The 144,179-nt window shown below is 49.0% G+C and overlaps 1 protein-coding gene and 2 pseudogenes across 16 annotated transcripts; 1 reads left to right on the forward strand and 2 right to left on the reverse strand.

Annotated features, from left to right (window-relative positions):
* Window positions 1-24,255: 24,255 nt before the first annotated feature.
* On the reverse strand, window positions 24,256-75,456 carry LOC114675870 (SH3 domain and tetratricopeptide repeat-containing protein 1-like). 15 transcript variants are annotated; one of them, XM_077942936.1, is made up of 9 exons: window positions 75,234-75,456; window positions 64,172-64,299; window positions 47,676-47,771; window positions 47,044-47,232; window positions 33,969-34,148; window positions 32,642-32,792; window positions 29,390-29,512; window positions 27,361-27,557; window positions 24,256-24,641 (listed from the first exon to the last, which is right to left on the reverse strand). In XM_077942936.1, exons 5-8 carry the CDS (start codon window positions 34,099-34,101, stop codon window positions 27,383-27,385), a joined length of 582 nt encoding a protein of 193 aa, XP_077799062.1. In that variant the 5' UTR covers window positions 34,102-34,148; window positions 47,044-47,232; window positions 47,676-47,771; window positions 64,172-64,299; window positions 75,234-75,456; the 3' UTR covers window positions 24,256-24,641; window positions 27,361-27,382. The 15 variants fall into 15 exon arrangements, with proteins under 15 accessions (XP_077799062.1, XP_077799058.1, XP_077799068.1 ...); XM_077942932.1 differs by lacking the exons at window positions 47,044-47,232; window positions 47,676-47,771 and adding exons at window positions 58,098-58,262; window positions 70,670-70,784; XM_077942942.1 differs by lacking the exons at window positions 47,044-47,232; window positions 47,676-47,771; window positions 64,172-64,299 and adding exons at window positions 28,521-28,683; window positions 70,670-70,784.
* LOC106992383 (uncharacterized) lies at window positions 74,380-76,239 on the forward strand (annotated as a pseudogene). Its single transcript, XR_013397035.1, has 2 exons — window positions 74,380-75,458; window positions 75,508-76,239. The product of XR_013397035.1 is annotated as an uncharacterized LOC106992383 (transcript).
* Window positions 76,240-113,354: 37,115 nt separating this feature from the next.
* On the reverse strand, window positions 113,355-114,373 carry LOC114680168 (uncharacterized; annotated as a pseudogene).
* Window positions 114,374-144,179: the final 29,806 nt, after the last annotated feature.

A 144,179-nucleotide genomic window follows, 5' to 3' on the forward strand; every position in this document is an offset into this window, starting at 1 on the left:
ATATTGGGAGCAATATCATACTCTCCCCTCAGAATTATAGGGAAAATATCGAAGGGGTTTTACAACTCGAGCAGTATGGGCAGTAATATCATCCTCTCCCCATCCAGATGTTAGGAACTATATCACAAGTGGCTGTATACTTCTTACGATATTGGGAGTCATATCATCCTCTCCCATCATGGATATTAAGAGCAATATTACAAAGTAGGTGTACACCACCTACGATATTGAGAGAAATATTATGCTGCACCCTTCGGGACATTAGGAACAATATCGCAGGAGGTGTGTACAACCCCTGCGATATTGGGAGTCATATCATCCTCTCCCCCTGAATATAAGAAACAATATCACAGGAGGATGTACACCCCCTGTGATATTGGGAGCCATATCATTTTCTCTCCCTCTGGATATTCAGAACAGTATCGCAGGGGGTGTGTGTACAATTATCACAAGGGGGTGTACACCCCCCGCAATATTTGGAGTAATGTCTTCCTCTCCCTCGCTGGCTATGAGGAACAATGTCACAGAAGGGGTGTACACCCCCTGCTCTATTGGGGGTGATATCCTCTCCATCCCTGGATATTAGGAACAATATCACTAGGCAGTGTACATCTCCTGCAATATTGAGACTAATCCTCTCGCCCCCTGGATATTAGGAATCATATCACAGGGTGGTGTACACCCACTTCGAAATCGGAAGAAATATCATCCTCTCCACCTTTGGATGTTAGGGACAATATCATGGGGGAGGTCTACACTCCCTGCGATATTGAGAGTCATATCATCCTCTCCCACCCAGGATATAAGAAACAAGACAAACACGGGGATATACACCCACTGTGATAGTTTCAATGATGTTATCCTCTACCCCCTGGCTATTAGGAATAACATCATAGAGGGGTGTACACTTTCTTCAATGTTGGAAGTAATATCATCCTCTCCCCACCGGATATCAGGAACAAGTCTATTAATTATTAATATTAATAAATATAATAACAATTAATAATAATCATAGATATTAATAATCATAATAAAGATAGTAAAAATTAATACTGGTTAAAAATGTTAATGATTAGTATTAATAATTAATAGTAATATCACTATTAATAATAAAATAATGATATCAGTAATTAACGTTGCTTAAGTCAATACTGAGATGTTAGTAATAAAATAATGATTAATATTAAGAACTAATAATATTGTTAAATGACATTAATATTAATAATTAATTTTAAGCATGCATAATCTTATGTGTAAAATAATTATCCATAATTAATAATGGTATCTTATTAATTAATAATGTCATTGATAATTATTAAAATCGATCATTGATGTTTAATAATTAATCATATTATTACTCCTAATACCGCAAGGGGTGTACACCTAGCTGTGATGTCATTCCTAATATCCAGGGACAGAGAGCATGATATTAGTTTTAATATCGTAGTAGGTGTACACTCACACTGTGACACTGATCCTAGTATCTAGGGGGATAGAGTATGACATGACTCCCAACATAGCAACGAATGGACAGCCACCTGGTAATATTGCTCCTAATAGTCACGGAAGAATCGTATGATATCACTCCCAATATCGCAGGGAGTGTACAGCTCTTCTGTGATATTGTTCCTAGTACCCAGAGGGGGCGAGGATGATAATATTTCCAGTATCACAGGCTGTGCTCACCCGCCCTGTGATATTGTTATTAATATCCTGGAAGGAAGAGGATGATATGACTCTCCATAGAGCAGGAGGCAAACACCCAGCCTGGGATACTGTTCCTAATATCCATGGAGGGAAGAGGCTGATATTACTCCCAATACGGCAGGGGGTGAATATCCACCCTGTGATATTCTTCTTAATATCTCAAGGCCGAGAGGTTCATATTACTCCCAGTGTCACAGACACTGTACAACCCCGTGTGATACTCTTCCTTATATCCGGAACGGGAGAAGATGGTATCAATACCCATACCGCAGGAGGTGAACACCCACTCTGTGATATCTTTCCTAATTTGCAGGGGGAGAGAGGATAATTTCATTCCCAATATTGCAAAAGATGTACACGCTTACCTCGTGATCTTGTCCTTAATATTCCAAGGCACAAAAGATGATGTTACTCTCAATATCTCAGAAAGTGTACACCGCCCAGTGACGTTGTTCCCATGACCCAGGAGGGAAGAGGATGACACCACTTTCAATATCGCCGGGGGTGTACATACCACCGGTGATGCTGTTCCTAATTTCCACCTGGGAGAGGATGATATTACTCAGAATATCGCAGGGGTTATAAACACTCCTTTGATATTGATCCTAATATCCAGGAGGGGAGAGGATGATATTTCTCCGTATACTGGAGAGGGTGTACAACTGTCTTTGATTGTGTTCGTAATGTCTAGAAGGTGAGATGATATTACTCACAAAATCGTAAACAAGCTGTGTGTCCATCGTGGATCCTATATCCAGGCAGAGATATTAAACTTCAAGTTGCGGGGAGTGTCTACTCCGGCTGGCATATTGTTTCCTATACCCAGGGAAGAGAGGATGATTTCGCGACTAATATCGAGGAAGTCAACAGGCTCCGAGTGAAATGGTTCCTAATATCCACTTTGGGAGAGGATGACACTACTTTCAATACGAAAGGGGTTGTCCAACTCGATTGAGATATTTTTCCAACAATCCAGAAGAAGAGAGAATGATAATACTCCCAATAGTACTGGGTGTGTCCTGCGCCAGTTGATATTGATCTCAAAAGCTAAAGGGAGAGAAGATAATAACATTCATGGTACTCCAGAGGATATAGAAAAAACAGTGATATTGTCAGGGGGATGAGCCCCCCCCGCGAGGTGGGGACCAATAGCCACCCCCTCTCCCCCCTTGGCTATTGGGAGCCACCTCGCAGGGGGGTGAGCCACCCCCCGCGAGGTGGGGACCAGTAGCCACCCCCTCTCCCCCCCTTGGCTATTGGGAGCCACCTCGCAGGGGGGTGAGCCACCCCCCGCGAGGTGGGGACCAGTAGCCACCCCCTCTCCCCCCCTTGGCTATTGGGAGCCACCTCGCAGGGGGGTGAGCCACCCCCCGCGAGGTGGGGACCAGTAGCCACCCCCTCTCCCCCCCTTGGCTATTGGGAGCCACCTCGCAGGGGGGTGAGCCACCCCCCGCGAGGTGGGGACCAGTAGCCACCCCCTCTCCCCCCCTTGGCTATTGGGAGCCACCTCGCAGGGGGGTGAGCCACCCCCCGCGAGGTGGGGACCAGTAGCCACCCCCTCTCCCCCCCTTGGCTATTGGGAGCCACCTCGCAGGGGGGTGAGCCACCCCCCGCGAGGTGGGGACCAGTAGCCACCCCCTCTCCCCCCCTTGGCTATTGGGAGCCACCTCGCAGGGGGGTGAGCCACCCCCCGCGAGGTGGGGACCAGTAGCCACCCCCTCTCCCCCCCTTGGCTATTGGGAGCCACCTCGCAGGGGGGTGAGCCACCCCCCGCGAGGTGGGGACCAGTAGCCACCCCCTCTCCCCCCCTTGGCTATTGGGAGCCACCTCGCAGGGGGGTGAGCCACCCCCCGCGAGGTGGGGACCAGTAGCCACCCCCTCTCCCCCCCTTGGCTATTGGGAGCCACCTCGCAGGGGGGTGAGCCACCCCCCGCGAGGTGGGGACCAGTAGCCACCCCCTCTCCCCCCCTTGGCTATTGGGAGCCACCTCGCAGGGGGGTGAGCCACCCCCCGCGAGGTGGGGACCAGTAGCCACCCCCTCTCCCCCCCTTGGCTATTGGGAGCCACCTCGCAGGGGGGTGAGCCACCCCCCGCGAGGTGGGGACCAGTAGCCACCCCCTCTCCCCCCCTTGGCTATTGGGAGCCACCTCGCAGGGGGGTGAGCCACCCCCCGCGAGGTGGGGACCAGTAGCCACCCCCTCTCCCCCCCTTGGCTATTGGGAGCCACCTCGCAGGGGGGTGAGCCACCCCCCGCGAGGTGGGGACCAGTAGCCACCCCCTCTCCCCCCCTTGGCTATTGGGAGCCACCTCGCAGGGGGGTGAGCCACCCCCCGCGAGGTGGGGACCAGTAGCCACCCCCTCTCCCCCCCTTGGCTATTGGGAGCCACCTCGCAGGGGGGTGAGCCACCCCCCGCGAGGTGGGGACCAGTAGCCACCCCCTCTCCCCCCCTTGGCTATTGGGAGCCACCTCGCAGGGGGGTGAGCCACCCCCCGCGAGGTGGGGACCAGTAGCCACCCCCTCTCCCCCCCTTGGCTATTGGGAGCCACCTCGCAGGGGGGTGAGCCACCCCCCGCGAGGTGGGGACCAGTAGCCACCCCCTCTCCCCCCCTTGGCTATTGGGAGCCACCTCGCAGGGGGGTGAGCCACCCCCCGCGAGGTGGGGACCAGTAGCCACCCCCTCTCCCCCCCTTGGCTATTGGGAGCCACCTCGCAGGGGGGTGAGCCACCCCCCGCGAGGTGGGGACCAGTAGCCACCCCCTCTCCCCCCCTTGGCTATTGGGAGCCACCTCGCAGGGGGGTGAGCCACCCCCCGCGAGGTGGGGACCAGTAGCCACCCCCTCTCCCCCCCTTGGCTATTGGGAGCCACCTCGCAGGGGGGTGAGCCACCCCCCGCGAGGTGGGGACCAGTAGCCACCCCCTCTCCCCCCCTTGGCTATTGGGAGCCACCTCGCAGGGGGGTGAGCCACCCCCCGCGAGGTGGGGACCAGTAGCCACCCCCTCTCCCCCCCTTGGCTATTGGGAGCCACCTCGCAGGGGGGTGAGCCACCCCCCGCGAGGTGGGGACCAGTAGCCACCCCCTCTCCCCCCCTTGGCTATTGGGAGCCACCTCGCAGGGGGGTGAGCCACCCCCCGCGAGGTGGGGACCAGTAGCCACCCCCTCTCCCCCCCTTGGCTATTGGGAGCCACCTCGCAGGGGGGTGAGCCACCCCCCGCGAGGTGGGGACCAGTAGCCACCCCCTCTCCCCCCCTTGGCTATTGGGAGCCACCTCGCAGGGGGGTGAGCCACCCCCCGCGAGGTGGGGACCAGTAGCCACCCCCTCTCCCCCCCTTGGCTATTGGGAGCCACCTCGCAGGGGGGTGAGCCACCCCCCGCGAGGTGGGGACCAGTAGCCACCCCCTCTCCCCCCCTTGGCTATTGGGAGCCACCTCGCAGGGGGGTGAGCCACCCCCCGCGAGGTGGGGACCAGTAGCCACCCCCTCTCCCCCCCTTGGCTATTGGGAGCCACCTCGCAGGGGGGTGAGCCACCCCCCGCGAGGTGGGGACCAGTAGCCACCCCCTCTCCCCCCCTTGGCTATTGGGAGCCACCTCGCAGGGGGGTGAGCCACCCCCCGCGAGGTGGGGACCAGTAGCCACCCCCTCTCCCCCCCTTGGCTATTGGGAGCCACCTCGCAGGGGGGTGAGCCACCCCCCGCGAGGTGGGGACCAGTAGCCACCCCCTCTCCCCCCCTTGGCTATTGGGAGCCACCTCGCAGGGGGGTGAGCCACCCCCCGCGAGGTGGGGACCAGTAGCCACCCCCTCTCCCCCCCTTGGCTATTGGGAGCCACCTCGCAGGGGGGTGAGCCACCCCCCGCGAGGTGGGGACCAGTAGCCACCCCCTCTCCCCCCCTTGGCTATTGGGAGCCACCTCGCAGGGGGGTGAGCCACCCCCCGCGAGGTGGGGACCAGTAGCCACCCCCTCTCCCCCCCTTGGCTATTGGGAGCCACCTCGCAGGGGGGTGAGCCACCCCCCGCGAGGTGGGGACCAGTAGCCACCCCCTCTCCCCCCCTTGGCTATTGGGAGCCACCTCGCAGGGGGGTGAGCCACCCCCCGCGAGGTGGGGACCAGTAGCCACCCCCTCTCCCCCCCTTGGCTATTGGGAGCCACCTCGCAGGGGGGTGAGCCACCCCCCGCGAGGTGGGGACCAGTAGCCACCCCCTCTCCCCCCCTTGGCTATTGGGAGCCACCTCGCAGGGGGGTGAGCCACCCCCCGCGAGGTGGGGACCAGTAGCCACCCCCTCTCCCCCCCTTGGCTATTGGGAGCCACCTCGCAGGGGGGTGAGCCACCCCCCGCGAGGTGGGGACCAGTAGCCACCCCCTCTCCCCCCCTTGGCTATTGGGAGCCACCTCGCAGGGGGGTGAGCCACCCCCCGCGAGGTGGGGACCAGTAGCCACCCCCTCTCCCCCCCTTGGCTATTGGGAGCCACCTCGCAGGGGGGTGAGCCACCCCCCGCGAGGTGGGGACCAGTAGCCACCCCCTCTCCCCCCCTTGGCTATTGGGAGCCACCTCGCAGGGGGGTGAGCCACCCCCCGCGAGGTGGGGACCAGTAGCCACCCCCTCTCCCCCCCTTGGCTATTGGGAGCCACCTCGCAGGGGGGTGAGCCACCCCCCGCGAGGTGGGGACCAGTAGCCACCCCCTCTCCCCCCCTTGGCTATTGGGAGCCACCTCGCAGGGGGGTGAGCCACCCCCCGCGAGGTGGGGACCAATAGCCACCCCCTCTCCCCCCCTTGGCTATTGGGAGCCACCTCGCAGGGGGGTGAGCCACCCCCCGCGAGGTGGGGACCAATAGCCACCCCCTCTCCCCCCCTTGGCTATTGGGAGCCACCTCGCAGGGGGGTGAGCCACCCCCCGCGAGGTGGGGACCAATAGCCACCCCCTCTCCCCCCTTGGCTATTGGGAGCCACCTCGCAGGGGGGTGAGCCACCCCCCGCGAGGTGGGGACCAATAGCCACCCCCTCTCCCCCCCTTGGCTATTGGGAGCCACCTCGCAGGGGGGTGAGCCACCCCCCGCGAGGTGGGGACCAATAGCCACCCCCTCTCCCCCCCTTGGCTATTGGGAGCCACCTCGCAGGGGGGTGAGCCACCCCCCGCGAGGTGGGGACCAATAGCCACCCCCTCTCCCCCCCTTGGCTATTGGGAGCCACCTCGCAGGGGGGTGAGCCACCCCCCGCGAGGTGGGGACCAATAGCCACCCCCTCTCCCCCCCTTGGCTATTGGGAGCCACCTCGCAGGGGGGTGAGCCACCCCCCGCGAGGTGGGGACCAATAGCCACCCCCTCTCCCCCCCTTGGCTATTGGGAGCCACCTCGCAGGGGGGTGAGCCACCCCCCGCGAGGTGGGGACCAATAGCCACCCCCTCTCCCCCCCTTGGCTATTGGGAGCCACCTCGCAGGGGGGTGAGCCACCCCCCGCGAGGTGGGGACCAATAGCCACCCCCTCTCCCCCCCTTGGCTATTGGGAGCCACCTCGCAGGGGGGTGAGCCACCCCCCGCGAGGTGGGGACCAATAGCCACCCCCTCTCCCCCCCTTGGCTATTGGGAGCCACCTCGCAGGGGGGTGAGCCACCCCCCGCGAGGTGGGGACCAATAGCCACCCCCTCTCCCCCCCTTGGCTATTGGGAGCCACCTCGCAGGGGGGTGAGCCACCCCCCGCGAGGTGGGGACCAATAGCCACCCCCTCTCCCCCCCTTGGCTATTGGGAGCCACCTCGCAGGGGGGTGAGCCACCCCCCGCGAGGTGGGGACCAATAGCCACCCCCTCTCCCCCCCTTGGCTATTGGGAGCCACCTCGCAGGGGGGTGAGCCACCCCCCGCGAGGTGGGGACCAATAGCCACCCCCTCTCCCCCCCTTGGCTATTGGGAGCCACCTCGCAGGGGGGTGAGCCACCCCCCGCGAGGTGGGGACCAATAGCCACCCCCTCTCCCCCCCTTGGCTATTGGGAGCCACCTCGCAGGGGGGTGAGCCACCCCCCGCGAGGTGGGGACCAATAGCCACCCCCTCTCCCCCCCTTGGCTATTGGGAGCCACCTCGCAGGGGGGTGAGCCACCCCCCGCGAGGTGGGGACCAATAGCCACCCCCTCTCCCCCCCTTGGCTATTGGGAGCCACCTCGCAGGGGGGTGAGCCACCCCCCGCGAGGTGGGGACCAATAGCCACCCCCTCTCCCCCCCTTGGCTATTGGGAGCCACCTCGCAGGGGGGTGAGCCACCCCCCGCGAGGTGGGGACCAATAGCCACCCCCTCTCCCCCCCTTGGCTATTGGGAGCCACCTCGCAGGGGGGTGAGCCACCCCCCGCGAGGTGGGGACCAATAGCCACCCCCTCTCCCCCCCTTGGCTATTGGGAGCCACCTCGCAGGGGGGTGAGCCACCCCCCGCGAGGTGGGGACCAATAGCCACCCCCTCTCCCCCCCTTGGCTATTGGGAGCCACCTCGCAGGGGGGTGAGCCACCCCCCGCGAGGTGGGGACCAATAGCCACCCCCTCTCCCCCCTTGGCTATTGGGAGCCACCTCGCAGGGGGGTGAGCCACCCCCCGCGAGGTGGGGACCAATAGCCACCCCCTCTCCCCCCCTTGGCTATTGGGAGCCACCTCGCAGGGGGGTGAGCCACCCCCCGCGAGGTGGGGACCAATAGCCACCCCCTCTCCCCCCCTTGGCTATTGGGAGCCACCTCGCAGGGGGGTGAGCCACCCCCCGCGAGGTGGGGACCAATAGCCACCCCCTCTCCCCCCCTTGGCTATTGGGAGCCACCTCGCAGGGGGGTGAGCCACCCCCCGCGAGGTGGGGACCAATAGCCACCCCCTCTCCCCCCCTTGGCTATTGGGAGCCACCTCGCAGGGGGGTGAGCCACCCCCCGCGAGGTGGGGACCAATAGCCACCCCCTCTCCCCCCCTTGGCTATTGGGAGCCACCTCGCAGGGGGGTGAGCCACCCCCCGCGAGGTGGGGACCAATAGCCACCCCCTCTCCCCCCCTTGGCTATTGGGAGCCACCTCGCAGGGGGGTGAGCCACCCCCCGCGAGGTGGGGACCAATAGCCACCCCCTCTCCCCCCCTTGGCTATTGGGAGCCACCTCGCAGGGGGGTGAGCCACCCCCCGCGAGGTGGGGACCAATAGCCACCCCCTCTCCCCCCCTTGGCTATTGGGAGCCACCTCGCAGGGGGGTGAGCCACCCCCCGCGAGGTGGGGACCAATAGCCACCCCCTCTCCCCCCCTTGGCTATTGGGAGCCACCTCGCAGGGGGGTGAGCCACCCCCCGCGAGGTGGGGACCAATAGCCACCCCCTCTCCCCCCCTTGGCTATTGGGAGCCACCTCGCAGGGGGGTGAGCCACCCCCCGCGAGGTGGGGACCAATAGCCACCCCCTCTCCCCCCCTTGGCTATTGGGAGCCACCTCGCAGGGGGGTGAGCCACCCCCCGCGAGGTGGGGACCAATAGCCACCCCCTCTCCCCCCCTTGGCTATTGGGAGCCACCTCGCAGGGGGGTGAGCCACCCCCCGCGAGGTGGGGACCAATAGCCACCCCCTCTCCCCCCCTTGGCTATTGGGAGCCACCTCGCAGGGGGGTGAGCCACCCCCCGCGAGGTGGGGACCAATAGCCACCCCCTCTCCCCCCCTTGGCTATTGGGAGCCACCTCGCAGGGGGGTGAGCCACCCCCCGCGAGGTGGGGACCAATAGCCACCCCCTCTCCCCCCCTTGGCTATTGGGAGCCACCTCGCAGGGGGGTGAGCCACCCCCCGCGAGGTGGGGACCAATAGCCACCCCCTCTCCCCCCTTGGCTATTGGGAGCCACCTCGCAGGGGGGTGAGCCACCCCCCGCGAGGTGGGGACCAATAGCCACCCCCTCTCCCCCCCTTGGCTATTGGGAGCCACCTCGCAGGGGGGTGAGCCACCCCCCGCGAGGTGGGGACCAATAGCCACCCCCTCTCCCCCCCTTGGCTATTGGGAGCCACCTCGCAGGGGGGTGAGCCACCCCCCGCGAGGTGGGGACCAATAGCCACCCCCTCTCCCCCCCTTGGCTATTGGGAGCCACCTCGCAGGGGGGTGAGCCACCCCCGGCGAGGTGGGGACCAATAGCCACCCCCTCTCCCCCCCTTGGCTATTGGGAGCCACCTCGCAGGGGGGTGAGCCACCCCCGGCGAGGTGGGGACCAATAGCCACCCCCTCTCCCCCCCTTGGCTATTGGGAGCCACCTCGCAGGGGGGTGAGCCACCCCCGGCGAGGTGGGGACCAATAGCCACCCCCTCTCCCCCCCTTGGCTATTGGGAGCCACCTCGCAGGGGGGTGAGCCACCCCCGGCGAGGTGGGGACCAATAGCCACCCCCTCTCCCCCCTTGGCTATTGGGAGCCACCTCGCAGGGGGGTGAGCCACCCCCGGCGAGGTGGGGACCAATAGCCACCCCCTCTCCCCCCCTTGGCTATTGGGAGCCACCTCGCAGGGGGGTGAGCCACCCCCGGCGAGGTGGGGACCAATAGCCACCCCCTCTCCCCCCTTGGCTATTGGGAGCCACCTCGCAGGGGGGTGAGCCACCCCCGGCGAGGTGGGGACCAATAGCCACCCCCTCTCCCCCCCTTGGCTATTGGGAGCCACCTCGCAGGGGGGTGAGCCACCCCCGGCGAGGTGGGGACCAATAGCCACCCCCTCTCCCCCCCTTGGCTATTGGGAGCCACCTCGCAGGGGGGTGAGCCACCCCCGGCGAGGTGGGGACCAATAGCCACCCCCTCTCCCCCCCTTGGCTATTGGGAGCCACCTCGCAGGGGGGTGAGCCACCCCCGGCGAGGTGGGGACCAATAGCCACCCCCTCTCCCCCCCTTGGCTATTGGGAGCCACCTCGCAGGGGGGTGAGCCACCCCCGGCGAGGTGGGGACCAATAGCCACCCCCTCTCCCCCCCTTGGCTATTGGGAGCCACCTCGCAGGGGGGTGAGCCACCCCCGGCGAGGTGGGGACCAATAGCCACCCCCTCTCCCCCCCTTGGCTATTGGGAGCCACCTCGCAGGGGGGTGAGCCACCCCCGGCGAGGTGGGGACCAATAGCCACCCCCTCTCCCCCCCTTGGCTATTGGGAGCCACCTCGCAGGGGGGTGAGCCACCCCCGGCGAGGTGGGGACCAATAGCCACCCCCTCTCCCCCCCTTGGCTATTGGGAGCCACCTCGCAGGGGGGTGAGCCACCCCCGGCGAGGTGGGGACCAATAGCCACCCCCTCTCCCCCCCTTGGCTATTGGGAGCCACCTCGCAGGGGGGTGAGCCACCCCCGGCGAGGTGGGGACCAATAGCCACCCCCTCTCCCCCCCTTGGCTATTGGGAGCCACCTCGCAGGGGGGTGAGCCACCCCCGGCGAGGTGGGGACCAATAGCCACCCCCTCTCCCCCCCTTGGCTATTGGGAGCCACCTCGCAGGGGGGTGAGCCACCCCCGGCGAGGTGGGGACCAATAGCCACCCCCTCTCCCCCCTTGGCTATTGGGAGCCACCTCGCAGGGGGGTGAGCCACCCCCGGCGAGGTGGGGACCAATAGCCACCCCCTCTCCCCCCTTGGCTATTGGGAGCCACCTCGCAGGGGGGTGAGCCACCCCCGGCGAGGTGGGGACCAATAGCCACCCCCTCTCCCCCCCTTGGCTATTGGGAGCCACCTCGCAGGGGGGTGAGCCACCCCCGGCGAGGTGGGGACCAATAGCCACCCCCTCTCCCCCCCTTGGCTATTGGGAGCCACCTCGCAGGGGGGTGAGCCACCCCCGGCGAGGTGGGGACCAATAGCCACCCCCTCTCCCCCCTTGGCTATTGGGAGCCACCTCGCAGGGGGGTGAGCCACCCCCGGCGAGGTGGGGACCAATAGCCACCCCCTCTCCCCCCCTTGGCTATTGGGAGCCACCTCGCAGGGGGGTGAGCCACCCCCGGCGAGGTGGGGACCAATAGCCACCCCCTCTCCCCCCCTTGGCTATTGGGAGCCACCTCGCAGGGGGGTGAGCCACCCCCGGCGAGGTGGGGACCAATAGCCACCCCCTCTCCCCCCTTGGCTATTGGGAGCCACCTCGCAGGGGGGTGAGCCACCCCCGGCGAGGTGGGGACCAATAGCCACCCCCTCTCCCCCCCTTGGCTATTGGGAGCCACCTCGCAGGGGGGTGAGCCACCCCCGGCGAGGTGGGGACCAATAGCCACCCCCTCTCCCCCCTTGGCTATTGGGAGCCACCTCGCAGGGGGGTGAGCCACCCCCGGCGAGGTGGGGACCAATAGCCACCCCCTCTCCCCCCCTTGGCTATTGGGAGCCACCTCGCAGGGGGGTGAGCCACCCCCGGCGAGGTGGGGACCAATAGCCACCCCCTCTCCCCCCCTTGGCTATTGGGAGCCACCTCGCAGGGGGGTGAGCCACCCCCGGCGAGGTGGGGACCAATAGCCACCCCCTCTCCCCCCTTGGCTATTGGGAGCCACCTCGCAGGGGGGTGAGCCACCCCCGGCGAGGTGGGGACCAATAGCCACCCCCTCTCCCCCCCTTGGCTATTGGGAGCCACCTCGCAGGGGGGTGAGCCACCCCCGGCGAGGTGGGGACCAATAGCCACCCCCTCTCCCCCCTTGGCTATTGGGAGCCACCTCGCAGGGGGGTGAGCCACCCCCGGCGAGGTGGGGACCAATAGCCACCCCCTCTCCCCCCTTGGCTATTGGGAGCCACCTCGCAGGGGGGTGAGCCACCCCCGGCGAGGTGGGGACCAATAGCCACCCCCTCTCCCCCCCTTGGCTATTGGGAGCCACCTCGCAGGGGGGTGAGCCACCCCCGGCGAGGTGGGGACCAATAGCCACCCCCTCTCCCCCCCTTGGCTATTGGGAGCCACCTCGCAGGGGGGTGAGCCACCCCCGGCGAGGTGGGGACCAATAGCCACCCCCTCTCCCCCCCTTGGCTATTGGGAGCCACCTCGCAGGGGGGTGAGCCACCCCCGGCGAGGTGGGGACCAATAGCCACCCCCTCTCCCCCCCTTGGCTATTGGGAGCCACCTCGCAGGGGGGTGAGCCACCCCCGGCGAGGTGGGGACCAATAGCCACCCCCTCTCCCCCCCTTGGCTATTGGGAGCCACCTCGCAGGGGGGTGAGCCACCCCCGGCGAGGTGGGGACCAATAGCCACCCCCTCTCCCCCCCTTGGCTATTGGGAGCCACCTCGCAGGGGGGTGAGCCACCCCCGGCGAGGTGGGGACCAATAGCCACCCCCTCTCCCCCCCTTGGCTATTGGGAGCCACCTCGCAGGGGGGTGAGCCACCCCCGGCGAGGTGGGGACCAATAGCCACCCCCTCTCCCCCCCTTGGCTATTGGGAGCCACCTCGCAGGGGGGTGAGCCACCCCCGGCGAGGTGGGGACCAATAGCCACCCCCTCTCCCCCCCTTGGCTATTGGGAGCCACCTCGCAGGGGGGTGAGCCACCCCCGGCGAGGTGGGGACCAATAGCCACCCCCTCTCCCCCCCTTGGCTATTGGGAGCCACCTCGCAGGGGGGTGAGCCACCCCCGGCGAGGTGGGGACCAATAGCCACCCCCTCTCCCCCCCTTGGCTATTGGGAGCCACCTCGCAGGGGGGTGAGCCACCCCCGGCGAGGTGGGGACCAATAGCCACCCCCTCTCCCCCCCTTGGCTATTGGGAGCCACCTCGCAGGGGGGTGAGCCACCCCCGGCGAGGTGGGGACCAATAGCCACCCCCTCTCCCCCCCTTGGCTATTGGGAGCCACCTCGCAGGGGGGTGAGCCACCCCCGGCGAGGTGGGGACCAATAGCCACCCCCTCTCCCCCCCTTGGCTATTGGGAGCCACCTCGCAGGGGGGTGAGCCACCCCCGGCGAGGTGGGGACCAATAGCCACCCCCTCTCCCCCCCTTGGCTATTGGGAGCCACCTCGCAGGGGGGTGAGCCACCCCCGGCGAGGTGGGGACCAATAGCCACCCCCTCTCCCCCCCTTGGCTATTGGGAGCCACCTCGCAGGGGGGTGAGCCACCCCCGGCGAGGTGGGGACCAATAGCCACCCCCTCTCCCCCCCTTGGCTATTGGGAGCCACCTCGCAGGGGGGTGAGCCACCCCCGGCGAGGTGGGGACCAATAGCCACCCCCTCTCCCCCCCTTGGCTATTGGGAGCCACCTCGCAGGGGGGTGAGCCACCCCCGGCGAGGTGGGGACCAATAGCCACCCCCTCTCCCCCCCTTGGCTATTGGGAGCCACCTCGCAGGGGGGTGAGCCACCCCCGGCGAGGTGGGGACCAATAGCCACCCCCTCTCCCCCCTTGGCTATTGGGAGCCACCTCGCAGGGGGGTGAGCCACCCCCGGCGAGGTGGGGACCAATAGCCACCCCCTCTCCCCCCTTGGCTATTGGGAGCCACCTCGCAGGGGGGTGAGCCACCCCCGGCGAGGTGGGGACCAATAGCCACCCCCTCTCCCCCCTTGGCTATTGGGAGCCACCTCGCAGGGGGGTGAGCCACCCCCGGCGAGGTGGGGACCAATAGCCACCCCCTCTCCCCCCTTGGCTATTGGGAGCCACCTCGCAGGGGGGTGAGCCACCCCCGGCGAGGTGGGGACCAATAGCCACCCCCTCTCCCCCCCTTGGCTATTGGGAGCCACCTCGCAGGGGGGTGAGCCACCCCCGGCGAGGTGGGGACCAATAGCCACCCCCTCTCCCCCCCTTGGCTATTGGGAGCCACCTCGCAGGGGGGTGAGCCACCCCCGGCGAGGTGGGGACCAATAGCCACCCCCTCTCCCCCCCTTGGCTATTGGGAGCCACCTCGCAGGGGGGTGAGCCACCCCCGGCGAGGTGGGGACCAATAGCCACCCCCTCTCCCCCCTTGGCTATTGGGAGCCACCTCGCAGGGGGGTGAGCCACCCCCGGCGAGGTGGGGACCAATAGCCACCCCCTCTCCCCCCCTTGGCTATTGGGAGCCACCTCGCAGGGGGGTGAGCCACCCCCGGCGAGGTGGGGACCAATAGCCACCCCCTCTCCCCCCCTTGGCTATTGGGAGCCACCTCGCAGGGGGGTGAGCCACCCCCGGCGAGGTGGGGACCAATAGCCACCCCCTCTCCCCCCCTTGGCTATTGGGAGCCACCTCGCAGGGGGGTGAGCCACCCCCGGCGAGGTGGGGACCAATAGCCACCCCCTCTCCCCCCCTTGGCTATTGGGAGCCACCTCGCAGGGGGGTGAGCCACCCCCGGCGAGGTGGGGACCAATAGCCACCCCCTCTCCCCCCCTTGGCTATTGGGAGCCACCTCGCAGGGGGGTGAGCCACCCCCGGCGAGGTGGGGACCAATAGCCACCCCCTCTCCCCCCCTTGGCTATTGGGAGCCACCTCGCAGGGGGGTGAGCCACCCCCGGCGAGGTGGGGACCAATAGCCACCCCCTCTCCCCCCTTGGCTATTGGGAGCCACCTCGCAGGGGGGTGAGCCACCCCCGGCGAGGTGGGGACCAATAGCCACCCCCTCTCCCCCCCTTGGCTATTGGGAGCCACCTCGCAGGGGGGTGAGCCACCCCCGGCGAGGTGGGGACCAATAGCCACCCCCTCTCCCCCCCTTGGCTATTGGGAGCCACCTCGCAGGGGGGTGAGCCACCCCCGGCGAGGTGGGGACCAATAGCCACCCCCTCTCCCCCCTTGGCTATTGGGAGCCACCTCGCAGGGGGGTGAGCCACCCCCGGCGAGGTGGGGACCAATAGCCACCCCCTCTCCCCCCCTTGGCTATTGGGAGCCACCTCGCAGGGGGGTGAGCCACCCCCGGCGAGGTGGGGACCAATAGCCACCCCCTCTCCCCCCTTGGCTATTGGGAGCCACCTCGCAGGGGGGTGAGCCACCCCCGGCGAGGTGGGGACCAATAGCCACCCCCTCTCCCCCCCTTGGCTATTGGGAGCCACCTCGCAGGGGGGTGAGCCACCCCCGGCGAGGTGGGGACCAATAGCCACCCCCTCTCCCCCCCTTGGCTATTGGGAGCCACCTCGCAGGGGGGTGAGCCACCCCCGGCGAGGTGGGGACCAATAGCCACCCCCTCTCCCCCCCTTGGCTATTGGGAGCCACCTCGCAGGGGGGTGAGCCACCCCCGGCGAGGTGGGGACCAATAGCCACCCCCTCTCCCCCCTTGGCTATTGGGAGCCACCTCGCAGGGGGGTGAGCCACCCCCGGCGAGGTGGGGACCAATAGCCACCCCCTCTCCCCCCTTGGCTATTGGGAGCCACCTCGCAGGGGGGTGAGCCACCCCCGGCGAGGTGGGGACCAATAGCCACCCCCTCTCCCCCCTTGGCTATTGGGAGCCACCTCGCAGGGGGGTGAGCCACCCCCCGCGAGGTGGGGACCAATAGCCACCCCCTCTCCCCCCCTTGGCTATTGGGAGCCACCTCGCAGGGGGGTGAGCCACCCCCCGCGAGGTGGGGACCAATAGCCACCCCCTCTCCCCCCCTTGGCTATTGGGAGCCACCTCGCAGGGGGGTGAGCCACCCCCCGCGAGGTGGGGACCAATAGCCACCCCCTCTCCCCCCCTTGGCTATTGGGAGCCACCTCGCAGGGGGGTGAGCCACCCCCCGCGAGGTGGGGACCAATAGCCACCCCCTCTCCCCCCCTTGGCTATTGGGAGCCACCTCGCAGGGGGGTGAGCCACCCCCCGCGAGGTGGGGACCAATAGCCACCCCCTCTCCCCCCCTTGGCTATTGGGAGCCACCTCGCAGGGGGGTGAGCCACCCCCCGCGAGGTGGGGACCAATAGCCACCCCCTCTCCCCCCCTTGGCTATTGGGAGCCACCTCGCAGGGGGGTGAGCCACCCCCCGCGAGGTGGGGACCAATAGCCACCCCCTCTCCCCCCCTTGGCTATTGGGAGCCACCTCGCAGGGGGGTGAGCCACCCCCCGCGAGGTGGGGACCAATAGCCACCCCCTCTCCCCCCCTTGGCTATTGGGAGCCACCTCGCAGGGGGGTGAGCCACCCCCCGCGAGGTGGGGACCAATAGCCACCCCCTCTCCCCCCCTTGGCTATTGGGAGCCACCTCGCAGGGGGGTGAGCCACCCCCCGCGAGGTGGGGACCAATAGCCACCCCCTCTCCCCCCCTTGGCTATTGGGAGCCACCTCGCAGGGGGGTGAGCCACCCCCCGCGAGGTGGGGACCAATAGCCACCCCCTCTCCCCCCCTTGGCTATTGGGAGCCACCTCGCAGGGGGGTGAGCCACCCCCCGCGAGGTGGGGACCAATAGCCACCCCCTCTCCCCCCCTTGGCTATTGGGAGCCACCTCGCAGGGGGGTGAGCCACCCCCCGCGAGGTGGGGACCAATAGCCACCCCCTCTCCCCCCCTTGGCTATTGGGAGCCACCTCGCAGGGGGGTGAGCCACCCCCCGCGAGGTGGGGACCAATAGCCACCCCCTCTCCCCCCCTTGGCTATTGGGAGCCACCTCGCAGGGGGGTGAGCCACCCCCCGCGAGGTGGGGACCAATAGCCACCCCCTCTCCCCCCCTTGGCTATTGGGAGCCACCTCGCAGGGGGGTGAGCCACCCCCCGCGAGGTGGGGACCAATAGCCACCCCCTCTCCCCCCCTTGGCTATTGGGAGCCACCTCGCAGGGGGGTGAGCCACCCCCCGCGAGGTGGGGACCAATAGCCACCCCCTCTCCCCCCCTTGGCTATTGGGAGCCACCTCGCAGGGGGGTGAGCCACCCCCCGCGAGGTGGGGACCAATAGCCACCCCCTCTCCCCCCCTTGGCTATTGGGAGCCACCTCGCAGGGGGGTGAGCCACCCCCCGCGAGGTGGGGACCAATAGCCACCCCCTCTCCCCCCCTTGGCTATTGGGAGCCACCTCGCAGGGGGGTGAGCCACCCCCCGCGAGGTGGGGACCAATAGCCACCCCCTCTCCCCCCCTTGGCTATTGGGAGCCACCTCGCAGGGGGGTGAGCCACCCCCCGCGAGGTGGGGACCAATAGCCACCCCCTCTCCCCCCTTGGCTATTGGGAGCCACCTCGCAGGGGGGTGAGCCACCCCCCGCGAGGTGGGGACCAATAGCCACCCCCTCTCCCCCCCTTGGCTATTGGGAGCCACCTCGCAGGGGGGTGAGCCACCCCCCGCGAGGTGGGGACCAATAGCCACCCCCTCTCCCCCCTTGGCTATTGGGAGCCACCTCGCAGGGGGGTGAGCCACCCCCCGCGAGGTGGGGACCAATAGCCACCCCCTCTCCCCCCCTTGGCTATTGGGAGCCACCTCGCAGGGGGGTGAGCCACCCCCCGCGAGGTGGGGACCAATAGCCACCCCCTCTCCCCCCTTGGCTATTGGGAGCCACCTCGCAGGGGGGTGAGCCACCCCCCGCGAGGTGGGGACCAATAGCCACCCCCTCTCCCCCCCTTGGCTATTGGGAGCCACCTCGCAGGGGGGTGAGCCACCCCCCGCGAGGTGGGGACCAATAGCCACCCCCTCTCCCCCCCTTGGCTATTGGGAGCCACCTCGCAGGGGGGTGAGCCACCCCCCGCGAGGTGGGGACCAATAGCCACCCCCTCTCCCCCCCTTGGCTATTGGGAGCCACCTCGCAGGGGGGTGAGCCACCCCCCGCGAGGTGGGGACCAATAGCCACCCCCTCTCCCCCCCTTGGCTATTGGGAGCCACCTCGCAGGGGGGTGAGCCACCCCCCGCGAGGTGGGGACCAATAGCCACCCCCTCTCCCCCCCTTGGCTATTGGGAGCCACCTCGCAGGGGGGTGAGCCACCCCCCGCGAGGTGGGGACCAATAGCCACCCCCTCTCCCCCCCTTGGCTATTGGGAGCCACCTCGCAGGGGGGTGAGCCACCCCCCGCGAGGTGGGGACCAATAGCCACCCCCTCTCCCCCCCTTGGCTATTGGGAGCCATGGTGGACTCACAGCCGGTTGACGCTATTATTAGTAGTATCGTCTCCCTCTCCGGAAATAATGAACTGTTTCACAGACGGGTGTACACTGTCAGTGTATTTCTCCGGGGACAATCATATAATTAATTATTATACATCAAGGATCCATTTTAATAATTATCAATAATACTATCAATTAATAGTTTACCATTAATTATTAATAATTTTTTGAATAGGTTATGATTTTCTCCAAGGATTAATTTTTAATATCAATGTCATTTATCAATATTAATATTTCTTAATAATCATTATTATTTTATAGCCTATATCACTTAGTATTGTTGTAAGTAACGTTAATTGTTGATATTATTTTATTATTAATTTTATTAATATTATTAATTATTAATTATTAATTCTCATCATTAACTTTTTAAACCAGTATTAATTTTAGTATCTTAATGGTGATTTTTAATATCTACAATTAATATTTATTATTTTTATTTATTAATATTAGTAATTAATAGACTTTTTCCTGATATCCGGCCAGGAGAGGATATTAGTCCCCGTGTCGCAGAAAGTGTACGCCGCTCTATGATGTTATTCCTAGTAGCCAGCGGTAGTGGATATTATTAAAACTACCGCAGTGTGGGTATATCCCGTCGGACATCTTGTTCCTTCTTTCCAAGGTGGGAGAGGATGATATGACTCCCAATATCACTGTGGGCGTGGACGTCCACCGTGATATTTTCCCTAACATCCAAAGGTAGAGAGGGTGATGTTTCTTCAGATTTCGCAGGGGCTGTACACCACCCCTGTTATATGTTTCCTAATATCCAGATGGCGAGAGGATGACATCAGTCTGAATATTGCAGGAGGTGTACACTCCCTGGTGATATTGTTCCTAATATCCAGGGATGGAGAGGATGATATTACTCCCAATAAAGCAGGGGGTGTACACCCCTTCTGTGACATTGTTCCTAATAGCCAGCCGGCTAGAGGAAGATATTACCGCCAATATCGCAGGGGTGTACACCCCCTTGGGATATTGATCCTTATATCCTGGGAGGGAGGCGATCTTACTAGTGGCAATATCGCAGGGGTTGTACACACCCACTGTGCTATTGTTCCGACTAACACGATATGACTCCCAATGTCACGGGGGGGTACATCCTCCTGTGATATTGTTTCTTATATTCAGGGGGAGAGGATGATATGACTCCCAATATCGCAGGGGTTGTACACACCTCCTGCGATATAGTTCCTAATATCCCGAAGGGGAGAGCATAATATTACTCTCAATATCTCAGGGGGTGTACACCTCCTTTGTAATATTTTTCTTAATATCCATGATAGGAGAGGATGATAAGACTCCCAATATGGCAAGAAGTGTACAGCCGGCTGTGATATAGTTCCTTACATCCAGGTAGGGAGAGGATGATGTTACTGCCCATATCGTACAAAGTGTAAAACCACTTCGATATTTTGCCTACAATCCTGAGGGGAGAGGATGATATTACTCCCAATATGGAAGAAGGCGTACACCCCCCTGGGACACTACGCCCAATATTCACGTTGGGAAATGATGACAATATGCCCAATATCGCAGGGGATGTACACCCACCCTAGCATATTGTTCCTTATATCGAGAGTGGGAAAAGAAGCTATTACTCCCAATAACGCAGGGGCTGTGGCTGTACACCCCTCCTGTGATGTTTTTCTTTATATCCTGGGGAAGAGAGGATGATATTACACCCAATACCGCAGGGGGTGGACACCCACTCAGTGATGTTGTTCTTAATGTACTCCACCTCCCACCACCAGGGATATCGTTCCTAATATCCAGGGGAAGAGAGGATAACATTATGCCCAATATTGCTGGGGAGTATACACACCCTCTGTGATGTTGTTCCTAGTATCCAAAGGTAGAGACGATGATATTACTGGCCATATCGCAGGGGGTGTACACCCTTCTGTGATATCGTTTTTGACGTTCAGTTGGGGGAGACAATAACATTAATCCCAATATCGAAGAAGGTGTACATACCCCTGTGATGTGGTTCCTAATGTACAGAGGAAAGAGAAGAATATTGCTCTCAATATCGCAGGGGATGTAACCACCCTTTCCCCCCTATATTCTCCCTAATATTCAGTGGGTTGGCGGCTGACAGTACTCCCAATATCCCAGAAGGTGCACACACACCTGTGATATAGTTCCTAATATCCAGCGGGAAAGAGGCTGAGTTTACTTTCGATATCACAGTGGGTGTACACCGCCCCCAACCCCGGGGTATTGTTCCTAATATCCAGGCGGGAGGAAGATGATATGGCTGACAATATCGAAGGCGTGGACACCTCTTCTGTGATATGGTTGCTGATATCCAGGGGGTGAGTGGATGATGTGTACACCCCACCTGTGATATGAATCATAAAACCTAGAAGAAGAGAGAATGATATTGCTTCCAAAAACACACGGGGTGTACACCCACCCTGTGATATTGTTCCTGTCATCTAAAGGAAGAGATGACGATACTACTCCCACTACCGGAGAAGGCACATACCCCCCTGTGATATTGTTCCTCATAACTTGTAGGGGAGAGCATGATATTACTTCCAATATGACAGTGGCTTGACACCCAGTCTGTGATATTGGTTCTGCACACCAACTCTGTGCCCCTCGTTTCCCATGTGTTCTCTCCTCACTGTTGGAACCTCGGGGGAGGCTTTGTCTTTGGTTACAGATGAAGACACGAGGGGTCTGAGAGGTTAAGCAAGTTTGTTACTGGAAAGGGGTCCCAATCCAGACCGCAAGAGAGGTTTCTTGGATCTCACGGAAGAAAGAATTCGGGGTGAGTCCATAAAGTGAAAGCACCTTTATTAGGAAAGAAAAGGAATAAAAGAATGGCTACTCTGGCCGGGCGCAGCTGCTCACTCCTGTAATCCTAGAACTTTGGCATGCCGAGGCAGGTGGATCACCTGAGGTGAGAAGTTCGAGACCAGCCTGGTCCAACATGGCAAAACCCTGTCTCCACTAAAATACAAAACATTAACGGTGTGGTGGCAGGTGCCTGTAATCCCAGCTACTAGGAAGGCTGAGGCAGAAGAATCGCTTGAACCCACGAGGTGCAGGTTGTAGTGAGCCAAGATCATGCCACTGCATTCTAGTTTGGCCAACAGAGCAAGACTCCATCTCAAAAAAAAAAAAAAAAAAAAAAAGGAAAAAAAAGAATGGCTGCTCCATAGGCAGAGTGGCCCCAAAGGCTGCTGGTTGCCCATTTTCATGGTTATTTCTTGATCATATGCTAAACAAGGGTTGGACTATTCATGAGTGTTCCAGGAAAGGGGTGGGCAATTCCCAGAACTGAGAGTTTCTGCCCTCCCTTCCGAGACCATGTAGGGTAACCTCCAGATGTTGCCATGGCATCTGTAAACTGTCGTGGCGCTGGTGGGAGTGCCTTGTAGCAGTTAACGCGTTATAATTAGCACATAATGAGCTGTGAGGGCAATCAGAGGTCACTCTCGTGGCCATCTTGGGTTTGCGGCTTTGGCCAACTTCTTTACTGCAACCTGCTTTATCAGCAAGGTCTTTATGACCTGTATCTTGTGGGGACCTCCTATCTCATCCTGTGACGAAGAATTCCTAGCCTCCTGGAAATGTGGCCCAGCAGGTCTCAGCCTCCGTTTACCCAGCCCCCATTCAAGATGGAGTCACTCTGGTTCACGTGCCTCTGACAAGTTGGCCTGGGTTGAGCGTTCCCTAGTGTGCGGTTGTTGGAGCTATTCCTAGGAGTAAGAGGGATTGTTAGTAGGAAACAGGCCTGTTAGCCCTGGGGCTGGCACTCTGCCCCAGTATGTCGGTCTCATTTTAGTGGTGACAAAACTGGGGCTCAGAGACATCAACTCCCTCATCTCGAACCCCCAGACTGTCAGTGGTGGGCTGGGGTTGGAATGTGGGGCTTGAAGACCCATCATCTCCTCTGGTCCCCCAGTCTCTGCTGCCCAAGAGGAACAGGATCCCAGGATCCAGGCCCCTCATGGCACCAGCCAGGGTGGGTGGAGATGGGAAGGCACAGTTCCAAAGCCCCCCGGACTCTGAGGCAGGTCGGGGGCCGAGAGCAAGCCGGACCTGCGGACCCCACCCCGAGAAGAATGGCTGCAGGCCCGGCCCAGCGGGCAGGAGGTCTGTGTCCTCAGTCAACGTGACGGCGCTTCCCACTCCTCCAGCCAGGCCGTGCTGTCTTCACGTTTCCAATCATGCGGCCTCCTCTCCAATTCCCAAGCCCAACCCACAGAGACAGCGATCTGGGGTCCACGTGAGGTTTGTCAGCAGCTCTGACCCACTGCTTCCCGCCAGTCTCGCGGCCGGTTCTGGAAAGCTCTCTGCTGCCCCCTGGTGGGGAGGCTCGGGGCAGGGCTCTGGCTGCAAGCATGGGGTCCGAGAACCTCCTGGCTCTGTCACCTCTGCTGGGTGGAAAACCAACCCAGGACTGAACCAGTGACACCTGTGGCGCTCCCAGAACCTCCTGGCTCTGTCACCTCTGCTGGGTGGAAAACCAACCCAGGACTGAAGCAGCAGATGGCTGCCTGATTCCTTATGATCAGAGCTCCGCCCACTGGCAAGTCTCTCTCCGGGCCTCAGTTTCCCCTTCCATTAAACGAGGGGCTTGGGGGATACCAAGGAGGGGTAACAGCTTAGTGAGGATGGCAGGTTTCTTCTGGGGAGATGAAAACATTTTGAAACTAGATGGCGTGAGTGGTTGCACAGGACTGTGAATCCACAAATGCCACCACATTATTCGCGTTGAAATAGTTCATTGCATGCGATGTGAATGTCACCTCATTTAAAGTGTTTAAAAGAGGGGGCTGGGAGAGTGCAGTGTATGTGAGAATCACGTGGGACACCCACAGTCTCTGAACCTCGGTTTCCTTGCTGTAAACTGGCAAAGAGACCGTGCGAGCTGTGTTCCCTAAGGCCAAGAGATTCCAACAAGGAAAACCTGGGATTCCAGGGACTGGGATGAGGGCCGGGGACCGGAAGGGGAGGGGTATGTGGGGATGGCTTGGGGGCAGCCCAGATAAGGCTTTCAATACTGGGTAGCAGCGTCTACACAGGCAGAGATCCCTGCATCTCACTTCCCGCAGGGCTGACCAGTGGCCAGAGGTGGGACTGGCCAGGCTCAGCCCAACCAAGTCTGGGAGCAGAGGACACTGAGTGAGGGATCCCCGGGGCCACCCTCACTGGCCTGTGGCTCTCCCGACACCACAAGAGAGGTCCAGGAGCTGACCTTGGGTCCTAATGGGGGACACCTTCCTGGCTGCAGGCTGGCAGGGTGGTGTGGTGGTCAGTGTACTGGGCTCTGCGTCTCTGCCCCTACCTGCTGTGTGACGGTGGGCCAGACACCTAACCTCTCTGTGCCTCTATTTCTTCAATGGCGAACAGGGACACTAGCAGCCCCGACATCCGGGCACAGTGGCCTGAAGGTTAAAGTCAAGGGCGGCACGAGACCTACAGCAAAAGCTCTGAGCAGGGAGAGCAGGGAGCTGCCCAGAGAGTTCCACCACCATCTCCCCTCTGGCCACCGAGGAAACCGAGGCTCATGGTGACCTGGCCCAGGTCTGTTGAGCTCACGGTCCTTCTCATCCCCAAGATCAGAGGGCTGCCACCAGGGAAGGAGCTGGCCCCTAGACACAGCCCAGGAAGCACACAGGGAAGGATGCCCTGGGGACTTCGGTATGTTATTGCAAAGAAAAATTTATTGCTATTTGAACCCTGCTTTCATGCCCCATTTCCCAGAAAATGAGCCACGGGAGACACCAGGAGAGGTAGGAGACCATCCTCCTTGCACAAAACCCACTCCCTCGGATGCTGTCCTCAGCGAGGGTGGCTGGGGGCAACCAGGGGGCCCACCCGCAGAGTGGCAGAGGAGGCAGGTTGACCCTGCGGACGTTGAGCTCTGTGGCGAAGGTCCTGGCCTTCTGGTAGAAGAGGAGCGACTTCTCACGGTCCAGGAGGAAGTTGTGGGAGACGGTGGCCGGCCGCGTGTAGATCTTCAGCTGTGCCTTCTTGTTGCCCAGGTCCACGGCGGCTGCCAGTGCCAGCTGGTAGTACTCAAACGGGTCCTGAAGGGGACAGGTCATGCTCAGCAAAAGGGGGACTCGGAGCCCATCTTCCCAGAGGCCGTTCCTGTCTCCAGGTCATTCCACATGTCCAGCCAATGCTGGCTCACCCCATGAGCCCTGAAACCTGTTACACTGCTGTGGTCTCAGCTGCAGGAAGTGGGGACGACCCTGACAGCACTGGAAGCCTTCCTGACTGTCCCTACGCCCCACTCACCCCAACCGTCCTGCCCCAGTGCCACCCTCTCTGCAGGCAGTGGCTGCTTTCCCCATGGGCCGAGGTCAGGGCAGATCCTGCCTGCTCTGAGAGTTCCATGCAGGACCCGTGGCTCCGAACCACAGCAGGGGCACAGCGTTGAGTGACCCAGGCTCCCCTCTGGCCCCTGTCCATGCTGACCATTTCCAGGCCCTCCACGGGACAGGCCAGGTACAAAACCATCTCACAGGTGTCCTCTCTGGCAATGTTCCCTGAAATATTGACAGAGTGTGACGCCCCAGACATCCACTCCCATTTTCAATGCATCTTTGGCCCAAACTCACCATCCCTGGGTTGGGATGCCGCCTCCCAGAACTCCTCCTTCACCCTCCCATCCCCCACCCGGCTTCTCCCCAGGCGCCTCCACCACATGGAGCCACCCAAGGGACCTCTCTAAGACCCATGCCTGGCCTGTCCTTTACCATCTCAAGATGGCTCCCAGGGTCAAGGACAAAGTCCAAGATGCAGCAGTCCATTCCCCCACTGCCCCGCCCCACACACGGAGCAGGGGCATGAGAAGGCCCCGAGTCACCGCCACTGCTCATCCAATGCCCCCGGCCCAGCCGAACACTGGACTCTGTGCTGGGTGCGTGGCTGAGCCTAACGTCCTTGCTCCCAGTCTGAGGGACCTGGGAGTGAACACTGACCACACAGGGTGGCCCAGGCTGTGGCAGAGGGAAGCCCAGGAGCCTGTGGGGGGCCCAGGAGGCCCCAGACTCAGCGGGGGGTGGAAGGCAAAGGCTTCCTGAAGGGGTGGGGGCTTCCCAACTAAACAGGAAGGAGCCAGCCAATGCATATGTCTCTGCGTGTGCCTGTGCCTTTGTGTGCCTGTGTGTGCGTAGCCTGTGTGCGTGTGCCTGTGCCCGTGTGCATTTGTGTGTGCATTTCCATGTGCCTGTAGTGTGTGCAACAGCTAGTGAGTGGCAGGCTGAGCCAGGACACACTTAATCTTCCCTATTCCAGGGCTCACTCTCACGTGTACACTAAAGGGGACCCCGTTTTAGAGGCAATCGGCAAAGATGCCCATTTACCCCTGCCTCTCTGCCAGCCTTCCAGGCCCCATGCAGCCCGGCGTTTTCTCCTACTCCTCTGGGCCCTGGGTCCAGAGTCTCCTATACAAGGAGGAGGGTGTAGCCTTGGAAAGACAGCCGCCCTTGGGGAATTCCAAGGGGGCCTCCCTGTGGGAAGCTGGCCTGCGCTGACAGCATAGTCACGATGAGGCCCAGAGGGCTGTGCATGGGAAGGAGATGAAGGAGGCCTCTGCCCCTCAACCCCAACCGTGGACTTTGGCCTCTCAGGTACTACTTGGCCCTTTCCTTCCTCCTGGGCAGGCAGAGGGGGCGGCAGCCTTGACCAAGAGAGATAAAGGCCTCTTCTGGGAGGCCCGTCTCCCTGGGTCCCAGGCGAGCCCCTGAGCGGTGAGTAGCATCCCTCTGGGTCTGACGCTTGGCACCTCCCTGTCTGGCTGGGACTTGGGAGGCCACAGGGACCACTTCTGACCACCAGGTGTCGCCAGCACTGGGTGGGGGCCTTCCGGGCAGCCCCAGGCCTGCGGTGGGGGATACGATACGGGGCGAGGTCGTAGGGCTGCCCCAGCTCCTCATGTTGTTCTAAGGACCCCAAGATCTCGGCCCCTGGACTGGAGTGCCCTGGCCCCTCAGCCCATAAGGAGCACTGATGCGGTGCCCGTGCGATGCTGAGGAGGGGCGGTGCCTGCTGGGCAGAGGGGTGGAGACACGCCAGGTCTGAGTCTGACAGTCCCAGCTCTCCACCCCTGCAGGGCTGGGGGCAGAGGGAGCACAGCACCTCCGCTCCAGACAGACGCCACCCAGCAAGGCCTCAGCCTGGCTGGCTGGGGCCCCGCCCCACTGCACCTGCCCTGAGCTGGGGTTTCCCTGTCTGTGAACCCGATGGTAAGACACTGGTCCCACCCCACCCTTCCTGGGTGATGTGAAGATTCAAGGTGTCTCGGGACTCCAGGAAGGAGTTGCTCAGTGCAGGCTGGCACCCTGGGTAGGCTTCCTAGAGGCGGCGCCAGGATTTGGGTTGGATCTTGCAATGTGGATTCAATGTGAGGATGATGCCGTCCTCCAAAATGTCCTTCTCCTGACCCTGTTTTCTTTGTTAAATGCAACTTGACACTTGACTGTCGAGACTCAGTTTTGGTGTCACCTCCTCCAGGAGGGTCCCCCTGACTACAATCCCCCTTCTTTACCCAGAGGCCACCATTGCCCACTCATGTGTCAGCCTCCCTGGCTGAGACTGAGTTCTTGAGGGTGGGGCCTGGCCAGCTTGGGAGCTGGGTTGTATCTGCTAACATTGCCGGTTCCTCCAGCCACGTGCAGAGCTTCAGGGAGGCCACTGGGCCATTCCTAAGGCAGGCTGGAACCCAGGCCTCTGGGTCAGGGTAGAGATCCCACTCCAAGGGGGCCGGGAACACCCCGAGCCCTGCCCCTCCCCACCCACCTTCAGGTCATAGAAGATGATGTCACCGAGCACCAGGTACACCTTCACGTAGTAGAGGGTCTCCTCGTCGAACTCCAGTGGCGAGTTGCAGAGCTACAGGGCCTTGAGGTAGAACTGCTCTGCCAGCTTGCCCTGGCCCAGCTGATGGTGCAGGGCGGCCAGCCGGTGGTAGGCCACGTGCTCGTTCAGCCGGTCCCCTGGGGTGCAGGCCAAAGGGGCAGGTGTGAGGACGCGGCTCCCTGGGGCAGGGAGGGCACAGGCCCCTCAGGAGCAGGTATGCAGACCCCAGGCAGCACACCCGGCTTGCCTCCAGGCACCTGCGGTCGCCTGGGCAGCTCTGGCCAGTCCCTTCCAGGTTCCCAGACTCACTTTCCCATCTGCAAAGCAGAACTAATAAGGCCTGCCCCTGTCTACTGTGAGGCTTTGGCAAAGTCGGACTTGGATGGCCCAGCTCTGTGCCTACACATAGCCACCTGCCTTTGCTCACTGGTTTTAACCAGGGGAGCCCAAAAGCCATGCAGTCCAGGTGCTCCCGGGCACCCCGGCTCCAGGCAACCCACAGACGTGACATCCGACTCCTCCTGCGTGTGTCACAATCAGAGCCCCCTACTTTGGGGAGTCAGCTGCACACCTACTGTGTACTGGGCCACGGGGCACAAGGTGCTGGGGCATGCGGCCTGCCTAGGGTTCCCTGTCTCTGGAGGGGGACAGATGACCCTGGCACAGCACCAGGGGATGCCCGGCCTTAAGGGGCAGACTGCTGGAAGGGGAACTGGGATTTTATCAGCCAGAGAGCCGTGTGGTTGATGAGGTTGGGAAGGGCACAAGATAAAGGGAATGTGCCACTCAGCCTGGCACATACAGGGACCAACGAGATGCCTGGCATGTCTGGAAGGCAGAGGGCACACTGGGCGGCCCTTGTGGTCAGCAGCGGGAACAGGCAGAGGAAGCAGAGCTCAGTCAGGCAGGGAGCTCTGCACTGTGTGAGAGACCTCGGGCTGTGCCCCACAGCCGGATGGGGAAGCCAGTTGGGCAGATCTGCCTGCCTGGACAGGAGACCAGGAAAATCCAGCAGCTGTTTCAGCTCCTGCCCTGCAGACCTGGAGGCTGGGCTCTGGCAAAGTGTGGGTCCTGGCAGGGTGGGGGCTCAGGGGACTTACCCAGAGTGATGCTGAGTGCTAGGGCCATGTAGGCAAACTCCAAGTCCTCCTGGGGCTCCTCCAGGGTGGACAGGAGTGCCACCAGCTTTTTGCACAGCTGTAGCTGCAGCTCCGCCTTGCAGTTGCCCATAGTCACTGCCAGGGCCAGGGCCAGGACCCGGTCCTACCACACAGGCAGGTGGGGTCAGGTTTCCCGCAGCACCCACCTTGCGCAGCGCCCTCCTCAGAGCTCAAACATGTGCTTGGAGCTTCCCACGCCCCAGCTACCCCTGCACCTCCACACAGCTCTGTGCTCTGGGATAACACACAGTTCAGACACCCAAGTTGGGGGCTGAAGAGTCACCTGAGGCCCATCCAGCTACACCCAGCAGCCTCAGACCAGCCTCTCCCACCTGGGCACCAGGGGTCTGACTGGGGGGAGCCAGCACTCCTCTCTCCTCTAAAAACACCACATTTATCTGTGCCCAGGGCTGAGCCACACCGTGAGCTCAGAGGAAGGGAGAAGCCGTCCCACTTCGGGGTGCAAGCAGACCTGGGCCTCCCACTGACATGCTGTGTGTCCTCTGACATGTCCCTGTGCCTCTCTGAGCCTCAGTTTCCTCATCTGGAAGATGGGGACAGGACTTCTCGCTCATGGTTGCTTGAGATCATCAGGTACAAGGGTAGAGCCATTGTCACATCCAGGCCCCAAACGTTTGTCCCGGGCAGGGGCACGGTCAGTATCATTCCCGGTGAGAACACTGGGAAACTAAGCATGTGCATGGGTGGCCCTGCCTCCAGGTGGGAGGCCTCTGCCCTGCCACAGCTGTGCCTCAGCCCTCCAGGTGCCCCCCTGAGGCCCACCCACATCAGCCCACAGGCCAGCTCACCCGGTAGAAGGACACGGCTTTCTCCCGCTCCCAGGCCCCATTGAAGAAGATGTCTCCAGCTGCCTCAAACAGCTCCAGCCCCAGGCTGGGGTCGCCTGTGTACAGGACCACATTCTGTGCCACCTGAAAGGAGACAGAAGTTCCCTCAAGACCCACATCTGGCGTGGTGGCCACGCCCACCTTCGCCAGCCTCCTTCCTCTCACACACTACAGGTACACCTGAGCATTTTTCAGGCTCTGTGCATTAGGGATGCCCCCACCACTGGCATGAGGACAATGAACTGATGCACCTGAGTGCCAGGAGGTGACTGAGCAGCTGCAGCCCAGGAGCCCGACACCTGTGAATCCTACCACCAGGGCTAGCCCTAGCCCACTTCCCCTGCACTCAAACCAGTCTCCGTGGCCCCCAGACTGCTGGGAGCCCATCCCCTGGCTCCTTTCTGGGTTGCCACATCCCTGCCACATCAACAGTGTTTGTGGGTGTGCCTGGTCCCCTCTTGGCCATGAGCTCTTGATCCCTCTCCTCAGCTCATGGAGGTATACAGCAGGTGCTCAATAATGAAAGCTTCACCAGGCTCGTGGGCTTCACAATTTGTTCCAGATCACACTGTGTTTGGGAAAGCCTCTCAAAACAGCCACTATGATAGATTCATTTTGTAAGGAGATGTGCCATGTGTCGCTTGGAGCAAGTTCTTCCGTGTGTTAACTGAGTGGTCACATTATTTGAGCATATGCTGTATACCAGCAGGTGCTGGGCACTGTGAGGGGCCGCGCCTCTGCCCTCAGGGAGAAGATGCTGGCCACTGGGGGAGGATGTGCAGGAACCAGTTGGAGGGAGGGAAAAGGCACACAACAGGTGCTCAGCAGTGGCTTAGGAATGAGTGGATGGATGGATGAATGGATGAGGAGATGTAGACACATGGATGGATGGATGGGTGTGTGGATAGATTAATGCTGGGATGGATGGATGGATGGATGGATGGATGGATGGATGGATGGATGGACGGACGGATGAATGGATGGATGGACGGACGGGTGGGTGGATGGATGGATGGATGGATGGGTGGGTGGGCGGAATGATGTGTGTATGTCTGCATGTATATATGGGTGGGTAGATAATGCATTGATGGGTGGAGGGTAGATGATGTATGTGCATATTGATGGCTAGATGGTGGATAGACGAATGTATGGATAAACCAATGAACAGATAGATGAATGGAGGGATGGATTAATGGGTAGATTAGTGGGTGGATGGATGAATGATGGATGGATGGATGAATGAATGGGTGGATGGATGATGGATGGATGGAAGGACGAACAGGTGGATGGATGGATGATGGAAGCATGGATGGATAATGGAAGCATGGTTGGATGATGGATGGATGGATGAATGGATAAATGGATATGTGGATGGATGATGGATGGAAGGATAAACAGGTGAATGGATGGATGATGGAAGGATGAATGGACGGATGGATGGATGAACAGGTGAATGGATGGATAGACGGGTGAATGGATGGATAAAAGGATGGAAGAATGATGGATGGATGAATGGACAGATGGATGGACAGATGGATGAATGGACAGATAGACGGATGATGGATGGATGGATGATGGATGGATGGATGGATGATGGATGGATCGAAGGATGAACAGATGAATGGATGCATGATGGAAGGAGGGATGGATGGATGGATAAATGGATAGATGGATGAATGATGGATGGATGGAAGGATGAACAGGAGGTGAGTGTGATGGATGGATGAATGACGGATGGATGAATGGTGGATGGATGGAAGGATGAACAGGTGGATGGATGGAAGGATGAACAGTTGGACGGATGGAAGGATGAACAGGTGGATGGATGAAAAGATGAACAGGTCGATGGATGGAAGGATGAACAGGTGAATGGATGGTTGATGGAAGGATGAATGGACGGATGGATGGATCAACAGGTGAATGGATGGATAGACGGGTGAATGGATGGATGATGAATGGATGGATGATAAATGGATGGATGATAAATGGATGGATGATAAAAGGATGGATGATAAAAGGATGGATGGATGAATGGACAGATGGATGGATGATGGCTGGATGGATGATGGATGGATGAATGGATAAATGGATGGATGGATGATGGATGGATGGATGGAAGAATGAACAGATGAATGGATGGATGATGCAAGGATGGATGATGGAAAGATGGATGGATGATGGAAGGATGGATGGATGAATGAATGGATAAACGGATGGATGGAAGGATGAACAGGAGGTGAGTGGATGGATGATAGAAGGATAGATGGATGATAGATGGATGGATGGATATATCAATGAATGGATAAATGGATGGATGGATGAATGATGGATGATGGAAGGATGGATGGATGAATGGACAAACAGGTGGATGGATGGTGGCTGAATGAAGGGATGATAAAAGAATGGATGAATGATGGATGGATGGATGGATGGATGGATGGATGGATGGATGGATGATGGATGGATGAATGGAAGGATGAACAGGTGAATGGAAGGATGAACAGGTGAATGGATGGATGCTAGAAGGAAGGATGGATGGATGGATGGAAGGATGAGCAGGTGAGTGGATGAATGATGGAAGGATGGATGGATGATAGATGGATGGATGGATGATGGATGAATGGATGGATGGAAGAATGAACAGGTGAATGGATGATGGAAGGATGGAAGAATGGATGCAGGGATGGATGGATAGGTGAATGGACGGATCATGGATGGATGGAAGATGGTTGGATGGATAATGGAAAGATGGATGGAAGGATGGATGGAAGGATGGACGAACAGGTGAATGGATGGACGAAGAGGTGAACAGAAGAATGATGGATGGATGGATGGATAGAAGGATGAACAGATGGAAAGATAGATGGAAGGATGGATGGATGGACGAACAGGTGAATGGATGGACGACTAGGTGAATAGGTGGATGGACAGGTGAATGGATGGATGATAAAAGGATGGATGGATGATAGATGGATGGATGGAGGGAGGGATGGATGATGGATGGATAGATGGATGGATGCTTGGAAAGACGAACAGGTGAATGGATGGATGATGGAAGGATGGAAGGATGGATGGATGGATGAATGGATGGATGGATGATGGATGGATGGATGGATGGAAGGATGAGCAGGTAAATAGATGATGGAAGGATGAATGGATGGGTGGATGGAGAGTGAACAGCACAGGGGTCCTCCTGCATCCCTTGCCACTCACCTGGATGTACAGGTCCACCAGCTCACTCTGCTGCAGGATGTAATAGATCTTCCCTGCTTGCAGCCAGGCATGCGCCTCCTTCTCTTCCTTCTGAAGGTCAATGAAAATCCCCAGACTTCCTTTGGTGTAGTCCAGAGCGGATCTGCAGGCCCTGGAATCACACACAGGTGTCAGAACAAGGGTTCTCATCCTCCTGGAACCAATCTGCCTCCTCCCGTGTGTCTGGTGACAGATGAATCTGGAATGTGCGGACTGGGAACGGCCCTCTTGTGTGTGCAGTGTTCTGCCCTTCCCAGGCTGCTGGGAGGGCCAGGGTGAACACACACGGCGTGGAAAAGATGAAGGACATCCTTCTGAGGGAATCGAGCATCATGCTGCCCTGTGGCAGGAGGAGTGTGCTAGTCCATCTCCCCTGCCTCCCAGACATGACCTGTGTCTTCTCCAGATGCACCAGGAGCCGTTAGTGTTCAGGGGCTATCTGGGCCGATGGTAATCAAGGTGTGCAGGCATCAGAGTCACCCGGAGGCCAGTCCTTATAACTTGCTGGCCCTGCCCCCACAGCTTCCGGCTCCACAGGCCTGGGGCAGGCCCTAGAACTCCCACTTGCCACAAGCTCCTACGTGACACGGATGCTGCTCTACTGGTCCAGGCACTACACTTTGAGAAGCATGGCTCTAGCACACTGGCCCATTTTCCTTCTGTGAAACTGAGACCAAGACTGGAGCCAGTCTCCCGGGTCCCCATGGAATCTGGCTCCTTCCCTGCTCTCTCAGTAAGTCTGACACTCGAGGGGGTGTGACTGCAGCAATGTCACTGGGCCCTGTGGGTGGGGTGGCCAGGGCCATGGTTACCCCACCAGGTCAGGATGCTTGGGGGAAGCCGAGTAGACCACATATGGGACGTGAGACCTTGAAACCCTGCCACAGGGAAGCAGGTGACACAACTGGCTCTGTCTTCTGTGGGAGAGAAGCCACAGGTGGGTGATGTGGTCACATTTAAGGGGACAGATGAAGGCCAGGAGTGAAGATTTGGGGCAGGCAGAGGTCAGATGACAAAAGCCACCATAGTAGGAAGAACAGCCCAGAGTGCATGTACTGCCTCTGCTGGGGTGGAGATGACCTTTGACCCAACAAGGGAGGCTCAAGCTGGGACTCATGGCCCAGCAGCAGCCCTGGGACGACCCCAGGCCCACCAGCTCAAAACATCTGATGCCAAGGAACCAAATGATCAAAAGGAGAGGGGCTGCTGGGGTCCTGGGCCAGCTTCCCTGTGCCCCCCTCCCTGCCCTGCCCGCCCCTACCTCCACCACTGCAAAGCCAGCCCTTACCGCTTGTTGCCCAGGACAGGTAGAGTTGACTGATGGTCTCCAGGAGCTGCCCCTCCAGCACCTTGTCGGCCACCTTGCGGGCCAGGGAGAGCTGGAGCTCATGGTAGATGACACACTGGGCCTCGCTGGGCATGACGGTGCTATAGAAGTAGCACAGTCAGTGAACGGCCCGCAACTGGCCTGGGCAGAAGACAAAATGGAAGACGTTAGTCTCCCAGCATCGAAGCGAACCTGGCTGGGCTCTGAGGCCCCTGTGCCGTGCTTGCCTCTTTCACACCTCTGTGAGCCTGGGCCCCATAGGTGGGGAGACTGAGCGCAGACAGGCCATGCACCCGTGCCAGGGCAGACGCCGAGCACACAGTCACATGGGCACACCTTGGTGCAGATGCTCACGGTAGAGGCCGGCCTTCTTTACAACTCCCAGGGCCGAGGTCCTGGCCAGGCTCGGCGCCTGCACCAGGCCATCTATTTCTGCTTCACAAAGCCCCTCTGGCCAGGACCAGGGCCACCTTCAGCCTGAGCTGATGAGGCCAGGGGCAAAAGGAGCCCCTGTCGCAGATGGAACCCTGAGAGAGCAAAGCCAAGTGTCATGTCTGCCACACACGGCATCATGTTGGGGGAATGGGGTTCAAAACCGGGCCACGGCGTTCCCACACATGCTTCTCTCATGTAACCAGGCTCCCAAGCCACACGCTCACTGGCCTCTCCCAAAGCCAGGGCGCTGGGAACGGTGGAAAGTTTCTGAGTTTCTAGTGCCAGAAACATTCCGGAGATTAACACAGGAAACCAGGTACGCCGAATGGACATCTGTTACACACGCCACCCAATGACAGCTGAATACATAGTCCTCTCGAGCACCGAGGGGACATTTCCCATGACAGACCATGTGCCAGGCCACAAAATGAGCCGCAGTGAATGGAGAAGGACTGAGACCGAAGCAGAGGTGTTCTTCAGCTGTACTGGCACAAAACTGGAAATCAACAGTGAAGGAAATGTGGGAAATTCAAAAATATGTGGAAATTACACACTCCTAAACAACCAGTGAGTCAAAGAGACCATCAGGGAAACTGAAAACTAATTTGAGAAGAATGCAAACAAATGCACAGCCCGGGCCAGGGTGGTGGCTCACGCCTGACATCCCAGCACTGTGGGAGGCCGAGGCGGGAGGATCGCTTGAGTCCAGGAGTTTGAGAACAGCCTGGGAAACATGGTGAAATCCCGTCTCTATAAAAAATAAAATATAAAAATTAGCCGGGTGGGGTGGTGCACGTCTGTAATCCCAGCTACTCGGGAGGCTGAGGCATGAGAATGGCTTGAACCTGGGTAGAAGTTGCAGTGAGCCAAGATTGCACCACTGCACCCCACCCTGGGCAATAGAGCAAAACTCTGTCTTAAAAAAAAAAAAAATAGCACAGTGTATCAAAAATTCCAAGATGCAGCTAAGGCAGTGCTGAAAGGGAAATTTATAACTGTAAATGTCTACATTCAAAGAAAGAAGAAAAATCTCAAATCAAATACCTAACCTTCCACCTTGAGAAACTAGAAAAAGAATGAACTAAACCCAAAGCAAATAAAAGAAAGAAAATAATAAACATGAGAGTGGAAATGGGAAGTAAAAATACAGAGAATGGAAAAACAAAAGAGATAATCAACAGAACCAAAAGTGGGTTTTTTGAAAATAATAACAAAATTGACAAATCTTTCACCAGACTGACCAAGAAAAGAAAGACGGGACACAAATGACTAAAATCAAGACTGAGCACCATGGCTCACGCCTGTCATCCCAGCGCTTTGTGAGGCCGAGGTGGAAGGATCGCTGAGGCCAGCATTCAAGACCAGCCTGGGGGAACATGATGAGACCCCATCTCTAATAAAAAGAAATAAATAAAAAATTAAAAACCAAGTTTCTAAAATCAGAAATGAAAGAGGACACATTATTGCCGACCTGACAGAAATAAAAGGATTCCATGAAAACACTACGAACAATTGTACACCAACAAATCAGACCATCTAGACACAACAGCCAAGCTCCTAGAAAGACACAAACTACCGAAAATGACTCAAAGATGACCCCAAGTAAGCATGTGGGGTAGCAGCCCCGCCCTCGGTCTCCTCGACCTTTCAGCGCAGGGTGGGGAGATAGGGAAGCATGATCGTCGTTCCCTGGCCTGCATTTCCAAGTCTGAATCCCCCAGCACCCTGGGGAGGGCCTCGTAGGAGGAGGTGCCACAGGCTATTGTGCCAGGAGCCACGGGAGGCTGCAGTGGGGGTTGGGGCGCTGGATTCCTGGAGGGTCTCCTTCCAGTCAGACAATGCCCCTGGGGAAGAAGCCTGGGTCTGAACCCCCCACCCCTCCTTGGGCAGATGTGTGGGACCGGGGCCCCTTCACACGGTCCTTCCCAAACTCTCATCCCTCCTAGGGCCAGGAGTGGGTGCCAGGCCTGTGATGGGAAATGGGCAGATTTGGCCACAGCCCCTGGGGCTCTGGTCCAGGCCACAGGAGGCACCTCTGAGTGGTCTCACTATGCCATGACAAAGCGCTGCAAGGCAGAAGGGACCCACAACAGGATCCCTTGTCTCGGCCATTTCCCTGGACTCAACTTCCTCATCTATCCTCTGCGGCCTAGATTTCGGACAGCCCTGCCCACCGACTGTCCGTTCACTGCTCAGTCTGCAGTGACTGTTCGATAGCACTCCATGGCTCCCCAGTGCTCTTGGGGAAAAGGCCAAGCCACAGCCTGAGGCCCCAGGCCCTGCTTAGCTCTCCAGAAGAGCTTCTCACCATCCAGCACCCAACTCACCCACTCCTAACTCTGCACCTCCCTGCATAAGCCCTGCTCACTCACCCCTGCTCACACCCCACTTATCCCCGCTCACACTTCCGCTCGCTCACCCCAATCACACCTCCGCTCACTCACCCCAACTCAGTCATCCCCGCTCACACTCCCACTCACTCACCCCCACTCACACCACCACAACCCACTCATCCCCACTCACACTCCTGCTCACTCACTCCATCACACCTTTACTCACTCACCCTCTCACTCATCCCCGCTCACTCTCCCGTTCACTCACCCCCACTCACCCCCACTCACCCAACCCCACTCACCCCCACTCAATCACTCCCACTCACTCACCCCCAATCACCCCCACTCACTCACCCCTGCTCACACCCCCTTCATCCCCGCTCATTCACCCCCACTCGCTCACACCTGCTCACACTGTACTCATCCCCGTTCACACTCCCACTCACTCACCCCCATCACACCTCCGCTCACTCAGCCCCACTCACTCATCCCCGCTCACTCACCCCCACTCACTCACCCCCATCACACCTCCGCTCACTCAGCCCCACTCACTCATCCCCGCTCACTCATCCCCACTCACTCACCCCCATCACACCTCCGCTCACTCAGCCCCACTCACTCATCCCCGCTCACTCACCCCCACTCACTCACCACCACTCACCCCCACTGGCTTATCCCTGGTCCTTCACACAGGCTACACCAACAGCCCCTCCCCCACCACCTATTACTTGACTAAATCCTCTCAACCCTCTGGTCCCAGACTAAAGAGGCTTCCCTAACCCGGGGCCAAGTGCTGCCCCGCCATCACGCCACTCCCCCTTTTGTGGCTTCTCTGGCCTAAAGCTCACATTCCCACGCTCAGTCCCTGTTACCCGAGGACCCCACAAACCCCATTTGTGGGTGGGGCCTGACACACACTGCGCAAGAGCTGCTTTTGCATGAACTGCTCTGCGGCTTTGGGCAATCACCCGCCCCGTGTCCTCTGTGAAGTGGGATGACAGGTGCGCAGGCTGCCAACATACCAAGCAGATAACACGGGCACAAGACCCGGCGTTCAGGGCCTGGCTCATGGAGGGGCCCCAAGTCCCAGATCAGCAGAGCCTGCCTTGATCCCAGGGTTATGGCTAGGGATTCCCAGCACGCAGGACTTTCCGTGCTCAAGGCAGCATGGTCCCTGGGCAAACTGGGAAGAGCTGGCTGCCCCAGTAGGGCAGAGGGCCTGGCCCTGTGTGGGAACCGCCTGTCTCCAGGGCGCTTGCCAACATCTGCTGCTGGCCATGACTCAGCACTTTCGATGGTGGAAAAACCACCACTTGTTTCTGAATCACAAACCCCAGGTGTGCCCTGACCCGAGTGACCCCGGGAGGCGCACAGGAGGAACCGGGGCACTCACTCTCCACATGGCCCATCCCCACAGTGACCAGAAGGGCCCATTCATAGTAGCCCTTGCCCTGCTGGGCCGGACCCTGGTGGGTGCAGAGGTGGCCCAGCTGCAGGAGCACGTGGTGAAGTCCCGGCCACACTCCCTGCAGGGCAGCCTCGATAACAGCCGCACGGACTCCAGGAGGTAGTGCTGGGCCATGCTGCTGGCACCCGCGTGCAGGCACAGGGTCCCGAAGTTGGCCAGCACCACTGCCTGGTTCCTCCGCTGGCCCAGGTCCTGAGCTGCCCGCAGGGTGCTGTAGTAGCCCTAGGCTGCCTGTCTCGTCCGGCCCAGCAGGGCAAGGACTACTATGTCTTCAGAGCCACGTCTCTCTCTTGTCATCTAACCCATTTAAACTCTCCTTTCAAACTATATGCCAGACCTAACCACTTCTCACCTTTCTCATCATTTGCAACCAGGTCCAGCCCTCATCATAGCGCTCTGGGTTACTGCAAAAGCCTCCCAATCACCAGGCACAGTGGCTCATGCTTGTAATCCCAGTACTTTGGTAGGCCAAGGCGGGTGGATCATCAGAGGTCAGGAGTTCAAGACCAGCCTGGCCAACATGGTGAAACCCCTCTACTAAAAATACAAAAAATTAGCCAAGCATAGTGGTGGGCGCCTGTAATCCCAGCTATTCGGGAGGCTGACGCAGGAGAATCACTTGAACTCAGAAGGCAGAGGTTACAGTGAGCCGAGATCGTGCCATTGCACTCCAGCCTGGGTGACAAGAGCGAAACTCCATCTCAGAAGGTTTAAAAAAAAAAAAAAAGCCTCCCAACCCACCTCTCTCCTTCCACCTTTCACCCTGACCTGCATTCTACCTTCCACTCTCAAACATTTCAGAAAAAAAATTATATCTACAGAGAGAGAAAGAGAAAGTACAAATGGGGTGAAATGTTTGGGGAATCTGAGGGAAGAGTATATGGGAATTCTCTGTACTATTTTTGCAACTTTTCCATAAGTCTGGATTATTTTGAATTCAAGAGTTAAAGAAAAAACAAAAACAAAAACAAAAACAAAAACAAAACACTCTCTCCCTTTGTGAACCCATCTTGTCTCTCCCCTGGTAACTGACGGACGCTCTCAACTAACACATCTATTTTCTCATGAACACGAAAAGAACCCTTGCCTAGTTTTGACTTTCTGTGCTTGGCAGTAGAATTTCATATATATGTGTGTGTGTACATATATGTGTGTGGTGTGTGTGTATATACAGAGAGGGAGAAATATATATGTGTGTATATATATATAAATATATATTGTAAATTTACAATGGTAATGTGTATATATATAAATATATGTGTGTGTGTAAATATATATAATACATACCCCATAGCCTGTCCTTAACCAGTTCTAAACTTAGTCGGAAAAACACATACCTAAGCAGAGAATTTCAAAATAATATGATGAATATTTTGATAGAGGGATGTGTTGCTATGGAACACGCTGCTAAGACACAAAACCTCCTAGATGGGGCAATGAATGAATGAAGTTTTGCACCTATAGGCACCCCCTCTGATAGCCCCTCAAACATTTATACTTATATGCATTTGCTTCCCCTAGGACCCCATTTCATAAGGGTTAGTCCTAGAGCCTAGCGAGTTCCTACTACAGCTGGCACACATATGCCATTCAAGAAACAGTGGCTGAGTGAATGACGAGTTAAGAACCATTTGTCAGCCAGTGCTCAGTAATACAACATGCACTGGTATGCAAATTATATTTTTGTTGAAAGCAAGGGCAGGATCACAAATTATCTTTCCAGAGAAAGCAAACCTCAAAAGCTTCTTTACCCTACTAAAGCACGTTCTAAGAAGCTCCCCTTATATAAAAGAAAACTTCCTCATTCGTTATCAATGGCATGTAAACCTAATAAGCCTTCACCTCTGATGACATCTCTTCCATCCCCAGGGCTAGATGAAGGAGGTTCTGGAAACCCTGGTAGTTGTGAAGGTGGCCCCCAGCTCTGACAGTCTTGAACCCTGTGGGCGCGGGGGTCACACAGCAGAACAGAGGAAAGCATCATCTGGCTTCGAATATGTTTGAACCAGAGATGGCAAATAGGCTGCAGCCAACTGAAAACACCAGAGATTCCTGGTGGCCACCTGAGGGGTTGTGCTCTTAAAAAACAAAAATTAAAATTAAAAATTAAAAAATTAAAAAAGGAAGGGGTCAAGAATCCATCAGGTCTGACTGAGATGTGTATCAGTGACTAACACCCCATATGGCAAAAGTATTCCGGTGCGCTTTGGGTACTCACAGCTTCTGCAGTATTCAAAGGCGTGTGCTTCCCTAAGACTAAGCCACAGGAATACCCCCCCAGCAACAATGCCAGGAGAAACGTCTAACATGCATTTGGCTAGAAATACAGTTGTCTTTAACAAATTAACACTGAATACATCCTGACTTATTAGAGCCTGCGAGAATGACATTCTCAATGATAACAGTTATCACTACAATCTCCAAACATCTGTGATCCTACAAGGAGGAACTGTGACAGCGCAGGCCACGTGTCCAGACTGCTTCCCAGACCGCCTGTTACAGAATAAAAGAAATGAAATCCCCCCTAAGAATGTCTTCACTCACATTTAGCCAGTTGTTCCTTTGTGTGCATCTCTGTGCTGAAATGGCCATTCTTCCCCACAGCCTGAAGTCATATGCTAAAATAAATGAGACTCACATGAAGCCAGAAACATGCAGATGCCAAGGAAACCAACACAAATGAAATGGGCTGGAGAGTGTGGCCAGGAGGATGGTACTTCCCAGGAAGCAATTACTTCATCTCTGCCCATGAAGCAGGCAGCTGTCACTGTCCCCCAGGCCCACGCCAGCCACTCGAAGTAGGTTCTAACCAAACTACCTCCAACAATCAACGTAAATACACCACACAATTGGCTTCTGAAAGGACACCTTGCAACCAACAAGAAACTGTAAGCACAACTTTGAAAAACTGTGCAAGTAAAATCCTTGGAAAGGGATCAACACTGCCACATTTTGACTCAAATACTGTTTCGTGGTAGCACTGCAATAATTCACTGAAACAAAAGAATGAATGAGGAACATTATATAAATGAATATAAAAGAATGAATGAAGAATGAACATTATATAAATGAAGGTTTATATAGGAATCAGAGGAAGCATGACTAATCATTTAAAGAAATAGGTCAAGAAACTGCTAAGTTCAGATGCTACCGTGAGACACTGTCAGGGCCTTAGGCAAATTCACTTCTCTTGGTCCTGTTTCTAGGTTCATCAAAAACCAGCTTTGGAATAGGGAATCTGTTGCTTTCCAATGCCTTCCTTCTGTGATTCCAGCCCAGATTTTAGGACTGCTCTCCCACTTGGTATATGAAAGCACTTTCTATGTATAATAGCAAGAGTACATTTCTGTGTTGAATGCGCTTTGGGACCTACTCTATGAGGCAGAATATCATCATGTAATTTTAAGCATGACGACAAGGCTCACTCTAGATAAGAACAACACATAAGACGTGGCCTTACACCTGCGCGTGCCTGGCAGGGAGATGGGGAAGTCTCATTTAATGAAGCCGGGGTGCCTGTTGCACCTTAACATCCTCAGTCCACATCAAGTTCACAACGTCCTTCTGACATCCAACCACAGGTATCACATACTTTTCCACACTTTCCACCCAAGATTAAAATATGCAGAGCACCGTGATAAAGACGCCTCCATCCCCAGCATGTGGGCTCTCGTTCTGTAGAATTACATACTTTCGGGGCAAAATGGTGACCAGGTTGTAGCGGCAAGAAAGACTGGGCTCCGTGGGGACAGCAGGCCCTGCAACAGCCACCACTCCTGTCGCCACAGTCTGACGCAGCTGCAGAGAAGCCGTGGCTGAGGCCATTCACTTTGTGAGAAAACCGCACAGGAGGGAAAAGCTAGGGAAGGTAGGGAAGAGGGCAATGTCAGGCTTCTGAGCCCAAGCCAAGCCATCGCATCCCCTGTGACTTGCACGTATTTGTCCAGATGGCCTGAAGTAACTGAAGAATCACAAAAGAAGTGCAAATGCCCTGTCCCACCTTAACTGATGACATTCTACCACAAAAGAAGTGAAAATGGCCGGTTCTTGCCTTAAGTGATGATATTATCTTGTGAAATTCCTTTTCCTGGCTCATCCTGGCTCAAAAAGCTCCCACACTGAGCACCTTGTGACCCCCACTCCTGCCCACCAGAGAACAACCCCCCTTTGACTGTAATTTTCCTTCACCTACCCAAATCCTATAAAATGGCCCCACCCTTATCTCCCTTCACTGACTCTCTTTTAGGACTCAGCCCGCCTGCACCCAGCTGATTAAAAAGCTTTATTGCTCACACAAAGCCTGTTTGGTGGTTCTTCACACGGACGCACATGACAGGCAGGTGCAGAGCCAGGGAAGGATCTGTGATGAGAACAGAAAGGAATGCGCCTCCCTGTACACACACTCGGATTTTATGACAATGTGCGCAGGGGGCTGAACTGGATGCCTGAGAACATTCCTCCAAGTTCCTTTGCTGATTTTCTAAATATTGGTGTGAAATCTGAACTCAGAAAGTTTTTTTAAATCGCTTCAATCAACATCTTTGTCTGGTGCTCAGCATCATGTCTACATGATCATCTGGAAAACCAACTTCAGTTCTAAGGCTCACATCCTCCTACAAAGTCCCAGGGATTTCACCAGGGAATGCACCTCTCATTCGCATCAAGAACACACATAACTACCATTAAAGAAATGCTTAATTTGCTTACACAATTTTTTAAACACCCAGATTTGAAATACAATAGAGAAGACAACTTTTTGATAGCTCTGCTTTGCAACTGGGAACTGCAGGTAGAGAAAATAACCTGCCATGATTTCTAACCAGCCAACCACCTGTCTTCCCTGGCTGCAGTAGGAGCAATCTTTCTGAGCTCAGGAGGAAAAAGAACCCAGCTGGTTAAGGGACAGATAATCATCAGTTCTCAGCAGGCCTCCCGGGTCCCAAATCCCCATGTGATACGTGGAAGTAAAAAGCTATCAATGACCAAGCATCTGAACGCTTATCCCACCTTGCCATCTGCTTCTCCTGCCATGCAAATATAAAATTAATAAGCCTGGTATTAGAGAACAGAGTTGGTGCTGCATCTGTCTTCCTAAAATTACGGATAATTACCAGCCCACAATGGCTTCTAATCAGATTTGAGTAGTCCCTTAGACAGGAAGCTAAAGTGCCTCAGCCCTAAACTGAGAAGAAAACAGAAACTGGAATGTTCTAGGATTGATTTTTTTCCCCTTGTTCTAAAGTTGCTGTTCCCAAATCTCCTTCTACTGTCTTCTTCATAAAATGTATGAGAAACAGGGAAATTTAAAGACACTACAGAAATGGCCACTTTTTCTATGTACAAACCTTGTGAACATTATTTTCAGCTGCTGGGCTTTTTCTCCACAAACTGTGAGCCTGGAGTACATTTTCTCCCTCGTGGTTACACATTCAGAGTCAGGAAAAGTGGCTTTAGCAATAAAGAGGGGAGTGCAGTGAGAAGTGACCGGGCACTGAGAAGGGCAGACAGGGAGTCCACCTCGGTGGCCTGCAGCACTCCTGGGCCTCGACCTTTACTTTTCTATCTGTACAAGGGATCTAAAGGCCCGTGATTCTAGGCCATGACAGCTCTTCATACACACATACAAAAACATCACACGCCTATGTGAAAAGCTGTGACACTTGGCTGATTTCCTGAAGAAGTTGTCTTGTATCATTTCTACTCAAGTATTCCACCTCCTTCCAGACAAGTATCTGAGGATGATGGGCAATCCCACAGCAATGTGTTAACCTCTCCTGCTTATGATCCCCGTTCACACAGCATTTTCCAAAAGCATTTGGTGTGAAGTGACAGAAGAAAGAAGAAGAAGGTTCTTTCAGCCCATTCATTCATTCATTCATTCATTCAACAAATATTGACTGACTATCTACGTGCCAGGCACTGGTGATATACCAGGGAACATATATTTTTGTAGGTAGAGACAGACAACCAAAAAGCATGTTCAAGAGTGATCAATGCTGTAGAGGAAATACACCAGGAAACAGGAAAGAACAATACCCCTAGCCACCCTACACTGGGGTGATGCTAGCGTTACAAAATGGAAACAGCGGCCGGACGCGGTGGCTCACACCTGTAATCTCAGCTCTTTGGGAGACTGAGGCAGGCAGATCACCCGAGTTCAGGAGTTCAAGATCAGCCTGACCAATATGGCGAAACTCTGTCTCTACTAAAAACATAAAAATTAGCTGGACGTGGTGGCACACGCCTGTAATCCCAGTTACTCAGGAAGCTGAGGCACAAGAATCACTTGAACCTGGGAGGCAGACGTTGGAATGAGCCGAGATCGCGACACTGCACTCCAGCCTGGGTGACAGACCAAGACTCTGTCTCAAAAAAAGTAAAAATAAAAATAAAATGTAAACAGAGAATAAGATACCAAAAGAAAGAACATGAACGATTAATTGTAACAAAAGCCTTTGTGAGCTGATACTTTCCTTCCTGGATCCTTGTCCCTTACAAATGGAAAAAAAGGGCAGGTAGGAGGTAGCATCAAAATGATGTTTTCAGATGGCTTCGGGTTTCCGATGTCTGACAGCCATACTCATGTACTTCAAGGAAAAAGCTCTAGCTCTATAAGCCATGTGGGCAACGGTTTAACGTCTTTTTTTTTTTTTCCCAGAGAGTTTTTAAAATACAGGAAAACATGTATGTTTATTTGGCTGCTCTTTGTCCGCACACATGCAAACTGTGCTAACAGATTTTTTCCATGTTTTCCTGAATTTGCCACTTGCCATAAACAGGCTTCCATGTCTTGTCTATAAATAACACAAACACACAAAAATGCAAATCAAGACAAGCTCTCCCTTCAACTGCCGCTGCCATGATGACAGCGAATGACAATTGGCCAAATCAATACGCGGAGACTGAAGCTGTCCAGCAGACAGCACAGGGTCCACTGCTTTTCCCATAGCATTTAAAGAAACAAGCGGAAACAACTCTCCACACAGGACACACACGTCCTTTGTTCTTTGAATAAATGCTGCCAATGCCCAAAATACTTTCTCCATCACACTATCTATATGGAATTCAAGTTCTTTCCAACACCATGAGTAACGCCAGTGATAGACTGTGTTTAGCCATAGTGACCCATTAGCATTCTTTTTCCTCTAAAATGTTGAAATAATAACATTGAGTGAGCACTCACGAGGTGCCAGGCTCTCAGTTTGATCTCATTTAGTTCTCATTGAAATCCTGTAAGATCAGTACCATATTCTCTCATTTTTCATAGATGAGGAAACTGAGGCACAGAAAGGCTAAGTAAGTTGTCCATGGTCACAGGTTATTTAGGAACTTTTCTCCAAACTTTCAAAAGTTAACTACTGCCACTATTACAAATGGGTTTCTATTTGTTTGTTTTTGTTTTTTTTCGAGACAGGGTCTTGCTCAGAGCAGGCTGGAGTGCAGTGGTGTGATGATGGTTCACTGCAGCCTCCACTTCCTGGGCTCAAGTGATTCTCGCACCTCAGCCTCTCCAGTAGCTGGGATTACAGGCATGAGCCACCACACAGGGGTAATTTTTTAATTTTTATTTTTTGTAGGGATGGGGTTTCACATGTTGCCCAGACTGGTTCCGAACTCTGGGCTCAAGAGATCCTCCCAGGTCAGTCTCCCAAAGTGCTGGGATTACAGGTGTAAGCCACTGTGCACAGCCCTACAAATGTGACTTGTACAAACTCAGAGCAGTGAGCAGGAGGAGAACAGAGACTTCAGCGAGTCTCCTGGCTGTTGCAACACCATATCCCTCCTCCATACCGTAATGTGTCTACACCCACCAAGCTCCTAGACGTTGAAGGCAGGCCAGCTCAGAGACGAAACAGCAGTCAAGAAAGAGAAGATGCAGAAATGTGTCCTGATTTCAGCTCGAGCGTGCCTCTCTGCCCTGCAGCTGCACAGGCAGAAACCAGGGGCCGTGAGTCTGAGGCAGTGTGTTTGGTTCCTGGCAGGTAATCTTTTGGGAGACCATCCCATACAATTAGGGTTACACTTCTCAAAAAGGAAGTGTGACTTTTATAGAAAAATCGATTCCATTTGGGAGAAAGGTCTAATAAAACCACAAAAGGATAATACATTCATAGAACAACAAATTCAATTCATCTGTCACAAACTGAAATCCCAAAGCCCTCTGGGCACACAGCTGCTTTTCTGAGCTGAAATTCAGCTCCAGTTGAGAAACAGGTCAACTTTTCTAAAACGATTTCTTTTCCACATGCCTTCAATAAAAATTCCTTTCCCTCACTTGTCATTTTCCAGATTTAATGGCTCTGTTGGCCTTCCTCTCATTTAGGCCATGAGCACTGACTGAATGTCTGCCACAGCCGGGACTCCAAAGGAGGCACCCTAGGGAACACAGATGACCGCAGCACAGCGACACCCTCAAGGAGCACACACGGGGAAGGCAAGATGATACCATCGCAGCCTTCACACACAAAAGAACTTGGCATCCATACCCCGTCCCATTTCTGGAAAACAACGATGCTGAGTCAGTAACATTTACGGAACAGCCTGCAGTGTGGAGGCAGGCGCGAGGGGGCTTCATGCGGGGACGAGCACCTTCAGAAGGGGGCATGCAAGCAACGTGGAGGCAGGAGACGCCCCCACACACAAGGGCCAGCCTGAGGACCTGCAGAAATGCCCATGCATCTGGGAGGAGGGAGAGAGGACAAGATACTTAAATGCTCCAAAATGAATAGAAGCCTCCCAAGAACCTCCCCCAAAATGGGGCAGGGATTTACAAAAGACCAAACTGAGCATGCGCAGTTACCTGAGCAGAGCGCCACCAGAGCCAGCTATCCAGGAAGAAACAGGGTCACTAGAAGCCTGAGCCTCTACTCCCAGCTCTGCGACTCATTCACCCTATGACCTTGGTGAAGGCTCTTAGCTTCTGTGAGCCACAAGAGAATCACGGGAAAACAGAAGATATGAAAACTGCTCTGCCTTTTTCACTGAACTGCTGAGGGAATAAAATCAGATAATGGATTTTTAAATTCTCTGTGAGTTACGAAGAAAAATACAAACGCATGAAATCATTCTTACCATTAATAACAGCACTGTCAAATTAAGAGCAGAGTTAAGACCACAGCATTTCCCACCCCCCGACTCCCCAGAGAAATAGTGAGTCCAGCCGATGTATTTGGGCAACCCCAGTATCTAGGCTTTGAGAGCCTCAAACAGCTCATGAACTCTGACAGTATCGCTCCAGCCCAGTGCTCACTAAGTTCTCCAAGAGAGCCAACTGACAGAAAATACTACAGATTTTTCAGCTGGGCTTGAAGGCCTCCAAGCTGACAGCACAGCTCAACAATGAAGAAGAGGTTTTCTGCCACTAGGCTCAAAAGCTGGCTTTTGTAGATTCCCATAGAAAGAACATTCAAGGCCAGGCGTGGCGGCTCATACCTGTAATCCCAGCAATTTGGGAAGCCGAGGCAGGAGGATCACCTGAGGTCAGAAGTTCAAGAACACCCTGGACAATATGGCGAAGCCCCGTCTGTACTAAAAATACAAAAATTAGCCAGGCATGCTGGCGAGCACCTGTAATCCTAGCTACTTGGGAGGCTGCGGCAGGAAAATCGCTTGAACTCAGGAGGCCGAGGTTGCAGTGAGCTGAGATCACGCCACTGCACTCCAGCCTGGGTGACAAGAGCAAAACTCCATCTCAAAGAAAAAAAAAAAAAAAGAAAGAGCATTCTTTTTTGCTGATGTTAAATTTCCTGTGCTTAACACAGAGAAATCATACAACACTGAAAAACTGAAAAACATATCATAAGAAGCATTTAGTGACTGAAAAGATATTCAATATGACCTGTAACAGTGAGTTCCCCTCCCCTTTCCAGCCAGCTCCACTAACGCTGTGACCCTTAACAATGCTTTCCCTAACACAGAGGAAAATTAATAGGACCGCTTACCCCTCTCAGCTGACAGCTAAACCAGTGCTTCTCCATGGGCTCACTAAAGATGACCTTAACCCAAAACCAGGCTGCAACGAACCTGTACATGTTGACTACCAATTTCAAAATTCCCATATTCTTTGTTCACCCCTAAGGAAGATGAACTAAAGCCAGGTGTCTCCAAGTCAGAACTGACAGAGGCCTTAAACATCAGATGGCCCATCCCCTTCTTTGACAACCGGGGAATCTAAAGCTGAGCTTATGGAAGAAAACAGCCTGTTTAGTAACAAAGTGAAAACCAAAGCCTAGTCACCTAACCTCTGGTCCAGAACTCCTGCGACAACCCAGCACCCACATAGGATGAGTCTCCCTAACCAGAAACTCTGAAATCCACAACTTTTTCAGTGCCGACGTGACGCTCAACGAAATGTTCATTGGAGCAGCTCAGATTCTGGATTTTTGAATTCAGGATGCTCAACCAGCAAGTATAATACAAATATTCAAAAATCCAAAAATGCAAAAAAATCTGAGACACTTCTGGTTCCAAGCAGTTTGAATGAGAGATTTTTAACCCGCATTTTTTTTTCCTCTAATGAAGGAAATTAAAAACGAGGCCCGAGCATAGTCATTCAATCCATACTAAAGCCATTCAATACTTTAATTAGTACCCATTTAAAGTTAAGTGCTACCCACAGATATCTAAAAGGATGAAAACATACATGCCTATAATCCCAGAACTTTGGAAGGCCGAGGCGGGAGGATCACCTGATGTCAGGAGTTCAAGACCAGCCCGGTCAGCATGGTGAAACTCCATCTCTACTAAAAATGCAAAAATTAGCCAGGTGTGGTGATGCACACCTGTTATACCAGCTACTCGGAGGCTGAGGCACGAGAATCACTTGAACCTGGGGGGAGCACGTTGCAGTGAGCCGAGATCACAGCACTGTACTCCAGCCTGGAGCAGAGAGCAAGATTCTGTCTCAAAAAAAAGAAAAAAGAAAATTAATTTAAATTGTGTTTTCACATGGAGCCCATGTTCCCAGAACACAAGCCCTGCTCTATGCTCCAAGGGCACAAAGTGTGCCCCTTTATCTTAATACTCACCATATTCCATGGCAGTCATTGGCACATGTCTGTCCATCGCACTAGACTTCCTGCGCATGAGGCAGGGATCATATATTATTACCTTTCTGTCCCCAGTGTCTGGCCTAGAAGACACTCAGTAAATGATTCCTGAACTAAGTCAGATACTAAGATACGTTAAACTTGTATTAACAAAATTGATTTAATAAGTTTGACAATGCAGCATTCATACCACACAGCTTAAATCTCAACCTGCAGATTTATCTTGTGTTCTGTTAGATTATCACCTATTAACATTCAGGAGGCACCTAGTATTTGCTGGGCATTACTAATTGCTGGGGACCTAGCAGTGACAAAACAACATTCCTTGTTCAAAGAGAAGTTCTAGTATAAAGAGGAATAGAAGGAACAGGCTAGATTGATGAGAGAGCTAAGAAAAGGACAGGCTGCCATGGGAAGCACCTGGTCTTGTCTGGATGGTACACAGTTAACGAAGTCTGAGTGCTTCGTATAGCATAAGATCATCTCGGCCGGGCGCGGTGGCTCAAGCCTGTAATCCCAGCATTTTGGGAGGCCGAGACGGGCAGATCACGAGGTCAGAAGATCGAGACCATCCTGGATAACACGGTGAAACCTCGTCTCTACTAAAAAAAATACAAAAAACTAGCCGGGCGAGGTGGCGGGCCACTGTAGTCCCAGCTACTCGGGAGGATGAGGCATGAGAATGGCGTAAACCCGGGAGGCGGAGCTTGCAGTGAGCTGAGATCCGACCACTGCACTCCAGCCTGGGCGACAGAGCAAGACTCTGTCTGAAAAAAAAAAAAAAAAAAAAAGATCATCTCCTCCAAAGAAGCGAATGAAGCTTTGATTCCCCAGTACCAGAAGTCACCAGAAAGGTGCCCACAGCCACATGCTTAGTGTAGGAAGTGAAACCAAACAAACAAAGCTCCAACTTCCAGAGGCAATGGTCCAATTATGAAATCCTCTGGCTATGTTCAATTGAAATTCAAGGTATTCAAGAGGCCAATATTTAAGTGATAAATTAACCCAACCACTTAAAACTAAAGTAGTCTTTGGTTCAAGGGGTAAGGGTATACTACCTTTTACAAACTTATTAGCTCTTAATATTTACATTTGAATATGATGATGATGGTGTAATAATAACTTTACTGAGTAGTTACTATGTGTTAGGCACCAAACTAAGCACTTTACACACACATTTGCACGATCCTGTGAGATGATGATGACCCCTTGTCATCCCATTTCATAGATGAAAGTCAGGTTTATATAAGCTTAAAAACTTGCCCCAAATGACACAGCTAGTTAGCAAAACCCAGGCAGCCTGACTCCATAGGCCTTGTTTAAAGAAGTAATATTTATAAACTGTCCAGCACAGAGGTGGTACAAACGAGAGTTCAATAAATGCCTAAAGAGCACTTCATACCCAAAATCGTTCCCCGCCAATCAAACTAGACTTACTCTGGTTCTGCACAACCAACTGTCAAATTATTGTTCCATGAAGAAAAGGTGGAATGGGTAGAGATCAGAATAGAGTGAATAACTGGTGAATATACTTCATGACAGGTAGTAACAGGATGTGGCATTTAGGCTATTTCCACATTTGTTTGCATAACACTTTTTCACAGTTCTAAAGCACAAGAACCATTCTAAGCTGGTGAAAGCATCAGGCATGTCTATGATCCAGGACTCCAATTCACTGTGGATCAGCGGATCTCAGCCTTTACGGTATATCAGAACCACCTGGGGGGTTTTTAACAGCACTAGAGCTGCCCAGGCTCCATTCCTGCAAATTCTATTTCAACTGGTCCGGAGGAAGCACGCATGCTTTTTTCACAGCCCCCCAGGTGCAGCTAGGTTTACACACCACTGTCCAAGATGCTCTCACACTTCCGCTCAGTTCAATACACACTCACTGAGATTCTAAACACTACCAATCAGGTTAAGTTAACAAGTCAGGCTCCACTCCCTAATAATATTGGCAAAGAAACCAATATCAGAGATTTATTCCGGTCCAAAACAAATAAATTGCCGGGTGAAAAAAATGCCCTGGCATAGTTTGCCATACAAAACAACTTCCTGTATCTTCCCGGTCAGTAGCCTAGAGACTGACTCTGAGCCATGAGAATTCAGAATCAGGGGAAAAATCCAGTCTGAGGCATCTGTCATACTCCTAGCACACCCCCAAAAGCGCCCAGCTACATTTCACATCCACTGTCCTTACAGGGGTCGAAATAGGGAAGAGCAGTGCAATATAGAAAACAGAGCCTGCTGGGTGCCAAAAGGCTGGGAAATACCAGTCCTAGCCCTACAACCAATCGGTCTGGTCACTTCTCTCTGGTCCTGGTGTGGCCAACAGTTACATGAGAGGGTGAGCCATAAAAACACAGATGTCAGGCAAGCTCCAGCATCCAAAATACATAGAAATTAAAAAGCATTAAGGTGATATCAAGGAATGTATGCCATCAACCAGAAAAGTAACTGAAGTATTCCTTTTCCCATTCATAAGAAATCAAAAGTGGAAGCAGAAAATTGAGCAATCAGCCTACCAAGTTGACTGGGGCAACAGAATACACTCACGGATTCTGCTCACAACAGCGTGGGTGACAGACCAAAAGAAGAACAGCAGAGCGTCCCTCTCTCCTCTATACACCCATGCCACCAGCACGTGAGTGCGTCCACATGCAGAGCCCAGTCTCCTGTTCCACTGACGCCAGCGTCCACTCTCCGCAAGCGTACTAAGTGCCACATGTGCTATGATGCTCCCTCATCTCATCACCAAAGACATCCCTGCTGGAGGTGAGTATGTGACAGACGAAAATCACGGAGGCCTAGGGAGGTTGAGACCCGCATTCTCACTGCGGTGAGGGCGTGCTTGAGAGGGACCCCACGGCTGGGCCCTCCATGCTGCTCTCCTCAGTAATCACTCTCAGACCAGAGCAGCGAGGAGGAATTTTCTTCCTCTCACTATTTTCAGCCCCTTGGCTGACCCAGCATTCCCCAGAAAGCTATCGAGTTCTGGCAGCTCTGAGGCCACAAAGCCATAAACGCATGGGACACACAGCCCATCTGTCTCTAACGGGTCTTTTACTTGTCATGCTGGTCATTTCTAAGAGCAGATGGGTTAAGAAAGACGTGGCAAGTTACCACGAAATGACCCCTCCACTCCTCCCTGTGGGAAGGCTGACTAGCGAGCAGTCAGGCCGGCTTTCTTCCCCCACTCCCTGCATTCCTGTCCCTAAGGAGCCACAGACAATCCCACCAAATATAGGCAGGAGACAGCCACCTCCTTCCTACAGCTGGAGGGGGGAAGGGTCCTCTCGGGCCTTTCTAACTGCATGAAAACCAAACTGTGAGCTGTACTGACCCGGGCCTCACCCATGTTACAGGCATGTACAACACAGGTGCCCAGTGGTATCATCATGCAGAACTACGAATGTGCTTTCCATCGTTTTCATACAATGATTCCAGAACCGCTATGCACACAGCTCCACTTCTCACACATACGACGTGCTTCACGGATTACACAGCATGTTCACCAAGCCCCTCATCCGCTCCTCCCAGCAGCCTTGTGTGATCCCTTCAGTATGCTTCCTCATCTCCATTTCTTAAGAAATGGAGTTTCTGAGGTTATGAAACCAAAACTTTCCCAAGAACATCCAGCTAGTGTTAGAACCAGGATATGAGGGCTTCTGATTCTAGAACCAGTATTTGTGCCACTGTTCCACATGGGCCCCTCCAGGGACTTCTGCCTGATCTTGAAATGCAGACAGCAAATCCATCTCTCTACAGTCCTGGGGTTCCCTATAGACAAGAAGTCAAACTTCTAACAGAAAGCTTATACTTATTTGGAAGGATACCTGGGATATTCCTTTTAAGTTAGTTTGTTCGTGTTTTGGAAAGATTGTTCCAATGGCAATGCGGGGCATGAAGTGTAGAAAGGATTCCATGATGAGGCAGAGAAATAATTCGGTGGCTCTTACAACAGTTCAAATGAGGCATGAGGTGCAACTAGAAAGGACAGAGGGAAAATGCATTGGAAAGAAATGCAAAATGAAGTCCACTCAGACCCAGGATGGAAAAAAGGGGAGTAGGCATGATGGTGGTTTCTAGTTTGAAAGACTGATGAACAAGGATGTCATTAACTACTGCAGAGTGGTGTCTGGGGCCTGGGTGCACCAGTTTGTTTAACCATTCACCTGCTGAACAGTCTCTGGGCTGTTTCCAGTTTCTAGCCTTTATAAATAATGCTGCTATGAACAGATACATAAAGGCTGTTGTGTGAACATAAGTCTTCATTTCTCTGGGATAACTGCCCATGAATGTGAGTGCTGCATCCTATGGCAATTGCACATTGAGTTTTTTAAGAAATTCTCAGCTGTTTTCCAGAATGGCTGTGCCATCTTCCATTCCCACCAGCCAAGTGTGAGTGATCCCGTTTCCCCACATCCTCACCAGCATTGGCCTTGTTACTACTTTTTATTTTAGGCATTCTGATAGGTGTATAGTGACGTGGCTTTAGTGTGCCTTTTTCTGATGGCTCATGATGTTGAACATCTTTTCATGTGCTTATATGTTATCTGAAATGTCTCCTCAGGTCTTTTATTCATTTTCAAAGTAGATGGTTCAGTTTCACTGCTGAATTTTCATAGTTCTTTATATATTATAGATATGAGTCCTTTATCAGATATATGGTTTGCAAATAGTTTCTCCCAGTCTCTAGCTCCTCTTTTCATCTTTATTTTGCATTTTACATTTTAGTCCATGATCCATTTTGATTTAATTTTTGTATGAGGTACGAGGTTTAGATCAGAGTTCAGGTTTTTTTTCCTATGAATAATCAGGTAGCCAGTAACTTTTTTTAAGAGACAAAGTCTCACTCTGTCACCCAGGCTGGAATGCAATGACAAGAACAGAGCTCACTGCAGCTTTGACCACTGGGCTCAAGTTATCCTCCTGCCTCAGCCTCCTGGAGTAGCTGGGACCACAGGCAGGTGCCACCATGACCAGCTAATTTTTTTAGTTTTTGTAGAGACAGGGTCTTCAGCCATGTTACCCAGGCTGGTGTGGAACTCCTAGGCTAAAGTCATCATCCCACATAAGGCAGTGGCACATGACTGTAATCACAACACGTTGGGAGGATGAAGCAGGAGAATCACTTAAACCCAGGTATTCCAGATCAGCCTGAGCAACAGAGGAAGGCCCTGTCTCTGCAAAAAATTTTAAACATTAGCTGGGCATGGTGTTGTACACCTGTGGTCCCAGCTACTTGGGAGGCTGAGGTGGGAGGATCTCTCGAGCCTATCAGGCTGAGGCTGTAGTGAGCCATAATTGCACCACTACCTTCCAGCCTGGGAGAAAGTGAGACGCTGTCTCAAAAAAAAAAAAAAAAAAGAAACAAACAAACATACAAAAAATGCCAGAGCATCACCCATATTAGACAGGTATTGTCTTTTTGAAAATTGTTACAGTTATATAATAGACGTGTAAAATGTCCACTTTGAAAGCTTGAAAAATATATAACTCTAAGTATTCTTACCTTAAAATTCTGATTCCTACCTAAGATATCGCATACTGTTTACATAAGTATCACAATGTCTGGACAACAACTAAAAATGTGTACGAGGGAGAAAAATGAGCATGTATGCCTATTAATTAAGGTATATTTCCCCCTCATTACACAAAAAGTCATCACGGCAAACCCCTGTGACTGTATCTAAAGCAAGCCTACAGTTTTACTTCTCTGTATAATAAAATGCAAGGCTAAAATTCAAATACTAAACATTTCCTGAAGCCGAGGGTAGTTTACTTAAAATAAATGCCCAGGGTCTATATCAAAAATATGAAAAAGCTAGCTACTTAGCCATTCCAATCTAAGTTCAGCTTTTTCTTTTTTAATTGACACATAATTGTGCACTCTACATATGTATGGAGTACACATAGTGATGTTATAATACATGTAATGTATGTGATCAGCGTAATTAGCATATCCAACATCTCAAACATTTATCATTTCTTTGTGTTGGTAACGTTCAATACCCTTCCTCCAATTATCTGGAAGTATATATTCGTTTTTTGTTTTTTTTGAGACAAAGTCTTGCTCTGTTGCCCAGGCTGGAGTGCAGTGGTGTGATCTCAGCTTACTGCAACATCTGCTTCCCAGGTTCAAGCTATTCTCCTGCCTCGGCCTCCCTGGTAGCTGGGGTTACAGGCACCCACCACTATGCCCGGATAATTTTTGTATTTTTAGTAGAGATGGGGTTTCACCACATTGGCCAGGCTGCCCTCAAACTCCTGACTTCAGGTGATCCACCCACCTCAGCCTCCCAAAGTGCTAGGATTACAGGCATGAGCCACGGCGCCCAGCCTGAAACTATATATTCTTGTTAACTATAGTCATCCTATGTTATAAAACACTAGAACTTACTACTTCCCGGGTTCCAGTGGTTCTCATGCCTTGGCCTCCTGAGTAGTGGGGATTACGGGCATCCGCCACTGCATCTGGCAAATTTTTGTATTTTTTAGTGGAGATGGGGTTTCACCACATTGGCCAGGCTGGTCTTGAACTCCTGGCCTCAAGTGACCCGCCCACCTCAGCCACCCAACAGTGCTGGGATTACAGGTGTGATCCACCACTCCCAGCTAATTTTTGTGTTTTTAGTATAGACAGGGTTTCACCATGTTGGCCAAGCTGGTTTCAAACTCCTGACATCAGGTGATCTGCCCTTCTCGGCCTCCCAAAGTGCTGGGATGTCCACGTGCACCCCGCGCCCAGCCAGCTGCTGTAGTTTACAACCCCCTACACCCCGTAAGAGCTCCCTTGTCTCCATATCCTCGCCAGCACTTGTTTTTTGTCTTTTTGATAATACCCATCCTAATCGGTGAGATGATACCTCACTGTGGTTTTGATTTGCATTTCTCTGTTTATAAGTGATACTGAACATTTTTTTCACATATTTTTTGGCCATTTGTATGTCTTCTTTCAAGAAATGTCTGTTCGGTTGGGTGTGGTGACACTAACCTGTAAGCCCAGCACTCACAACGCTAAGGCAGGAGGACAGCTTGAGCCTAGACCAGCCTAGGCAGCATAGCAAAACCCTAGCTCAAAAAGAAAAAAAGAAAAAGAAATATCTGTGTCTGTTCAGCTTTTTGACCTCCAAAAATTAAGAGCCCATTTTGGAATCGGACGACCTGCCTGATTCAGAGACAATCTGTGTTTGGTTCTACTCTGCTACTTCCTATGTGACTTTGGGAAGTTCCTTTAGCCACTTTGAGCTCAACTTCCTCAACATTAACTAGGAATAAGTAGCACCTGCCTCTGCTGGTTAACGCTGAGGACTGAAAGGAGAACCTCCACAACGCCACTTGACAATGCCGCCTGGCGGAAGCCCCTCAATGCGGGGCTGGTAGGATCATCTGAAGCCAAATACAACTTTCTTTTCCACTGTCCCAGGCTCACTCTGCATGCGATTAGCAAGGAATAGCGAATAAAGGAAACCAAAATAATTGCTTAATTTTTAATAAGAAATTATTAAAAAGTGGGGGTGGTGGCAAAATAGGAGGGAGAGGAGGGGAAGGAAAAGCAGCCAGTCACAAGTTCTAGTCCAGGGCTCATCCCTGGCCTCCTCACTCAGGCAATCACCAGTCCCCACCTCCTGGGGAGGGGTACTTTCTCCGCTGGCTTCACCTACAGAGAAGGCACTGCCACAGGTGTTCAGAAACCAGGAGCACCTTGAAATGGGCAATGTGCTTTGGGTAGGAGACCTACAATTTCGCCAAAGGAACCATGGCACAAAAGTGACCCACATAGGAGGGACCAACGGCTGTAAATACTTGGAGGCAAAAACGGATGTAACACCTTCTGTACAGGAGACACACACCCAAATAAAGTTGCCAAAATAGCAGAGAAAAAAATACAGCAGACATCCAGTGCCATTTTGTTACAGAAATATTTATATCCCAAAGCCAGGGACCTCTCTGGAACACTGTCTTTATTTCCACGTTTCATGGAAGATGTTTGAGTGCACTCACGTGTGTCTCAACAAACCTCCAGCCCCTGCTCTAAACCCTGTGGCTCCTCAGCAAAACCCAAAAACAAGTATCAGTTTTCCTTCCAAATGGGAAATTTCCTGACCTAGCGAAACCAGCATCAAATCCACTTATTATGAGATAGCTGATTACAGGCGAAGTCCTCTAGTCCAAGATGACTCCCCTCCTGCAGGAGCGGGAAGGATGGGCAGAGCACTGGCCTGCCAGATCACATCTCCAGGCAGTTTGAAACCATGGCTGCTCAGGTGAGCCGTGATAAAAATCAAAACCAAGTATCTCTGAAAAGTGTACATGGCAAGACCCAGACCTTGGACCAGACTCAGCAGAAATGGATGTTGCAAGGTTTGTTCAGAGACCTCCTCTCCATATCCCCTCTCCCCGGGACCTCCCTCCTTGCACTAGGGTTCCAGGGCCAATGGACCACTCCCTTACCTCTAGCCCAGTGCATTTTCAGGACCAGCTCCCAGACTGTACCAGACCCTGAAATGTATTCGCTGAATGCACTATTTCTTGAAAGGATCGTAAATCACCTGATTATAACAAAAATTGTTTTAAAAGTGTTCTCTCTCTGTCTCTCAGGAATCGTGCCATGAATTTGAGCAAGCAGCTTTGCTTCCCTCTACTGCAATTCTATCATTTGCAAAATGTTAACAATTACTGTGTTCACCCATAGCATTGTTGTAAAAAGCCTTAAGACCCACTTCATGTAGCCTGCCTGTAGCACAGACCCTGTCACATGGTAAATGCCCACCGAAGGTGAGTTATCTGTAGCTATTATTACCTGCCACTCCAGCGAATAAAAGGAGTCCATCAGGTCTCATCGTATCACCATGAAAGGATGTCCATGTAGACTGCGGAGTGGGAGTAGGGGAACTCAATGTTTATCAGGTACTATTTTGCTTTTTAGAATGTGTACATGTATATTTGTGGGTAAACTGGAAAAGATCTGGAAGGAAATACACCCAGTGTTAATAGTGACTACCCCAAAGACACATTCATCCAAACACACAGGAGAAAAACACTCACTATCTTTCTGTCTTCCATATCATTTGAACTATTTTCAATAAGCATCTATGGCTTTTGTAAAGTTTTTGAAAGGAACTTATTGCATTTTTTTTTTTCTGGAGAAACAAGCAGGAGCACGAAAAAGGTGGAAATAGAAGGTAAAATGGAGTGGGACTCAATGGAATTGAGTCCCAGCCAGGCTCAGCACGCACACGAACCATGCACCTCTCACTACAACTCAACACCAGCTCTCTCTTCTCTTGGTCCAATGGCCCAAGACTTAGAGATAAAATGTTTATTGTGAGCACATCATTCACACCAAGGAGCTTGGAACCACCCTTTCAAACTCCTCCGGTTCTGTGTACCTGCCCGGGGCTGTTAGCTTTCCTCCTGTGTCTTTGGCTGGCCTGTAATCCCCTAGTGGTGGAAATGCACCCTGACACTTAGCCATCATCCCCACAACACTCAGCACCGCATAGAGACCAGGGCAGTGATGCCCACTCGGACTGTGATTCTACTTATAAAGCAAAGGACCAGGGGCCAGATGCGACTTGTCTGTGGTAACTCACCAGCTGTTGCTTGAACCAGAACAAAGCCAGGTCTCCTGATGCCCAGAAAAGAGCTAGTGCCTGTCCCGCTAGAAACGTGGTGAAAATGTTTTGCTTGCTGTGAAAAGACGCACTACTGGAGAAGATGGGTGCAACTTCTCATGGAGCCACTCAGCCCAGATCACCAGGAAACAGGGCAGCCGGATGAGACACTTGGCCCAGATCACCAGGAAACAGGACTGCCGGATGAGACACTAAGCCCGTCCACTGGAAAGGAAATCTGGCTGTGCAGTAGAGGGAAATTCACACAGGTTACCCTGGCCCAACGGCAGCAACAACATGAACAAAACAAAAAATACCTGACTGGAAAGCCACAGCCTGGCTAGCAAATTCAAAAGAGAGCCACAATCCTAGCAGCACATATCACTGCAACACAGAGCTTCAGTCAGTGTGCGCACACTTTAAGTAGAAAGGTAAAATGTCCATGTTTTTGAAACAAAGGGCTATTTTTATGTGTGTGTGTGTGATGTCAGAAGAAACTGTTGGCAAGGAAATAGAAATAGGCTCCCTTACACATTGACAGTGAGATAATGGTATGGCCCTAACGGAAGGGAATCGAGCAACACTCATCAACATTTAAAATGTACAGAACCCTGGATCTCACAATTCCATTTCTAGCAATGCATCCTATGAACATATTCACGCAAATATGCAAGAATTACGTATAACTCAGCATTGATTAATCCAAACGGTTGGGAATAACCTAAATATTTACCAGTGGGGAACTGATGGAGAACACTGTTTATCTTATGCCAACATCTGTGTTTTAAAAAGAAGATACATATGCTGGGCGCAGTCGCTCACACATGTAATCCCAGCACCTTGAGAGGCTAAGGCAGGTGGATCAAGAGGCAAAGATATCCAGGCCATCCTGGCCAACATGGTGAAACCCTGTCTCTACTAAAAATACAAAAATAATCTGGGCATGGTGGCGTGCGCCTGTAGTCCCAGCTACTCAGGAGGTTGAGACAGGAGAATCACTTGAACCCAGGAGGTGGAGGTTGCAGTGAGCTGAGGTCACACCAGCCTGGTGACAGAGCAAGACTCCATCTTGGAAAAACAAACAAGCAAACAAACAAAAAAACTGGCAACAGTGGTCACAGAGCAGTGATGGGAGTAGGACTGCCTTTCACTCTCCAGGACCTTTTGAATGTCGCTCATATTACATATTCAAAATATATGACTACAGTAAACATTTTCAGAGTAACTATGAAAAACTGGGGAAATAATGATATCTAACACACAGGACTGCTGCATAATTAAAGGATGAAAAACATTAATCACTATCAGAGTTCAAAGGAAGAAAGACTAATTCTAGCTTGGATGTCAGAGCGGGGATCATGTAAAGGAAGTGAGTATTTCAAGTCTTGAAGGATGGAGAAGATTTAAAGAGGCAGAAGTGTGGAGATGATGTCCCAGATGGAGATAAGAACATAGGCAAAGAAGATGAAGAGATGAGAAGCTATAAATTCTAAGTGCAGCTCTCAGGCTGGGCTTCAGAACAGGGCTTAGGCAACAAGTTGGAGTGCAAGGCTGACAGCGGGAATGGAAACACTGAAACCCAACTTGCATATCACGCCCAGATCATGAGCCTTGAATGCCAAGCCAGGGAACCCGTCCTTGATCTTAACAACAAAAAATCACTGGGGTGGCTGTGGAGGCTCATGCCTGTAATCCAGTGCTTTGAGAGGCTGAGGTGAGAGGACTGCTTGAGGCCAGGAGTTTGAAACCACTCTGGACAACATAGCAAGACTCTGTCCTTACAAAAATTTAAAAATTAGCTAGGCAGGATAGCACACCTGTAATCCCAGCTACTCAGGAGGCTGAGGCGGGAGGATCACTTGAGCCCAGGAATTTAGGGTTACTGTGAGCTATGATGGCATGCCTGCATTCCAGCCTGAGCAACAGAGCAGGGGCATGTCTCAAAAATAAAATAAAATGAAATAAAATCACTAAAAGTTTGTAGAGACACAAAGTATAAAATCATACTTTTATACTTTATGTCTGCCCACCCAGGAAACCAATCCCCTATCTACAGTCAACAGCCACGAGGCCAGCCAGGCTAGCACATCAGACAGGAAGCCAGACTGCTCTCTCTCCACAACCCAGAAACTAAACCACAACTCTGTCCCACGTGGCCAGGACTTGACTCAAAACTGACAGCCACCCTAATTTTGGCCCCTATTTCCAGTTAGGATAATTCACAGAAAGCCATATACGCCCCTAACCAATCCCATAGGACACCGCACTTCTGTACAGCCGCCTCCAGCCCCCACAACAGCCTCCACTGGGAGCCGTTCTTTTCCATACTGAAGCTTCCCCACTCCTCATCCGCCACTCACTTGCATGTCAGTCTCTGCCACATGCAAGTGACGGTGCCGACTCCCTTGCCACAGCAGCTCTGAGAAAGTTGCCTCTGCCTGTCTCATGTGGGCGGCCTTCCCTTATTTCCCCCAAAGAATAAGTCTTAAATGAGGGGCTTCTCTCCATATGGCCCAGCTATACAATTCAGAAGCCCAGCATGGCATATTCCAAGCCTGGAAAGACCATACACCCCTCAGGTCTTCTTTCCACAAAACACAGCTTCCTTGAGTTCCTCAGTCATTCCCCACCAACCAGGGAAGGAACCACGTGTTATGGAAAGATCAAGGGTCTTGAAGTCAAACTTCTGAGTTCATCAAGTACCTCATCTTTCCACTTAAGAAATTACATGGCCTTGGCCAGGCGTGTTGGCTCACACCTGTAATCCCAGCACTTTGGGAGGCCGAGTTGGGCAGATCACCCAAGGTTGGGAGTTCAAGACCAGCCTAACCAACATGGAAAAACCCCATTCCTACTAAAAATATGAAATCAGCCTGGTGTGGTGGCGCATGCCTGTCATCCCAGCTACTCGGGAGGCTGAGGCAGGAGAATCACTTGAACCTGGGAAGCAGAGGTTGTGGTGAGTCGAGATCACGCCACTGCACTCCAGCCTAGACAAGAAGAGCAAAACTCTGTCTCAAAAAAAAAAAAAAAAAAAAAAAAAAATGACGTGACTTTGAAAAATTTTCTTAACTTCTCTAAGCCTCTATCTTCATCGTAAATAAAATAATTTTACCTCCAAGATTGCATTAAATGGAATCTCACATGTAAAACAGCTGACAAATATTAGGGGCCCAACAGCTGTGTGCTCCTACTGCCGCCCCACTTTACCCCAAGGGAGAAGCACAAGATGTCCAGAAAAAGCCTGTTGATCCCTACACCTTAGCATCCTGTGTTCACACAAGGCGCAGTGGCATCCAGACTTACCAGGGTCACCCAAATACAAGCCATGTTCTGATTTTTCAACTTAGGTACACATGGCTTCTAACGTTCACTATATATGATCCATAATTTAGAAGAGATTTTCCTACACTACCCGATGGTTCTATTTTGGCAGACTTAGATGTGCCATAATAGCTCACTCTCTTAAGCCCTCTTCAGTATCAAAAACAAAACTTTAATCTGTAACACAGTTATCAGCAGTGAAAGTGGAAAATGTACCTATGAGTCAAAATGACCCTCTGCCCCGCCCCACCCAACAAAAAGCTGTTCAGGAGGATTTGGGCTGCTTATGAGAATGCTGTCTGCATTCCCAGGGACAGACAAATGCCTACCCTGGTTAGAAGCTGCGCTGCTCAGCCTCCAGGGTAGAAAGCTCCCCACACCCTCTACCCAAGGAGAAGAGAAACAAACGGGGTGGCCAGGCTCTAGGACGTGGATGTGTAGTGTGGTTTCTGCAGTCCAGGTCACCGCCCTGGGTGAAGCTTTTCCTTCCTTCTTTTCCACCCAAGTGGCCAAGGTCCTACGGCTGCTGTAGGGCCTCTTCCCTAGGATGAGTCAGCCCAGCCATTCCCCTTCCCTCTTTTTTTTTTTTGAGATGGAGTCTCACTCTGTCACCCAAGCTGCACTGCAGTGGTGCAATCTTAGCTCACTGCCACCTCTGCCTCCCAGGTTCAAACAATTCTCCTGGCTCAGCCTCCCTGGTAGCTGGGGTTACAGGCGCCCACCACCATGCCCAGCTAATTTTTATATTTTTAGTAGAGACGGAGTTTCTACTTGTTGGCCAGGCTGCTCTCGAACTCCCGACCTCAGGTGATCCACCTGCCTCGGCCTCCCAAAGTGCTGGGATTACAGGCATGAGCCACCACATCTGGCTTTTTGTTCTGGCAAAATTACTCTCTTCCACGTCTACCTTCTAAGTAGCTAAATCAGAGATCTGGCCTTGGGGCAGGCTGGAAGAATCCCTGTTTTTGGTCCTCAAGAGGTCCTACCAGGGTCTGGGACAATTCCAAGACTTGTGTTCTTAAAGAGGAAAGAAACCTCACATACACGGCTCTCGCAGAGCTCAGGCAGAGCTCAGGCAAGGCTTGGGAGGTGGCTCTAAGGTTTGGGTGTGCCATCTATGATAACAGCTAAGAGATCCGAAGCCAGCTGTCTGGGTTCAAACCTCAATTCCAACAGCACTGGCTGTGTGATGTTAGACAACGTCCCCAGCCTCTCTGTGGTTCCATTTCCTCACTGTAAAAGGGCCACAATAATAGAGCTGCTCTAAAAATTAAGTGAATTCGTGCATATAAGGTATTCAGAACAATGCTTGGCACATGGGGGAGTTCAATAGACACGTATTGAACAGAGTAACTTAGCAATTAGTAAATATTCTCATGCAGGCCAGGCGCGGTAGCTCACGCCTGTAATTCCAAAACTTTGGGAGGCTGAGGCAAGAGGGTCACTTGAGCCCAGGAGTTTGAGACTAGCATGGGCAACACAGCAATATTCCATCTCTAAAAATGTGTTTCTGTAACATATATGTATATATACATTCATATATTCAGTGTATTTATAATATACAAAATAGCTGGAATACAGACTTAACTATTCACAATGGTTACTTCTAGAGAAGGCGGAATGCAAATTTCAGCTTTTTACCCCACACATATATTCTTGTATCATCTGAAATATTTAAGCAAATTGTATGTATAAATTTGCCCCAACACACATAGCAGAACAATGTAGTTTTGACTCAAAAATCTTCAAATCATGATGGAATTGTCCTGTGAAAGTAAAGTTATAGAGATGAAAAGTCTCCCTCCAGCCTAAATGCTCTTTCATCTGATCTATATTACACACACCAATGCAGACGCCCCAATCCTTTCCCCACTGTCATAAGAAGTTTTCAGTGAACTGCATTCCCCTTTACAAACTAGATGATAGTTAGAGTTACCAGGCAAGAACGTGGGTCCAGCTCTGCTTTTTCAAAGCCCAATGTTCTTCACATAATAGCAATGCATTCTTCAACCGGTCCACTGCCCCCAACACCTGAGCTCTCTGTTGTACTCAACTCAGCGAGGCCTGGGAGAAAGCAGGTGCAAATTTCACTTACTCAGTAACAACACATCCCGCCTGATTCCTCTGCTGGGCTAGTTCTCAAGTCATTTTTTTTTCTAAGCTTTCATTCGGCTCTACCACACGTAACTAGGCTGGGTAAAACACTTTACCAGGGTGTTTTTTTTTTTTTTTTTTTTTTGAGACAGAGTTTCACTCTGTAGACCACACTGGAGTGCAGTGATGCCATCTCAGCTCACTGCAACCTCCACCTCCCAGGTTCAAACGATTCTCCTGCTTCAGCCTCCCAAGTAGCTGGGACTACAGGCGCACCCAGGACTACCACCACACCCAGCTAATTTTTGCATTTTTAGTAAATATGGGGCTTCACCATATTGGCCAGGCTGGTCTCAAACTCCTGACCTCATGATCCGCCCGCCTTGGCCTCCCAAAGTGCTGGGATTACAGGCGTGAGTCACCGCACCTGGCCTACTTTACCAGTTTTATTCCTGAATTAAACCTATTATTACTATCAATAATGTCAATCAGTGCCATTTCATTCACCGTATGACACACACATAAAGCACTTCATACTCGCTCCACCTATCTGCTCTTCTGCAATGGCCACAGTGTTCCCCATCTTACATGAGAGGCACAGACAAAGACAACGACTTCTCCAAGGTTTTGTAATTCACAATCAGTGGCAGAACCAACATGCCCAACCAGGTCTGGCCAAGGCCTGTGTTTCAGCCACACCACCTGGTTGCTGCCCCGAAGGTTCAGTGGGCAAGTAACAGATCACTCCGATTGCAGAGGCTTCAGAAATGCCCTCCGCCATGGTACAATGGACGGTTCGCTCTCAGGAGGGGAGGCAGGGGTGGGAATCAGCACACAGTTCTGCTAGGTTTCTCATGCAGGACACAGACCATGTATTTTGTGCCTTGCTTTGCAGGTGAAATGTCTCCTGCCCCCTGTACAACAGCTTTCTTTGTCCTCTCCACATAAAAGTTCAACTGAGTTCCTCAGGGGAAGGTAGTGATCACTGCCCTGTACCACACCTGACTGATGTCCAAACAAGTGGACACACAGGCTCTTCTCTTATGGCCCAGGCTACCCCCATCTGCTAAGCATCGAAAACTACACACAGGATTCGCAGAACATGAATGACATGGAGGTGACTGCTTTATCTCTGTTGAAAACTTACTGCACTCTCTTAAAAAAGGGAATTCAGGAAAAGCTGAACGTTTGAGGCTGGCTGGCTGTAATCTTCAGCTGCTGAGAAAGCCTCAGCTGCTCGGTTCCACTGAGGAAATCCAACTCCTCCCTCAAAGTCCAACTCAAGTACACCTCCTCTGCAGTGCCTGCCCCTTCCTCCCTTTCACAAGCATTGAAAGGAGCTGGGCACATTCCTCAGCCCCGGGCTCAAAACTCCCTGAGCCTAGCACAAACACTTCCCATCCTCCCATCCCACCACCATATATCTCTCAAACTCCCTGAGCCCAGTACAAACACCACCTGGAAAGTCTCCGATAAGGAGACAGCCGTTCAAGGTTACTGAAAGCGCAGGAGCCAAAAGAATTTCTTTGTTCCCCTGCAACTTTCGGGCTATAAAAAGCAAACGCTCGCATTGTTCGGGGCCCTCTTGTATACTGTGTAAAGGAGGGACCAGGTTCGAACTTGTAGTAAAGACCCTTGCCGCTTGGCTTTGACTCTGGACTCTGGTGGTCTTCTTTGGGGAACAAACAGTCTGGGCATAACAGCATGTGTTCCCTCTGCAGTCCCAGAGCATTCTATTGCCACCACTGGAGCCACGCTGTCCCAGCCTACAGCCAGCTCAGTGCGCAGCTGCGTCTCCCTGTGTGTACCTGCAGGCCCCACCTGGGCTGGAAGGCTGCCTCCTTCTCCTCCGCACAGAGGCCGCACTGAGGAACTACTGAATGAGGGAGGGAGTGGATGAGCAAGATCAGCCAAGGGCTACAGGGAGTGACCTGCAGCTCCCAGCAGGAACAGCCCCTGCCCTGCCAATCCGGAGGTGCTGGCTCTGTTCTCAGCAGGGCCGCTAAAAGCTCCGTTATAACAGCTCTAGACTACAACGGTCAACTTGGTGTCAGGCCCTAGAGACACCGAAACTCCTAACAAATAAAGAGGCCGCGTATGCAGCATGCTAGTTAAAAGCACAGGCTTCGGAGTCAGAGCTTGAATTCCACTTATTATGTGACCTTGAGCAAGTTATTCAAGGCATCAGTCTCATTTTGTCACCGGCAAAATGAGGACATTATCTGCCACACAGTGTTGCTGAAAAAGTAAGAGAGGTGACACACGCAAAGTGCTTGGCACTTACTCTTACTGGTTTATTACAAAGAGAACACGGGAACAGCCAAATGCAAGAGATGCACAGGGCACACCATGGGGCAGAGATGTCGGAGCTCCCATGCCATCGCTGGAAGTGCCACCTCCCCAGCACCAAATGAGTTCACCAAACCAGAAGCTTTCCAAACCCAGTATTTAGAGGGTTTTATGGAGTTTTCATAACATAGACATGATTAAGTCATTGGCCACCTGTGACTAGCTCAATTTCCAGCCTGTCTCATCTCCCCTCCCAGAGGTAGGGGTGGGGCTGATATGTCCAACTCTTTAATCATGACTCATCTTTCTGGCAACCAACCCTAATCCTGAATCTGTCCAGGTGCCCAAAGCCATCTGTCATCTCATTATCATACAAAAGACATTCCTATCACCCCAGAGATTCCAAAAGCCTTGGAGGCTCTTGTGTCAGGTATTGAAACCTAAGACCAAATATTATAACCAATGATGTTCCTATCACTCAGGAAATTACAAGAGTTTTAGAAGCTCTGGGCCAAAAACCAGGAAGAATACTAAATATACACAGTATTGTACTATGTATCCCACTATCACAATACTTTTTTTTTGAGACAGGTTGGAGTGCAGTGGTGCGATCTCAGCTTATGGTGTGATCTCAGCTCACTGCAACCTCCACCTCTCAGGTTCAAGCAATTCTTGTGCCTCACCCTCCTGAGTAGCTGGGACTACAGGTGTGGGACACTACAACTGACTAATTTTTGTATTTTTTAGTAGACACGGGGTTTCTCTGTGTTGGCCAGGCCGGCCTTCAACTCCTGGCCTCAAGTGATCTGCCCGCCTCGGCCTCCCAAAAATCTGGGATAAGTCACGAGCCACCGTGCCTGGCCTCACTATCACAATAATTATACTGAGAGGATGGGGGAGAAAAACCTGGGCAGCAGGAGGAGCGGGGAGGGTGAGCAACCTGAATCCTTGTCTTCCACAGTAGGACATCTCCCTGTCTTTCACACAACCTAGAATGAGCTAAACCATAAACACAGTAACCTCCAAGGAGCAGGGATCAGAGTGGAGAAGGGTAAGGTAGGGGATTGCTGGGTTTTATTGTAAGCCTTGTTAATTACTGACTCTTAGAGCTATATGCCTGTACAACTTTGCTGAAAATGAGTATTTACCTATAATCCCAGCACTTTGGGAAGCCAAGGTGGGCTGATCACGAGGTCAGGAGATCGAGACCATCCTGGCTAACACAGTGAAACCCCGTCGCTACTAAAAATACAAAATATTAGCCGGGCATGGTGGCGGGCGCCTGTAGTCCCAGCTACTCAGGAGGTTGAGGCAGGAGAATGGTGTGAACCCGGGAGGCGGAGCTTGCAGTGAGCTGAGACCATGCCACTGCACTCCAGCCTGGGTGACAGAGCAAGACTGTCTCAAAAAAAAAAAAAAAAAAAAGAGTATTTAGTTTTTAAACAAAATCTGATACTTGACCAACAACAATAGCATATTAAGTAATATGGTTTTTTGTTTTTGTTTTTGTTTGAGAGAGGGTCTTGCTCTGTTGCCCGGGCTGGAATGCCGTGGTGTAATTCTAACTGACTACAGCCTCAAATTAGTGGGATCAGGTGATCAACACCCCCCCACCCCAGCAGCTAGAACCACAGTTGTGCACCACCACGCCCAGCATTTTTTTTTTTTTTGGTAGAGGTGGAGGTCTCACTATGTTGGTGGTCTTAAACTCCTGACCTCAGTGGATCCTACTGCCTCAGCATCCCTAAGTGCTGGGATTACAGGTGTGAGCCACCACTCCATAGCCAGGATGGTCTCAATCTAATGACCTCGTGATCTGCCCTCTTCGGCCTCCCAAAGTCTGGGATTACAGGCATGAGCCACTGCGCCCGACCCTAGATTCTGGTTTATTAAAGGAAATGTATTTCAAGTCAGAGTTTGTCATTTATTGCACAGGAAAATAAAAACTTCGTTAAGAAAATCAAAAACACCCACATGATAAAATGAGGTCCTGCTTGGTTTTAAACTACTTGGTGACCACCATCAGTTGTTTTCTTGACCACAGGATGCACCTAATTCCTAACTATGAATAAAGTGCAAACATTGTTTATTGGGCTTTTGGCTTCAGCCTTGAAACAATCGGATTCTCTCAAACTCAGGAATGTGAATCGCTGTTGGGTTCATGCAGCTGTTTCCATTCTAGAAATGGACCTGGAATCATGTACTTTTCACCCATGAAGAGTCCTTTGGGTAAAACTTGAAAAGGCAAGGTCCCAAATTCCCCATATGGGTGTTTCTTCCAGTAGAGGAATGACTCTAATGACTTCTTAGCAAAACTTACATAATCAGGGCAGGCCATCAAAATACTCCAGAACACAAAGTTTAGCTCTGTTTCTGATGGACCTGTCTCCACAGCTATCAGTCTCACCAACAGCCTCACATCAAGTCAGAGGAACGGTTTTTTCATTTAAGAAGGATCTTCACGGCTGGGCACGGTGGCTCGTCTGTAATCCCAGCACTTTTGGAGGCCAAGGCGAGCGGATCACAATGTAAGGAGTTTGTGACCAGCCTGGCCAACATAGTGAAACCCCATCTCTACTAAAAATACAAAAATTAGCCAGGCTTGGTGGCATGTGCCTGTAGTCCCAGCTACTCAGGAGGCTGAGGCAGGAGAACTGCTTGAACCCGGGAGGTGGAAGTTGTGAGCCAAGATTGCACCACTGCACTCCAGCCCAGTCAAGAGAATGAGACTCCGTCTCAAAAAAAAAAAAAAAAAAAAAAAAAAAAGAAGAAGGATCTTCATGTTCCTGCCAATTTGCAAAAAAAAAAAAAAAAAAAAAAAAAAAAAAAAAAGGTATCTGTTAACCAGAGGCAATGAAAAGCACCTCCCAGGCTGCTGTAGTAAGTGGATCGGTAACTGTGGTGGGAGATTCCAACCCCCAAGACCTGTGACTATGTTATGCAGCAAAAGGGCTTTGCCACAGGCCTTAGGAAGAGTATCCTGGGCTGTCCAGGGATGTCCAGTCTAATCCCATGAGCCTCTAAGAGCCTAGAACTGGCCAGGCGTGGTGGCTCACACCTGTAATCTCCACACTTTGGAAGGCTAAGGCAGGCGGATCATGAGATCAAGAGATGGAGATCATCCTGGCTAAAATGGTGAATTTCATCTCTACTAAAAATACAAAAATTAGTCGGGTGTCATCGCGGGCAACTGTAGTCCCAGCTACTCAGGAGGCTGAAGCAGGAGAATCACCTGAACCTGGGAGGTAGAGGTTGCAGTGAGCTGAGAACACGCCACTGCACTCCAGCCTGGCAACAGTGCGAGACTCCATCTCAAAAAAATATTTTAAAACAGGGCATAGAACTTTCTCCGAGTGGAAGAAGAGAAATGCACACAGGGGAATTGGAGAGCCTGACCAGGTCCCTGGGTTAGCTAGTCCTGAGCTGATGGGACCACGTGCAAAGACCAGATAGAGGCCTCAGGAGCTGAGGGCAGCCCCCAACAGATGGCCAGCAAGGGAACTGACACCTCAGTCCTGCAACCACAAGGAACTATATTTGGCCAAAAGCGCTTGGAAACAATTCTCCAGTGAGGAGTGCAGCCCAGCCCACATGCTGATTTTTGCCCAGTGACACCCACGTCAGACTTCTGCCCCACAGAACTGTGAGATGATACAATTTCAATTGTTTTAAGCCATGAAATTTGTGGAAATGTGGTAAAGCAGCAACAGAAATGAATACAGTGATTTACGTGGAAACCCCTAGAAGAGTGTCTGGCACAGTGTTGACACCTGACAAGCGTTTCCTGATTTCCTTACATGGCAAAGCAGGGCTGGCCACACTCCATCCAAAACAATAGATGATAGACTTGTTCTGACAAAACAGATTCAGTGAATTATAAATGGCCCAGAACACCTACAAATTTTAGGTTTCAGATAAGTGATTGCCTTTCCTTTCACTTAGAAACCTCCCAATGCTCATCTTACTGATAAACTCTAAGTACCAGGCAGGAGACTAAACACCAGACAAACCCAGCCCCAGATGCCCCGAGGGAGCCCGTCCCAGCACTCACTCCGCTGCACTGAGATGATGTCCAGGTCAGTTGATCCCACTAGACCAAGAACTCCAGCTCTCCATGTGTGAGTCACCAGTGCTGCCTCTGCATCTCCGCTTCTAGGATGGTGCTTCTGCACTTCACAGGAAATCTGTATCAATGTTTGTCAACACTATATATGACAGTGTCACTTTTTTTTTTTTTTTTTTTGAGACGGAGTCTCACGCTGTTGCCCAGGCTGGAGTGCAGTGGCGCGATCTCGGCTCACTGCAAGCTCCGCCTCCCGGGTTCCCGCCATTCTCCTGCCTCAGCCTCCTGAGTAGCTGGGACTACAGGCGCCCGCCACCGCGCCCGGCTAATTTTTTGTATTTTTAGTAGAGACGGGGTTTCACTGTGGTCTCGATCTCCTGACCTTGTGATCCGCCCGCCTCGGCCTCCCAAAGTGCTGGGATTACAGGCTTGAGCCACCACGCCCGGCCTGACAGTGTCACTTAATATCTGCACAGAAAACATCAATTCTTTGAGGACCAGGGCCGGGTTTATTAGCCTTTGTACTCCCACTGCCACTGTCTGGGACATCAGAAGCACTCGGTAGAAGTTGGTGAAGAGAAAGAAAAGGCAGAGGAGAGAGAGGAAAGCAGGGCCAACACCGCAGACACAGATTCTGAGGTGGCTGGAGGAGAGGCAGGACAGAGAAACTTCCTGGATGCTGGAATGGGGTTCACTGTGATACCTGCTGCTGGATTTCAAATGTCAAAGGTGACGCTTTGCTGACCTTGATGTCTGACTGCCCCTTAGCATTCCCAACCTCAAGACAGGGCACTTAGAAACTGCAATGTCAAGAAATTATGCTTCATTAAAGCATGGGAATGTTATTTACATGGACGTTCATTACTGCATTTTTTATATGGGAATGTAAATAATTGAAGAGATTGTTAAAGACTAAATCATGCACATTCAATAACTTTGTAAAATATTAATGATAACTGAAACACAAATTTTGATGTTCCCCAAAAATGCTAAAATATAAAAAAATACTGGCCAATTAAAGATAGAAAACAATCCTAATGAAGCTCCCCGACAGACACATTAAAACTTCTCAATACATTAAACATTTAGGATTTCAAAGGAAAACCCAGATTCATTCCATTCTTAATACAGCATTAAAAAAAAAAACTTAGGTAATACAATATTTCATTTAAAATTTACAAAATTCCATTATATTCATTATTTCATTTGATCCTCAAAACAATCTCCTGAGTTAGGCAGAACAGGTATTACTAACAACTAACTCCATTTTACAGGTTAAAAAAACTGAAGTTCAGCAAGTACTTGGGCTTAACAAAAGCTTTAATAGGGCCACATATCGAAACCAAATCCTCTGCTCAAAAGAACTAGAATAAGTTATCTTTTACATATTATTCATACTGATATCCTGTCAATATCCAAAAGCGTTTTGAGGTAGCCTGCAATAATAGACACCTATCCAATAAAAACATTAAAATGAAAAACAGGGGGAAAAAAAACAGCCGATGATATGGGAGACAGACGAAGGTAGATAGCAAAGACAGACTTATAATCTAACAAAACTTCATCTCTGACCTTCCAGTTCCAGGGAGATAACGCTAAAGGAAACAAGATGCTTTATAGACTCATAAACTGACAAAAGAGAGGTTGCATCAGTTCTTAACCCTGAAACACTCCTAGCAGCCACAGCAAATCTCTAGGACAACATACCAATGGCATCAAAGCAAGAGTATACTTCAGTGATAGAGTGAATTAAGTTCCCTGTTTGGGACCCAGGCCAGGGCTATAGAAAAGAACTCTGAAATGTAGAGCTCAGAAATACATCCTCTGTCGGCCACGGGCAGTAGCTCACACCTGTAATCCCCAGCACTCTGGAAGGCCGAGGCGGACAGATCACGAAGTCAGGAGATGGAGACCATCCTGGCTAGCACAGTGAAATCCCGTTTCTACTGAAAATACAAAAAATTAGCCGGGCGTGGTGGCAGGCGCCTATAGTCCCAGCTGCTTGGGAGGCTGAGGTAGGAGAATGGAGTGAACCCAGGAGGCAGAGCTTGCAGTGAGCCGAGATCCTGCCACTGCACTCCAGCCTGGGCAACAGAGCAAAACTCCGTCACCAAAAAACAAAAACCAAAAAATTCTTCTCCATACCCATGTGTCCCCTTCTGCGAGAGACTTCCTTACACAATTGCGGGGAAGAGAATTTTTCTCTGCTATATTTACTTGAAAGAATTAAAGGTGTAGGGCAAAAATTCTTGGAAATTATGTAGTTTACGATTCTCAAAAGTGAGAAAAATGAAGCCCAGAAGTGAAGGCCTTCCAGGAAAATTCCAGAGCCGGAGGTAGACCCATTACATTGTTTTTGTTTTTGTTTTGAGAGGAAGTCTCACTCTATGGCCAAGGCGGGAGTGCAGTGCAGCCATTTCACTCACTGCAACCTCCGCCTCCTGGGTTCAAGCTATTCTCCTGCCTCAGCCTCCTGAGTAGCTGCGATTACAGGCGCCCACCACCACGCCCAACTAATTTTTGTATTTTTAGTAGAGACAGAGTTTCACCATGTTGGCCAGGTTGGTCTCCAACTCCTGACTTCAAGTGATTCACCTGCCTAGACCTCCCAAAGTCCTCGGATTACAGGCGTGAGCCAACGCGCCCGGCCGACCTGGTAAGTTTTAATCAAGTACTCTGAACTATGCAACAAACACTAGGAAGTAATAGGAAAAAAAATTAATCTAAAAGCCCTCTGGAGAGTCAAAGAATTGCAGATTTAAAATAGCATGAATACTTGGATTCATGGTATTGAAAAAGGACCTCGCATTTACCCGTATGTACAAACTGCCTGCGCACTTCTATCAGAGCATTTTTCAAGCTGTGCTACAGTTAACTATGTACTGCCCAAAGCCAATCTATCCCTGCGGATCATAAGCTCTTAAAGACCAGGACTTCAGAAGAACAAGCAAAACTTCAGAGAGAAGGGAGCCACCAAACAGTTCATAGCAATGAGTCAGCAGGAGCTGATGACTGGAGGTGCGCGGTAGCCTTGGGGTCTGGGACAGCGGAGGGCAGAGAAGGCAAAAGGGCCTGCATGACACGCTACAGGGCTAGGAGCCACAGCTGTGGTGATTAGTTCAGTTTTGTCTCCTATGCCTGTTACTTATACACCAACTCTTGTTCAGAAAGAACTTCAGGTTGAGTATTTGGACTCCTTGAGCCTTCTGCTGTTTGTCTCCGGGACGTTTAACACTCTTAAAAGGGGAAAACTGTCCAGTTCGATTTTCCTTCCTGGGACATTACAGGTTTTTCAAAAGTTTGATGAAAGCATTCACTAAGGAGTGATTCCACTTTCTTTGGTGGCTGAGAAATACCCGTCTGAGGGGGCAGCATCAGGTCTTCCCATCAAGCTGAGGTTGGAGTCTCCCCACCCACGGACCTCACCCTCGCTCTCCCCTCATAAATCTGACCTCTAACTGTAACTGCCTTGGCCTCATTCCGTGGGTGTGGGTGCTCCTGCTTGAAACGCATTTTCCAGCCCGCCAAATTCTTGGGAGAGTTTCTTCCACTCTCCAAGCGCTAAGAGCTACAAAGTTCAATCTGGCTTTCCAGATTCTTTTTTTCTTCCCATTACTAACGGAAGAAATCAAGAAGCGCCAGGCAGAAGGGCCCTGCTCCCTCCAATCAGAGCCCAGCCCGGGGCCAGAGCAGGAAGTGCGGCGGTGGGACGCGCGGTGGGACGCGCGGTGACGGCCCCTCGCCCCCCCGGGACCCGCCAGCCAGGGCAGAGGTCGGTGCGGCCACTGCGCGACAGCTCCGGGCCGCGCCTCTCGCTTCCTCCCGCCAGGCAAGTGAGAGGATAAACCATGGGGCGGGGGCAGTGCGCCCCCACTCACCGCGCCCCCCGCGCACGGACTCCCACTACACGCGTGTCCCAGGCGGGGTCGACCCAGACGAGCCACGGGGCGGCGCACGGCACCACTAGCAGGGCGGCCAGGACCCACGCGCGCGGGTCCACGCAGCCACCTATATAGGTGACAAAACACTCAGGAAGCCGTCATGCGGGGCCGGGAAAGAGCTCCCACCCAGAATCACGGACTCCCTCGTCCGAGGGTCCGCACAGTCCCCTCGGTGAGTCTAGCGAAGCAGTCTCGCTGCTAGGGAGGGCGGGGAGGGCGGCGGAGTCTCCCACTCGCGGTGACCCGGGCCCCGCCACACGAGTAGGCCCTCCCAGGGCCCCCTCTGCCGCACGCGGGGACCAGCCACGCTGCGGGGGACCGGGCAGAAGCCAGCGCCGGGTCCATGCAGTCCCCTGCGCGGCAGACGCGGGGAGCCGGGGAGCAGGAGGGACCGGCCCCCACCCGCAGGGCGACCGGGACCCCCCCGCGGGCCCACGCGGCACCGCAGCAGGCGCTAAGCCCCCGGTGCCGCCCAAGGCCGAGACAAAGCCCTGGCGCAAGGACCCCGGATCCCGACCTCGGACCCTGCGGAGCCCAGCTCGGAGCCGCCACGCCCGGGGCAGAGACCCCCGCCCGGTCAGGAGACCCCGTCGCCCATCGCGCCTTCTCACCTCAGGCTGCCGCCTCGCAGCGCTCGCTCCTCGCCGCGGCGCCTGGGCCGACTGAAGCGCAACTGAGCAGCCGACAGAGCCACGGCAGCGTCAACAATGGAGCCCCGGGGCGGGGCCGCCGCCGCCGCTTCAGCCCGTGTTCCCCGCTCAGGATCCGGCTCGGATCAAGGAGCTGCAGCTGGCGCAGGGCTGCGGCCGGGAAACACACCGCGCAGGTGCACACGGCCCCGCCCGCCGCCCGCCGCCCGCCGCCCGCCGCCCGCCGCCCGCCGCCCGCCGCCCGCCGCCCGCCGCCCCGCCCCCAGCGGAGCCGGGCGCCCAGGACCCGCCCCCCGGCCAATGGGGAGCGAGCTGCGCGGAGAGGGCGGGGCCTGGGGGAACAAAGGGAGGTTGGGCGGGGCGGTGCTGGGACTGGGCGTGCGGGGTCCCGCGGGAGGACCAGACCCAAGAGCTGGCCGGATCCTGGCCTCCTAGAAGACCCAGCTCAACGTCCACCTGGAGTCTGCTCTACAGGACGCGCTCATCTCAAGCCCAGAACTCAGGCTTTTAGGGCAGAGAGCGAGAGACAGGTTTGCTTTACAAAAAGGGAAACTGAGGTCGAAAGAATAGGATTGCCTGCTGACTGAACTCACGTAGTCCCATTCACTCGTTCACCTTGTCATTCAGCAAACATTTGGAAGCACGGATGGTGGGCGTTAGGAGTGAAGTAGGGCCGGGCGTGGTGGCTCGCGCCTGTAATCCCAGCAGTTTGTGGGGCCAAGGCAGGTGGATCACTTGAGGCCAGGAGTTCGAAACCAGCCTGGCCAACAAGATGAAACCCCATCTCTGCTAAAAATACAAAAACTTAGCCGATCGTGATGACTTGTCCCCATGGTCGCAGCTACTGGGAAGGCTGAGGCAGGAGAATCGTTTGAACCCGGGAGGTGGAGGTTGCAGTGAGCTGAGATGCTGCCACTGCATGAGCCCCAGCCTGGGCGACAGAGTGACACTCTGTCTCAAAAAAAAAAAAAAATTAATAGATGAGAAGTAGAAGCGAACTTAGGCCTTCCCTGAAGGAGCTCGGCCAAGGAGTACCTGAAATGTCTCTGCATCTCTTTAAGGTCTGATAAAGGAACCAGGAGCGAGCGCTAATCACTTCCCTTTCCTACCTCAGAGCTTTACATGTGTTTGCTGTTCCCCGCCTGAAATGCCAAGTACCAATGGTATTTATTTATTTATAGAAATGAGGTCTCCCTATGTTGCCCAGGCTGGTCTCAAACTCCAGGCCTCAGGCTATCCTCTCGCCTCAGCCTCCCAAAGTATTGGGATTGCAGGCATGAACCACTGTCCCAGCCCTGATCGTCTTTAAAACGTCTTTCCTCATCTTATTTGAGTTTCCTGCTTCATGTGACCCCACACCCTTGATTTCCCTGTACTTCCATAGCTGCTCCTCGGTGGGTCCCAGGGACCCACCCCCTTCTCTGCCCAAATTGTATATGTCTGGGCTCAGGCCAAATGCCCTTCCATTTGCAGTGGGCACTGCCACAGGAAATCTCATGCCCTTCCGGGCTTCACAAACCATCCACATGCTCTGCTGCCAGCCAGAGACATCCATCCCAGTCAGATGCCCAGCCCTGACCTTTCCCAAAGGCCCAGCTGGACACAGGGAAGCATCTCAAATTTTCCGCGGGCCAAAACAGAGTGCTTTATTAGTGCCCTAACCTGCTCATCCACATTCTTGTGATTCTCTGTAAACAGCCCCTCCATCCACCCAGCTGCTCAGGTGAAAATCTCAAATCTTCCTCCAGTCCTTCCTCCCCGAACCTCTCATGCAGCCCTCTGCCTTCCTAGGACGCTGAGCACCCCTCACTCCCAGCGCCAGCTGGGGTGCTGTCTGAGTGGCTGCCACCCACTTGGCATGAAGTGGGACCTCTCGCCCCGTGTAGTGGCTTACGCCTGTAGTCACAGCACTTTGGGAGGCTGAGGCGGGCAGATTGCTTGAGGCCAGGAGAGTGGGACCAGCTGGGCCAATATGGTGAAACTAAAATACAACAATTAGCCAGGCATGGTAATGCCTATCATCCCAGCTACCCTACCCGGGAGGCTGAGGCAGGAAAATTGCTCGAACCTGGGAGGCAGAGGTTGCAGTGAGCCAAGGTCACACCACTGCACTCCAGGCTGGGCAACAGAGTGAGAATCTCTCGCAAATTTAAAAAAAAAGAAAAAGAAGAAGAAGAAAAAGAAAGAGAAGAAGTGTGACCTCTCTAAGGCAAGGCAGTGTCCCATTCTGATTCAATTCCATGTGCAAAACAGGACCTGCGCCCTGAAGGCACTCACTCAGGGAGGCTGCTGGGATGGGTGGATGCACAGTTAAGGTCTTCATGGTGGCTGGGGCTGACCCCATCCCCATCGCTCTTCCCACACACACCTGCACACTCATCACTCCCACGCTCACACCCACCACTGAAAGCCTGGCCCCTAATCTGATTTGCCTAACAAAGTCCCCAGATGAACAACACATGCTTCCCTACCTCTCCCATGCTAGGGCCCCACTGTGTTGTGGGATGTACTCAGGGATCAGGAGAACAAAACCTCAGGGAGTGAAAGGACATTCCAGGGTGCAGGCCTCTGCATCCCCCTCCATGCCCTCACCCCTGCCTGACACACCCTCACCTCTGTACTTGGCCAGCTCCTACCAACCCTTAAAGTCTCACCAAGTTCAGTGGTGGCAGCCACACCCTAAAGTGACTGACCCCCCAATGACCTATGCCCTTGCATAGTCTTCCTGACCTTGAGTACAAGCAAAACCGGTGACTGGCTTCTAACCCATAGAGCCTGGCGAAAGCAATGGGATGTCACTGTCACAGTGCATCACCTTCACACACTAGAGAGAGAGGTTCCGCCTGCAGGCGCTGCAGGAGGGAGATGCTGTGCTGAGAAAAGACCTTGGAGGGGCCCCGTAGGCAAGGAAGCAAAAAGCTGGGCCCTTGCCAAGCGGGTCCGAGGAAATGAATTCGGCCAGTAACCTCGGCGGACCTGGAAATGGATTCTGCCCTGGTGGAGCCTCAGATGAGGATGCAGCCCAGCTGCTTAGCGTGAGATCCCAAGCACAGGACCCGCTAAAATGTGCTGAACTCCTAGCTTGCCAAAATTGGCTTAAAGGTGTGTGTTGTTTTTAGCTTCTAAGTTTATAGTTATTGCCTATGAAAGTGTTAAAATATGAGACAATAACTTAAGTCCCCTCCCCATCACACACATTCTTCTTTCTGGCATTCATCACAATTATACTTACTGATTTAAAATCGCCCTCTTGACTGGGTGCAGTGGCTCAGGAGTTCCAGACCAGCCTGGCCAACATGGTGAAACCCCATCTCTACAAAAAATACAAAAATTAGCTAGACATCGTGGTGCAATCCTGTAATCCCAGCTACTCGGAAGGCTGAGGCAGGAGAATTGCTTGAATCCAGGAGGCAGAGATTGCAGTGAGCTGAGATTACACCATTGCACTCCAGCCTGAGTGACAAGAAAAAAACTCTGTCTCAAAAAAAAAAAAAAAAAATTGTCTCTTGTCACCAGCATGAATGTCCCAGGAGAAAAAAAATGGAAACTCTTGCTCATAACAGTGCCCCAAATGCCCAGCACGGTGTAGCTGTAGGGCAGTTGGTCGATGGTGGATGCTGCTGGTTGGAGGGCCCAGCTGGTCCTCCCAGCTGCCTTCTCCCAGTCACGTTCCATTATAGAGAACAGAATAGTTTCTTGCCTTTCCAGAGTCCCTCTTAGTGGGGATTGGCCAAGTGACATTGTCCTGCCCCGGGAGACATAAGTGGAAGTTGGCTGAAAGGTTTCTAGCCTTGGTGTGCTGGGACGATTTGAACCAGGACATGACAGCTAACCATCCATTGTTCAGGAATTCTGCAAGTTAGTTGTTCAACACATTCAGTACTTCAAATTTTAAATAATATCAACTCGCAAATTAAAAAATGCATTAGACCAGATGCAGTGGCCCACGTCTAACACATTGGAAGCCTGAGGCAGGAAGATCACTTAAGCCCAGGAATTCAAGACCAGCTTAGGCAAAAAAGGAAGATCCTGTCTCTACAAAAAATTTTAAAATTAGCTAGGCATGGTGGTGTGTGCATGCAATCCTAGCCACTCAGGAGGCTGAGATGGGAGGATCGCTTGAGCCATCTGTTCAAGGCTCCAATGAGCTATGATAGTGCCACTGCACTCCAGCCTGGGTGACAGAGCCAGACCCCGTCTCAGAAATAAATATATTTCATATATTAATAAATTTATAATAAATATATACACATTTATGTATTATAATTATATATTTAGACATAAAGATGTATTTCTTGTTTTATTTATTTATTTATTTATTTATTTTGAGATGGAGTTTAACTCTTGTGGCCCAGGCTGGAGTGCAATGACACAATCTGGGCTCACTGCAACCTCCACCTCCCAGGTTCAAGTGATTTTCCTGCCTCAGTCTCCTGAGTAGCTGGGATTACAGACACGCACAAGCACGCCTGGCTAATTTTTGTATCTTTAGTAGAGATGGGGTTTCTCCATGTCGGTCAGGCTAGTTTCGAACTCCTGACCTCAGGTGATCTGCCCACCTTGGCCTCCCAAATTGCTGGGATTACAGGTGTAAGCCACTGTGCGCAGCCTATATGATATATTTACATATTATAATTATGTGTATTAATTTTATATAATTATATATAAATATAAAAATATAAAAACTTTCCTTGCCTTCTCTTGTTTCTACCTACAGTCAGTATATACCCATGACTTCAAATACTATCTACATGTAATAATTTTAAATGTATATTATATATATATATATATATTTTTTTTTTTTTTTGAGACGGAGTCTCACTCTGTCACCAGGCTGGAGTGCAGTGGCGCAGTCTCAGCTCATTGCAACCTCTGACTCCCAGGTTTAAGCGATTCTCCTGCCTCAGCCTCCCAAGTAGCTGGGCTTATAAGCGCCCACCACCACGTCCAGCTAATTTTTGTATTTTTAGTAGAGACAGGGTTTTGCCATTGTGGCTAGGTTGGTTTCAAACTCCTGACCTTAAGTGATCGCCCGCCTCAGCCTCCTAAAGCGCTGGGAATACAGGCGTGAGCCACCTTGGCCAAAATATTTTTCTGTTTCCAAACATTTTACATGAGAGGAAAGTGGAGAATAAATCATCTGACACTCTACTGTAAAAAAAAAAAATCTTTGTGCCTCTCTTCTTTTCATCTTTCCTAATTGTACATATGACCAAAATGTCTTTAGGTTGAGGTCCCCCCGTGAAAACTTTACAGGGTATTGTGTCCTCAGCCACCCTCCTGTCTTTTCCTAGTCCTGGCATTTTAGAACTGTCTGGGGATGACCCAGGATACCCACTGTGGCCATGTCTATTGGAGGGTCTAGTGAATATCAGCCCCGGGGTCATCTCATCCCCAAGGACAGCCTGAGGTAGGGGGTAGAGTCTCTCAGGGGAGCAGCTGGATGCTCTTGGCCTTAGAGGAATCTCCTGGTATAGTTTCATCTAAAATGGTGACCCCTTAGGGTTATTAAAATTTTAGGACATTAAAATGAATGGACAATACAACGTAATGTCATTAAAGATAGGTCATTAAAACTGTTCCTCTAGCTGGAGGTTTTATTCCTCGGAGACACATTGATGGTCTGCCAATGGAATGCTGATATTGAGAGGAAAAGGCAGAAATGATTTCTGCTCTCTAGATTGTCTCCCACTTGTGAAGGGAGAAAAACTCTCCCAAAGGATGAGGAAAACCCACCCCAGAGATGATGTGCAAGAACCTGAATATGGAAATGCACTGAAGGCACACAGGAGGACAAAGAGCACTGCCAGTGCCTCCTAGGTGGTCACTGAGGACTTTACTGAACAGGTTGGGTGTCCTGAGGAATAGAATGGCCTGCCGTGACACTTAGAAAGGTCTGTGTTGGAGTCAGCACTGCCTCTCCCTGAGTTTGTTACCTTGATAAGGCTTGTCCGCTTATTTGAGTTTCAGTTTTTCATTGAGTGTAAGATACATTTTGTCAGTACAGCTTGAAAGATAAAATACTATTTGTAAAGAGACAAGATAAAATGATGCATTTTATTTGCTAAAAATTCGTATTTATTTCTTCCCCAGAGTGAGTGTAGTAAGTTTTAAAGGTCTGTTCTTTTTAAGGGTAATTTCAAATGGAATTGTAGGACTTAGTTTGTCAATGCTACTGGTGAAATAAAAGTGTGATAGATAAACTGATGATTTACAAAGATTCACCAAAATGTCAGTTCCCCTCTTGTAGCATGGTGAAGAATTTATGACAGCGGACACATCTGTATCCTCTTATCTGGATATCTGAGGGGGGTTTTTCATGTTGTTTTTTGTTTTTTTGGAGACACTGTCTTGCTCTGTAACCCAACTGGAGTGCACTGGTGCCATCTCTACTTACTGCAACCTCTGCCTCCCGGGTTCAAGTGATTCTCCTGTGTCAGCCTCCCGAGTAACTGGGATTATAGGCACCCACCACCACACCCAGCTAATTTTTGTATTTTCAGTAAACACGGGGTTTTAGGCCTGGCACGGTGGCTCATGCCTGTAATCCCAGCACTTTGGGAGGCCAAGGTGGGCGGATCACGAGGTCAGGAGTTCCAGAGCAGCCTGGTCAACGTGGTGAAAAACTGTCTCTACCACAAATACAAAAAAATTAGCTGAGCCTGGTGGCAGGCACCTGTAATCCCAGCTACTTGGGAGGCTAAGGCAAGAGAATTGCTTGAACTCGGGAGGTGGAGGTTGCAGTGAGCCAGGATCTTGCCACTGCACCCCAGCCCAAGCAACAATGCAAGACTCCATCTCAAAAAACAAACAAACAAACAAACAAACAAACAAACAGCAAAAAGACGGGGTTTTGATATGTTGGTCAGGCTGGTCTCAACCTCCTGACATCAGGTGATCACCCGTCTCATACTCCCAAGGTGCTGGGATTACAGGCATGAGTCACCATGCCCGGCCCACTCTATTTTCTTTTTATTCCCTAAATTTTAATATGTTTGAGTTTGTCTGTTCCTTTATCACTGTTTTCTTACATAAAAGAAATTCTGCCTAATCCTTCATAAAAAAAAATCTTCCTGTGACTTCTGAAATTTTTCTGGTTTTATCTTTCATATTTGAATATACAATAAGTTGATTATGGATCATGGAATGGAGAAGAATGCAATGCATTTTCCCAAGTAGATGCCAGCCTGGTTTGCCTCATATTTTAAAGTACATGTGATTTCTTTTTCTATTCTACAGTGCCTACTCTATCATTCATCAACTTTCCATATAAATGCTGGGTCATTAAGACTTTTCTTCCCCTTGGTCTGCTTGCTCATCTCTCTGCTAATACTGTGCTGTCCTGAGTATTGTCGTTTGAAAATCTTAGAAGTATGTTAGACAAGTCATCACTCTTTTTTTAGATGACTAAAAAGCATTAGACATTTGTCATTTTTACTACGCATGAAAAAGTAATTTTTCCTTCCTAAAAAAAACCTGATTTGGGAATTTATGTGATTTCATAGGAATAGCATCTGGAAGTGCTGACATTAATGTCATTTTAAAAAACATGTGTCATATTTCCTCTTATTCCTTTCTGCCTTGACATTGTGCAATAGAAATTTTAAAAATTGTTGTATTAGTATTGTTAAATATCAATTATTGGTTTTGTTTACTACTCAATTAAATTTAGTAAGCCTACTTTCTCTTGGTATAATCACATTGAATGGGCTCAACTCCCCAGTTAACAAGTGACAGCACATGTAAAATATTGTCTTCCAGGGAAACTCGTTGAACACTTAGTGTTCAGACTGTGTTTTAGTGTCTGGTTCCCTAAGCACCACTGCAGTGAAAATAATAGACCTTTGGCAGAAAAACTTTTGGCAAATATATTGCATAAGCCATTTAGATGCAGTGAGTCATTCTTATTACTTGGGTTGGTGGAATCCCTTTCAAAATGTAAGTTACTATTACAAACAAAGGTGGAATTTTGTGAGCAGGCATTTTTAAGAATAAGTAGTCTCAGGACTGATAATATTAACTCCCTTATGCACATCAGGTAGGACTTTATTATGACAGATAGTAAAAATGCACAAAGTGAAGTTAAAAGGTAACGCCTAGCATCACATCTTACTCCCTGGATTCTCTAATGAGATGGGTGTTTCTACTTTGCTGTTGCCTTTCTGAATAGTTCAATTCCAGCATTAGTACTGCTGTGTGGGAGGGAGTATGTGTGAACAGAGTAAGAGTTGTGACAATCAAGTCATAGAAAAAATGCTTGGAAATTTTAGAATCATGTAAACAGCTTATGGATTGAGTATAGATTCCCAGTGCAGTCAGTCTCACCCATCCTTCTATCCACATGTGTGGAATGTTCTAGGACTCCATGGCTTTTGAGGATGTGGCTGTGAACTTTACCCAGGAGGAATGGGTTTTGCTAGATTCTTCTCAGAAGAATCTCTACAGAGAAGTGATGCAGGAAACCTGCAGGAACCTGGCTTCTGTAGGTGAGAATGACAACACATTTCACTTAATTACAGAAGTATTTCCCTATTATCAGTGCTATTTGTGATTTGGAATGTGGCAAGGGAATGATTTGGTGAATAAATCAGGCATGGGCACTGTGTACGAAGAACATTAAATCTAGTAATGTTTCTGTAGTTTGTAATAATTAATGATAATTTTGTGGGTCTGCATTTTAGGAAACAAATGGAAAGACCAGAATATTGAAAATCACTTTGAAAAACCTGGGAAAGATACAAGATAATTTGTACTGAGAAGAGGAAATAAAGTCCTCTGAAGGAACCTTATCAAGTCATGAACTTAAAAACAAGCAATCAAAACAAACAAGAGTCACTTGAAATTTATTTGTTTTTAGAAAAAAAATTTATTTTTTTTAGAAAGTGGGAATGTTTCATTTCTCTCATACCCACTCAAGGACATATGAAAATGCACACTGTAGCTCCCTGGACCTTATAAATACAAGAACGTACACAGGATTAAAACTCTAATAGTTTAGAAACTGCAAGAATATTTTCAGTTTTCACATTTACTTGAAAAGTCATGTGAAAACCCCCACAGGAAAGAAGTTCTATAAGTGAAGCTTTTCTAATTTGGAAAGCCTGATGCAAATTAATTACGGTGCAGTGCTTGAAAAAATGTATGAAATGTTACACAAGTTACAAGTATATTGTTTTTATCAGTGGCTCATTCTTAAGGAGTCATGAGTATGCAATTCACCTTGTTTTTCAGGGAAACCTTGAGGTGAGAGTTCTGTAAATGCTCTTTAAGCAGTAGTACTTGATTTTCATAGATAATGATATTCAGTTTATTGGTAGAATTTTTGTCTATTCATTTAATAATGTGCTGGATTCATGGTTGAATTTTAATGTTTTTCTAATATGTAGGTAAGTTTGATTTTTTTTATTTCATTATTACCCTTTTTTGAAATGGAGTCTCACTGTGTTGCCGAGGTGGAGTGTAGTGGTGCAATCTCGGCTCACTGCAACCTCCGCCTCCTGGATTTAAGTGATTCTCCTGCCTCAGCCTCTGTAGTAGCTGGGACTACAGTTGCCTGCCACTACATCCAGCTAATTCTTCGTATTTTTAGTAGAGACAGGGTTTCACCATGTTGGCTAGGCTGGTCTTGAACTCCTGGCCTCATGATTTGCCCACCTCAGCCTCCCAATGTGCTGGGATTACAGACATGAGCCACTGCACCCGGTCAGGTAAGTTTCGCTTTTATGTATTGTCCTGTGATTAACGGACTAGTGAATAATGATTGTGAATTGTTGGGATTGTCTTACTAGCCTCATTTGGCAAATTTTGATTATCCCTTGTTCATTATACACATTCCACCTTTCTTTATTAAAGGAAAAACTACTCTTGATGTAAAGATGTTTATTTTTTGCTAATAATGAGTTGGTATTAATTCCTAAGTACATAAATTTTACCGTAGAGTATCATCTCGTGAGTTCTTTGCATTTGTTGCCCTTTATTCTTTATTATTTCTGTCTATTATTTGGGTCATTCACTTTGAATGAAGGAGAGAGGACTGTGATAGGACAATATGTTGTAACCAATCTGAGGGAGGAAGCATTCAATCTCTCAGTCACATATGATAGCGTTGGGCTTTTCATCAATGCCTTTCTTATTGTAGTAGATAGTATTGCACCATTATGATATGATAGTTTATATACTGTATTTTAGAGTATTACAGTCTTACCAGTCAGTGTCACATGATTCAGTTCCCTATCAGCCAATAGACAAACCAATCACATACTCCTGTAGGAACAAGGAACATCCTCGGCCGCGTGGGTGGATCACGCCTGTAATCCCAGCACTTAGGGAGGCCAAGGCCGGTGAATCATGAGGTCGGGAGATCGAGACCATCCTGGCTAACACGGTGAAACCCCATCTCTACTAAAAATACAAAAATTTAGCCGTGTGTGGTGGTGGGTGCCTGTAGTCCCAGCTTCTAGAGAGGCTGAGGCAGGAGAATGGTGTGAACCCGGAAGACGGAGATTTCAGTGAGCCAAGATCACACCACTGCACTCCAGCAAGGGTGACAGAGAGAGATTCTGTCCCCACCCCCCCCAAAAAAAAGAAAAAAAAGAACATCCTCACTTTTTTAATGCTATACCACTGCTATACCACTCTCTACTCCAAGTTAATCCCTGTTTTGGCCTGTGGGAGCTTACACCATCCTCCTATATGTAATTAATAACTGATGTCTGGCTTATCTGTTTAGTAATAGATGTTATGTGTTTAACGGTGCCAGTAAACGTAGGGTGCTCATTCCTTCCTCACCAGTGGGGTGCGTGAGACGCTGTTGAAACAATTGGCAACACAAATGGAACGGACCAGCCCTCATGAAGGACACCTGCTCAACTTGACCTACCTGCTGTCGGCTGACGGTTCCGTAACACATCAGCAGCCGCCTGAGTCAGAACCGTGAGCTGATGATGGGCCTTCCCTTTGGTCTGCACAGTGTTTTGTGGTCTTCAGGTGTTGTCATCTTCTCCCACACTAAACTGCTCTCATCTCCTAGACATGAATGTTTACTTGCACCCAGCATGACATTTGGCCTGTGCTTAGCAGGCAGTTTTGAGGCCCTGGCTTATTAATGCACAAAAGCGCAGCACATAAGCCGACACTTAAGTCCTAATTAGCAAGGATCAGGCTGTATCTCTGTAGTCCCTGCATCTACTCTGGTCACCATCTCTGTATGCTTAGGGCAGCCATGTGAACATTATTAATTATTGTATACTCCAAGACAATAGTTTTTATGTAGGCAGAAGTAGTGGCCTTGTTTGTTTCTTGTGCTGCTGCTCCCCTTGCCGCTGTCCCCTACACCCTCCTGATGAGGTGTACATCTATGGTGCCTCATGGTTCAGTCATGGATGAGTAAAGAAAATGCGAAGAAAGAGTTTGATATTAGCCCCTATCAAAACATATGAAGAAGAGTCTCAGCTGCTTTCATTGAAAAATTCCTAGCGAGTGTGTGGGCTTTTCTTATCACTGCTGCTTATCAGCTTGTCAAAAGTCAAATCTTCGGACTGCAAGTCTTGCCGGCCTTAGACACAATGGCCTTACTGCATGTGGAGCTAACCCCAGGAAGATGGAATGACAGTCTCTGGAGGATTAGCTGGTCTCCTCCAATGTGGCTTGGTGGGCTCCTGAACTCTTTCCTGTAACCATGCAGAGAGTCTACACTGCCAGCAATCATGTGCCTCAACTCTGTAGATGTAGAAACTCAAAGTATTCAAAATATTCTGAAACAGTTTCCATTGAAAGGAAAGAGAAAGGCAGTTAGGTGCCATGCTCCAGTCAAGAGAACTAGTGAATGACTCACAAGAACACTCTGTCGCTACTGTCTGTGCCTCTGTCACAACAAATATCCTGATCCTTCAGTTTGAAGGGTGCAGGGCCATTTTCCTCCCTTTCTTACTGGTAGTTCTCAAGATAACTGTATGATATGCTGGGAAGACAATATCCTGATAATCAGGTGACATTGGTCAGAACAGCCCAGGCTCTGTTATAGTCCCTGCTCAAAACAGAATGGTCTTCAACGCTTGTGTCCAGCAAACCACATCATTGGAGAAAACCCAAGGTGGGCTGCTTTCTGGGGTCCCTCAGTTGTAGTGCAAGTGAAGTGTTTACATCAAAACTCCATCCATCTGCTCTGGGTAGCCTTCCTGATCTTGTGGTAGTGGTTCATATTGAATCCTAGGCTTCTGTTGTCTTTTGTTTGCTATTTGTAAGTAATAAATTCACTTCATGGAATTTATGTATGAATGTGTTTGGTCTCATTGTACTCAGAAAAGTTGGTAGCCATTGCACAGTGAAGCTGCTTCATAATTGGTGAAAACGCCTATGCCCCCCTTGTGCCACAGCAAGGAGGTTCATTCAGCCAAACATAAACTTCATGTGCGTAAAACCCTGTAGCACAGTTATTACCATGTGGAAGGCCTTTAACAATGGTGATGCTGATTTGCAGAACTCTGAAGGAAGAAATTTACACAAATGGGTTGGGTACACCGGAGTCCCTCCTAACTTAAAGCAACCCTTACTCCCCTCTGCCTAAAAAGAGTGAAGAGGCCAGGCACGGTGGCTCAGGCCTTTAATCTGAGCACTCTGGGAGGCCGAGGTAGGCAGATCACAAGATCAGGGGTTCAAGACCAGCCTGACCAACATGGGGAAGCCACATCTCTACTAAAACTACAAAAATTAGCTGGGCATGGTGGTGGGCACCTGTAATCCCAGCCACTTGGGAGGCTGATGCAGGAGAATTGCTTGAACCTTGGAGGTGGAGGTTGAAGTGAGTCAAGACCATGCCACTGCACTCCAGCCTGGGTGATAGGGCAAGACTCTGTCTCAGGGGAAAAAAAAAAGTGTATAAGAACTGAAACAGGTTTAAAATTTCACCTAATTGGAAATGCAAAGTTTACAAAAATAATATTAAAATAAAATGCTAAATGAGTGCTCATTGAATTTTATGCCTCCACAAAGTGGATTGTGAATTAACTTCCACATCTGTTGAAAGCCACCAAAGTTCGGCAGCCTCCGTATCTGAAATTCACATGTGGCTCAAATAAGAATTATACCTGGGGATACCCCAAAGTTTAAATATGGTATCCCCTGTGATATTATGAGGAATTGCTGTACATAAAACAGATTGTCTTCCTTTAACTCTGAAAATAATATTATCTTACCTAAATTCTCCAAAACGCATCGCTCTGCAGTATCCTATAGAGGACATAGGTTCCCTGACCAATGAGCACTGAAAGTAAGTGTGTGCGACTCACCTATGTTCTTATCAAAATGGAAATCCCCGAATCCCACCAGTTAGAATAACATGACAGAATGTCAGATTTTTGGAATATATAGGTTTTCTGTGAGGTTATTAAGTATTGATTCCATTTTTAAAATAGATATCAATATATTTAGATTACCTATTTCTCCTATGTTTTAGTATTAATAGATTGTGTCTTTTAATTCATCCAGTTGGTCTAAGTTACCAAGTTTGTGCATTATGGAGATTGTAATATTCTTTATTATTTTATCATCCATGGGCTCTCTAATATAAAGGCCTCTTTTAATTCTTCTATTATTAGGTTGGTGCCAAAGTAATTGTGGTTTTGGACCATGAATTTTAAATTTTTATAACTAGGCTTCAACACATCTTTATTAATCAAAATAGAACCCATTACAATGGACTGGGCACAGTCGCTCACGCCTGTAATCCCAGCACTTTAGGAGGCTGAGGCGGGTGAATCAGGAGGTCAGGAGTTTGAGACCAGCCTGACCAACATGGTGAAATCCCGTCTTTACTAAAAATACAAAAAGTAGCCGGGTGTGGTGGCATGTGCCTGTAATCCCAGCTACTCAAGAGGTTGAGGCAGGAGAATCTCTTGAACCCAGGAGGCAGAGGTTACAGTGAGCTGAGACTGCACCTTTGCACTCTGGCCTGGGTGATAGAGTGAGACTCGGTCTTTAAAAGAAAAGAAACCATTACATTGAGCACATTTTTGCCAATGAGAAATAAACTTGTTTATTCCATGCTTTCAGGGTTCGATGAACTCTTGGAAAGCATTTTCTGCATCCTGCTGGTTGTGTAAGTGTTTTCCCTGCAAAAAGTTGTCAAGATGCTTAAAGAAGTGGTAGTTGGTTGGCGAGAGCTCAGGTGAATATGGCAGATGAGACAAAACTTCATAGCCCAGTTTCTTCAACTTTTGAAGCCCTGGTTGTATGACATGTGGTCACGCATTGTGGAGAGCTGGGCCCTTCATGTTGACCAGTGCCAGCTCCAGGTGCTGCAGTTTTCCATGCATCTCATCAATTAACTCGGCATACTTCTCAGATGTAATGATTTCACCAGGATTCAAAAACTGTAGTGGATCAAAAGACCGGCAGCTGACCACCAAACAGTGACCGTGACCTTTTTTTGGTGCAAGTTTGACTTTGGGAAGTGGTTTAGAGCTTCTTCTCAGTCCAGCCACTGAGCTGGCTGTTGTATGAAATCCACTTTTCGTGGCATGTCACAATCTGATCAAGAAATGGTTCATTGTTGTTTCATAGAATAAGAGAAGATGACACTTCAAAAGGATGCTTTTTAAAATATTTGGTCAGCTCATGAGGCACCCACTTATCAAGATTTTTCAGCTTTCCAATTGGCTTCAAATGCCGGATGACCATAGAATGGTCGACATTCAGTTCTTCACCAACTTCTCGTGTATCTGTAAGAGGATCGAATTCAGTGGTTGCTCTCAATTGGTCGTTATCAACTTCTGGCCCAGAGCCTGGGCTGAGGCTGCCATGACCACCCTGTTCTCTACCTTCTGTTGCGCTTGGTCCCAGAGCCTGGGGCTGAGGCTGAGGCTGCCATGACCACCCTGTTCTCTTCCTTCCGGGGTCCCCAGGAAGCTCCCAGGACTGAACGATCACCACAAAATACAGTGGCCAGGATGGGAGGGCTGGAGGTCAACTACCCCCCCGCCCCTGCCACCACAACCAAGAGGCCCCCATGGAGGTTGGCCCCGAGATGTGGGTCCCTGTGGAATGCAGGTCCCTGTGGGATGCTTCAGGGGATGAGCACGGGTCCTCCTGGCTGACAGGAGCCTGGTGGGCACTGGGTGTGTGGGGCCTATATAGATGGGTTGGACAGAACTGGGCCTGACCAGGGAGCCAGAGACTGATGTGTCTTCCCGATTTCCTATGAGATCCCCTATCTGGTCATAGATGATGGTGATTTCTCTTTGAGTACTGAATCCCTGTAAGGTGTTAGGCACTCCATTCTTACCAAGTTTATTTTGTTACCTGGTAGAACCTGGCTCATAAAGAAGAAAACTGTGAAGAGGAGGACAGGAATCCTCATGGCTGAAGAAAGAAGAAAGTTTGGCTTCATTTCCAGGAGGCAGAGAAAACTTCCGTCTGTGGCTCTCTAGCACCAGTGGAATGTCTCTGTTTGAATAATGAGAGCCTTTCTGTACCTCATTAGGAATATTCATAGATAGAGGTGTTCTATGCATGCAAAATTGCTTTTATGGGAGGACTGATGTGGGTGCACAGTTTTGGCCAGAAAACCTTGTTCAATGGGAACATAAGCTACAAACATTTTGGCAAAAGATGAAAGTTTATGAACAAACAACCATTTATATTGTTACAATAAATTAGACTATGTTGAGAAACCAGTTGCTTTCGTTAATGACCAGACATTTTGTTAGTGAACACTTCCCAGACTTTACTAGCCCTGCTAAGAATTAATCACTCCACTTGCTCCTGGTCTGAAACCCCAAAGTGCTTTGTTGATGTTACAGTGCTTACTGCCTTGTATGTTAGATTAGTGAATGTATATTTGCCTCTTCTGCCACTGTATGAGCTTCTTGCTTGCTAGGACAAGGCTATATTCCTCAGAGCAGAGGAGGGAGTTGAATCATGCGGCCATTTATTCTCAAATCCTCTTCACCAAGTGGAACAAAACAGAACAGCGAAAGACCACTGCACATGGAAGCAGGAGGTCTGGATTTGGGTTCTAGATCTCTAGATCTATTACTAACTGGAGGTATGGATATAGTCAGGAAAATTGTCTTCCTTAGGTGCTTCCTTGATAGCACCTATAAAGGTTGAGATCTGTTGGATCTAGATCAGGGGATTCTCAATCATTACTATGCATAAAGTCAACTGGGAGAGTTGCTTTGCAATACAGATGCTTAGTTCCATCTCATGATATTTTTACTGTTTTTTGAAATTGATCTAGTATTTTTCATTAAATAATGTAAACTTTCTTAGTCTACATCTAATAAAACTCCCACCGGCATACAAATACATTGAATGATATTAGCAGCAGAATCTTTAAAGAAAGTAACCATATACAACTATTAAACCATTTTTTTCATTACTTATTATTTCATGCTGTTTGTCACCATTGTCATGATAATCAGCATCACCCTACATTGCTGAACACCCATTATGAACCATATGGCATAAACATTTTTCCTACTCGTAAGGAACATACTTTCTCTATACGCATATGAAATTAATGTCTGAACAAAGTGGCTTAAACAAGGCAGAAGTTTATTTCTTTCTCACTTAAATCTATAGTTACACGTATCATGGCTGGTACAGATGCTTGCCAAATTCATTAGGGATGCAGGCCCCTTCCAGCTGTCTGCTCTGCTGCATTTTAGAAGAGGCTCCAGTTTGGCTGCTAAATGCCCACCTATCATTTTTTAATTCCAGGCAGCAGGAAAGAAAATAACCAAGAGAGAAAAACAAGGGAACGTCTACCCCTCCTTTTAAATTTTTTAACCAACCCCCTCTTTTTTTTTTTTTAACCCAATTTGTTGAGCTATGATTACATTTAAAAAGCTGTCCATGTTTAAGGTACGCATCTCAGTGAACCTGGGGATAAGTATACATCATGAACACCACTAACCTTAAGATTATAAACACATACTTCACCTCCCAAAGTCCCTCCCATTATTATTATTATTATTATTACTGGTAAGAAATTTTGGTAAGAACACAAAATCCAGCCTTTTAGCAAATTTTAAGTATGCAAGAGAGTATTCTTAGCTTTAAGCACCATGCTGTAAATGAGACCACCAGAACTTACTTATATGGTATATCTGAAACTTTGTGCTCTAACCACATCTACATATTTCCCCTGCACCACAGCCCCTGGCAGCCACCATTCTACTCTCTGCTTTTGTGAGTTTGTTTATTTTAGATTTCAAATGCAAGTGAAATCATATAGTAATTGTCATTCTGTGGCTGGCCTATTTCATATAACGTAATGCCCTCGAAGTCCACCCATGTTGTCACAAATGACAGGGTTTCATTATTATGTAACACTGAATAATATTCCAGTGCATATATGTATTAACCATTTATCCTGATACTCTCCCTCCACCTGCCTCCCAACAGGCCGCAGTGTGTGTTGTTCCCCTCTCAGTATCCATGTGTTCTCATTGTTCTGCTTCCACTTGTGAGAACATGCACTGTTTGATTTTCTATTCCCGGGTTAGTTTGCTGAGGATAATGGCTTCCAGCTCCATCTATGTCCCTGCAAAGGACATGATCTCATTCCCTTTTATGGCTGCATAGTATTTCATGGTGTATATGTACCACATTTTCTTTATCCAGTCTATCATTGATGGACATTTGGGTTGATTCCATGTCTTTGCTATTGTGACTAGTGCTGCAATGAACATGTGTGTTCATGTATCTTTATAACAGAATGATTTATATTCCTTTGGGTATATACATAGTAATGAGATTGCTGGGTCAAGTGATATTTCTGGTTCTAGGTCTTTGAGGAATCACCATACTGTCTTCCACAATGGTTGAACTAATTTACATTCCACCAACAGTGTAAAAGTGTTCCTATATCTCAACAGCCTCATCAGCAGGTAGTTTTATTTAAAAATTTTTTGAGAAACCTTCATACTATTATCCAAAATGGCCATAGTAGTTTGTATTTCCACCACGAATATACAAGGGTTATCTTTTATCCACATCCTCACTAATACTTGCTATTCATCTTTTCGATAACAGCTATTGTAAGAGGTGTCAGGTGACATTTCATGGTGGTTTTTATTTGCATCACCCTGACAATTAGAGGTGGTAAGAATTTTGTCATGTATTTGTTGGCCGTTTGTATCTCTTCTTCTGGGAAATGTCTATTCAGATCTTCACCTATTTAAAAAAAATTTTCAACTTTTATTTTAGATTCAGTGAATGCATGTGCAGGGTTTTACATTGGCACATTGTGTGATGCTGAGGCTTGGAGTATGAATGATCTTGTAACCCAGGTAGAAAGCATAGTATTTCATGGTGTATATGTTTTTCAGGTTTTGGTCCCCACCTTCCCTTCCCCTTCTTGTAGTTCCCAGTATCCGTTGTTCCCATCTTTACATCCATGTATAATCAGCGCTTTGTTCTTACTTATAACTAAGAACATATGGTATTTGTTTTTTTCTTCCTGCATTATTTTAGAATAGTGGCCTCTAGCTGCATCCATGTTGGTGCAAAGGACATAATTTTTTAAATGGTTGCATAGTATTCCATGGTGTATATATACTACATTTTCTCTATCCAATGATAGAGAAAATATTCATGTCTTTGCTATTGCAAATAATGCTATAATAAATATATGAGTGCACGTGTTTTTATGGTATTTTCTTTTGGATACAAGGGTCAGTCCCCATGGCTGCTGTCAAGGGCTAGCATTGAGTGCCTGCAGCTTTTCCAGGCTCAGGGTGAAAGCCATCAGTGGATCTATCATTTTGGCGTCTGGAGGATGGTGGCCGTCTTCTCAGAGCTCCACTAGGCAGTGCCCCAGTGAGGACTCTGTGGGGGCTCCTACCCCATATTCTCCCTCTGCACTGCTGTAGTAGACATTTGCCATGAGGTCTCCACCCCAGCAGGCTTCTACTGGACATACAGGCTTTTCCATACATCTTTTGAAATCCAGGTGAAGGCTTCTGATATGGTTTGGCTCTGTGTCCCCGCCCAAATCTCACCTCAAATTGTACTCCCACAATTCCCACATGTTGTGGGGGACCCAGTGGGAAATAATTGAATCATGGGGGCAGTTTCTCCCATATCGTTCTTGTGGTCGTGAATAAGTCTTACGAGTTCTGATGGTTTGATGAGGCGAAACCAGTTTTGCTTGGCTCTCATTCTCTCACTTGCCTGCTGTGATGTAAGACATGCCTTTCGCCTTCTGCCTCCCCCCAGCCATGTGGAACTGTAAGTCCAAATAAACTTCTTTCTTTTGTAAATTGCCCAGTCTCAGGTATGTCTTTATCAGCAGCGCACTCCTGTACTTTGTGCAACTGCAGGTTTAATATCCCATGGAAATTGCCAAGGCTTAAGGTTTGCACCCTCAAAGCAGTGACCCAAACTGTGTCTGGGGCCTTTTTAGCCATGGCTGGAGCTGGAGTGGTTGGGAGGTAGAATGCTGTGAGCACTGTCCTGCGCTTGCCCGAGGTGGTGCAGCCCTAGGCCTAGCCCACAAAACCAGTCTATCCTTATAGGCCTCCAGACCTTTGAAGGGAGGGGCTGCCACCAGCCAAGGTCTCTGAAATGCCTTTCAGGCCCTTTCTTCATTGTCTTCTATTAGCATCTGCTTTCCTTTTAGTTATGCAAATGTCTTCAGCCTGCTTGAATTTCAGAGGATACCAATGGCCTTACAAGTACCATATGACCCCTAACACTTCCTGACTTCATTTCTGCAATATATTTTATTTTTTTACATCATCATGAACATTGAAACTTTTTATATCTATTCACTTTCCATTTGTTTTCAAGTCCAGTTTACTTCCAAATAATTTTAGAATATAGAGTCTCCATAAGACTCTAGTTTGTCTGGTTTCTTGCTGTACCCCATGACTGCGAATGCTTTCTAGTACATATAATACACTCAAAAGTACTTATGAAGCCGGATGCGGTGGCCCACGCCTGTAATCCCAGCACTTTGGGAGGCCAAGGTGGGTGGATCACGAGGTCAGGAGATTGAGACCACCCTGGCTAACACGGGTGAAACCCCGTCTCTACTAAAAAAAATACAAAAAAATAGCCGGACGTGGTGTCGGGCACCTGTAGTCCCAGCTACTCAGGAGGCTGAGGCAGGAGAATGGCGTGAACTCGGGAAGCGGAGCTTGCAGAGAGCCGAGATCTCACCACTGCGCTCTAGCCTGGCCAACAGAGCAAGACTCCATCTCAAAAAAAAAAAAAAAGTACTTATGAATGAAAAAAGGAATGAATCTTCCTATTTTTCCTTCAACATAGCCTTAACTTTTTGGTTTCCAACTTTATGTGGGGTTTTCAGTAGCTGTCTCAAAAATCCAATCAAATTGAACCAGGTGTGTCTCCAGAATGCAGTTTTGATTAGGTTCAGTATCTGTGCAATCAGGGCATGTCTCTTGGAATGTAGTGCTGATTAGGTTTATTAATTGTTTTTTCCTGTATAAGGGGAAGCCAATCAGAGGATGCGTTTTCCCAGAGAAGGAGCATCAGAAGAGTTTAAGACCTTGGGGAAAGAGAGTCTTGCTGCTTGCTTGTGGGACTTGCCTTGGAAGGTAGATAAGTTCACAGCATCCTCCAACTTTTTATTTTTGGTGAGTTCTCCGAGCACTGAGATGTGAACTGGCCTCATTCCCTTACAATGATACTGTTTCCAGTAGAAGAGATTCGAGTTACTGGCAGCATATCTGCATGGGTCCATAAGCAACTTCAGTCCTTGCCTCCTCAGAAGAAAGAATTCGACTGAGGGGCATACAGCGGAAAAAGAGACTAAGTTTCAGAGCAGGAGTGGAAGTTTATTTAAAAAGGCTTTAGAACAGAAAGGAAAGGAAAATTCTCCTGGAAGAGACCCAAGTGGATGCCTGAAGGTCCAAGAGAGAAAAGAGAAGGGCCTTTAACCTTGATCCTGGGATGGGCTTGCCTCTTTCCCACGATTCTTCCTTTAGGGAGAGTTTCCGGCATGCACAGTGCTTTCCTTACCCTTTGGAATTGGCATGCACGGTGTGTTTAGGGAGTTATATGCGTGTCCGTCTGAGGCTTTCTTTCCTTTTCCAGTGGAGTGTGTCCCCGGAAGATTATACTTTGCCATTTTTGTCTCTTAACATGCATGCCCAAGAAGTTGCTTCTTCCTGGGGTCTGCATTTAATTAACATTTTTGATGTTAACAGGTGTAGACCACCAGGAAATGGCCTGTCTCTGGTGCTGCCTAATTGTCATTGTTAGAGAGGCAAAGTGATCATTAACAGGCCATCACCTGACATTTCTAGTGGGTAGGGGAAGAGCCCTCTCCTGCCCTGCTCCTGCTCTTCTACCTGTAACAAGACAAGCCTTGAATAGCATTAGACATGTGTCCCATCAAGGCAGCATCTCATTAGTAAATTTTACTGTGTGAATTGTTACTTCACATTCTCATATTCTGTGTTCACTATTTGTGTGCCTTTTCCATTTTTGTTTTGACCATATCTCATTATTTTAACTGCCTTCTCCAAGATTCTAGATCTGCATTGACCAATAGAGTAACTACTAGTCACATGTGGCTATAAATTGTAAATTAATTATAATTAAATAACTAAATGGCATATCCTTAGTAGTAATAGCCAAATTCGTGGCCAAACTAGAAATTCTGTAACTACATATGTGTGGTAGTTACTGCATTGGACAATGTAGATACAGAGCATTTGTTTCATCACAGAAAATCATGTGGGGCATGTTGGCTGCCACTTATTTTTAATTTATTTTTATTTTTTATTTCTTTGAGACAGAGTTTTGCTCTTGTTGCCCAGGCTGCAGTGCAATGGCATGATCTCAGCTCACCGCAACCTCCGCCTCCCAGGTTCAAGCGATTCTCCTGCCTAAGCCTCCCTAGTAGCTGGGATTACAGGCTTGTGCCACCACGCCCGCCTGTTTTTTTGTTTTTTTTTTTTGTTTTTTTTTTCTATTTTTAGTAGAGACAGGGTTTCTCCATGTTGGTCAGGCTGGTCTCAAACTCCTGACCTCAGGTGATCCGCCTGCCTCCGCCTCCCGAAGTGCTGGATTACAGTTATGAGCCACTGCGCCTGGCCTTATTTTTAAATTCTATTTGTGTGGTTTATAGTTAAATTATATTCTGCTTCTCTATATTCATTTCCTTTCACAGATTTTCTCAGGCAATTTTTAAATTTCATTCATTTACCTTCTTGAGGAAAGTACTTAGATCATTTTTTTAAAATAATGTACAGCAAATAATTTTTCCACGGATATTGTTTTAGCTTTATTGTGTTGATACTTTTACATACTATATTCAGGTATTATTATTTTTCATAACTTACTTTAAAAATTGTGCCAAGTTTATTTAAAAGTGATTTCTCCTTTGATTTTCAGAAGTCAGATTGTGTCTTCCATTGCTGTTATTTTAGTTTAATTTTATTTTATTATATGTAAATATGTTGCATATTCCTTTTTTAAAAATATGAGATTTTTTCTCTCTCTGGTTATACAAACTTTGTATGAAGTGTTTATTATGCACTTTAAAAATAAATATTTTGTTTCAGGGCATGGTGCTTTCACACATGCAACCTTAGAATAATTTTAAATTCCATTCCACTTTCACCATTCCTGAACTGCTTTGAATATATTGGATGTTGGAAGCCATGAGAGGTTTTGACTTGCAATCCAGTCAAGATAATAGGATTTTCCATTTATACTGTAATCTGATATATACTCGTTTTGGTTTCATACTTTAAAAAATCTATTCTCTTTTAGTCTGTGGTGATCTTTGCTTTTCTATTTGTGCATTGCTAGAATGTCAGCTGCTGTTTCCCTAGCACCTGAGATGTTACTCAACACTGTATAGCGCTGGTGTTGAGAATTGAGAGAATCTGCTAAATAATAGCACTTTTCCAGACCGCAGTTCTGAATTAAAAGGAAGGAAAAGGACAGGCAAAAGAATATAGACATCAGCTATTTTTACTGAAGATCTGTTGGAGAACATGGTTTTGGTGTCCAGGAACTTGAGACCTAATACTGCATTCCTAATACTTCACTAAGGTGGGCCTAAATAGCCTTGAAAGGGCTAGAAAGTCACAAGTCAGCCTCTTAATTGTTATGGGTGTCCTTAAAATATTAAGGTAATATTGAGGATGCAGAATGGCTCCTTCCTCATGACTTTTTAAGAGATCTGGGCCGGGCACTGTGGCTCATGCCTGTAATCCCAGCACTTTGAGAGGCTGAGGCGGGTGGATCACCTGAGATCAGGAGTTCCAGACCAGCCTGATCAAATTGCAGAAACCCCGTCTTGACTGAAAATACAAAATTAGCCAAGCGTGGTGGCGCATGCCTGTCATCCCAGCTACTTGGAAGGCTGAGGCAGGAGAATAGCTTGAACCTGGGAGGTGGAGGTTGCAGTGAGCTGAGATTTCACCATTGCACTCCAGCCTAGGCAACAAGAGGGAAACTCTATTAAAAAACAAAAAAGAGAGAGAGAGAGAGAGAGATCTGGAGGGAGATACTAAGCTGTGCAGGCTCTCATCTTGAAGTCACCAAATACATAAGTTGTTATTCCTGCTCTGGTGAGAAGTTTGTCAATACATTTTTTCCATGAATTAATGAAAATTTTAGACCCATAACATAAGTTTTAAAAAATTTATCCTAAAGATTGCTTGTGTATGTGTGTGTTTTGAAATATATTTAATCTCTATATCTTGAAATAGTTTTTATAGATTCCACACAAGAGTCCTTTAGGAAATAAGTGTGCTTTGATTTTCTTATAATAGTTGTCCTTTTTTGTCCCTGGCACAGTCTGTATATGACCATTTAAATTACTTTTAGTTCATGTTTGGGTTATAATCACACACAAATATTCTCTAAAGTCCAAATCTTATTTTGATATTCGAGGAAGAGTTTACATGGTAATAATATTAAGGGTTACAGCTGGTTTCACTGAAGCTTTGTAGGCATTCTCTAATACCTTATTTTTTTGAAGGAATATCTGTTCTGCTTGAATTATAGACTACATAATACATGTACTGTCAGGTACATTCATGGAAGGGACAGGCAGATGGAGTCATATGTTACTGGAGCTTTGATGAACAGATGTAGGAAATAGACCAAGGAATAAGAAAAAAGTTGATATCGAAAAGTGCTTGTTGAAGTCTGTAAATGTGCATTAAAATGTGGCAGTAAAAATAGACACAGTGAAGTTTGGGAACTGGGGTCTAAATCCTGGAGTCCCCAGAATCATAGAGAACCTTGGTTAGGGGAGTAATTTTGCAAAAAAGCAAGAAGAGGCAGTGACAAGGCAGAATATAATTAAAAGTATTGCTGTGTCATTTTCTAGTTTTGTAATTTTGTCATATTTTTCAAACTCTGTTGATCATTTATTGAACTGGTAAATAAACTATAATCAGCAGGGTTATTATAAGGGTTAAAAAAGGAAATTTATGTATATCTGTAAGCACAACATCACAATTAATACAAAGTTACCCTTTTTATTTTTCCTGGACTTCATGTACAAATGGGTCAGTAAATTTTTTGAAGTTTATGACACATAAGTATCATTTGTACATAAAATATATTTAATTATTTTTTTATTTTTAGCAGGGAAATAATACATGCATGTTTTCCCCCATCTCAAACACATGCATTCATATAAACATATCCATCTATATACCTACATATCTATGTATGAATATACACATGGACATCAGTATTTCTCAGCAAATATGTATCATGATAATCAGAGATATTGCAACTCACAAAGACTAATATAAACCATGATTGCAAGAATTTTAGATACCACCTTAGTAAAATATCAGATTGAGCTGCTACATTTCTCTCAGCCCTAAGTCATTTTGTATTTCTGAGCATCTTAGAGGATTGTGACTGTATACACAGGACAGAAACACCATGACCCAGGGTACTGCTGCGAATTTCTGATGCAGGGGATTTTAAGGGCTAGATCAGCAGGATGGGAGTGTTGACCCTCCAAGTGAAATAAATTCCTGAATTGATTATCCCCATCCTAAAACAGATTTTTTTCTTTTCTTTTTTTTTTTTTTTGATACAGAGTCTCGCTCTGTCGCCCTGGCTGGAGTGCAGTGTTAGGATCTCGGCTCACTGTAATTGCCTCCTGGGTTCAAGCGATTCTCCTGCTTCAGCCTCCTGAGTAGCTGGGATTACAGGCAAGCACCACCATGCCCAGCTAATTTGTGTATTTTTAGTACAAATGGGGTTTCACCATTTTGGCCAGGCTGGTCTCGAACTCCTGACCTCAGGTGATCCACCTGTCTTGGCCTGCCAAAGTGCTGGGATTACAGGCAAGAGCAACTGCACTTGACCCTAAAACAGATTCTTACTTGATTGATTTCCAAGTTCCAAGGGGAAATACAAAAGTAGAAATTGAGAGAAAGTAAAAGTGGAGTCAGGCTTCAGAAGGCTGTGATTGGTGTTGGAGAAACATTGCTAGGGCATAAAGCTGGGATAATAAAATCTGATAAATCTCACAGTGTTTATCTACAGGTGGAAATCATATTCCACATGTGGGCGGAGTCAGGGATCCCTGTGTTTTAAAATCAGTGAGGGAACTGAATATCTGGACTTGTGTCAATTAACATACAAAACTCAGTGCTTTTGATGTTCTCGTTCACAAGATATCTGTGTTCCTTCTTTGTCAGAAACCATAGTCATAGGCTTCCTAATTTTGACCATGGGAAAAGAGGAGAGGCCTCTGTGTGTTTGTGTCTGTTGGTCAGGCTGTGGTGCAGGTGGTGTCACACTTCAGTGAAGGTCTGGCTTTTCATCACAGGTTGGTCTGAAAATTGTGTACAAGGCTGGTGTCTCACGTGTTCTTTCTCCAACCTCAGCTTTTCTTAGTGCCTGAAGTGTCTGCAAGTGGAAATCCAGAAGAAGACAGAGAGAGACTGAGTTCCTGACAATGCGTTCACTAGTGAGTAGGGGATGCCTCTTTCTGCTGAAATGACACCCATATTGCTGGCAAATGGGCAGTTTTCTGCAGTTTGCATGGGTGTTTCATTTTTATTCTTTTTTTTGTTTGTTTTTATGATGCAAAATCCATCCAGCCTGGGTGTTCCAAATGCAATCAGGAGACTTTCAGGTATCTGGCCTCCAATTAAGTTTTCTCAGGACTCTAGGTTGGGTATCATGTGTCAAAGATTCTTAAATTATCAATATAATTTCTAATATTACACTACTTTATTCCAGCCCCTATTCAGGCTATTTACCAAAAAAGACATGAGAGGTCTCATTTATGTATTTCTTTTTCTTCTATCCATCCTATAACCTCATAGGGAAATAATTGACCCATTAACTGTACCGTTGGCTGAAATAGACTTAGGATTGTGATGAATGCAGGCAATAGAGATGCGTGAAGAGCAGAAGATCACAGCCCAATAATGAGGCTGATGTTCTAGCAGCTGAGTTCAATAAATCCCGTGTGATAGGCCTTGAGCAAGAGCTGCACAGTGCTGAGGAAAAAGGAGAGTTTGATAAAATATATTTGTGCTTTTAAAAACTTTGCAAAAGGACAACTAAAGAAGTCATTATTATTCTTATCCCCATTCATTTTACCTTTTGATAATTAACCTTTTCACCTTCTGGTAACTGAAAGTAACATATAAAAAATACAATTACTTAATTATGGTTGCACACTCAGGAGAAAGAATATAGTAGATAGAGTACAATTTAGGGTTCTGTGGAAATGCTTTATAAGGGCTGGTTAGAAAAAAAACAAAACAGTAAAGAGGCCTTTTTATCCTTGAACAAGCCAAGTGACAAGGTAAAGTTAAAAGAGAGGCAGTGATAACTGATGTTTGGATTGCCCAGAGAAAGTTGAGAACAGGAGGCTTCATATCACAGGAATCATCAGACTAAGACTTCCTCAGTGTAGCAGCCTCAGCGGTCTTGTGCTGCTGGACTGTCTTCAAGCCTTGTCATGAACACCTGAATGACATAACATTAGAGTGACTCTATGTATAAATTGAATCCTATATTCTGCGTAAAATTTGTGCAGTTCTGAAGAATGCTGGAGTCTGGTTCATTACTTTCTATCTTTTTAATGAATAAGGGACCAATGACCTGTATTTAATAAATATTTGCTAGATAGGAAACATGTTTTCTATTACTTTGTTAGATTATTCAAAGCACATAATAGGTCTTTTAACCATTTGATTGGTGAGAAACCTGTGGTTTATCTAGAGAAATAATTTATTTAATCATGGTCGTGTTTAAAAAGTAGTAAATCATGGTTATTTGCCTTGTGACAAATCTGTAATTTACTTGAAATTCATGGTAAATTTGTTTTATTTATGAAGGTTCAAGCGAAAATTTTATAATCAGTTATGTACAGGTGATTAACACATTACTGAAAAATATCTGGGCTATATTATGCCACACCTCATGTGATATTTCTTTATAGTAAAATTTAATGGATTAAGAGTGGGTACGTCTCTGTGAGTGAATCTGAAAGGCAGATACCAGCTTAGTATTGAGAATGAACTGGCTGGAACCTAAAACACTGGGAGTTCTGCATACCCAGCTCCTACCTATGTCATCTCAGCCTTCCTCCTCTGGACGTTAACAGGGATTCTCTGTCTAAACTAAAATGTCTGTGATGTTTTAGAAGAAAGTGACTTTTGAAGATGTAGCTATTGACTTCACCCAGGAAGAGTGGGCCATGATGGACACATCCAAGAGAAAGCTGTACAGAGATGTAATGCTGGAAAACAACAGTCACCTGGCGTCCCTCGGTGAGTCCCTCAACATTCACATATGTATGTAGACACACATTGACTCATTCATTCAATAAGTGTTGGAACAGCTTCCCCATATCTCACTCTAATCTCTTCTCTGATTCTCTCACAGATCTTATCTGAAAAGTTTGAGCTCTCTAAATCTGTCTGAAAGAAATATCTTTATTTTATTTTATTTTATTTAGTTTTATTTAGTTTGTCACTCAATTAGAATGTAATCTTGACAAGGATTTCATGATTTCCTTGGTACTCAGTGTCTAATAATCAGAACAGACCTGGGAACTTAATGAATATTTTCAATGTATTAAATTAAATATTTTCTAAATAACTCTTCTGCTTTAGTCGCTATGCTTAGGCTGAGACCAATTAGTGAAAACAATAGCAATATCTTTTCTGTATAGAACACCAATTATTTTTGTAAATCAAATTTTTTTTCTTCTGCACGAGAATAATAATAAACATACTGTGCAGAGATTTAATTAATCTCTTTCTGAAAAGACTGTGTATTATGCATTGTGTCTTGGAACTTAGGCATGGACTCAGCATTCATAGGTCCTGCCTGTTTTAAATTTCCTTTTCCTGATGGACCTTTCATTTGGATTTATTTTCTAGTCTCATGTTGGGTCAAAAAAATCCTGGGGAGTTTTCTGTGTTCTAGGTCTTGTGGCTTGAGCTGACCTTCACTGTTTTTATTCTTCCTTGATAGCCTGCCTTACAGTTGGTGATAATGCACATTTATTGACAGTGAACTCAAAACACATGTACTGTTTCCACTAACAGGGTACCAGATAAGCAAATCCTATATAACTTTGCAGCTGGAGGAAGGAAAAGAGCTCTGGCGGGAAGGAAGAGAATTTCTCCAAGGCCAGAATCTGGGTAAGCAACAGGGTCCTGTGCTCTAATAGGAGGAGGTGCTTTGTCAATGAATAATATCAGTCAAATATTAATTAGCGGTTTTATGAAATGAGTGGTAATTTCTAAAATGTAGGTTAAGCTACTGGAGCAGAATTCCTTAGATGTTATTATCATTTTGTTCATATGTCAGATGCTACTCTTATGTCCTCTTGCCTTTTCTTTTACTTTCAGGAAAAGGATAATTCAGTACTTGTTGGGGTTAAACTGTCACATGCTGACTCTTTTCCCGATACCCCTGTGAAGACTATCCCTCTATTTACCTGCCTGGTATCTCATGTCCATTTTAAATCTTTTCACATTTTAATTTTAAAACTCTTTTCTAATTGCTGACGCTGTACGATCTGTTTCTTCTATTGAAGTATTTTCTTCATTTGACACATTTGCCACATCTAAGTGTCAATTTTTGAAAAAAAGTAAACAGGCCTTGGGGTTTTTCAAACAATTTTATTACCGTAATACCAAGGTAACAATTTATTTTTCAATTATTTCAGACAAGGAAAGTGCCCTTAAGAAAAAACACATGGTATCCATGCATCCTATCAGAAAAGACGCATCCACCGGTATGACAATGGTGAGTTTTATAGCTGTGTACACCAGTCATCTAAGTTAAAGATCTGGTAATGGGTTAAGTTAGTAATGACGCACAGTCACCTGAGTGTAATTAGGCTGGCACTATCACTCAGCGTCCTCGCCTTAGAAGACATGAGAAAACTCACACGGGAGAGAGACCGTAGAAGTGTCATCAGTGTGGGAAAGGCTTTATTCAATCCTTTAACCTTCGAAGACATAAGAGAACTCACCTTGGATAAAAGCGTTATGAATGTGATAAAAGTGGGAAAGTCTTTAGTCAAAGCTCTGGCTTTAGAGGACACACAAGAATTCACACTGAAGAGAAACCACATGCTTGTCTTCTATGTGGGAAAGCCTTTAGTCTATCTTCTGACCTTAGATGATAGGAGAGAACATGCACTGGAGAAAAGCCATATGAATGCCATTTATGTGGGAAAGCCTTCAGTCAACGTACTAATCTTAAATAACATCAGAAAATTCACCCTGGAGAGAAACTTATAAATGTCTTCAGAACATATTCTGACTTTAGATGACATGGTGTTAGGAATGACGAATGTGAGGAATATGGAAGAGACTTCAGCTGCAGTTGTAACATCTAAACATGCCAAAGGACTCACATTTTGAAGAATTACTATACCCAACATGGACGTTACTTCAGTTGCCTTTATTCTTCAGTCCACATCAATAAATTCATATGGAAGAGAAATTGTACGACATGTGTGTACCAAAGACTTGTTAGTGATCTGATCATAAATGACACGGGAGAGCTGAAACTGTCAACATGATAAACTAAAAGTCTTCAGCAACAGTTTTAAAAACTTAAAACGTGTGGGACTTTCAGGTAGAGAATCTCTAGTTCTGTGTTCAGTGTGAAAATGTTTTTATGTGCAATTTGTTGTCAAATAACCTAAGAAAACTTTACTTGGATGAACCCTTTATTTGTATTTTCTGTGAATAAACATTCAGCCAAGCACTAGGCTTGATGTTCACAAGAAAACACAGTGATAAAATGCTGCTAAAATGGAAAATAAGAGAGGAAATTCTTTATAAGCTAAATAAGAAGGAAAAGTCTTTCCAAGGGCAATGAATTCCCTTGGAATACCAAACACTTCTTACTGGAGAAGTTATGCCTTGAAAAATCATGAGAATTCCTTTCTTCACAGAGTAACGCTTGTGGCACATGTGAGATTTCACACTGGACAAAACACGGTTAGCATCTTGAAAGGAGAAGATTCTTTAGTGGTAATTCATTTCTTAGTTGACATTAAGTTTCTCACATCGAGGAGCTATCAAATTTGAAAATCACTGTGAAGAAACCTGATAGATTTCTCATCAGAAAAGTGAGTCAAGAAGGTGGACCTCTAGAAAAAACTCTTAACACATAGTTTAGCAAAATAATTAAGAAATTTGAGAAAATGTCTATTCATAAAAATGCAGCACATAAATGTATAATAACAAAGTGACCTGGGCATAAATTGAATGCAGAATTATATAAGAAATCTCATTAAACATTTCCAAAAGATCAATACTTACAAATGTTGAAAGAATGCAATTGGTTGTTGAAAAAACTCAGTGTGTTGGCGAAGTCCTTCTTTCATTTATGCAGCCCTAACAAATCGATGTGCATCTGCACTCCTTGGCTTATGGGTCGACATTCTACCCCAACTTCCGAGTCTCCCCAGTCTTCAACAGCTCTTTCCTCACAGCTCACCTCCCTTTACTTCAATGTCCACTGAAACCACTTGCTTGCATCCAACCCTGGAACTGACACATCAGGGATCTTCAGCCCCACTCGCCAGATATCTCAGTGTGTCATTGCATAGATTTAGCAAGGAAATGGAGGCGGTATCGAAGACACCTAGTATATGCATTTGGGTGTCCCCAGCCCTTGCCTCTGTCTCTGAGTAGTTACCTGGGATCAGAGAATAAGGCAGCCCTGCTCTTCTATCTCTCAGAAATCTCTTGAAATTTTGTCCCTGAAGCCTCTCTAAGTGGAGGTAGCAGTTCATCTCATGACACCCCAGAGTTTACTCAGGTAAGTCCTGAGTTATTACACAGAGACAGACACAGCTGTGTTCCTTTTACTTCTGTCCAGAAGATAAAACACCAGCATGATAAAGCAGGCGAACCTGTCAGCCGCCATGCAAGCCTTTCCTATATTTGATTCAACGTACTTTTCCAGAAGCAAAATGAAAGTTCTCACAGAGGGGGCTTCCTCTGCCTTGTCCTCAGAATTGGAAAATGTATTGTCCATCAGGGAGACTCAGTACTGAACCTAAAACTCAAAAGAAAACGTTTCCTGAATAACAAGTGGGATGATGACATGAAATTTTGCAAAACAGGCACAATCTTAACACGATAGGCCTTACTAAGGCTAAATGGCCTTATCCATGGTTGAAATTGACACGTCATTATATTAAAAAATCTCCACAAGTGATTGATTTTACTCTGCAGCCAGGGTTTATGTCAAGTGTGAGGATGGTATCTTGCATTGTCGCTTGGGTGGGGTGCAGTGGCAAGATCTTGGCTCACTGCAACCTCCACCTCCCGGGTTCAAGCAATTCTCTTGCCTCAGCCTCCCGAGTAACTGGGATTGCAGGTGCCTGCCACCAGGCTCAGCTAATTTTTGTATTTGTGGTAGAGACAGTTTTTCACCATGTTAGCCAGGCTGCTCTGGAACTCCTGACCTCATGATCCACCCACCTTGGCCTCCCAAAGTGCTGGGATTACAGGCATGAGCCACCGTGCCAGGCCTAAAACCCCGTGTTTACTAAAAATACAAAAATTAGCTGGGTGTGGTGGTGGGTGCCTATAATCCCAGTAACTCGGGAGGCTGACACAGGAGAATCACTTGAACCCGGGAGGCAGAGGTTGCAGTAAGCAGAGACGGTGCCACTGCACTCCAGCCGGGCTACAGAGCAAGACAGTGTCTCCAAAAAAACAAAAAACAACACCAAAAAACCCCTCAGATATCCAGATAAGAGGATACAGATGTGTCCACGGTCATAAATTCTTCACCATGCTACAAGAGGGGAACTGACATTTTGGTGAATCTTTGTAAATCATCAATTTATCTATCATACTTTTATTTCACCAGTAGCATTGACAAAGCTAAGTCCTACAATTCCATTTGAAAATACCCTTGAAAAGAACAGACCTTTAAAACTTACTACACTCACTCAGGGGAAGGAATAAATATGAATTTTTAGCAAATAAAATACGTCATTTTACCTTGCTACTTTGGAAATAGTACCTTTATCTTTCAAGCTGTACTGACAAAATGTATCTTATAGTCAATGATAAACTGAAACTCAAATAAGAGGACAAGCCTTATCAAGGTAACAAACTCAGGGAGAGGCAGTGCTGACTCCAACACAGACCTTTCTAAGTGTCACGGCAGGCCATTCTATTCCTCAGGACACCCAACCTGTTCAGTAAAGCACTCAGTGACCACCTAGGAGGCACTGGCACTGTTCTTTGTCCGCCTGTGTGCCTTCAGTGCATTTTCATATTCAGGTTCTTGCACATCCTCTCTGGGGTGGGTTTTCCTCATCCTTTGGGACAATTTTTCTCTCTTCGCAAGTCTGAGACAATCTAGACAGCAGAAATCATTTCTGCCTTTTCCTCTCAATATCAGCATCCCATTTGCAGATCGTCAATGTGTCTCCGAGGAATAAAAGCTCCGGCTGGAGGAACAGTTTTAATGACTTAGCTTTAATGACATTACGTTGTATTGTCCATTCATTTTAATGTCCTAAAATTTTAATAACCCTAAGGGGTCACCATTTTAGATGAAACTATACCAGGAGATTCCTCTAAGGCCAAGAGCATCCAGCTGCTCCCCTGAGAGACTCTACCCCCTACCTCAGGCTGTCCTTGGGGATGAGATGACCCCGGGGCTGATACTCACTAGACCCTCCAATAGACATGGCCACTGTGGGTATCCTGGGTCATCCCCAGACGGTTCTAAAATGCCAGGACTAGGAAAAGACAGGAGGGTGGCTGAGGACACAATACCCTGTAAAGTTTTCACGGGGGGAACTCAACCTAAAGACATTTTGGTCATATGTACACTTAGGAAAGATGAAAAGAAGAGAGGCACAAAGATTTTTTTACAGTAGAGTGTCAGATGATTTATTCTCCGCTTTCCTCTCATGTAAAATGTTTGGAAACAGAAAAATATTTTGGTCAAGGTGGCTCACACCTGTATTCCCAGTGCTTTAGGAGGCCGAGGTGGGTGATCAGTAAAGGTCAGGAGTTCAAAACCAACCTAACCAACATGGCAAAACCCTGTCTCTACTAAAAATACAAAAATTAGCTGGACGTGGTGGTGGGCGCTTATAAGCCCAGCTACTTGGGAGGCTGAGGCAGGAGAATCGCTTGAACCCGGGAGTCAGAGGTTGCAGTGAGCTGAGACTACGCCATTGCACTCCAGCCTGGCAACAGGGCGAGACTCTGTCTCAACAACAACAACAACAACAACATAAATATATATATATATATATAACTATACATTTAAAATTACTACATGTAGATAGTATTTGAAGTCATGGGACTGACTGTAGGTAGAAACAAGAGAAGGCTAGGAAAGTTTTTATATTTATATTTATATATAATTATATAAAATTAATATACATAATTATAATACATAAATATATCATATAGGCTGTGCACAGTGGCTTACACCTGTAATCCCAGCAATTTGGGAGGCTGAGGTGGGCAGATCAGCTGAGGTTAGGAGTTCGAGACTAGCCTGACCAACATGGAGAAATCTCATCTCTACTAAAGACGCAAAAATTAGCCAGGCGTGGTGGTGCGTGTCTGTAATCCCAGCTACTCAGGAGACTGAAGCAGGAAAATCACTTGAACCCAGGAGGCGGAGGTTGCGGTGAGCCCAGATTGTGTCATTGCACTCCAGCCTGGGTGACAAGGGTTAAACTCTATCTCAAAATAAATAAATAAATAAATAAAACAAGAAATATATATTTATATCTAAATATATAGTTATAATACATAAATGTGTATATACATACATTTATTATAAATTTATTAATATATGAAATATATTTATTTCTGAGACGGGGTCTGGCTCTGTCACCCAGGCTGGAGTGCAGTGAACTACCATAGCTCATTGGAGCCTTGAACAGATGGCTCAAGCGATCCTCCCACCTCAGCCTCCTGAGTGTCTAGGATTGCATGCACACACCACCATGCCTAGCTAATTTTAAAATTTTTTGTAGAGACAGGATCTTCCTTTTTGCCTAAGCTGGTCTTGAATTCCTGGGCTCAAGTGATCTTCCTGCCTCAGGCTTCCAATGTGTTAGACGTGGGCCACTGCATCTAGTCTAATGCATTTTTTAATTTGTGAGTTTATATTATTTAATATTTTTAAGTACTGAATGTGTTGAACAACCAACTTTCAGAATTCCCGAACCATGGACGGTCAGCTGTCATGTCCTGGTTCAAATCATCCCAGCACACCAAGACTAGAAACCTTTCAGCCAACTTCCACTTATGTCTCCCGGGGCAGGACAATGTCACTTGGCCAATCCCCACTAAGAGGGACTCTGGAAAGGCAAGAAACTATTCTGTTCTCTATAATGGAACGTGACCAGGGAGAAGGCAGTTGGGAGGGCCAGCTGGGCCCTCCAACCAGCAGCGTCCACCATCGACTAACTGCCCTACAGCTACACCGTGCTGGGCATTTGGGGCACTGTTATGAGCAAGAGTTTCCATTTTTTTTCTCCTGGGACCTTCATGCTGGTGGCAAGAGACAATTTTTTTTTTTTTTGAGACAGAGTTTTTTTCTTGTCACTCAGGCTGGAGGGCAATGGTGTAATCTCGGCTCACTGCAACTTCTGCCTCCTGGATTCAAGCAATTCTCCTGCCTCAGCCTTCCGAGTAGCTGGGATTACAGGATTGTACGACCACATCTACCTAATTTTTGTATTTTTTGTAGAGATGGGGTTTCACCATGTTGGCCAGGCTGGTCTGGAACTCCTGAGCCACTGCACCCAATCAAGAGGGACATTTTAAATCAATAAGTATAATTGTGATGAATGCCAGAAAGAAGAATGTGTGTGATGAGGAGAGGACTTAAGTTATTGTCTCATATTTTAACACTTTCATAGGCAATAACTAAAAACTTAGAAGCTTATAACAACACACTCCTTTAAGCCAATTTTGGCAAGCTAGGAGTTGAGCACATTTTAGCGGGTCCTGTGCTTGGGATCTCACGCTAAGCAACTGGGCTGCATCCTCATCTGAGGCTCCACCAGGGCAGAATCCATTTCCAGGTCCGCCGAGGTTACTGGCCGAATTCATTTCCTCGGACCCGCTTGGCAAGGGCCCAGCTTTTTGCTTCCTTGCCTGTGGGGCCCCTCCAAAGGTCCTTTCTCAGCACAGCATCTCCCTCCTGCAGCGCCTACAGGCGGAACCTTTCTCTCTAGTGTGCGAAGGTGATGCCCTGTGACAATGACATCCCATTGCTTTTGCCAGGCCCTATGGGTTAGAAGCCAGTCACCGGTTTTGCTCGTACCCAAGGTCAGGAAGACTATGCAAGGTCATAGGTCATTGGGGGGTCAGTCACTTTAGGGTGTGGCTGCCACCACTGAACTTGGTGAGACTTTAAGGGTTGGTAGGAGCTGGCCAGGTACAGGGGTGAGGGCGTGTCAGGCAGGGGTGAGGGCATGGAGGCGGATGCAGAGGCCTGCACCCTGGAATGTCCTTTCACTCCCTGAGGTTTTGTTCTCCTGATCCCTGAGTACATCCCACAACACGGTGGGGCCCTAGCAGGGGAGAGGTAGGGAAGCATGTGTTGTTCATCCGGGGACCTTGTTAGGCAAATCAGATTAGCGGCCAGGCTTTCAGTGGTGGGTGTGAGCGTGGGAGTGATGAGTGTGCAGGTGTGTGTGGGAAGAGTGATGGGGATGGGGTCAGCCCCAGCCACCATGAAGACCTTAACTGTGTATCCACCCATCCCAGCAGCCTCCCTGAGTGAGTGCCTTCAGGGTGCAGGTCCTGTTTTGCACATGGAAGTGAATCAGAGTGGGACACTGCCTGGCCTTAGAAAGGTCACACTTCTTCTCTTTCTTTTTCTTCTTTTTCTTTTTTTTTAAATTTGCGAGAGATTCTCACTCTGTTGCCCAGCCTGGAGTGCAGTGGTGTGACCTTGGCTCACTGCAACCTCTGCCTCCCAGGTTCGAGCAATTTTCCTGCCTCAGCCTCCTGGGTAGGGTAGCTGGGATGATAGGCACGCATTACCATTCCTGACTAATTGTTGTATTTTAGTTTCACCATATTGGCCAGGCTTGTCCCAGTCTCCTGGCCTCAAGCGATCTGCCCACCTTAGCCTCCCAAAGTGCTGTGACTACAGGCGTAAGCCACCACACCGGGCGAGAGGTCCCACTTCATGTCAAGTGGGTGGCAGCCACTCAGACAGCACCCCAGCTGGCGCTGGGAGTGAGGGGTGCTCAGCGTCCTAGGAAGGCAGAGGGCTGCATGAGAGGTTCGGGGAGGAAGGACTGGAGGAGGATTTGAGATTTTCACCTGAGCAGCTGAGTGGATGGAGGGGCTGTTTACAGAGAATCACAAGAATGTGGATGAGCAGGTTAGGGCACTAATAAAGCACTCTGTTTTGGCCCGCGGAAAATTTGAGATGCTTCCCTGTGTCCAGCTGGGCCTTTGGGAAAGGTCAGGGCTGGGCATCTGACTAGGATGGATGTCTCTGGCAGGCAGCCGAGCATGTGGATGGTTTGTGAAGCCCGGAAGGGCATGAGATTTCCTGTGGCAGTGCCCACTGCAAATGGAAGGGCATTTGGCCTGAGTCCAGACATATACAATTTGGGCAGAGAAGGGGGTGGGTCCCTGGGACCCACCGAGGAGCAGCTATGGAAGTACAAGGAAACCAAGGGTGTGGGGTCACATGAAGCAGGAAGCTCAAATAAGATGAGGAAAGACGTTTTAAAGACGATCAGGGCTGGGGACAGTGGTTCATGCTTGTAATCCCAATACTTCGGGAGGCTGAGACGAGAGGATAGCTTGAGGCCAGGAGTTTGAGACCAGCCTGGACAACATAGGGAGACCGCATTTCTATAAATAAATAAATAAATAAATACCGTTGGTACTTGGCATTTCAGGCGGGGAACAGCAAACACATGAAAGCTTTGAGGTAGGAAAGGGAAGTGCTTAGCGCTCGCTCCTGGTTCCTTTATCAGACCTTAAAGAGATGCAGAGACATTTCAGGTACTCCTTGGCCGAGCTCCTTCGCGGAAGGCCTAAGTTCGCTTCTATTTTCCATCTATTAATTTTTTTTTTTTTTTGGAGACAGAGTCTCACTCTGTGGCCCAGGCTGGAGCGCATCCAGTGGCACCATCTCAGCTCACTGCAACCTCCACCTCCCGGGTTCAAACGATTCTCCTGCCTCAGCCTTCCCAGTAGCTGGGACCATAGGGACACGCCACCACGATCGGCTAAGTTTTTGTATTTTTAGCAGAGATGGGGTTTCATCTTGTTGGCCAGGCTGGTTTCGAACTCCTGGCCTCAAGTGATCCACCTGCCTCGGCCCCACAAAGTGCTGGGATTACAGGCGCGAGCCACTGCGCCTGGCCCTACTTCACTCCTAACACCCACCATACGTGCTTCCAAATGTTTGCTGAATGACAAGGTGAACGAGTGAATGGGACTACGTGACTTCGGGCAGCAGGCAATCCTATTCCTTGGACCTCAGTTTCCCTTTTTGTAAAGCAAGCCTGTCTCTCGCTCTCTGCCCTAAAAGCCTGAGTTCTGGGCTTGAGATGAGCGCGTCCTGTAGGGCAGACTCCAGGTGGACGTTGAGCTGGGTCTTCTAGGAGGCCAGGATCTGGCCAGCTCTTGGGTCCGGTCCTCCCGCAGGACCCCGCACGCCCAGTCCCAGCGCCGCCCCGCCCAACCTCCCTTTGTTCCCCCAGGCCCCGCCGTCTCCCCGCAGCTCGCTCCCCATTGGCCGGGGGGCGGGCCCTGGGCGCCCGGCTCCGCTGGGGGCGGGGCGGCGGGAGGCGGGCGGGGCCGTGTGCACCTGCGCTGTGTGTGTCCCAGCCGCAGCCCCGCGCCAGCTGCAGCTCCTTGATCCAAGCCGGATCCTGAGCGGGAAACACGGGCTGAAGCGGCGGCGGCGGCCCAGCCCCGGGGCTCCATTGTTGAGGCTGCCGTGGCTCTGTTGGCTGCTCAGCTGCGCTACAGTCAGCCCAGGCGCCGCGGCGAGGAGCGAGCGCTGCTAGGCGGCGGCCTGAGGTGAGCTGGCGCCATGGGCGACGGGGTCTCTGGACCTGGCGGGGGTCTCTGCCCCGGGCGTGGCGGCTCCGAGCTGGGCTCCGCAGGGTCCGAGGTGGGGATCCGGAGTCCTTGCGCCTGGGCTTCGTCTCGGCCTCGGGTGGCACCGGGGGCTTAGCGCCTGCTGCGGTACCTCGTGGGCCCGCGGGGGGTCCCGGTCGCCCTGCGGGTGGAGGCCGGTCCCCACTGCTCCCTGGCTCTCCGCGTCTGCCGCGGAGGGCACTGCATGGACCCGGGCGCTGGCTTCTACCCGGTCCGCCGCGGCCTGGCTGGTCCCCGCGTGCGGCAGAGGCAGCCCTGCGAGGACCCACTCGTGGGGCGGGGTCCAGGTCACCGCGAGTGGGAGACTCCGCCGCCCTCCCCGCCCTCCCTGGCAGCGAGACTGCTTCGCCAGACTCACCGAGGGGACTGCGCGGACCCTCGGACGAGGGAGTCCGTGACTCTGGGTGGGGGCTCTTTCCCGGCCCCGCATGACGGCTTCCTGAGTGTTTTGTCACCTATATAGGTGGCTGCGAGGACTCGCGCGCGTGGGTCCTGGCCGCCCTGCTAGTGGGGCTGTGCGCCGCCCCGTGGCTCGTCTGGGTTGACCCCGCCTGGGACGCGCGTGTAGTGGGGGTCCGTGCGCGGGGGGCGCGGTTGGTGGGGGCGCACTGCCCCCGCCCCATGGTTTATCCTCTCACTTGCCGGGGGGAGGAAGCGAGAGGCGCGGGCCCGGAGCTGTCGCACAGCTGCCGCACCGACCTCTGCCCTGGCGGGGGGGTCTCCGGGGGCGAGGGGCTGTCACCAAGCGTCCCACCGCAGCGTTTCCTGCTCTGGCCCCGGGCTGGGCTCTTATTGGAGGGAGCAGGGCCCTTCTGCCCGGCGCTTCTTGATTTCTTCCGTTAGTAATGGGAAGAAAAAAAAAATCTGGAAAGCCAGATTCAACTTTGTAGCTCTCAGCGCTTAGAGAGTGGAAGAAACTCTCCCAAGAATTTGGCGGGCTGGAAAATGCGTTTCAAGCAGGAGCATCCACACTCACGGAATGAGGCCAAGGCAGTTACAGTTAGAGGTCAGATTTATGAGGGGGGAGCGAGGGTGAGGTCCGTGGGTGGGGAGACTCCGACCTCAGCTTGATGGGAAGACCTGATGCTGCCCCTCAGACGCTGTATTTCTCAGCCACCGAAGAAAGTGGAATCACTCCTTAGTGAATGCTTTCATCAAACTTTTGAAAAACCTGTAATGTCCCAGGAAGGAAAATCGAACTGGACAGTTTCCCCCTTTTAAGAGTGTTAAACGTCCCGGAGACAAACAGCAGAAGGCTCAAGGAGTCCAAATACTCAACCTGAAGGTCTTTCTGAACAAGAGATGGTGTATAAGTAACAGGCATAGGAGACAAAACTGAACTAATCAACGCAGCTGTGGCTCCTAGCCCTGTAGCGTGTCATGCAGGCCCTTTTGCCTTCTCTGCCCTCCGCTGTCCCAGACCCCAAGGCTACCGCGCACCTCCAGTCATCAGCTCCTGCCGACCCATTGCTATGAACTCTGTTTCGGTGGCTCCCTTCTCTCTGAAGTTTTGCTTGTTCTCCTGAAGTCCTGGTCTTTAAGAGCTTATGATCTGCAGGGACAGATTGGCTTTGGGCAGTACACAGTCAACTGTAGCACAGCTTGAAAAATGCTCTGATAGAGGTGGGCAGGCAGTTTGTACATACGGGTAAATGCGAGGTCCTTTTTCAATACCATGAATCCAAGTATTCATACTGTTTTAAATCTGCAATTCTTTGACTCTCCAGAGGGTTTTTAGATTAATTTTTTTTTCTATTACTTCCTAGTGTTTGTTGCATAGTTCAGAGTACTTGATTAAAACTTACCAGGTCGGCCGGGCGCGGTGGCTCACGCCTGTAATCCGAGGACTTTGGGAGGTGTAGGCAGGCGGATCACTTGAGGACAGGAGTTCGAGACCAACCTGGCCAACATGGTGAAACCCTATCTCTACTAAAAATACAAAAATTAGTTGGGCGTGGTGGTGGGCGCCTGTAATCGCAGCTACTCAGGAGGCTGAGGCAGGAGAACAGCTTGAACCCAGGAGGGGGAGGTTGCAGTGAGTGAAATGGCTCCACTGCACTCCAGCCTGGGCCATAGAGTGAGACTTACTCTAAAAACAAAAACAAAAACAATGTACTGGGTCTACCTCCGGCTCTGGAATTTTCCTGGAAGGCCTTCTCTTCTGGGCTTCATTTTTCTCACTTTTGAGGATCATAAACTACATAATTTCCAAGAATTTTTGCCCTACACCTTTAATTCTTTCAAGCAAATATAGCAGAGAAAAATTCTCTTCCCCGCAATGGTGTAAATAATGGAGGCCTTTGAAAATGCGGATTCTAAAGTGGAAGTTCTTTTTGTTCTTCCCCTTTGTTTCCTTTTAAATGAATTTAGTTACATTAGTATATACTTTATCTCAGAGTTAAGGACAAGTATCTATGATGAAACCTTAAGCAGCTTTTTGGTAATATCTTGCATATTCTTCACAATTGTGTTTTATGTGCAGCATCTTCCCTATATCCAGTTGGGTTTTTTTTTTCTCATTAATGGAGTTGTTGAGCTCAGAAATTTTCAGGAGCATTTCGTTGATCTTTTAAGTGTCATGTGAAATATGTTCCAATTTAACATTTTATTTTGTTGAATAAAATGGGAGTAAATGGAAATTTGAGAGTGCCTTGAGTAGATGTACTTGGCTTTGTGTAATGGTTTGAAGCATAGTTGAAAATTACCACTTGTGGCCGGGTGTGGTGGGTCACACCTGTAATCCCAACACTTTGGGAGGGCAAGGCAGGCAGATCATGAGGTTAGAAGATGGAGACCATCCTGGCTAACACGGTGAAACCCCGTCTCCACTAAAAACACAAAAAATTAGCTGAGTGTGGTGGCATATGCCTGTAGTCCCAGTTACTCGGGAGGCTGAGGCAGGAGAATCACTTGAACCTGGGAGGTGGAGGTTGCAGTGAGCCGAGATTGCACCACTGCACTCCAGCCTGGGCGACAGAGTGAGACTCCATCTCAAAAAAAAAAAAAAAAAAAAAAGAAAAATACCACTTGTAAAAAATTGCATCACATGTTGAATGACCTATAAAGGAGCTACAATTCTAAGGAATATGGTAATTAATTGTTTAAAATAGTCAGGCCGGGTGCTGTGGTTTACACCTGTAATGCCAGCGCTTTGGGAGGCTGAGGTGCGAGGATCACCTGAACCCAAGATTAGAAGCTGCAGTGAGCTATAATCACGCCACTGCACTCCAGTCTGTGTGACGGTGTGAAACCCTTTCTCTAAAAAATAAAAAGGTAAATAAATAATTTAGAAATAAAATACTAAGCTCCTTTCCAATTTATCTGTTTGGTAAGGTGGGAATTTGATGTGCTTGAGTTTCTTAAAACCATGTGTCTCTGTAGAAAGGAGACACAATTTTCTCTGCTATTCCTAGTTATTTGGGTGATTATAGAGATTAAAAATAGCCATTTGGTCAAGTCTTGAGCTACTGAATTACAATTTTTGCTTCACTCAGTAGGATTTTGCCTTTATTTTGATTTGCATTCTTATCTTAGTTTAGGAAAAGATCTTTGCTATATGCCCCATGCACTTTGTTCTTTTGGGGAATCTGATCTTAAGAGAAGGCTTCAAAACACGACCAGATTTTCTTTATGGTTTTCTAGATTTTATTAATGTCTTAATAAAACTTAACTAGTTAATGCTGCTTCTGTGTCGAGGAATTTTTCATTTAGAGTAGGCTTGATTTTTATATGGATTAAATGAAAGGAAGTCTCTCATGGAAGGGGACACATGGGTATGGAGAAGACAGAGGGTATATATATATATATATATATATATATATATATATATGGTGTTTTTTTTGTTTTTGTTTTTTTGTTTTTTTGGTTTTTTTTGGAGATGGAGTTTTGCTCTGTTGCCCAGGCTGGAGTGCAGTGGCAGGATCTCAGCTCACTGTAAGCTCTGCCACCTGGGTTCACTCCATTCTCCTACCGCAGCCTCCCAAGCAGCTGGGACTATAGGCGCCTGCCACCATGCCCGGCTAATTTTTTGTATTTTTAGTAGAAACAGGGTTTCACTGTGCTAGCCAGGATGGTCTCCATCTCCTGACTTCGTGATCTGTCCGCCTCGGCCTTCCAGAGTGCTGGGGATTACAGGTGTGAGCCACTGCGCCTGGCCGACAGAGGATGTATTTCTGAGCTCTACATTTCAGAGTTCTTTTCTCTAGCCCTGGCCTGGGTCCCAAACAGGGAACTTAATTCACTCTATCACTGAAGTATACTCTTGCTTTGATGCCATTGGTATGTTGTCCTAGAGATTTGCTGTGGCTGCCAGGAGTGTTTCAGAGTTAAGAACTGATGCAACCTCTCTTTTGTCAGATTTTGAGTCTATAAAGCATCTTGTTTCCTTTAGCGTTATCTCCCTGGAACTGGAAGGTCAGAGATGAAGTTTTGTTAGATTATAAGTCTCAGTCTTTGCTATCTACCTTCGTCTGTCTCCCATATCACCTGCTGTTTTTTTCCCCGTTTTTCATTTTAATGTTTTTATTGGATAGGTGTCTATTATTGCAGGCTACCTCAAAACATTTTTGGATATTGACAGGATATCAGTATGAATAATATGTAAAAGATAACTTATTCTAGTTCTTTTGAGCAGAGGATTTGGTTTCGATATGTGGCCCTATTAAAGCTTTTGTTAAGTCCAAGTACTTGCTGAACTTCAGTTCCCTTACCTGTAAAATGGAGTTAGTTGTTAGTAATACCTGTTCTGCCTGACTCAGGAGATTGTTTTGAGGATCAAATGAAATCATGAATATAATGGAATTTTGTAAATTTTAAATGAAATATTGTATGACCTGAGATTTTTTTTTAAAATGCCATATTAAGAATGGAATGAATCTGGGTTTTCCTTTGAAATCCCAAATGTTTAATGTACAGAGAAGTTTTAATATGTCTGTTGGGGAGCTTCATTAGGATTGTTTTCTATCTTTAATTGGCCAGTATTGTTTTATATGTTAGCATTTTTGGGGAACATCAAAATTTGTGTTTCAGTTATCATTAATATTTTGTAAAGTTAATGCATGTGCATGATTTAGTCTTTAACAATCTCTTCAATTATTTACATTCCCATGTAAAAAATGCAGTAATGAACGTCCATGTAAATAACATTCCCATGCTTTAATGAAGTATAATTTCTTGACCTCGCAGTTTCTAAGTACGCTGTGTTGATGTTGGGTAGGCTAAAGGGCAGTCAGAAGTCAAGGTCAGCAAAGTGTCACCTTTGACATTTGAAATCCAGCAGCAGGTATCACAGTGAACCCCATTCCAGCATCCAGGAAGTTTCTCTGTCCTGCATCTCCTCCAGCCACCTCGGAATCTGTGTCTGCGGTGTTGGTCCTGCTTTCCTCTCTCTCGTCTGCCTTTTCTTTCTCTTCACCAACTTCTACCGAGTGCCTCTGATGTCCCAGACAGTGGCAGTGGGAGTACAAAGGCTAATACACCCGGCCCTGGTCCTCAAAGAATTGATGTTTTCTGTGCAGATATTAAGTGACACTGTCATATATAGTGTTGACAAACATTGATACAGATTTCCTGTGAAGTGCAGAAGCACCATCCTAGAAGCAGAGATGCAGAGGCAGCCCTGGTGACTCACACATGGAGAGCTGGAGTTCTTGGTCTAGTGGGATCAACTGACCTGGACATGATTTCAGTTACATTGGAGTGAGTGCTGGGACGGGCTCCCTCGGGGCATCTGGGGCTGGGTTTGTCTGGTGTTTAGTCTCCTGCCTGGTACTTAGAGTTTATCAGTAAGATGAGCATTGGGAGGTTTCTAAGTGAAAGGAAAGGCAATCACTTACCTGAAACCTAAAATTTGTAGGTGTTCTGGGCCACTTATAATTCACTGAATCTGTTTTGTCAGAACAAGATTATCATCTATTGTTTTGGATGGAGTGTGGCCAGCCCTGCCTTGCGATGTAAGGAAATCAGGAAATGCTTGTCAGGTGTCAACACTGTGTCAGACACTCTTCTAGGGGTTTCCACGTAAATCACTGTATTCATTTCTGTTGCTGCTTTACCACATTTCCACAAATTTCATGGCTTAAAACAATTGAAATTGTATCATCTCACAGTTCTGTGGGGCAGAAGGCTGACGTGGGTGTCACTGGGCAAAAATCAGCATGTGGGCTGGGCTGCACTCTGTTGTTTCCAAGCACTTTTGGCGAAGTACAGTTCCTTGTGGTTGCAGGACTGAGGTGTCAGTTCCCTTGCTGGCCATCTGTTGGGTGCTGCCCTCAGCTCCTGAGGCCTCTATCTGGTCTTTGCACGTGGTCCCATCAGCTCAGGACTAGGTCGGCCAGGGACCTGGTCAGGCTCCCCAGTTCCCATGTGTGCATTTCTCTTCTTCCACTCGGAGAAAGTTCTATGCCCTATTTTAAAATATGTTTTTGAGATGGAGTCTTGCACTGTTGCCCAGGCTGGAGTGCAGTGGCGTGATCTCAGCTCACTGCAACCTCTATCTCCCAGGTTCAAGTGATTCTTCTGCTTCAGCCTCCTGAGTAGCTGGGACTACAGGTGCCCACCACGATGCCCAACTAATTTTTGTATTTTTAGTAGAGATGGAGTTTCACCATTTTAGCCAGGATGGTCTCCATCCCTTGATCTCATGATCTGCCTGCCTTAGCCTCCCAAAGTCTGGAGATTACAGGAGTGAGTCACCTCGCCTGGCCACTTCTATGCTCTTAGAGGCTCATGGGATTAGACTGGACCTTTCTGGATAGCCCAAGATACTCCTCCTAAGGCCTGTGGCAAAGCCCTTTTGCTGCATGGCATGGTCACAGGTCTCGGGGGTTGGAATCTCCCACCACAGTTACCGATCCACTTACTACAGCAGCCTGGGAGGTGGTTTTCATTGCCTCTGGTTAACAGATGCCAATTTTTAAATTTTATTTTATTTATTTTTTTTCAAATTGGCAGGAACATGAAGATCTTTTTTTTTTTTTTTTTTTTTTTTTTTTTTTGAGACGGAGTCTCATTCTCTTGCTTGGGCTGGAGTGCAGTGGTGCGATCTTGGCTCACCACAACTTCCACCTCCCGGGTTCAAGCAGTTCTCCTGCCTCAGCCTCCTGAGTAGCTGGGACTACAGGCACGTGCCACCAAGCCTGGCTAATTTTTGTATTTTTAGTAGAGACGGGGTTACACTATGTTGGCCAGGCTGGTCACAAACTCCTTACCTTGTGATCCACCCGCCTTGGCCTCCCAAAGTACTGGGATTACAGGCGTGAGCCACCACACCCAGCCATGAAGATCCTTCTTAAATGAAAAAACCGTTCCTCTGACTTGATGTGAGGCTGTTGGTGAGAGTGATAGCAGTGGAGACAGGTCCGTCAGAAACGGAGCTAAACTTTGTATTCTGGGATATTTTGATGGCCTGCCCTGATTATGTGAGTTTTGCTAAGAAGTCATTAGAGTCATTCCTCTACTGGAAGAAACACCCATATGGGGAATTTGGGACCTTGCCTTTTCAAGTTTTACACAAAGGACTCTTCATGGGCGAAAAGTACATGATTCCAGGTCCATTTCTAGAATGGAAACAGCTGCATCAACCCAACAGCGATTCACATTCCTGAGTTTGAAAGAATCTGATTATTTCAAGGCTGAAGCCAAAAGACCAATAAACAATGTTTGTACCTTTATTCATTTAGGAATTAGGTGCATCCTGTGGTCAAGAAAACAACTGATGGTGGTCACCAAGTAGTTTAAAACCAAGCAGGACCTCATTTTATCATGTGGGTGTTTTTTATTTTCTTAACGAAGTTTTTATTTTCCTGTGCAGTAAATGACAAACTCTGACTTGAAATACATTTCCTTTAGTAAACCAGAATCTAGGGCCGGGCACGGTGGCTCACGCCTGTAATCCCAGACTTTGGGAGGCCAAGGAGGTAAGATCACGAGGTCAGGAGATTGAGAACATCCTGGCTATGGTGAAACCCTGCCTTCACTAAAAATACAAAAAATTAGCCGGGCATGGTGGCGGGTGCCTGTAGTCCCAGCTACTCGGGAGGCTGAGGCAGGAGAATGGCGTGAACCTGGGAGGCAGAGCTTGCAGTGAGCGGAGATCACGCCACTGCACTCCAGCCTGAACACCCAAAGTGAGACTCTGTTTCAAAAAAGAAGAAAAAAAAGAAACCAGAATCTATAATCCTAAGGTTTTTAACCTGGCTTTCAGAACTTTATGAAGTCCCCAAAATCCTGTGCAATAATTTTTTGTATATGTATCCATGTGTGTTTATGGGGAGACGATTTATAGCTCTCCATACTTTTTCAAAGTGGTTGGATTCCAAAAAAATTTAGAATACACCACTTTGGCCTGGTGTGGTGGCTCACACCTGTAATCCCAGCACCTAGGAAGGCTGAGGCAGTAGGATCCACTGAGGTCAGGAGTTTAAGACCAGCAACATAGCGAGACCTCCACCTCTACCCAAAAAAAAAAAAAAAAAAAGAGAAAGAATGCTGGGCGTGGTGGTGCACACCTGTGGTTCTAGCTGCTCGAGAGATTGATCACCTGATCTCAATAAGTTGAGGCTGTAGTAGGTTAGAATTACACCACGGCACTCCAGCCCGGGCAACAGAGCAAGACCCTCTCTCAAACAAAAACAAAAACAAAAAACCATGTCACTTAATATACTATTGTTGTTGGTCAAGTATCAGATTTTGTTTAAAAACTAAATACTCTTTTTTTTTTTTTGAGATGGAGTCTCGCTCTGTCGCCCAGGCTGGAGTGCAGTGGCATGGTCTCAGCTCACTGCAAGCTCCGCCTCCCGGGTTCACACCATTCTCCTGCCTCAACCTCCTGAGTAGCTGGGACTACAGGCGCCCGCCACCATGCCCGGCTAATATTTTATATTTTTAGTAGAGACGGGGTTTCACCGTGTTAGCCAGGACGGTCTTGATCTCCTGACTCGTGATCTGCCCACCTTGGCTTTCCAAAGTGCTGGGATTACAGGTAAATACTCATTTTTTAGCAAAGTTGTACAGGCCTACAGCTCTAAGAGTCGGAAATTAACAAGACTTAGGACAAAACCCAGCAATCCCCTACCTTACCCTTCTCCACTCTGGTCCCTGCTCCTCGGAGGTTACTGTGTTTATGTTTTAGCTCGTTCTTCTAGATTGTGTGAAAGACAGGGAGATGTCCTACTGTGGAAGACAAGGATTCAGGTTGCTCACCCTCCCCACTCCTCCTGTTGCCCACATTTTTCTCCCCCATCCTCTCAGCATAATTATTGTGATAGTGAGGCCTGGCACGGTGGCTCGTGACTTATCCCAGATTTTTGTGAGGCCGAGGTGGGCAGATCACTTGAGGCCAGGAGTTGAAGGCCAGCCTGGCCAACACAGTGAAACCCCGTCTCTACTAAAAAATACAAAAATTAGTCAGTTGTAGTATCGCACACCTGTAGTTCCAGCTACTCAGGAGGATGAGGCACAAGAATTGCTTGAACCTGAGAGGTGGAGGTTGCAGTGAGCTGAGATCACACCATAAGCTGAGATCGCATCACTGCACTCCAACCTGGGCAACAGAGGTAGACTCTGTCTCAAAAAAAATTATTGTGATAGTGGGATACATAGTACAATAGTGTATATATTTAGTATTCTTCCTGGTTTTTGGCCCAGAGCTTCTAAAATCCTTGTAATTTCCTGAGTGATAGGAACATCATTGGTTATAATATTTGGTCTTAGGTTTCAATACCTGACACAAGAGCTTCTAAGACTTTTGGAATCTCTGGGGTGATAGGAGTGTCTTTTGTATGATAATGAGATGACAGGTGGCTTCGGCCCCTAGACAGGTTCAGGATCAGGGCTGGTTGCCAGAAAGATGAGTCATGAGTAAAGAGTTGGACATATCAGCCCCACCCCTACCTCTGGGAGGGGAGATGAGACAGGCTGGAGATTGAGCTAGTCACGGGTAGCCAATGACTTAATCATGTTGATGTTATGAAAACTCCATAAAACCCTCTAAATACTGGGTTTGGGGAGCTTCTGGTTTGGTGAACTCATTTGGTGCTGGGGAGGTGGCACTTCCAGGGACGGCATGGGAGCCCCAACCTCTCTGCCCCGTGGTGTGCCCTGTGCCTCTCTTGCATTTGGCTGTTCCCATATTCTCTTCTTTGTAATAAACCAATAAGAGTAAGTAAGTGCCAAGCAGTTTGCGTGTGTCACCTCTCTTACTTTTTCAGCAACACTGTGTGGCAGATAATGTCCTCATTTTGCTGGTGACAAAATGAGAGTGATGCATTGAGTAACTTGCTCAAGGTCACATAATAAGTGGGATTCAAGCTCTGACTCCAAAGCTTGTGCTTTTAACCAGCATGCTGCATACACGGCCTCTTTATTTGTTAGGAGTTTTGGTGTCTCTAGGGCCTGACACCAAGTTGACTGTTGTGGCCTAGAGCTGTTATAACGGAGCTTTTAGCGGCCCTGCTGAGAACAGAGCCAGCACCTCCGGATTGGCAGGGCAGGGGCTGTTCCTGCTGGGAGCTGCAGGTCACTCCCTGTAGCCCTTGGCTGATCTTGCTCATCCACTCCCTCCCTCATTCAGTAGTTCCTGAGTGCGGCCTCTGTGTGGAGGAGAAGGAGGCAGCCTTCCAGCCCAGGTGGGGCCTGCAGCTACACACAGGGAGAGGCAGCTGCGCACTGAGCTGGCTGTAGGCTGGGACAGTGTGGCTCCAGAGGTGGCGATAGAATGCTCTGGGACTGCAGAGGGAACACATGCTTGTGAAAGGGAGGAAGGGGCAGGCACTGCAGAGGAGGTGTACTTGAGTTGGACTTTCAGGGAGGAGTTGGATTTCCTCAGTGGAACCGAGCAGCTGAGGCTTTCTCAGCAGCTGAAGATTACAGCCAACCAGCCTCAAATGTTCAGTTTTTCCTGAATTCCCTTTTTTAGGACAGTGCAGTAAGTTTTCAACAGAGATAAAGCAGTCACCTCCATGTCATTCATGTTCTGCAAATCCTGTGTGTAGTTTTCGATGCTTAGCAGATGGGGGCAGCCTGGGCCATAAGAGAAGAGCCTGTGTGTCCACTTGTTTGGACATCAGTCAGGTGTGGCACAGGGCAGTGATCACTGCCTTCCCCTGAGGAACTCAGTTGTACTTTTATGTGGAGAGGACAAAGAAAGCTGTTGTACAGGGGGCAGGAGACATTTCACCTGCAAAGCAAGGCACAAAATACATAGTCTGTGCCCTGCATGAGAGACCTAGCAGAACTGTGTGCTGATTCCCACCCCTGCCTCCCCTGCTGAGAGCGAACCGTCCATTGTACCATGGTGGAGGGCATTTCTGAAGCCGCTGCAATCGGAGTGATCTGTTACTTGCCCATTGAGCGTTAGGGGCAGCAACCAGGTGGTGTGGCTGAAACACAGGCCTTGGCCAGATCTGGTTGGGCATGTTGGTTCTGCCACTGATTATGAATTACAAAACCTTGGAGAAGTCATTGTCTTTGTCTGTGCCTGTCATGTAAGATGGGGAACACTGTGGCCATTGCAGAAAAGCAGATAGGTGGAGCGAGTATGGAGTGCTTTGTGTGTGTATCATACGGTGAATGAAATGGCACTGATTGACATAATTGATAGTAATAACAGGTTTAATTCAGGAATAAAACTGGTAAAGTAGGCCAGGTGCGGTGACTCACGCCTGTAATCCCAGCACTTTGGGAGGCCAAGGCGGGCGGATCATGAGGTCAGGAGTTTGAGACCAGCCTGGCCAATATGGTGAAACCCCATCTTTATTAAAAATGCAAAAATTAGCTGGGTGTGGTGGTAGTCCTGGATGCACCTGTAGTCCCAGCTACTTGAGAAACTGAAGCAGGAGAATCGTTTGAACCCAGGAGGTGGAGGTTACAGTGAGCCGCGATGGCGTCACTGCACTCCAGCCTGGGCTACAGAGTGAAACTCTGTCTCAAAAAAAAAAAAAAAACAAAAACCTGGTAAAGTATTTTACCCCGCCTAGGTACATGTGGTAGAGCTGAATGAAAGCTTAGAAAAAGATGACTTGAGAACTAGCCCAGCAGAGGAATCAGGCGGGATGTGTTGTTACTGAGTAAGTGAAATTTGCACCTGCTTTCTCCCAGGCCTGGCTGAGTTGTGTACAACAGAGAGGTCAGGTGTTGGGGGCAGTGGACCGGTTGAAGAATGCATTGCTATTATGTGAAGAACATTGGGCTTTGAAAAAGCAGAACTGGATCCACGTTCTTGCCTGGTGACTCTAACTATCATCTAGTTTGTAAAGGGGAATGCAGTTCACTGAAAACTTCTTATGACAGTGGGGAAAGGATTGGGGCGTCTGCATTGGTGTGTGTAATACAGGTCATATGAACGAGCATTTAGGCTGGAGGGAGACTTTTCATCTCTATAACTTTCACAGGACAATTCCATCATGATTTGAAGATTTTGGAGTCAAAACTCTTTGTTCTGCTATGTGTTTCAGGGCAAATTTATACATACAATTTGCTTAAATAGTTCAGATGATACAAGAATATATGTGTGGGGTAAAAAGCTGAAATTTGCATTTCCCGTTCTCTAGAAGTAACCATTGTAAATAGTTAAGTCTGTATTCCAGCTATTTTGTATATTATAAATACACTGAATATATGAATGTATATATACATATATGTTACAGAAACACATTTTTAGAGATGGAATATTGCTGTGTTGCCCAGGCTAGTCTCAAACTCCTGGGCTCAAGTGACCCTCTTGCCTCAGCCTCCCAAAGTTTTGGAATTACAGGCGTGAGCCACCGCGCCTGGCCTACATGAATTTATTTACTACTTGCTAAGTTACTCTGTTCATTACGTGTCTATTGAAGTCCCCCATGTGCCAAGCATTGCTCTGAATACCTTATATGCACGAATTCACTTAATTTTGAGAGCAGCTGTATTATTGTGGCCCTTTTACAGTGAGGAAACGGAACCACAGAGAGGCTGGGGACGTTGTCTAACATCACACAGCCAGCGCTGTTGGAATTGAGGTTTGAACCCAGACAGCTGGCTTCGGATCTCTTAGCTGTTATCATAGATGGCGCACCCAAACCTTAGGGCCGCCTCCCAAGCCTTGCCTGAGCTCTGCCTGAGCTCTGCGAGAGCCGTGTATGTGAGGTTTCTTTCCTCTTTAAGAACACAAGTCTTGGAATTGTCCCAGACCCTGGTAGGACCTCTTGAGGACCAAAAATCAGGGATTCTTCAAGCCTGCCCCAAGGCCAGATCTCTGATTTAGCTACTTGGAAGGCAGACGTGGAAGAGAGTAATTTTGCCAGAACAAAAAGTCAGGATGGCTGGGCTGACTCGGCCAGATGTGGTGGCTCATGCCTGTAATCCCAGCACTTTGGGAGGCCAAGGCAGGTGGATCACCTGAGGTCGGGAGTTCGAGAGCAGCCTGGCCAACAAGTTGAAACTCCGTCTCTACTAAAAATATAAAAATTAGCTGGGCATGGCGGTGGGCGTCTGTAATCCCAGGTACTTGGGAGGCTGAGGCAGGAGAATTGCTTGAACCCGGAAGGCGGAGGTGACAGTGAGCTAAGATTATGCCACTGCACTCCAGCTTGGGTGACAGACAAAAAAAAAAAAAAAAGAGGGAAGGGGAATGGCTGGGCTGACTCATCCTAGGGAAGAGACCCTACAGCAGCCGTAGGACCTTGGCCACTTGGGTGGAAAAGAAGGAAGGAAAAGCTTCACCCATGGCGGTGACCTGGACTGCAGAAACCACACTAAACAGTCCACGTCCTGGAGCCTGGCCACCCCGTTTGCTTCTCTTCTCCTTGGGTAGAGGGTGTGGGGAGCTTTCTACCCTGGAGGCTGAGCAGTGCAGCTTCTAACCAGGGTAGGCATTTGTCTGTCCCTGGGAATGCAGACAGCATTCTCATAAGCAGCCCAAATCCTCCTGAACAGCTTTTTGTAGGGTGGGGCGGGGCAGAGGGTCATTTTGACTCATAGGTACATTTTCCGCTTTCGCTGCTGATAACTGTGTTACAGGTTAAAGTTTTGTTTTTGATACTGAAGAGGGCTTAAGATAGTGAGCTATTATGGCACATCTAAGTCTGCTAAAATAGAACCATGGGGTAGTGTAGGAAAATCTCTTCTAAGTTATGGATCATATATGGTGAACGTTAGAAGCCATGTGTACCTAAGTTGAAAAATCAAAACATGTCTTGTATTTGAGTGACCCTGGTAAGTCTGGATGCCACTGCGCCTTGTGTGAACACAGGATGCTGAGGTGTAGGGATCAACAGGCTTTTTCTGGACATCTTGCGCTTCTCCCTTGGGGTAAAGTGGGGCGGCAGTAGGAGCGCACCGCTGTTGGGCCCCTAATATTTGTCAGCTGTTTTACATGTGGGATTCCATTTAATGCAATCTTGGAGGTAAAATTATTTTATTGAAGATGAAGATAGCGGCTTAGAGAAGTTAAGAAAATTGTTCATGGTCACGTCATTGTTTGTTTGTTTGTTTTTGAGACAGAGTTTTGTTCTTCCTGCCCAGGCTGGAATGCAATGGTGCCATCTCAGCTCACCACAACCTCTGCTTCCCAGGTTCAAGTGATTCTCCTGCCTCAGCCTCCCGAGTAGCTGGGATGACAGGCATGCACCACCACGCCAGGCTGATTTCGTATTTTTAGTAGGGACGGGGTTTTTCCATGTTTGTTAGGCTGGTCTTGAACTCCCAACCTTGGGTGATCCGCCTAACTCAGCCTCCCAAAGTGCTGGGATTACAGGTGTGAGCCACCACACCTGGCCAAGGCCATGTAATTTCTTAAGTAGAAAGATGAAGTACTTGATGAACTCAAAAGCTTGACTTCAAAGCCCTTGATCTTTCCATAACACGTGGTTCCTTCCCCGGTTGGTGGGGAGTGACTTGAAGAACTCAAGGAAGTTGTATTTTGTGGAAAGAAGACCTGAGGGGTGTATGGTCTTTCCAGGCTTGGAATCTGCCATGCTGGGCTTCTGAATTGTATAGCTGGGCCATATAGAGAGAAGCCCCTCATTTAAGACTTATTCTTTGGGGGAAATAAAGGAAGGCCGCCCACATGAGACAGGCAGAGGCGACTTTCTCAGAGCTACTGTGACAATGGAGTCGGCACCGTCACTTGCGTGTGGCAGAGACTGACATGGCAGTGAGTGGCGGATGAGGAGTGGGGAAGCTTCAGGATGGAAAAGAATGGCTCCCAGCGGAGGCTGTTTTGGGGGCTGGAGGCGGCTGTGCAGAAGTGGGGTGTCCTATGTGATTGGTTAGGGGCGTATATGGCTTTCTCTGAATTATCCTAACTGGAAATAGGGGCCAAAATTAGGGTGGCTGTCATTTTTGAGTCAAGTCCAGGCCACGTGGGACAGAGTTGTGGTTTAGTTTCTGGGTTGTGGAGAGAGAGCGGTCTGGCTTCCTGTGTGATGTGCTAGCCTCGCTGGCCTCCTGGCTGTTGACTGTAGATAGGGGATTGGTTTCCTGGGTGGGCAGCTACCGGTTGTGGTCTGAGTTCTGTCTTTATACATATGATCAGGCATGGTCTGTTTGTATATTCAGTCCCTCATTTTTCTTGTCAGTAAAAATATCAAATGACAAATTGGATACATTGGGAACTTTTTAGATGTCTGTGTCCCCTGGAGGAAGTTTTCACGTTCACATTTAATCAGAATGAATATAAACAATGGGGCCATTTATCTTGAAGATGTAAAATAGGAAATCTTCAACAATACTACCTCGGCGCCATTGCCTGTCTGTCCATCGTTAGGGAATGTGTTTTTATCCCCCGCCGGCTCATCGTCCACCAGTTTGTGGTTGATCCACTTCTCTATACGTCTTGTCTGTGTGCATCTCATTGTTTGCTAGTGTTAGCTTTCCCCTTCATCAGTGTAGTTTATTTGTGTAGCCTCTGTTGGTAGGAAGTAATTTGTGGAATTTGTGAATGGAAGGGACCTTGGAGGTCTGCTAGATCAGCCCAGTGATTTTCAAGATAAACGGAAATACATGGAAATGTTCCAGCTTCTTTGGTGGCAAAACCAGGAATAGAAAGCGGTGCTCTTTGTGCCACAATGTCATTGGAAGACAGCTCAATGTGGGCCTAAAATGCAGAGTAGCTAACTTTCATGTATCTCTGCTTCTGACTCTTGTTATCAGACATTTTAAATTGACCTTAATGTGTTAGCAGAAATATGAAAAGTCTTGACTTGTTTACATATAAGGTACTTCTTCGCCTACTCATTTGGTTGTTTTTTCAACAGGATTGAAAAGACATTGTTATAAACTGAATGTTTATGTCTCCCCCAGATTCTTGTACTGGAGCCCTAACTGCCAGTGTGATGGTATTAGGGGATAGGACCTTTGGGAGGTGATTAGGTTTAGATGAGGTCATGAGCATGGGCCCTGGTCTGACAGGATTAGTGCGGTTAGAAGAAGAGAAACCAGGCCGGGTGTGGTGGCTCACACCTGTAATCCCAGCACTTTGGGAGGCTGAGGTGGGCAGATCACGAGGTCAGGAAATTGAGACCATCCTGAAACCCTGTTTCTACTAAAAATACAAAAATGAGTTGGGTGTGGTGGCACGTGCCTGTAATCCCAGCTACTCGGGAGGCTGAGGCAGGAGAGTTGCTTGAACCAGGGAGTCGGAGGTTGCAGTGAGCTGAGATTGTGCCACTGCACTCCAGCCTGGTGACAGAGTGGAGACTCTGTCTCAAAAAAAAAAGAGAAAGCAGAGAGCTCCCACTGCCCTGGTGTGAGGAAACAAGAAGAAAGGTGGCTGTCTGCAAGCCAGGAAGAGGTCATCCTGGGATTAGATGGCTTCGCCTGTAATCAGCTATCTCATAACAAGTGGATTTGATGCTGGTTTCGCTAGGTCAGGAAATTTCCCATTTGGAAGGAAAACTGATACTTGTTTTTGGGTTTTACTGAGGAGCCACAGGGTTTGGAGCAGGGACTGGAGGTTTGTTGAGACACACGTCAGTGCACTCAAACATCTTCCATGAAATGTGGAAATAAAGACAGTGTTCCAGAGAGGTCCCTGGCTTTGGGATATAAATATTTCTGTAACAGAATGGCACTGGATGTCTGCTGTATTTTTTTCTCTGCTATTTTGGCAACTTTATTTGGGTGTGTGTCTCCTGTACAGAAGGTATGACATCCGTTTTTGCCACCAAGTATTTACAGCCGTTGGTGCCTCCTATGTGGGTCACTTTTGTGCCGTGGTTTCTTTGGGGAAATTGTAGGTCTCCTACCCAAAGCACATTGCCCATTTCAAGGTGCTCCTGGTTTCTGAACACCTGTGGCAGTGCCTTCCCTGTAGGTGAAGCCAGCGGAGAAAGTACCCCTCCCCAGGAGGTGGGGACTGGTGATTGCCTGAGTGAGGAGGCTGGGGATGAGCCCTGGACTAGAACATGTGACCGGCTGCTTTTGCTTCCCCTCCTCTCCCTCTTATTTTTCCAGCACCCCCACTTTAAAAAAATTTCTTATTAAAAATTAAGCAATTATTTTGGTTTCCTTTACTCGCTATTCCTTGCTAATCGCATGCATAGTGAGCCTGGGAAAGTGGAAAGGAAAGTTGTACTTGGCTTCAGTTGATCCTACCAGCCCCGCATTGAGGGGCTTCCGCCAGGCGGCATCGTGAAGTGGCATTGTGGAGGTTCTCCTTTCAGTCCTCAGCGTTAACCAGCAGAGGCAGGTGGTACTTATTCCTGGTTAATGTTGCGGAAGTTGAGCTCAAAGTGGCTAAGGGAACTTCCCAAAGTCACATAGGAAGTAGCAGAGTAGAAACAAACACAGATTGTCTCTGAATCAGGCAGGTTGTCAGATTCCAAAATGGGCTCTTAATTTTTGGAGGTCAAAAAGCTGAACAGACACAGATATTTCTTTAAAAAAAAATTTTTTTTTTGAGCTAGGGTTTTGCTATGCTGCCTAGGCTGGTCTAGGCTCAAGCTGTCCTCCTGCCTTAGGGTTCTGAGTGCTGGGCTTACAGGTTTGTGTCACCGCACCCAACCGAACAGACATTTCTTGAAGGAAGACATACAAATGGCCAAAAAATATGTGAAAAAAATGCTCCGTATCACTTATAATCAGAGAAATGATCAAAAACCGCAGTGAGGTATCCTCTCACCTGTTAGGATGGGTATTATCAAAAAGACAAAAAATAACAAGTGCTGGCGAGGATATGGAGAAAAGGGAGCTCTTACACACTGTAGGGGGGTGTAAACTAGAGCAGCTGGCTGGGCGTGGGGCACACGCTGACATCCCAGCACTTTGGGAGGCCGTGGCGGGCAGATCACCTGATGTCAGGAGTTTGAAATCAGCCTGGCCAACATGGTGAAACCCCGTCTCTACTAAAAACACAAAGATTAGCTGGGAGCGGTGTATCACACCTGTAATTCCAGCACTGTTGGGCGGCTCAGGTGGGCGGGTCACTTGAGGCCAGGAGTTCAAGACCAGCCTGGCCAACGTGGTGAAACCTCATCTCTACTAAAAAATACAAAAATTTGCCGGGTGCAGTGGCGGGCGCCCATAATCCCAGTTACTCGGGAGGCTGAGGCATGAGAACCACTGGAACCCGGGAGGCGGATGCTACAGTAAGCAAACCAAGATTGCACCACTGTACTCCAGCCTGGGCAACAGTGAGACTCTGTCTCAAAGAGAAAAATGAAAAAGAGTAAGAGTAAGCTAGGACACCCACTATGGCAAAGAGTATGGAGGTTCTTCAGAAAACTGCAAATGAAATTACAGTGTGATCCAGCAGTCCCACTACAGTGTAGATACCCAAAGAAAAGGAAATCAGTGTCGAAGGGGCATCTGCACCTCTGTGTTTCCTGCAGCACTGTTCACCATAGCCAAGATATGGAATCAGCCTCGGTGTCCAACAGCAGATGATGGATAGAGAAAATGTGGTCTTTATACACAGTGGAGTACTATTCAGCCATAACACAGGATGAAGTCCTGTTATTCTCAGCAACGTGGATGGAACTGGAAGATATTATGAAATAGCCAGGGACAGAAAGTTACACAGCACATGTTCTCTTATGTGGAAGGCAAAAAAGAGTGGATCTCATGGAAGTTGAAAGTAGAGGATCCTAGAGGGTGAGAAGGGTGGGGGAAGAGGGAGATAGGGAGAAATTTGTTAAAGGATACAAAATTATAGCTGGATAGGAATAAGTTCTAGTGTTCTATAACATAGGATGACTATAGTTAACAAGAATATATAGTTTCAGGCTGGGCGCGGTGGCTCATGCCTGTAATCCTAGCACTTTGGGAGGCTGAGGTGGGTGGATGACCTGAGGTCAAGAGTTTGAGATGAGCCTGGCCAATGTGGTGAAACCCTGTCTCTACTAAAAATACAAAAATTAGCCAGGCATAGTGGTGGGTGCCTGTAACACCAGCTACCAGGGAGGCTGAGGCAGGAGAATAGCTTGAACCTGGGAAGCAGATGTTGCAGTGAGCTGAGATCACACTCCAGCCTGGGCAACAGAACAAGACTTTGTCTCAAAAAAAAAAAAAAAAAAAAAAAAAGAATATATAGTTCCAGATAATTGGAGGAAGGGTATTGAACGTTACCAACACAAAGAAATGATAAATGTTTGATATGGTGAATATGCTAATTACACTGATCACATACATTACATGTATTATAACATCACTATGTGTACTCCATACATATGTACAGTACACAATTATGTGTCAATTAAAAAAGAAAAAGCTGAACTTAGATTGGAATGGCTATGAAGTAGCTAGCTTTTTCATATTTTTGATATACACCCCAGGTATTTATTTTAAGTAAACTACCCTTGGCTTCAGGAAATATAGAGTATTTGAATTTTAGCCTTGCATTTTGTAATACAGATAAGTAAAATTGTAGGCTTGCTTTAGATACAGTCACAGGGGTTTGCCGTGATGACTTGCTTATGTAATAAGGGGTAAAATACCTTAATTAATAGGCATACATGCTCATTGTTCTCCCTCGTATACATTTTTAGTTGTTGTCCAGGCATTGTGATACTTATGTAAACAGTATGCGATATCTTAAGTAGGAATCAGAATTTTAAGGTAAGAATACTTAGAGTTACATATTTTTCAAACTTTCAAAGTGGACATTTTACATGTCCATTATATAACTGTAATTAAATTTTTAAAAAGACAATACCTGTCTTTAATATGGGGGATGCTCTAGCATTTTTTTTTTTTTTTATTTGGAGACAGGGTCTCACTTTCTCCCAGGCTGGAATGTAGTGGTGCGATCATGGCTCACTGCAGCCTCAGCCTCATAGGCTCGAGAGATCCTCCCACCACAGCCTCCCAAGTAGCTGGGACCACAGGTGTACAACACCATGCCCAGCTAATGTTTAAAATTTTTTGCAGAGACAGGGCCTCCCTCTGTTGCTCAAACTGGTCTGGAATTCCTGGGTTCAAGTGATTCTCCTGCTTCATCCTCCCAAAGTGTTATGATTACTGTCATGTGCCACTGCCTGTCCCCATATAAGTGGGATGATGACTTTAGCCTAGGAGTTCCACACCAGCCTGGGTAACATGGCTCAAGACCTTGTCTCTACAAAAACTAAAAAAAAAAAACTGGTCATGGTGGCACCTGCCTGTGTTCCCAGCTACTCCAGGAGGCTGAAGCAGGAGGATAACTTAAGCCCAGGAGTTGAGGCTGCAGTGAGCTCTGATCTTGTCATTGCATTCCAGCCTGGGTGACAGAGTGAGACCTTGTCTCTTAAAAAAAGTTACTGGCTACCTGATTATTCATAGGAAAAAAACCTGAACTCTGATCTAAACCTCATACCTCATTCAAAAATTAACTCAAAATGGATCATGGACTAAAACATAAAATGCAAAATAAAGATGAAAAGAGGAGCTAGAGACTGGGAGAAACTATTTGCAAACCAGATGTCTGATAAAGGACTCATATCTATAATATATAAAGAACCATCAAAATTCAGCAGTGAAACCAAATCATCTACTTTGAAAATGAATAAAAGACCTGAAGAGACATTTCAGATAAAATATAAACACATGAAAAGATGTTCAACATCATGAGCCATCAGAAAAATGCACACTAAATTCACGTCACTATACACCTATCAGAATGCCTAAAATAAAAGTAGTAACAAGACCAGTGCTGGTGAGGATGCGGGGAAACGAGATCACTCACACTTGGCTGGTGGGAATGGAAGATGGTACAGCCATTCTGGAAAACAGCTTGACAGTTTCTTAAAAAACTCAATGTGCAATTGCCATAGGATGCAGCACTCACATTCATGGGCAGTTATCCCAGAGAAATGAAGACTTATGTTCACACAAAAGCCTTTATGTATCTGTTCATAGCAGCATTATTTATAAAGGCTAGAAACTGGAAACAGCCCGGAGACTGCTCAGCAGGTGAATGGTTAAACAAACTGGTGCACCCAGGCCCCAGATACCACTCTGCAGTAGTTAATGACATCCTTGTTCATCAGTCTTTCAAACTAGAAACCACCATCATGCCTACTCCCCTTTTTTCCATCCTGGGTCTGAGTGGACTTCATTTTGCATTTCTTTCCAATGCATTTTCCCTCTGTCCTTTCTGGTTGCGCCTCATGCCTCATTTGCACTGTTGTAAGAGCCACCGAATTGTTTCTCTGCCTCATCATGGAATCCTTTCTACACTTCATGTGCCACATTGCCATTGGAACAATCTTTCCAAAACATGAACAAACTAACTTAAAAGAAATGTCCCAGGTAGTCTTCCAAATAAGTATAAGCTTTCTGTTAGAAGTTTGACTTCTTGTCTATAGGGAACCCCAGGACTGTAGAGAGATGGATTTGCTGTCTGCATTTCAAGATCAGGCAGAAATCCCTGGAGGGGCCCATGTGGAATAGTGGCACAAATACTGGTTCTAGAATCAGAAGCCCTCATATCCTGGTTCTAACACTAGCTGGATGTTCTTGGGAAAGTTTTGGTTTCATAACCTCAGAAACTCCATTTCTTAAGAAATGGAGATGAGGAAGCATACTGAAGGGATCACATAAGGCTGCTGGGAGGAGCGGATGAGGGGCTTGGTGAAAATGCTGTGTAATCCGTGAAGCACGTCGTATGTGTGAGAAGTGGAGCTGTGTGCATAGCGGTTCTGGAATCATTGTATGAAAACGAAGGAAAGCACATTCGTAGTTCTGCATGATGATACCACTGGGCACCTGTGTTGTACATACCTGCAACATGGGTGAGGCCCGGGTCAGTACAGCTCACAGTTTGGTTTTCATGCAGTTAGAAAGGCCCGAGAGGACCCTTCCCCCCTCCAGCTGTAGGAAGGAGGTGGCTGTCTCCTGCCTATATTTGGTGGGATTGTCTGTGGCTCCTTAGGGACGGCAATGCAGGGAGTGGGGGAAGAAAGCCGGCCTGACTGCTCGCTAGTCAGCCTTCCCCCAGGGAGGAGTGGAGGCGTCATTTTGTGGTAACTTGCCAAGTCTTTCTTAACCCATCTGCTCTTAGAAATGACCAGCATGACAAGTAAAAGACCCGTTAGAGACAGATGGGCTGTGTGTCCCGTGCGTTTATGGCTTTGTGACCTCAGAGCTGCCAGGACTCGATAGCTTTCTGGGGAATGCTGGGTCAACCAAGGGGCTGAAAATAGTGAGAGGAAGAAAATTCCCCCTCGCTGCTCTGGTCTGGGAGTGATTACTGAGGAGAGCAGCATGGAGGGCCCAGCCGTGGGGTCCCTCTCAAGCACGCCCTCACCGCAGTGGGAATGGGGGTCTCAACCTCCCTAGGCCTCCGTGATTTTCATCTGTCACATACTCACCTCCAGCAGGGATGTCTATGGTGATGAGATGAGGGAGCATCATAGCACATGTAGCACTTAGTAGGCTTGCGGTGAGTGGACGCTGGCGTCAGTGGAACAGGAGACTGGGCACTGCGTATGGACTCATTCACGTGCTCGTGGCATGGGTGGACAGAGGAGAGAGGGACGCTCTGCCGTTCTCCTTTTGGTCTGTCACCCCCACTGTTTTGAACAGAATTCGTGAGTGTATTCTGTTGCCCCAGTCAACTTGGTAGGCTGATTGATCAATTTTCTGCTTCCACTTTTGATTTCTTATGAATGGGAAAAGGAATACTTCAGTTACTTTTCTGGTTGATGGCATACATTCCTTGATATCACCTTAATGCTTTTTAATTTCTATGTATTTTGGATGCTGGAGCTTGCCTGACATCTGTGTTTTTATGCCTCACCCTCTCATGTAACTGTTGGCCACACCAGGACCAGAGGGAAGTGACCAGAGCGATTGGTTGCAGGGCTAGGACTGGAATTCCCCAGCCTTTTGGCACCCAGCAGGCTCTGTTTTCTGTATTGCACTGCTCTTCCCTATTTCGACCCCTGTTAGGACAGTGGATGTGAAGTGTAGCTGGGCGCTTTTGGGGGTGTGCTAGGAGTGTGGCAGATGCCTCAGACTGGCATTTTCCCCTGATTCTGAATTCTCATGGCTCAGAGTCAGTCCCTACGCTACTGACCAGGAAGATACAGGAAGTTGTTTTGTGTGGCAAACTATGCCAGGGCATTTTTTCACCCGGCAATTTATTTGGTTTGGACTGGAATAAATCTCTGATATTGGTTTCTTTGCCAATATTATTAGGGAGTGGAGCCTGACTTGTTAACTTAGCCCGATTTGTAGTGCTTAGAATCTCAGTGAGTGTGTGTTGAACTGAGCGGAAGTGTGAGAGCATCTTGGACAGTGGTGTGTAAACCTAGCTGCATCTGGGGGGCTGTGAAAAAAGCATGCGTGCTTACTCCCGACCAGTTGAAATAGAATCTGCAGGAATGGAGCCTGCGCAGCTATAGTGCTGTTAAAAACCCCCAGGTGGTTCTGATATACCGTAAAGGCTGAGATCCACTGATCCACAGTGAATTGGAGTCCTGGATGATAGACATGCCTGATGCTTTCACCAGCTTAGAATGGTTCTTGTGCTTTACAACTGTGAAAAAAAGTGTTATGCAAACAAATGTGGAAATAGCCTAAATGCCACCTCCTGTTACTACCTGTCATGAAGTATATTCACCAGTTATTCACTCTATTCTGATCTCTACCCATTCCACCTTTTCTTCATGGAACAATGATTTGACAGTTGGTTGTACAGAACCAGAGTAAGTCTAGTTTGATTGGCGGGAAATGATTTTGGGTATGAAGTGCTCTTTAGGCATTTATTGAACTCTTGTTTGTACCACCGCTGTGCTGGACAGTTTATAAATATTCTTTAAACAAGGCCTATGGAGTCAGGCTGCCTGGGTTTTGCTAACTAGCTCTGTCATTTGGGGCAAGTTTTTAAGCTTATATAAACCTGACTTTCATCTATGAAATGGGATGACAAGGGGTCATTATCATCTCACAGGATTGTGCAAATGTGTGTGTAAAGTGCTTAGTTTGGTGCCTAACACATAGGAACTACTCAGTAAAGTTATTATTACACCATCATCATCATATTCAAATGTAAATATTAAGAGCTAATAAATTTGTAAAAGGTAGTATACCCTTACCCCTTGAACCAATGACTACTTTAGTTTTAAGTGGTTGGGTTAATTTATCACTGAAATATTGGCCTCTTGAATACCTTGAATTTCAATTGAACGTAGCCAGAGGATTTCATAATTGGACCGTTGCCTCTGGAAGTTGGAGCTTTCTTTGTTTGGTTTCACTTCGTACACTAAGCATGTGGCTGTGGGCACCTTTCTGGTGACTTCTGGTACTGGGGAATCAAAGCTTCATTCGCTTCTTTGGAGGAGATGATCTTATGCTATATGAAGCACTCAGACTTCGTTAACTGTGTACCATCCAGACAAGACCAGGTGCTTCCCATGGCAGCCTGTCCTTTTCTTAGCTCTCTCATCAATCTAGCTTGTTCCTTCTATTCCTCTTTATACTAGAACTTCTCTTTGAACAAGGAATGTTGTTTTGTCACTGCTAGGTCCCCAGCAATTAGTAATGCCCAGCACATACTAGGTGCCTCCTGAATGTTAATAGGTGATAATCTAGCAGAACACAAGATAAATCCGCAGGTTGAGATTTAAGCTGTGTGATATGAACGCTGCATTGGGAAACTTATTAAATCAATTTTGTTAATACAAGTTTAACATGTCTTAGTATCTGACTTAGTTCAGGAATCATTTACTGAGTGTCTTCTAGGCCAGACATTGGGGACAGAAAGATAATAATATATGATCCCTGCCTCATGTGCAGGAAGTCTAGTGCGATGGACAGACACGTGCCAATGGCTGCCATGGAATATGGTGAGTATTAAGATAAAGGGGCACCTTGTGAGCTCTTGGAGCACAGAGCAGGGCTTGTGTTCTGGGAACATGGGCTCCATGTGAAAACACAATTTAAATTAATTTTCTTTTTTCTTTTTTTTTTTTGAGACAGAGTCTTGCTCTGTGGTCCAGGCTGGAGTACAGTGGTGTGACCTCGACTCACTGCAACGTGCTCCCCCCAGGTTCAAGAGATTCTCGTGCCTCAGCCTCCCAAGTAGCTGGGATAACAGGTGTGTGCCACCACGCCTGGCTAATTTTTACATTTTTAGTAGAGATGGAGTTTCACCATGCTGGCTGGGCTGGTCTTGAACTTCTGACATCAGGTGATCCTCCCGCCTCGGCCTTCCAAAGTTCTGGGATTATAGGCATGTATGTGTTCATTCTTTTAAATATCTGTGGGTAGCACTTAACTTTAAATGGGTACTAATTAAACGATTGAATGACTTTAGTATGGATTGAATGACTTTGCTCGGGCCTCGTTTTTAATTTCCTTCATTAGAGGAAAAAAAAAAAATGCAGGTTGACTATCCCTCATCCAAACTGCTTGGAACCAGAAGTGTCTCAGATTTCTTTACATTTTTGGATTTTTGAATATTTGTATTATACTTGCTGGTTGAGCATCCTGAATTCAAAAATCCAGAATCTGAGCTGCTCCAATGAACATTTCGTTGAGCGTCACGTCGGCACTGAAAAAGTTGTGGATTTCAGAGTTTCTGGTTAGGGAGACTCATCCTATGTGGGTGCTGGGTTGTCGCAGGAGTTCTGGACCAGAGGTTAGGTGACTAGACTTTGGTTTTCACTTTGTTACTAAACAGGCTGTTTTCTTCCATAAGCTCAGCTTTAGAACCCCCGGTTGTCAAAGAAGGAGATGGGCCATCTGATGTTTAAGGCCTCTGTTAGCTCTGACTTGGAGACACCTGGCTTCAGTTCATCTTCCTTAGGAGTGGACAAAGAATATGGGAATGTTGAAATTGTTAGTCAACATGTACAGGGTCGTTGCAGGCTGGTTTTGGGTAAAGGTCATCTTTAGTGAGCCCAGGGAGAAGCACTGGTTTACCTGTCAGCTGAGAGGGGTAAGCGGTCCTATTAATTTTCCTCTGTGGTAGTGAAAGCATTGTTAAGGGTCACAGCGTTAGTGGAGCTGGCTGGAAAGAGGAGGGGAACTCACTGTTACAGGTTATATTGAATGTCTTTTCAGTCACTAAATGCTTTTTGTGATACGTTTTTCAGGATTTCAGTGTTGTATGATTTCCATGTGTCAAGCACAGGAAACTTAACATCAGCAAAAAAGAATGCTCTTTCTTTCTTTTTTTCTTTGAGATGGAGTTTTGCTCTTGTGGCCCAGGCTGGAGTGCAGTGGTATGATCTCAGCTCACTGCAACCTCAGCCTCCTCAGTTCAAGTGATTTTCCTGCCTCAGCCTCCCGAGTAGCTGGGATTACAGGTGCCCGCCAGCATGCCCGGCTAATTTTTGTATTTTTAGTACAGACGGGGCTTCGCCATATTGGCCAGGCTGTTCTTGAACTTCTGACCTCAGGTGATCCTCCTGCCTCGGCTTCCCAAATTGCTGGGATTACAGGCATAAGCCGCCACGCCTGGCCTTGAATGTTCTTTCTATGGGAATCTACAAAAGCCAGCTTTTGAGCCTAGTGGCAGAAAATCTCTTCTTCGTTGTTTAGCTGTGCTGGGAGCTTGGAGGGCTTCAAGCCCAGCTGAAAAATCTGTAGTATTTTCTGTCAGTTGGCTCTCTTGGAGAACTTAGTGAGCACTGGGCTGGAGTGATACTGTCAGAGTTCATGAGCTGTTTGAGGCTCTCGAAGCCTAGATACTGGGGTTGCCCAAATACATCGGCTGGACTCACTATTTCTCTGGGGAGTCGGGGGGTGGAAAATGCTGTGGTCTTAACTCTTCTCTTAATTTGACAGTGCTGTTGTTAATGGTAAGAATGATGTCATGCGTTTGTATTTTGCTTCGTAATTCACAGAGAATTTAAAAATCCATTATCTGATTTTATTCCCTCAGCAGTTCAGTGAAAAAGGCAGAGCAGTTTTCATATCTTCTGTTTTCCCGTGATTCTCTTGTGGCTCGCAGAAGCTAAGAGCCTTCACCAAGGTCATAGGGTGAATGAGTCGCAGAGCTGGGAGTAGAGGCTCAGGCTTCTAGTGACCCTGTTTCTTCCTGGATAGCTCGCTCTGGTGGCGCTATGCTCAGGTAACTGCGCATGCTCGGTTTGGTGTTTTGTAAATTCCTGCCCCATCTTGGGAGAGGTTCTTGGGAGGCTTCTATTCATTTTGGAGCATTTCGGTATCTTGTCCTCTCTCCCTCCTCCCAGATGCATGGGCATTTCTGCAGGTCCTCAGGCTGGCCTTTATGTGTGGGGGCGTCTCCTGCCTCCACGTTGCTTGCATGCCCCCTTCTGAAGGTGCTCTTCCCCGCATGAAGCCCCCTCGTGCCTGCCTCCACACTGCAGGCTGTTCGGTAAATGTTACTGACTCAGCATCGTTGTTTTCTAGAAATGGGACGGGGTATGGATGCCAAGTTCTTTTCTGTGTGAAGGCTTCGATGGTATCATCTTGCCTTCCCCATGTGTGCTCCTTGAGGGTGTCGCTGTGCTGTGGTCATCTGTGTTCCCTCAGGTGCCTCCCTTGGAGTCCGGGCCGTAGCAGACATGCAGTCAGTGATCATGGCCTAAGTGAGTGGAAGGCCAACAGAGCCATTAAATCTGGAAAATGACAAGTGAGGGAAAGGAATTTTTATTGAAGGCATGTGAAAAAGAAATCTTTTTACAAAAGTTGACCTGTTTCTCAACTGGAGCTGAATTTCAGCTCAGAAAAGCAGCTGTGTGCCCAGAGGGCTTTGGGATTTCAGTTCGTGATAGATGAATTTAATTTGTTGTTGTATGAATGTATTATACTTTTGTGGTTTTATTAGACCTTTCTCCCAAATGGAATCGATTTTTCTATAAAAGTCACACTTCCTTTTTGAGAAGTGTAACACTAATTGTATGGGATGGTCTCCCAAAAGATTACCTGCCAGGAACCAAACACACTGCCTCACATTCACAGCCCCTGGTTTCTGCCTTTGCAGCTGCAGGGCAGAGAGGCACGCTCGAGCTGAAATCAGGACGCATGTCTGCATCTTCTCTTTCTTTACTGCTGTTTCGTCTCTGAGCTGGCCTGCCTTCAACGTCTAGGAGCTTGGTGGGTGTAGACACATTACGGTATGGAGGAGGGATATGGTGTTGCAACAGCCGGGAGACTCGCTGAAGTCTCTGTTCTCCTCCTGCTCACTGCTCTGAGTTTGTACAAGTCACATTTGTAGGGCTGTGCACAGTGGCTTACACCTGTAATCCCAGCACTTTGGGAGGCGAACCTGGGAGGATCTCTTGAGCCCAGAGTTTGGAACCAGTCTGGGCAGCATGGTGAAAACCCATCCCTACAAAAAATAAAAATTAAAATATAGTCAAGTGTGGTGGCTCATGCCTGTAATCCCAGCTACTGTGGAGAGGCTGAGGTGCGAGAATCACTTGAGCCCGGGAAGTGGAGGCTGCAGTGAACCATCATCACTCCACTGCACTCCAGCCTGGTCAGAGCAAGACCTTGTCTCGAAAAAAACAAAAACAAACAAATAGAAACCCATTTGTAATAGTGGCAGTAGTTAACTTTTGAAAGTTTGGAGAAAAGTTCCTAAATAACCTGTGACCATGGACAACTTACTTAGCCTTTCTGTGCCTCAGTTTCCTCATCTAGGAAAAATAAGAGAATATGGTACTGATCTTACAGGATTTCAATGAGAACTAAACGAGATCAAACTCAGAGCCTGGCACCTCGTGAGTGCTCACTCAATGTTATTATTTCAACATTTTAGAGGAAAAAGAATGCTAATGGGTCATTATGGCTAAACACAGTCTATCACTGGCGTTACTCATGGTATTGGAAGGAACTTGAATTCCATATAGATAGTGTGATGGAGAAAGTATTTTGGGCATTGGCAGCATTTATTCAAAGAACAAAGGACGTGTCTGTCCTGTGTGGAGAGCCGTTTCCGCTTGTTTCTTTAAATGCTATGGGAAAAGCAGTTGGCCCTGTGCTCTCTGCCGGACAGCTTCAGTCTCCACGTATTGATTTGGCCAATTGTCGCTTGCTGTCATCATGGCAGCAGCAGTTGAAGGGACAGCTTGTCTTTATTTGCATTTTTGGGTGTTTGTGCTATTTATAGACAATTAAGACATGGAAGCCTGTTTATGGCAAGCTGGCAAATTCAGCAAAACGAGGAAAAACCTGTTAGCACAGTTTGCACGTGTGCGGGCACAGAGCAGCCAAATAAATACACACGTTTTCCTGTATTTTAAAACTGTTTGGGGGAAAAAAAAAGAGACATGAAACCATTGCCCAGATGGCTTATAGAGCTAGAGCTTTTTCCTTGAAGTACATGAGTATGGCTGTCAGACATCGGAAACCCGAAGCCATCCGAAAACATCATTTTGATGCTACCTCCTACCCGCCCTTTTTTTCCATTTGTAAGGGACAAGGATCCAGGAAGGAAAGTATCAGCTTACAAAGGCTTTTGTTACAATTAATCGTTCATGTTCTTTCTTTTGGTATCTTATTCTCTGTTTACATTTTATTTTTATTTTTACTGTTTTTGAGACAGAGTCTTGCTCTGTCGCCCAGGCTGGAGTGCAGTGGCCTGATCTCGGCTCATTCCAACCTTTGCCTCCCAGGTTCAAGTGATTCTTGTGCCTCAGCTTCCTGAGTAACTGGGATTACAGGCGTGTGCCACCACGTCCAGCTAATTTTTATGTTTTTAGTAGAGACAGAGTTTCGCCGTGTTGGTCAGGCTGATCTTGAACTCCTGAACTCAGGTGATCCACCTGCCTCAATCTCCCAAAGAGCTGAGATTACAGGTGTGAGCCACCGCGTCCGGCCGCTGTTTCCATTTTGTAACGCTAGCATCACCCCAGTGTAGGGTGGCTAGGGGTATTGTTCTTTCCTGTTTCCTGGTATATTTTCCTCTTCAGCATTGATCACTCTTTTTGGTTGTCTGTCTCTACCTACAAAA

The sequence above is a fragment of the Macaca mulatta genome, chromosome 8, assembly GCF_049350105.2.
Source record: "Macaca mulatta isolate MMU2019108-1 chromosome 8, T2T-MMU8v2.0, whole genome shotgun sequence".
In the NCBI taxonomy this organism is placed as follows: domain Eukaryota; kingdom Metazoa; phylum Chordata; class Mammalia; order Primates; family Cercopithecidae; genus Macaca; species Macaca mulatta.

What these genes read in the sequence shown, in the direction of transcription:
- LOC114675870 (XM_077942926.1), bottom strand. Translation starts at nt 34,101, where the DNA reads ATGCCCAGCGAGGCCCAGTGTGTCATCTACCATGAGCTCCAGCTCTCC. An exon ending in TGGTGGACCTGTACATCCAG is followed by an intron (nt 29,513 to 32,641) that starts GTGAGTGGCAAG and finishes GTCTCCTTTCAG; the next exon opens with GTGGCACAGAATGTGGTCCT. An exon ending in AAGCCGTGTCCTTCTACCGG is followed by an intron (nt 27,558 to 29,389) that starts GTGAGCTGGCCT and finishes CCTGCACCCCAG; the next exon opens with GGGACCGGCTGAACGAGCAC.